At 40.3% G+C, this 121,896-nt stretch overlaps 1 protein-coding gene across 3 annotated transcripts; it reads right to left on the bottom strand.

Moving 5' to 3' along the window:
- Positions 1-281: 281 nt before the first annotated feature.
- Positions 282-116,403, bottom strand: SEMA6A (semaphorin 6A). 3 transcript variants are annotated; one of them, XM_062599142.1, is made up of 19 exons: positions 115,905-116,403; positions 64,893-65,030; positions 62,047-62,164; positions 56,189-56,249; positions 54,573-54,635; positions 53,628-53,729; positions 50,763-50,853; positions 47,684-47,803; positions 46,516-46,604; positions 45,407-45,624; positions 42,095-42,226; positions 39,088-39,243; positions 37,105-37,281; positions 36,218-36,358; positions 36,031-36,111; positions 34,376-34,434; positions 32,548-32,568; positions 24,932-25,096; positions 282-2,800 (listed from the first exon to the last, which is right to left on the bottom strand). In XM_062599142.1, the coding sequence occupies exons 2-19, from the start codon at positions 64,990-64,992 to the stop codon at positions 1,611-1,613; spliced, it is 3,084 nt and encodes a 1,027-aa protein (XP_062455126.1). In that variant the 5' UTR covers positions 64,993-65,030; positions 115,905-116,403; the 3' UTR covers positions 282-1,610. The 3 variants fall into 3 exon arrangements, with proteins under 3 accessions (XP_062455126.1, XP_062455127.1, XP_062455128.1); XM_062599143.1 differs by lacking the exon at positions 115,905-116,403 and adding an exon at positions 114,319-114,488; XM_062599144.1 differs by lacking the exon at positions 24,932-25,096.
- Between the last annotated feature and the right edge of the window lie 5,493 nt (positions 116,404-121,896).

The raw sequence follows: 121,896 nt of genomic DNA, 5'->3' as shown, positions 1-121,896 counted from the left end.
AGGGAGCTGCAGCAGGAGCCCGCCTGCCTGCTCCAGCTGCCCGAGCCCTGCGCCCGTGCCCAGCCAGGGGACCGGGGGCCAGGGGCGCTCGTCGCCCCGCAGCCGTGCCGTAAGTAGGGGGGCAGAGGGAGGCGGGGAGGCAGAACCAGCACCCAGAGCGCGGCGCCGCCACTTGTGGGTGGCTTGAGGGAAGAACTGGCACGACTAGAAAGTCAAACTGGGTACAGCGCTAAGCCTGATATCTGGAGGGACATGGCGTTATGACAATAACCACTACATCCTTCAAATTGAATGTTTTACTCCAATTCTTCAGGGGGCTCAGAGGGAGGATCAATAAATATTTGCGTTATTCAAAGGGGAAAAGAAAAAGGTTTTACATACTACAGCTCACAATTATACACAACTGAGGGTGTAAGGCACAAATTTACATGTGGAAGAAAACAGGCTATTCACAGATATATTCCCACGAAAAACCCGTGTGATAAGACCATAATTTATGCATGGTAACAGCCGGCATATTAACTAGTTCACACCGTTTGTGGATTTTGTTTGCCGTCTCACATGCAAGGTGAAATGAGATGGCACATCACAAGCTGGTGCCTTCACAGAAAGTATTAGCTACTGACAAAGCCATGTTGATAGCAATGGTGCACAAATGTGCAGCTTTTAAGAGTTTCTCTTGCAGTTGCGTTAGAAGTTATGAACTTGGGGGATTTGTTTGTTGCTGTCTTAGGTCAGAGGCCCAGCCAGCGAATTAACTGAGATTTAAATAAATATTCCCCTTTTTTCAGCTAATCAGACAGTCCAAACACAAAGTTCAGAATTCCAGCTCCATCTTATTTAACTCAGTGAATTTATTGGAAAAATAAAAGAGTTTTAATTACTCCAGTTAATGGATTTCACGTTAAATAGGAATAACTTTCAATGTACTTTTCTGAAGAGCTGCTCATAGGATGATATGCAGAAGTCATTTCCTTAGGAAAAACAAAAGTTGAACAATAAATAATAGGAGTTACTTGCGTTATTAACAGTCACACATTATTCATTAAAAGAGAAGAGTAGCAGAAATCTATGACATAGTTTGCCCAACATGGCATTTAACTGCTATAACCAAATGGCTGTAACACTGATGGGCATTTCACAGTACCTGCACATAGTAAACTTCTGCCATTGTTAAGTCAGAGTTAGCTTTATCAACGGATTCTTTTTTTGTGTTTTTTTTGTTTTTGCTTTTTGTTTTTAATTGTTTGTTTTGCTTTTCAGAGCACTCTTTCCCAGTTCAGGAATGCACTGTGCAGTTGAGGGGGTGAAATGTCACAGTCATCTTTCACCTGTGTGCTTTTGGCTCAATGTTTGTGATGGAGAGTGAGTCTTTTGAGCAACGAACTGGCGGGCTGTGGGGGCGAGTCCTGCAATTGCAAACCTTTAACCATGGATCATATGGCTCGGGTTTAAAAAAAATATTCCACTTTTCCCAGAGAGCAGAATCAACACTTCCTCAGCTTAGCAACAACCGTCTTCTCAGAGGAGTGAGTGATACAGTTGCAGAACTGGCTTTCAAGGGCAACCTCTGCTTAATTGCTGTTCTCCCCCCCCACACCCCACTGTGATTATGTACATGCGTCATTGGGCTTCATGGACGTGGAGAGCGGGGCAAAGGAAGGTTTGGGAGGTACGTCTGGCTTTAGCGAGGGCGTACGTTTCAAGCCCGACCTCGTCAGCGAGTTGTATGCGGTGAGACTAGGCTGTCTAGATACAGTCACAGCCTGTGCCTGAGCAGCGTGGACCTGTATAGAGTCCACTCGCTGCGGGGCAGGCGGGGGGTTGTCACCCCTGCCGAAGCTCTGATTTCGGGAGAGGTGGGACGAATTAGAGGAGTTAGTATTGTTTCTTTTGAGAGTCGATGTCTGGTGACTTCTCGTGAGCGAGTTCGTAGGGTAGTTTCTCTTGTAGTCCACACTGTAAGCAGAGGAATGCATTTCCAGCCTCTTGCTCAGCCCACTCTGAGATAGAGAGGTGCTTGGGGGTCCCAGGGAAGCTTCCCGCTGGGGTACTTTTGGTGGCATGCTGTCGAGATTTTCCACCAGGTTAACCCCGTGGTTGGGGCTTTTGCTACTGAGATGGTCCTTGATGGTTTTGTACTCAAGGGTGGCATTCTGGTCCTCCACCGCCATCTGAGCCACATCACTCATTTTCGGCTGATCAACATATTCGTGCTGGTAGCCTTGCTGGGAGATGGGCAGGACCACCACGCTGGGGATGTGGCTGGGAGAAGCCCTGAGGGGCAGGTCAGTCGGGATCACGGGCGAGGCCATTGGGGGGATCTCTTTTGTGCAGGCGTTGATGAGGTTCTGGTTTCTTTCCCATTCCCTGCTGCCACGGCTGGGCTTCCTCTTCTGTTGCAGGGTTGGAGTAGACTCCGGGGTTGGCAGGGCGGCCAAGTCCAGATGGTGCTGGTCGGCTTTGATTAGCATTTTGGCAGTGCTGCCTGGGGTAGTCAGTTTGCCATTGTGCATTAGAGGTGTGAGGATAGCTTCAGGCTTTGGCTCCTTGGACTGAGCATCTCCAAAGAGGCCACTGAGCTTGGTAACACTGCTCATGGAGCCGCGGCGGGAGTGGGTCAGCTCCTTCTCCTTCCTCTGCACAACAGCCACGTCTCTGCGGCGATGGTCACAGATGCAGTACACTACGATTCCCGAAAAGATGGCCCCCATGACAAAAGCAAGAATAACTGCAACGGCCAACAGGGTGACTGGCACCAGCTGATCATGACCCTTCAGATAACTCTCGCGAATCACTCCTGCAATAGACAGCACACAGTGGTTAAACAAGTCAAGGACAGGGCAATGCTATTTATCATTAGCTGCTCCATTCAAAGCACTGCCTGAGAGGTTTGCTTGTGGTTTGCAAGGTGAATTTTAAAAGCTTGCCCAAATTTAGAGACACACTGTACCCGCCAATCAGGTCTTACCTGAGCAGCACTGGGCTTTCACTTTGTCATTCAGATCTGGGGTTGAACAGTACAACATTGAGAAGGGAAGAGAGAATTCCCTCACAGGGGCTGCAGTCAGTTTGAAATCCCAAGCTTGGGCAAATTCCCCTTAACTTCAAGAGGGTCAGCGCTATTACTTCTTCTCCTCTGATATACTGCTCATCGTCTAATTTTTACTAATGTAAATTGTTCTCACTGAAAAAGCTTTAAATCAAAGAGACAGAAGCTCTACAAACATGAGAGAAGCGCATCCCACGTTGTTTTAGGCTTCTTTCTCTCCTCGTCAGTCTGTTATCATTGTCATGTGTTTTAGAAGTCAGTGTCACATGCCTGAGCTTCAGGAGGATGCTTAAATAACTATATCAAAGACAGAAGACAGTGCTGAAATGTACTGAGCCGTCCAGATTTCAGTTGTCTTTGCTAGGTTAATTTTAAATGTTCTCTCTTGTTCTGGACAGGTGAACAAGGTGACCTCTGTGCTGAAGCTTATGCTTTTTCAGCTGAAAGCTCTAGCCATGAGGTCAATGACAATGACCACTTTGTGGCCCTGAGCTCAGAGACTACCGTCAAGTCTTCCTCGGCCCTCCTGGCACTCACTGTCAGAGAAGGCATCTTTGGCAGAGTACATCTTTGCAATTTGATGTCTGTAACAGAGCATTAATCAACACCCTGAATTTCTAAAGAAAGTTGTTTTTCTGACATAGTTATGTACTAAGCCAGCAGTGTTAATGAAATATGAGTGCCAAGCATCTAGTTTGCTTTTTTCGTTTCTGTTTTTGTTCTTAATGCTGAACAGAGAGCAATCAGTGCCTGACGAGGAGCTGAAGGAGCATCTCCCCCACTCCCTTCTCCAGAGAGTGTGCAAATGCAAGGGCATTAAAAGCCCGATATGCTCAGAGGAAATGTAAACTATGTCCTTATTACAGGAGAGACACCAAGACAGCAAATGTACCTCAAAGGCCCTCCTGAGACTTTGGGAAGATGCAAATCTTTCATGTCATAGATCAGCTCTTTCTGGAAGAATGTCTTTTTATGTATTTGGCAGACAAGGTATTAGTGGCCCAGAATTAGAACCAAATGCAAAATACTTCTCAGCAAACTATGTTAAAAGAGCATTGAAAAGTTGCCACTGGTTCACTGAAACCTTGGGTAAGTATTCTGTCTGGATACAATATTGCTCCTATAGTATGTTTTTCTCTCTGTTTGATAACAGCATTTTGGTGGACAAGTGCTATTTGCACACAACACAGGAACTTTGTATTTAAAAGCAGCGTCGTAATCCCCTGCTTGTGACATCACAGCTGGTTGCCATGGAAATTCCTGCGCGGTGACAAATCGAGGATTATGGTTTCACAAGGAGAATAAATAGCAAGAGCAGACGACCCCTTAAGAAACTACGATCCTGCCTTCATATAAACGAGTAAAAGAGTAAGGGGAAGAAAATAAACCTCGGATTGGTTCTATGAGTAGAACCAGTCTTCAAATTAAAGGATTCTGTGAGCATCCTCCTTTAAAGCCCAGCAGTTTTTTAAGAGGCAGATTTTTCTGTTCTTTGCCTTGAGCACTTAACACAAAGCAGCAGAATCCAGCCCTGTAATTTAAATCCACAGACAATGTTGCTTTATATAGACAAGAAGCATGATTTAGTGGTTAAAGCACCATTAGTGGAACTGCATTTAACTGCATAGGCTTGGTCTCCTATGGCCCTACAGCAGCTATTTACAGGCCTGACTCTCTAGCATTTTGAGACCCAATTTATTCACGCTTGTAAAACTGTCTGCAGTCATTATCTGGAGAATCAGAAATTGAGAGTCTTGAATGGATGTCAAGGATGGTCAGGGAAGTGTTAAGCCTTGTCCAGAAATGCATTGCTGGGCATGAAATTAAGGAAAGCTTCAACCTGCAAAGCCCTCAACTTACAGTGCCCAACTAGGCACTTACAGTGCCTAATTTCACGGGCATAAAATTCTCAGAGAAATGCCACTTTCAGCACTGAAGTCCAATGTTTTTTGGATAACAAAGACTTTCAAAATCCCTGCTCAATGCCCATCTACTTGTGGAAGTGCTTACAGTCATTAAGAATCTCTGTGTCTGGAAGCATGTACACACTATCCATGTCCCAAGAAGAGGGAACAGGACTTCTAGCTTATGTATTTTAACGTTTTAGTACTCATTTGCGGTTGTGGCACAGAGGTGGAAAACAGCAGCTTTGTTTTCAAAAAGCCACTCTGCCTGGTTTTGCAGAGGAACCCATACGACCTAAGTTACAGGAATGTTGCTCTAATCCCCACATGGGACAAAAGCTAAGCGCCCAGTCACTGAGAGGGAGGTTTCTCTCTTTTTTCTATACCTCTTTCTAGCAAGAGATTACAGCAGAGAAGGCGGCATGCACTCAGGAAGCTCATCCAACCTACTTGGAGCTCAGTCTTAAACTAATAAGCACAGATGGATGCTCCAGTCCTTGTGCTTCCTACTGGCTAAGTGAGATTGTTCTCCCTGCTCAGCTTTCACCCTTAGGCCAAGTCCTAGTCTATGATAGCATGTATGAATGATAGCATGTAAAATGCAAACTATCATCACTGCATGCCACCTTGGAATCAGTTTCACATTACCAAGGGACTGATTTTTACAACTTGCAGATTGAGTGATCGTGTGTATTCAACACAAGGGTAGCTGAAATGATGTAGCTCATGTTGCAGGTGTTTCATGAACAGAAATTTATGAGGGCCTTCAAACAGCCTGATTCCAGCTAGTTCCTCTTGAGTCCAAACCTTCTGGAAGACTATGATGTTTTCTATAATAGACTTAAAGGATATATAACATTACTGGCTTTGCTTTAGGCAAGGGAATCCTCCCTGGACACAATGTCAAGCTAATGAGATAATTTATTTTTATTGTGGATCACATCCAAGTGTCTTTACTTACGTAAGCAACCCCATCAACTTTAACTTAAATCATATGACTTAAGATGGGCAAGATTTGATCCTCATTAATAATGTTTATGGAGCAGATAAAATTAAGTAATGAAAAAGTATGAGGAATATTCCGCATCCTACTATCATGACTACAGTGGGGGGAAAATCTAATGTGAAATAGGTTGACAATTGCAGTTGCTGCCAATCAACATCCAAAATTGTTAGCACCATTAGTGATTGCCTTCATACACTGGGATGAATAAGTGTGTGATCCCAATTATGCTCCAGAAATGTGCCAGTTTGGAAGCAAGCAGTGTTTGTGTCACTTTACATACTGCACCGTGTGTGCTTTTACAGATCCTGAAGTTCTCAACGGAAAATGCAGTTGCCTAGACTCAGTCCAGCATCATTCATTAGCATTCATTATTCAAAGAACTAAAATAAATGGAAAAACTCATGGGAAAAAATGAAGAGTGTACCTTTTTAAAAGTCAAATAAAGTACGAAATATTCAGACCCCCAGTTCTGAGGAACATCTGTTACTGAAAAATCTTATTGCTGTACGTTTTCCGACATCTTTCTTAGACATTATAAATTGGAAAACTGACTGGGCTGGCTGCATAAAATGGTATGCAACCAAACTGAAAAATCTGATTGATAGAGACACTGTTATTTTTATCATGAACAATAAAACAATTATTCTGAATAAAACAATTTTACCTTTTGAATATTCTGTTTTGCACTTTGCTCTTTGCAAATTGTTCTTTCCAAACGTGAAAATCCATGACCTGATTTTATGTGGTTTGAATTTTTCATACGTACCCTTCACTATTTTCTATAGTATATGGGGACATATCACCATAGATAACAACCTGCAGTTCTCTGGAAAGGATCTTGTTTACAGGTTTACCTGTATGAACACTGCACTTAGGAAATATCTGATAGTAACAGCTGTAGTAAAACTCAACAAGCTCCAAAGACAGTTGAGGTTAAAACTTTGCACCTGTGAGGATCAGAGCTTATATGTAGCTAATGCCACAAGCATGCTGACACTTACATGGCTCCTTGAAGTTTTCTAGTTAAATCCAGCTCTGTCCATTGCAAATTACAGCTGGGCTTACTACTCCATGGTCTTCTCACATGTGATGTACTACTACATCTGGTTACCAAAAGGGCCAGGCTAGTCACCTGATATCCTCTAATTTTCATGGCTATTCTACTTCCTATAAACAACCTGATCCTTCCTCCTGTTCCACTGACCTATGGTAATTCCACCCTGTGTCCTTTTTTCTGCATCTCTGAACATCCTCATTCATTTTTGCAGACTGTATGGCCTGTATTGAAACAGTCTGGAACACGTAAAATCCTCTCTTCTTACTCATCTAATGAGAGAGAAGACCTGACACAGCTCTATACAACTCATTCTTTCTTCTGGCGGAACTTGTCGTAAGGTACAGAAAAGTACCTTGGTTGAGAGGACATTAAGAAAAATGTTTCCAAACCTTCAAAGTGTTTCAGTTCTGACATGAGCTTGCACTTGGGTAAATCAAAAGACCAGACTATTGACCCAGCTTGTTCACTAAGATAGCTGGGGAAAAAGCAAGGAGATGTTCATTTTTATGTCAATAACACATACACTTTTTCTGAAGTTCTGCAAAAAAAAAGACTTGTTGAATGTCTCTGGGTGAAGATAAAAGAGAAAAGAACAGGGGTGATACAATGGTACAGATTTACTGTAGACTAGATAATCATAACAAGGAAGGAGATAAGGTTTCTTCTTCTGAGCAACTAACAAAAGTATTCAAAATAATTAGGACTCTACCTGTACGCCTGTTTAAAAGCAGTATAACAATATTTGCTCTATGCTGAAGGCATTATTGTATGAAAATGCTGATGAAGCTATTCTGGGCATCTTCTGCTACATCTAATTGCAATAGGAAAGAACTTTTGAGGACAGAAATGTAATTAGGATGAAATAATCACAAATGAAATAGTTTACTAAAGAATACATATCATGAGCATAACAGAATAAGGATAATGGATGTTGGAACAGCAAACTTTAATAAAGGATGACAAATAATGAGAGACAGGGACTGAAGCATTTACTGCCTTCCCTGCTTCACTTCATCAAAAATCTCCAGTCTTACCTGTGATCAGAAATGTAACAAAATTGGGCAAAGGAGTGCTGACCAGAATAAAGAAAAGGGGCATGAATATCTAGATCTTGTTGATGTTTAAAAGTGTCTAATGGAATTCATCCAGACTAGATGAGGAACTAGCCTAAGCAAACTCTAGACTCCGTGGAACACCTCGGAGAATGATGGAGGAAGTACCAGAATCAAGAGTTCTGGAAAAGGACAAACGTATCCGTCTGGAGCCAAAGGGAGGACCTGACAAATAACAGATCTGTCAGTCTAATTTTTAGAGTGAAAATGACATTAGAACAAATGATTATACTATCAATTTTATGAGCATCTGAAGGATAACAAAGTGATTATAAAAAAGCCAAAGTAAAATTGCCAGAATACTTTACACTAAGCCAGCCAAACTTCCTTCCTGAACAAGATAAATGGCTTACTTTTTAAGGGGAAACATTACTGATATACTTTTGATTTCTGAAAGACTTTCATTTTCTCAGAAGCAAATGATAGTGGCCCAAAACCTATGGAAAAGTTGCACTTGAAAAGTATTGATCAAAGTTCTACCTGGAAAAAGATTTGAAGTAAAGTGCCCTCCATAGATTCCCTGCATTAGACAAAAGAGAATCTGAGGAATCACTGCTAACCTGTGCTTAAGCATTTTGATTCTGCCGAAGTTGGCGCAAACTTCCACGAGGGTGTAAGCAGCACCAGATGGTGCAAGTATGACAAAACAAAGAACCCAAATCAACTCTGAACAATGACTGAGCAGCATTAAAAAATGGAAAGGTTCCATACAGATACTTATTTACTCTTGGATCACTAGCTTCCTTATTTCTATTTTGGATGAATGTGTTCATCTCAGGAGAACAACAATTAACATGCATCTGCAGAAAGGGACCTTGTGTCCAGAGATCCAGCAAAAGAGCCTATATTCTCTTTAGCACATGCAGTATAAAAAGAAATCTCCCATGCTGAAGCCTAAATTTGTCTCGTCTGTGATCAGGCATAGTGACGGCAAAACATCAAGGAAAGCCCCACAGTCACATTCTTCTAAATCTACGTTCTGGTGTATGCTTTACAGTGAACAAAAATTCAAAGTCCAGCTTATAACCCTCACAACTGCTTGATGAACAAAAAAAAAAAAAAAAAAAAAAAAAAAAAAAAAGGCTCCTTCCTGGTTTGAATAGTTTAATGTGAAACTGTTTTAGTAATACAATAGGCTGAATGTTGCTCTGTTTTACAACCAAGTTACAGTTGGTGAGAATAACAAGTGCAGGCCAGAGAACAATATCTGGTCCCATTATTACAAGTTCCTATGTGTACCTGTCACCAAAACAATGTATTTTTGTTTGAGTACTACAGTTAGCTATAGGGTGGGTACAAAGACACCTCTGTTATGGAAATGAATGATGGTCTCCAGAAGTGCACCCTGGATACTAAGATGACCACATCCCAGGTGCATTAAGACCGCCCTGTGATCATTTCCGCAATGAGCTGTCTTACTCATCTGCAACAGATGGTGCAGTAATAATACAAAATGGTGGCACAAACAAAATTTAGGCATAGTAGGTGGGAAATGAAGAATGATGCTTTGGTAGGGAAGTAGAGGGAGCCACTACCAGGGAAAAAGGTAGTATTTATGCCTAGGCCATACATAGTAGCAGGCAGGGAGTGAGAACCATTGCTCTCTTAAACTTCACCTCTCTAGCTAAATGGAAATCAGCCCGCTCCTATCTCCAATACCTACAGAATCACTTGAGACTTTCCACAAAACAAGTCAGAGTTGTGCAAGGCCTGATAGTGTCTTTGTTGCTGATGTTCAAGGGGAAAACTTTGCAGTTCATTTCTTTTCTCAGAGTAAGCTTTTCTGTCTGATTACATCTTTCTTTCCTTAGACTTCGGATAACTGAGAATGCTGGTATAAACTCACTATGATTGGAAGTTTTTATAGGCTTCAGAATATCTTTTTAAATACCACTGAATACGTTTTCAACATGTGTCTCCAGGTGTTAGAACAGTGTTTACAGGCAGTCTCATGCTGATAAGAGACTATTTCAACCTGGAAAATCCCTGCAGCTTTCTTCTTCTTTTTTTACCAACAGTTTGTAGTTAAAAAAAAAAAAAAAAAAATTGGACTGGACACACAGATTTTAAGATTTAAAGTGACAGTAAATTCAGGAATAAGTAGAGTGTCCCATGCATTTCTGAGACTTTATCTCATTACTTTTCTTCAATCAATAATTTCAACTTCTTCACACAAAACAACTGCATTAGAATCCCAGTGATTTATGTTTGACACTTCACTGGAATTTCTACTTTGCTGAAACAAGTTAGCAGCCTATCTCCTTCATCTTCCTCCTGGCTAGCAGGGCCTTGTTCTGTTGGCTCAATGCAATTCTACCTGGTAATCATTTTTCTAGACTCTCTTTTCAGTTAGAAAAAACACCATCTCAAAAATTCACTATTAAAACTGCTGGCAAATGCTTTCCCCTCACCCCCCCGTAACAGCTGGACTGTCAATTTATAAAGGTCTGTAAATGTAAATAAGTTTTGCTGACTGTGCTAAGAAGAGACTGATCATCTCCATAAGACTGTCAAAGGCAACTGCCCAAGCCAACAGTCTGAGATATCCAGCAACAGCAAAAGAGGGTATATGTGCTTGAAGAGAAGAATGAATTTAGTACAGAAAAAGCATTAAGTTACAAAAGGCCCATGGATCATTAGAGGTACGAGGAGAAAACATATTTCAAAAATATGAAAAGAAAAATCAGTACATAACATGTCTGAAGTAACATGCAACAAAGCCTGAAAAGGATGTAAGCAATCAGATCAGCCGTAATGGGCACTGTCAAGGTTTTCCGGCTCTTAATCAGACTGAGTCCAGAAGCAACCACTTAATGATGGGTTCATCTACTGATTTTTGAAGGTGTTATTATTTCTCCTCTGAACTGGTCCAAATTACATTACCTCTCCCCATTCTTGATGGATGACTGTAAACATGACTCTCCATTGACAAAGAAGGTTGCAACTTAATCAAGGACGAGATCAACCTACAGCTTTGCTCACAACAGGAAGAATTAATTCTTGTATTTTTTATAAGCCAGATAGGTTAAGCAAGATAGCTTAAAGAAATGACACCACCACGTCCACATGAGATGTAAACCTCCAAGTAACTTATTCAAAACGGATTTCAGAATCCCATTTTTAGTTCAACTATGGGCATCCAGTCTAATTTTTCTGCAAGTCACAGTGGCCATACAAAGCTGTATCATGGTCATACTTGTGAATTTTGAGAGACTAAAAAGAAGCAGTTCTCTTCTGAAAGGGAGTATTATAGACAAAAATTAAGAGCCCTGAACTAGCACTCCATACTCAGACAACGCCCACCTCACCTCAATATGAAGACGAGACAGACCTGAAAAAGACTGCAAGTAAGCTTGTAAACTTTAAAATAATGGTTGATACCAGTAAGCAGTATCTTTGTAAACAAACCAGTTTAGTAAATTTGTAGGTATGAGACGTTTGAGATACACAACTTCCTGGATTTATTATATAACAATGAAAAAGATTACAGTCCTGCAGCCAGCCTAATTTAATTTGTCCCAGTGGCTAGGCTCAAGGCCATCTCCTGCACTAGAAAGTGCTTGAAAACATTTCTCCTACTGGTAGGGGGTATTCAGTGGCTGTTCATTTTGAACTTTCCTGATTTCAGTACTTTCTTTCACCTCTCACCCTCTCCTAGTGAGCAATGATAATTTTAGATGTGTGTTATGGGCAATAGGCAGACACAGTAGATCCCTCATAAAAAGTAAAACACGTGGATTGCAGTAGTTATAACAAGATGTATAAATCCAAATGTCAAGGAAAATTAATTCTTTTGTAGCTTGTCTCAGTAGAGGCAAACTTTATGCTGCTTTGCATCTTAAAACACAAATTTCCTTTAGAGTCTGCTGCATTTCCTCCGGTGACGTAAAAGAATCTCAATGCATGTTTAAGGACCTTTCCACTATGCCTGGGATAAGCTTGAACATATCCAGCTGTTCTTTATTAGTTTATTTCAGAGGGTCTTTCACAGCTGGGTTAAACGAGATTTACATATGTTTTGTTGAATATGCATGATTTCAGGGCTCCAGAGAAGTTGCTGTAGCCTGCAACGTGAATCTCTCATCTCCACTGCTCCCATTTCACTGCACCAAGCTCCTCTGATGGCATAGAACAAACGGTGGTGTATTTTTTTTCTTTTCCTGGTGTGGGTATTATGTATTCTGGGCAGCCCAGTGCCTTTCTGGAAGTAGTTTTTATGTACAGTGTCAGGGAAAGTGAAGCTGTCACTGAGAAATTCTGTAGCTCTCCTTCTCCTTTCTTACAGCCTATTTTGAACTACGGACTCTCTGCACAAGAGAAAAAAAGTCAAGTTTGCTGAATGTCAACATAAGCAGCTCTGCTTAGCAGACTGCTAAGCAGCTCAAAGCAGGCATACGGAAGAAGTAGGGTTAATTTTCAAACATTATGTATATGGCCAGAAACCATAAATTGTTTAATCAGCTCCAATCTTCTTTAAAGATACAAAAATGGAAATGCTAGTTTTAAGCTACTTGTGTAACTGAACATGCCACAGCTGAACTAACAAAAGAGCCAACTATTAAACATCTAGGACGTTTAAATAATAAGACTGTGCTCTACACATCCTATTCCTAGAGGTCCTTGGAAAGAACTATTAAGCTGTCAAACAACTATGTGACCAAGCCAACAAGGTTCACTCGTATACATAGACCTTCTCTGAGATGGTCCTCCTGCCCACAGATGGGCTGCTGGTGCATGTTAGGAACATGGCTGGACCATACGTTAGCTCTGCTCGTATAAAGAGGGAGGAATAAAATCAGTTTGTTCATTCAAATCCCAGCACTGTATATGCTGTGTCAGAAAATGAACACTGTGGATTAATTCTTCATTTCTACAATACTCATGAACACTACAGGTTTAGTCAAAAGACCTGGATTTAAGAATTAAAGCATGTTCCCAGAGTTCAGTAGAAAACATGACTGCTTCTTGTAGAAATATTGGGAGCGGTGGGACTATAGTTAGAAAAAAGCTTTTATATCTATCTGATGCTTGGTTTATTATTTTTCTCCATCTTGTGGTCCTATAGCTTCACCTGCCTTTGAATACATTCAGTGACTGAGGAATTACTATGAGTCTGAAGTAGTGGCCATAAGAAGCAGCATGAACAGTTTTACTGCTAGTCCCTTTTCTGTAGCCAGTATTTCCCAATGGGACTTGACCTGGTGCTGCTATCATCTCCCTCTCTCTTACATAATTTTCTTTCTCCTCTGGTGACTTCTTTCATGCATTTTCTTTTTTGTCTGTCAAAATTTATAGTCCTCTGCACTTTTTTACCTACTTTCTCCCTCTTGTATGCAGTGCTTGCATATTTATACTTTGCTGATGTAATTTAGTTGATGCTTCCTGATTGCACGCATTTTTTAACATGTTGGAGCGTTACACTGGCCCACCTGTTTCCCTAGACGAAGCAAAATTGTAAATTTGTCTCAGGAGACATACCATGGTATGCAGGTACCTCACCTAGCTCCAAGAATGTTAGCCTGGAGCCAACAGCAATCTAGCTACAGTAGCATCTGCAAACCAAATTCATCTCTAACATATATTCAGAGCTCACTCAAGCACCTGCTGTCCAGCAGCAGGCCAGGCAGTGGTACCTGCAGCTTTGCTTTATAATGTACCTCACAGACTGCAGTGTTTCCAGAATAAAACTCCCCCAGTCTTCTGCTCGGTTCTGGTTCAAATCTCTCCTTTTTGGATTTACTGTGATGTTTGCTCATTTTCTGCTTATGCTCTTTACTAAGGCAGTATTTTCCCCTGCTGCAGGTGAACCAAGCAGTGTGCGTAACCAGTTAATCAACATGAAGGTAGGTGCTGTAACAAGGAATCTAACTGGCTCTTTTCATATCTGTAGCCTAGTTCTCAAGATACATTTACTGAACTACAGGTACAGAAATTTCTATGTGAGAGACTAAAGCCTCGCTTTCTTTCCTGGCATTGGAGCCTTAACAAATTATAACACAATCTCTTTTCTCTCAGTGATACATTCTTTTTCCTCCTTTCTAAACACAGTGCAGGTGGGGCCAAAACTTTTGAGGAAGCATATTTGGTGTTATTGAGTTGTTTTGCCAAGAATAAGTGGTGATAAACTATTGTCTTTGCAGGTCGTGATGCTGGATATCTGAAAGTACTTGGTGATTTGGCATTACTTAGTTCAGTGGGTGAGAACTTCACACTGAGGTATACAAATCCCCCTAGGGTCCACTGGGTATGGAAAATTAATTAGTCTTACTGGATGAGTGCCTAAAGGCATCGTCTCTAGCTTGGCCATATTTAGACAAAAAGCATATAAAGTGTGGTAGGACTATAAGTTCTCTACAAGGCACTGAATAGAGACTAGTGTTTTATAGAGATAAAGCAGGATGTTATCTACAAAAAAAAAGAGCAATGTTCTTTATTATGAGCTGTGATTGCCTAAACCTCTGGGCAGGCTCTGTGGTGAATGTAAGGGGTTTGACAGAGAGAGGACACAGAAGAGGGGACAGAGGGCACCCCTGCTCTGGGCCCTTCTTTGGGACCATCTGATTGGGAGCCATTCAGCAACGAATACACATGACTAATTGTTGAACTATTTGATGAAAGCTATAAACTGATGGCAGAAATTAAATTTCTCCAGTGCTCATAGAAACTACCAACTGCCTATTCTGCATCAAGTGACAAGACTACTTTTGTTAGTGTCTTTAACGTACTCAGGGGTGTTCACTCTTTAGCTAGCATTATGACTTCTGTTTCACTCACCCAGATCAGCTAGCCAGACTGATGAGTTTGAATTACTAAGCAGAGGTGGGGAGACAGATAGCTTACTCATTTTTTTTCCATAATTTCTTACAAAATACATTCATTATATTAACTGATGTGAATGACTGTGTTCTAGATTGGGATTTTTTTTCCCCAGGATTACAATTAGGCTCATTTCCAAACAGGAACTCAGTGAAGTTTTCTGATTTTAAGAATAAGGAAGCAGTAGTAATATGTGTTTCTCAAAAGACTTCTGGAATTATTTTATTGAGGGCTTGGGTGTGCTGCCATTTGAGAGGTATTTCTCTGCACTCCTAAATTCACTGTCTGAGCTTGTACTGTTTGCATTTAGTAACTGCAGAACTTCACGCTCTCCAAAAAATCCCTCTATTTCTTCATACAAGAACATGATGGTGAATAACAGTATCTTTGGAGGCCTTTAAAAATGTGCCTGTTCCCCCCCCCCCTTTTTTTTTAAACAGCTGTTCTTTTATTTTCTACCACAATTGTGAGTAAGATGGGACAGAGCATTATCAAGATGGCATATTATTGGCAGCACGCAGCTGGTGTTATTTTCCAATTAAAAAAAAAAAAAAACTTCTTGGGCATATGAAAAAGCTGTCTAGTTTATGCACAGTTGTGTCAATGTTATCAAGTTGCACCTTCACTGAAATTTTATTTCCTAGAAAATAATAATCCTTGGCTGGTGTGGGAAGCGTTATAACTTTATACCCACGGCTAACCCTTTGGGTAGACATGGGAGGCTGGAAATGGTCTGGAGGCTATCTGTTGGGACTGCTTCAGAGTATTATGGGTATTCTTGCTGAATTGTATAGCTTTGCCAGAAATGTGTCTTAATATTCCCTAAGTAACTTCTTTAATAAACTACCCTAGCTCTCCTAAAGTCAATGGAGCTGTTAAAACCTGTTTCAGCAGAGACTCTGACCTATCTGAACTGCTGGGGCACAGAGCTGTCAGACTATCAGTTAGATGGTTAATGCACTTAGTGGTCATAGCACCAATATGCAATGCACATAGAATTGTTCAGGTATTTACTTGCCAAACTGTGACAAGTCTCTTCTGGGTATGGGCAGATTGACGTTTTTCAAAAACTTACAGCTTGGCCAAATTCCACTTGTTTTCCCCTCACGAGGACGTCAAAATGCATGCTATTGATACAATGATAAATTTGCAGTTACCTACTCCAAAACCTCTCCATAAATGCACTGATGACTTCTTTTTGGCAACATGATAATAACATATTTATCCCCACTCTCTTTCTCAGACACTGACATAGAAAAACTCAAAACACGTGATTTAAATCTAGCAAAAGTCACAGCAATAGATCTGAGGTCCAGAGACTATAGTGTCTTACTAAATATCTATTGCAGAGCTCAAAGTAGCACATACCTAACCACCTTGGCTAAACTAAGGATATTCGTAAGAAGGACTAACTTTCCAAATGGAATGACATTTTTTATCTTTTATTTAATATTAAATAAAATTAAGATGGTGAAATCTAAATTATGCCCTCTCAATTTTTTAATTAACTGTGTGCTGTTAATCAGTAGGCTCTGGTCCATCCCGACAAGAAAGAAGTAAGTTTGTCTTTCTTACAGTCTTAAAGAGAACTAAGTACAAAAAGTAAGAGTCAGGATCCTAGGCAGAGAATGGGGTATTGATACTGTTCACTCAAGGCTTACCTACATAAAAAAAAATGTAAGTGGTATTCTGTACAGAGGCAAGCAACTAATAAACAGTCCATAGATCATACTAAAAGTACTCTGAACTAGGACAGTCAACATTTACATTGTCCTAAAATTACTACAGGACATCTTCCCCATTAATTAATATAGTTATTGAATTTAGGCATATCCTATATAAGAAAAATGAATTATTCAAATATCTTCAATTTAACAGTGTATCGACATTTTAATTATACACTGGTATTAAATTAATACCAAAGGGTGCTTTAGGACTCCTTTAACTCTACCATTTTCTGCTATTAAATCCCTTCAAATTTCATAGCTGTTTCAGAAATCTTTTATTTAAAGGGCTAACTTTTTCCTGCTAATTCAGCATCTTTGTATTGCACAAAGTCTCCCTATATTCAATATAAATGCCATAAAAATGGAACTTGGTGTTACTTAACATCCTGTCCACCAATTATTCTCCGTTATTTCCCGACAGAGGAGTGGCCCTGTGGGGCCAGCATACCCTACAGCGAATTCCCAGCTCTTGATAAATATGTCAGCACGACACAGGTCAGCCCAGAGCGCGGGGCGCTCTGTGCTCCTCCGCGGGGCTGTCCTCCCCGGGTGACTGAGGATGAATGCAGCTGGGAATTGCGTCCGGCAGACAATAGCGCTAATGCCCTGAACTCCAAGCAGCTGCCTTGACAAATTAGATGTGGCCTCTTTTATTGAAAAAAGTAGATCAAGGTCCTGGGGCAATGACAGTTTTTCCCTGTTTGACTAAGGCAGGCCTCTATTGCTCATTGCAGTCTGCAAATGGATAGCCTGACTTTAAATCTACACAGGTGGACAATTACAGGTCAAGGATACCTGCTGTTTCCTGCAGCCACATCTGACATTTGATGAGCGCTATTTTAAGACTTACCCTTCTTATACTTGTAGGATCAAGTAATTTGGAGAGGTACTCAGAAAGAAAAGCTCTGTCAATAATTTTCATAAGCAGAAGCTGCACACTGAGACAACATCTTCCATTATCAATGCTGTCCTTTTTTTTGGTACTATATAAATGGTAATAAGGTCTAATAAAGGTCTCTTGCCTCTTGCCTTGCTACTTATGGTTCCACTTCTGCTAGTTATACCTGAAATATGTTGCTTCCTACAGCTCACTGCCAGTGGAGTGCAGAAACATTTTCATTTCTGAAAATTTTAAGTTAGCTCCAGTGATGAAGTGTAGATATTTATGTGAGTGGGACACGCAAACTGGTGTGTTTTGGAATAAACCCCCTTCATTATCTTGTTTTCCTGAGCCTTGCCCATCTCTCACTGTGGAAAGTGCTCCTCTCCTTACAATTTCAAAGGATCTTATGGAAAATCTGTGAGTAAATGAGCTGGGACTTTTTATTCAAGGCTTGAAATGAAAATGAGCCATGGAGAAGACACTCTAAACCACTGCCCTGTATTCTGTTACAATCCCTTTTTGGATTAAAACTCGTTTAAGAATATGGCCCATGGATTTGGTTTCTGTTACCTTTTCTGTGTGCCTAGCATCAGCCTCTTCTTTGTCTCTTCATTCTTGTTCCCATACAAACGTACAAAAATATAGTGAAAACAGGTTTGAAGAAAGTCTGTTGTCAGAAACATGCTTCCAGCAGTCATCATCTTTCATCAGTTTCCTTTTCCATTTTATTAATTAGCACCTAGTTTTCTATTGCTGCTGCTTAAGCTTGGGTATGCAATCTGAGATGATTAGCTGTCTCTAGCTCTGGGAACAGACAGCTTGTACATGCAAGACAGAACAGACGAAGGATCAGTATACATTTCTCCAGACAAGTCTGTCATGTTCCCTTAGTCCTGACTGCACAGTCCCCTTTTATATGTCACAGGATACCTGCAATTCCAACACAGCGAGCTCACTGGCCTTCTGACACTTTTGCTAGTTATTAGCCTGGTCTTGTCATATAGCTAATCTGACTACTATAAACTCTACTGAAAAATTTGGTCCCATTTAACTGTTAACAATGGTTTTCTGGTGTTTATCTGACATGGAGCGAACAGGTATCCCACACCAGAGGAGCCTGGTATACCATAACTGGTTTCTGAGACATCCTATTCTTGGACAAGTTGCTCATTACAGTCATTCTAGATAAATATGGGGTTGTTTTTAACAGACAAAAATTTAGTATTCCACCTAAGGAGCTACTGTATGTGACAAACATAAGTAATGTCCCCTCTATAGCGCTGTTTACAATAATCTAATGCTAATTCACCTAAGAACATTTTAAGAAAAAAATCTATAGGGCTTTGTTTAGCACAGACTCATCCAACCAACCTTTGTTTAAATCCCAATTGGGAAAGTAATTAGGTTTAAATCTAAATGTGGATCTATAAAAGTTTAAATGAACTAAAATCATGCACCATTTTGTATCATGTACACGAATCCTTTTGTGGAACACTACTGCTCCAAGTAATCAAATCTCTCACTTTGAATCTCAGAGAAATGATACAGAATCACAGATAGTAAGGACTAATTCCACGTTCCCTTTCTCACACCACTCTTGACTAGACTATCGGCAAAATACTTAAAAGCACAGAAAGTGAAGGATCAGGTCTCATCTATCTTCATTGCTTCCTCAGCACCTTAGAGGGCTACTGAACTGCAAAGTTCAGCTTTGTGTGGACAATAGTTTGAGACATGGAAGAGGGCACCAACAATAGTATGTGAATTTGTGTAACTTCCTCCAGGCATATATGCTTTGATTTTACAGCTTTTCCCTGGCCCCATCAATGCAGAACTAACTACAGTGCAGCTCCTTCTTTGATTAGCCTAACACATTTTTTTTAGGATCAGTCAATTATTTCTGAGATTGCCAGAACTATGATAGGAATCAAATACAGAATATTTACCTCGCCTTGAAAATCCAACCCTCCCCCTCAGACCTGCAAATATTTACTGAAAAGATAGTCTTGACAAATTTTGTGCCACTTTAAATGCCCTTCTGAATTATTACAAAATGTCAGCAGGATAATGATGACTTTCCCCTGCTTCCTCTGATAAAACATGTTTGGAATCTTTCAGGTCTTTTTAGGTGTATGTTTAGCATATCATAACATTTTGTGTAAAAATATACTCTGCAAATGTATTTCCTGGTGCAGAACTCAGCCCTCCTGCGATGAACACCAGTTGTTTAATTTATGCAAAAAGTTTGCAGCTTTGCTTTACCACGGAATTTTTTCTTTCATTTCATCTCTATTTGTAAAGTATCTTGTTAAATCAGCACTTTACACTCTTTATCGTAACAGCACCTGAAATTTCACATAATTCTGTCTCACCGGAGCTGAATCTGCCCTAACATTTGCAAACTCTCCAGAGGCAAGCATTGTCAGCACTTGGCAAACCTTTCAAGTACTGATAATCACAGAAAAAATTAACAACACTGCCACTTGTGTACAATAAGAAACATTTTCTGGAGTCAGATTTTGAAACGAACAGCCTTTGGGCTCCCCAGTAGCAGTCCTCTCCATACATGTGAGCTGACTATTGTTAATAATGCCTATGAATTCTGTATCAGAGGAAGGGTTGCCGTTGTTAGCAGAAGTGTAAGCCATCAGATTTTACCAGACACAGTAGCTATGGTAGAGTTCCTTACATCCAAATACATCAGCAGCTCTAAACTCTATGAACTGTGTGCACCGTGTCCCGCTTTCAGTCAGCCTTCTACCTTCATTATATGGATATTGACAAAGGGTTTGTCTCTCAAAGGAGAGACCACATTGTAATCTTTACTTACAAGAGTGCTGAGACAAGCAAGACGACAAGTATTAAGCCTGCTGAGAATAACCCTGCATTTTCACTCTGAATACTGCAGAATAGAAATTGTAGCAGAACTGACAAACTATAAGCCACATTTGCAACCAATTTATCAACACCATGATTAAAGAGTAGGCTCCAGACATCTAGGGAGCGAGTGAGAAAACCAAACAGTTGGCTATGTTTGTGCTAATGAATCCAGGACTTGAAAAGCATCAGGCATTTCTAAAGAAAGGCAGGACGGATAGAAGACAGTAGAAAAGGGCCAGCAGGGTAACGGCAGGGGAGAGGAAGACCAGCTACACCTGAAGAAAATCACTCCATTTTCTTCGTACCGGCCTCTCCAACAGCTACGTGTGGGTACTTTCAGCTTCGTTAGTAGGACTAGGCTACGGAGGCAGAGCGCCAGGGTGCTGTTCAGAGTACAGGGTAAAGCCTTGGAACATTCCACACGGGGAGCCTCTGTATTACCGGGGAGGGACACCAAGTACAATGGCAGCAGAAGGGAAGGTTAGAGTTGGCAAGGTGAGGACAACCGTTTGGACAGAGGTGAGGAACACGCAATTAACACTAAAAACACAGCAAGAAAGAAAACAAAACATAAACATACTCTGGAACACGTGGGGTTTTTTGTTTGTTTGTTCTGCTTTTGTGGAGGAGATGGAGAGGAAAAGGAAAAGGAGGGTGCAGTTTGCCCAATCAGAGCTGATTTTTCATTCTGCAATATGAAGGTCGGATTCCTTAATGGCCAAAATGAAAATGCCAGCGGGATGGCAACACATAGTTCCCACTCTATGGGTTGCACTACACATTTTCATCTTGGCAAGAAATACGATGTAGCTCAGAAACAACAATCCCAGAGTATATTTAGCTACTAAAGCTGTGGCACACAAATGTCACATTCCCATGAGTCAACCATTTTAAAGAACCCCCTCTTCACACCCCCACAGATATTCCCTGAGATGCCTGCACTGAATTAAAAGTGAAGCATATGGATGGATGTGACATCACCAAAGCACCCATGTCACAGAAAAGCAAGCAGCAAGCGGATTCTGTACAATTAGTACGATCAGTTAGAAGTCGTTTGTGAGGTCAGGAAAAGAAAAACACAGTCCAAAGGATTAAACACAACCAATGAAGAACACCACAAAGCACTTTGCAAAACAAAACGTTAAAAAAAATATTTTTTTTCTTTGTGAATGTGTGAGGGAAAAGAAATCACAGCAAAAGTGAAAACAAAATCCTCATAAAAGGATAGTAAGTTTAACTTTTTTCTGATTTAATTTTGCATTAAGAACTCTTTCCTTTGCCCTTTTAAAGCAACAAATCAATAGTAATTTTGGAGCTGACCGGCTCTGACTGGGCAAGGTAAGGAGTAACAGCACACAAGTAGATGGTAATGGTAAACAACCATGCGGTCACCTCTGCCGCCATTGTTCTGTGTGTAGACTGCTTCCAGCTTTGTCAATATTCATAATTAGGCATCAAAGAATGCATGATATTTAAATGACCCTGTCAAGTGCTAATAAGGCTCTTTGGTAACCATCACTCCCTGGGGAGGGAACTATTCAATATAAGCCACCTAATCAGTCAGTGTACTGAAGTGAAAATGATTAGAATCCAACAGCTATACATTTATTAATATTTTCACTGCATGCTCCTCTGAAAGCTGCTACTGGCATACAAGATGCCTTTAAGAGGTAAGCTTCCATCTATTAAGCACTCCTGTAAAAGATCTGTGGGAACCACACACAACAAACAGCGCCATTAAAATGCATAAACATCTCTGCATTCCTCTAGGGTCAGATCTTCCACTACTGGCAATTTTTGACGCAGGTCTGTGACTGACATCAGCAGAAGACCTGGGCTCAAGGATCTCTTCACTCCTTCCTCATCAAATCTGCTTAATGACATCCCTTGCTTTCTGCTGGAGGAGAAAGACACCACTATCTTTTGGAAGAGGGAACACTGCATTTTCTAAGAAACGGCCTCTCGTCTCAAGCATTTTGAGTATCAGGTATTACAAAGAGATTGGACAGAAAAAAACGCTTATTTTTCTGCTGTCATCATTGTCACTGATGTATTCCTCAGAGTAAAAAGGAGTGATAGGTAAACTACATGCCATCTTTAGAAAGGCATACAAGTTTTTTTGCCTTCCCTTCTCTGCATACATGATACCTAGAAATTGCTTTTTCTCAATTGCCCATCTGAAGCTGAGGGGCAAGGGCTGAGGAATACGGTTCAAATTCAAAAATAAAGTTGGTATCTCAGATTAGCCTTAGGCAGGAAATAAGAATCTGAGCTTTTCGCTTTAACACCCTCAGTCCCTTGCCACCTAAGTTAGAGTTTTGAGCTTGGGTACTGCAACTGCCTAAAATTCTGTTTCTGCACAAGCTCAGCAGCCCAATAGTCTTCAGAATGCTGAGAAGCCTGTGCTTAACTCACATCTAAGCTTGATCGAGAAATTTACAGTCTTTGCCCCATAGTTTTTGCAGTTATCTCCAAGTAAGTCTAAAGGATCAGGCTCTGAAAAACACCTCAGAACATTAGCCACTTCTAAATCCCAGCTAAAGGAAGAGGAGAAAATGGCAGTTTCTCCCCCTACCTCCCCCCCTTTTTCTTTCCCCCCCCCACAGGAAGGGCTAATTGCTATAAGGTGGGAAACACAAGTTCACATCCACTGCCTGAGGGAATTCAAACCCTTGTACCCCATTTCCTGCCACCAAGCCTAAAAGCTAGGGCTTCTACATTAATTGTCACCATGACCTCTTAGGAAATATTACTGGATCTCTTGCCCAATTTGACCAGTCTCCTCTGCTGGAAAATGCTTCATGCTCCAGCCCTGCTGGGTCAGCCAGGTGATACACATCGCCTTCATGGCTGGGAACTGTGAAGGTTCTTTGCAGTCAATCCTGGAGAGTCCAGTGAGAAATCCAGGATATTCACAGGATCATGGGAGGCACTGTGCATCTGGAGCAGCTGTAAATTCCAGGCACTACAAATTCATAGTCTGGATCCAGACTGCTGTCAGCTGTTTGTGCAGCTCTGCTAAAAGCTGTTCTGCAATGTTAACGTGCTTATTACCCTCTGTTTAAAGTCTCCACAGTGCATGTAGAGAATTCAGAGATTCAGTGGGTCAGAGAGAGGGGAAGGAGCATGATTTAGAAACGTAGTAGCTTGGGCAGACAACTCAGAGCAGGAGGTCAGGCATACTAGTAGCTTCTCTAAGAACAGCTGATGCTTTTATCTAATGACTTTTTCATGTAAAATGCATGAACAGTAGAGACTGGAATCCACATTTCAATTAATATTTTAAGTGTTTTACATAAAGTATTCATAGCAGCAAGGACTGAAGCCCATGTGTGTCCTCACCCATGGTGCATGCCCTAACACTCAGCAAGTGAGATTTGCTTATAAACATCCTCCTTCTGGCCCACTGCGTACTTAATTAGTCCGTACAGGATGGAACATCTTCAACATAGAAGAGACTGAAAGAACAGACCTGAGAACACCCTAGAGAAGAAAGAAGAGGGAGTCAAATTTCACTAAGCAGAGGAGCTATATGGATCCAAGTCTCCAACTTACAAAGGAACTATTTTAATCTCTGAAATACTGATTAAAAGAACTGAGAGAACGATGAAGGCCATGATGGACTGAGGGAGCACCATCATCCCTATTTAGGAGGAGAACTTCTTTTCTAAGCAGCTCAAGTGGCAAGTTTAGGCAATTTTCTGCCTAATTCTCCTCATGCATAGCAAAGGAAGACTGGAGGCCAAGTGACAGGGCTGTCATTTGTATTACACAGAAGTATGCTTCAAAGTGGAACACAGCACTGAACACTTTGAAACAACACCTAAATTTTGAGGCTTTAAAAATGCTACACAGAATCTGTCTCCACCAGCAGTCACCTAAGCTTCTTTTGAAATAAGCTAATGATCTCCTTAGCTTTAATTCTCAAAAGTATTTGATGCTCAGATCTCGCTGAAGACATTGGGACCTAGGTCCAGTTACTAGGACCTGTGTTATTTCAACCTCACCAAGTTAAATTAGTACAGACCTTTGTGCTGCCGTACCTATATCTGTCAGTGAGAGTACTATTGCCAAATTCAGACAGAAATAATGCAAAATTAGCAGAGATCTGTTGTGCTGTCCTGGGAAGACAAACAAAAAAGGCAATGTAGAAGTGCACACTTAAGAACTATGGAAAGCCACAAATCTTCTGCAGTCAGACAACAGGGAAGATCAAATATAAACAGAGTCCCCACTGTGTTCCTCCTCTCCATTCACACGCACAACACACTGCAAAGGCATACACTCCTATTTGTTTTGTGTGGTTCCCTTAGGCAGTGAGTATCTAGGACTGAGTTTGAGATTGGCTATCTAGTTTCTGCTTTACGATAAGCTTTCAACTATAGCTAAGGAGTTCTGGAGGAGTTTTATTATGTTATTCTGAGCCAGCTGGAAGCAGTTACACCTTAGTCCTCCACCCCCCTCCACCACAGGAAGTCATTTCCAAGGCCTTACCCTTCTTGTCTTGATGATTATGGGATGAAACTGCCACATATGGATCTGTATTTTCAGATGAGTCAACCGGATCCTTCCAATCCAGCATGCGTCCCCTAGTATCATAACCCTGTCGAGCGCGAGAGTCAGAGGTGGTGGTGCTTGGAACTAGTGAACTGGAGTGTCCTGTTTACATTATAAATACAGTTAGGGAAGACAAGTCTCATTAGTCACTTACCACGCTATCTCAGGAGTGTAAGCATTGCTTTTCCTCAGTGACGGATGAATGTCTTAGACTGAGTAATGTTTTAAAAAGTCTTTCAAAGCACTGCCCAAAGGAAGTACAGAACTTGAACCTTTCAGATCAGCCAGACAAACCATTGTTAATAGGTATGCACACGCCTTTGGCGGCAGCTGAATTCAAAGCTGTGTGTTTTCACTCAACAGAGTTGAGCGAGAGCAGAACAGTGTGAGTGCACTTCATTTGAATCAAATATTCTTTCAGCTGAATTCAGTATACAGGCTTGACTGACACTGAAATGTAAATCCAAAATGTTTGGCAATTGTTTAGTTAACAAACAATAAAAAACAATTTAAGCATTAAAATGAAACAACTTCTAATAAGGCCAAAACTAAAGGGGAATGCCAGTTGAACTACAAAATGACGTCATCAACTGCTCTCTGCCTCCTGTCCCAGAGGGAATAAAAGGCTGCCCAGAACCTGGGTGTTCACGCTGGGGCATTACCCTTTGTATGGCACGCGTACAGGGCCTATCAGCAGCTCACACCCACGTGTACGCTCTCCGTGGGTCTTGTCCAAGCAGATGTTCTAAAATGGCTCTGGGATAAGCAGAGCCAGCAAGAAACCAAACAGTATTTCTGCTCGAATTAACAATGAAGGCAATACCTTACTACATGAATCTGTTCAAGAACTCATAATTCCAGCTCTATAGCCTTCAAATCACACTTGGCTATTAGCCCTCTTCAGGCAGAGATTTGGCATTTTTATTCTTTCTGGACCCCTTCAAACATTCACTTGCCTGTTATAAGGAGAAACGTTCAGAATCTAATCCACCTTGTATTTGTTACGTAGGCACTGGAATTCAGCGCAATCATCTTGACTAAGGAAGTTTAGGAGAAATTTATAGCCCTGTTTCACTAAATTTTATAGCTATCCTACACATCATTATTGCTGTTCTTAATAAGCATGCTGAAGAAATCCCTTCTGACTGAATACACCCTAACAAACACCATGTTTACAGAACATGTCCTGCAGGAAACACAAAGCAATATTAACAGTGGTTTGGCTTGGGCAGAGAGGTATTTGTAAATTAGTATGTCCTTTACAGCTATATCCCAAGAGGTATGTCAGCACCCAAAGTGTGACGTATTTGGAGTCTAGGTCTCTGAATCTGAAGTTTCAGACTGGAACTCCTAAACTCCACTAACACCACAACATTTTGACCTTAAAATTCTGGGTGTCTCTGAAAGTCCCCTTTTGGCATGTGATCAAAATGAGTCATTTTCAGCAGGACTCAGATAGCTCTAGGCCTAGTTGATTTGACCTGGCATAACTACATTTCCCTTTACCTACTTTCCTGAAAGAACCAGGCAAGACAGGCACTTTCAAAACACGCTCAGACTTAAACCAACAGAATCAGATTGCTCAGATAGAAATGGCTGATAATGCTTTATTCTAAGATCCTGCTAGATAGGCGCATAGCAGTCCTCTTTTGCTCCCTGCTTCTTTTGAACAGCCTAGCAACTTAATTTTCTTTCCTTAGATGGGAGTCTCCCATAGAGAGCAGTTCACTCACCAGGCTATAGGCTGCCCTAGCAGGGGGGCATTCTATTCCTTCCCTTATGTTGTACCACTGTTCAAGAAAAAAATTCACAACTTTGTAGGGTAAAAACACAGCAACAAAAGGAGCCCAAATTTGGAACCTCGTGGCAACAACACAAGGAACCCAAATTTGGAGCCTCATGGTGAAGACATAGAGGTGGGAAGGAAAAAGACTATGCTTCAGTATTTTATACTAAAATAGTCACTAGATAAAAATAAAGCTTTGAGAAACTGTACCTAGAAAAGGATGATTTTGGTGGCTTCTGGATCTTAGACATTTCAGACCCTACTCTGAGAAGCTTAATTCTCTGCTGTGCAGAGAGGGTTGATGTACCTAGGATGCCCAATTCCATTCTAGCAAAAAAAAAATCTAAATGTTGGTCACCAATGTTGCCAAGCTTTTCGATGCACCTATGCCTTAGTTTTATCTAGCCCTTTTAACAGCTTCACAAGATTGAACTACTAATGCATTCAAAAAAAAAAAAAAAAAAAAAAAAAGGAGAGAGAGAGAAATGTAGCTTCTATTAAGATGTTCCTATGATTTAAGGAAGTCCTGCTGAATTTTAATGACCTTGGAAAAGATGATGTGTGTGCTCCTCCATATACTTTCGAGGGGCCTTTCTGATTTACTGCACAGGATTATACTCTGAATTGTATTTTGGACAGCACTCTGGACTGAATTTTGCATTTTGTTACACTTTGCAGGGCAAGTTGTCAGATTCACAGTGTTTTCACCATGGATCCAGGCTTCAGATGCTACAGCTGATCATTAACATGATTAACATAGCATAGACCTCAAGCTGAAGGCTTAAACTGACAAGGGCACTGTATCATTCTCTGTCCCTCATGACGGAAAGTGTGATTTTCCACCAGCCGTCTTTCTTTAACACTGCAAATTAGAGGCTGTATTTTGTTTGAAGATGAAGTTTTTTTAATGTTGCTCAAACTGAAAAGCAAAGCCAAGCAGATTATCCACTTCTAAAAGGTTTCCATAAGCCACAGAGCATGGCTGGATATAGTGGTAACATTTTGACGAATCGATTCCGATCCAAATTTGCTGCCTGCTCTGCGGCAGTTCCACAGGGCTGCCTGTTTCCAACAGGACTGGTACAGATCCAGCTAGAGAAAGCATGTGCTCCCTTGAAGCAAGAATACGTGGAATGGTAAAGCTTTCACTTTTATACCATTTTATGCTTGTCAACTCCTGTACTCATCCCCAAGAAATAAGAGAAGCAACGAGACAAAAAACAGGCCAGAAAGTGGAAATTATGAGCTTTCCATGTCTTCTTTTCCCTAAAGACTAAACCGTACTGCCAACGTTCACGGGGTTCCAGTCTTTGGGTTAATATCTCATTCAACAACCACAATAATGTGTACAATATTTGGTCAGCCTACAAATAGTGCTGCACTCAACATAAGAAAGCAATTAGTCATAGCTTGATAAGGAAGTAGAGGAGAAGAAAGTCTTGCCAAGTAGCAGTCATATTTTATACATGTGTATGATATGCAGTTTATGCCCATATCTCTGTCCAGACACTTTCAATTTAGGTGCGTTCAAGAGGCAATTTTAAGGAAAAGCCGTAAGTATAGCTGAAGAAAAACATTTCTTAATACAGTAATCTAGAGGAAATATATGCCTTAGGGACACATTTTCTGCAAAAAGATTTCCTGAACCATATGCTACAAATACACAGAGAACTCCTTCGTAATGGAAAGCTAGGGCTTTGTGACGATATTAATGTGTACCAGATGGTAGTTAGGTAGAGAAGGGTTTTACACAAATGTGAGAAATCAGACTATACGCTCTATTACTAATGTGTTATTCTAGTACACATCAAGAAACAATTTTCCACATGTATTGAGACAAACTTTCTTCCATTTGATTTACTAGAAAGAGGAAGCAGGGCAGGAGAGTTTAATAACCTTTCTCAGTTGTGTGAAGACCATATTCTGCCAACAGTTACTACTGGGCAGTGGCTGATCCCATAAGCAATATTACTGTGTCTTTTAGTGTTTGCATAGTCAGTCCCACTGTGTGAAATTCACCTTTAAGCAGAGTGGCACCACAGATGTATGAGCTAGTTAAGTTACTCTCATAAACAAAGACTGAAGTTGCAGGCAACCTAGTCCTGGTCCTTTCACTCACAGCCATTATTAAACCTTCACAACGTGCTGTATAGCTTGCAAAATGTAATGGGCCTGTTTTTCATTACACCATTTTTACCACACTGACTACATAAACAGGCTTTGCTGTAATTCAAGGAGGTTTTAGCATATGTGAGATGCGGCCAATACTTCTATTTGGCATAGGCTAGGTTTTACTGCACCTAAAGAGCTAAAATAACAATTCTGCCTTTGTTTTAAAACAATCCATCTGAAAAAACTGCAGATACAGTGCTTTCTTCTCCATTTAAAGCAAATATGTAAAACAACATACACTTAAAAAAAACTGCTTTAGGTGCTTCAATTATTCACAAAACTTCTAATTTGGAATGCTGTAATCACAGTAATACACGGAGAGTAAAAATACTTCATGTCTATGAGCATGGATAATGATTCAAAAGGGCTGCACTACGGCTTTCTGAAGTGTACTTGTAAAATATAAGGAGATTTTTCTTCTGCTTTAAAACAAAGACAGGTATTCAATATATATTTGACAGTTGCTCTAATATGCACAAGTCATTAGGATACTAGAGGTTAAGATGTCCACACACTATCCTATTAACAGCAAGAGCAACCTAATTAGACAATTAGAGGGAAAAGCTAAATCAATACTACAGAGGGAGAAAGGAATGTGGCTAGGGGGTAAAATAAGGGCCCAATTCACTAAGAATTCATATTTCCAAACGTAATTGAAGCTGCTTTCAATTTTGCATAGGAATCTAGCCTAATCTTTTTATTTTAGTCTGTGGCTCTTGCATCATTTCCCTCCTTCAGCAGGCAGACCTTCAGTATGCTATCTTCTCCTTGGGTGTGAAAAGGGAATGTACTTGAAGAGTCATCTCTGGACTCTGCACTTTGTTGCTTGTTTACAACTGATCATGCGATGTTGCCCCAGAAAAGAGAGCCCATCTGCCAAATTCAGGAGGTGGCCGATGCCAAGAATACAAAGATTAAGGTCTTGATTCTCCTTTCATTTACACTGGTACAGATTGGCAGTAAGTCCACTGAAGTGAGCTGATTTATATCGGTATAAATCAAGTGAGAGGAGAATTAGGCCTTAAGACGTCTTTTGCATCTGGAGTTTCAGATGCCTTTGGATATATTTAAACCACCAGATCCAAAGGCACCCTGAGCATGCACTTGATTGACATTCTGGTATACCTCACTCTTCTGAGGTTTAATCCATTATGAAACACCATTTACTTAAGCATTTAATTGTACTCAATAACACAAAACCACCATTTATAAAAATTTAGCTTTCTCATGCAAAAAAATGACTCAGAGCAGCCATAACAGTTAGCAAACATGAGCATGTTTACTCAGACTAGTTCACTGAGTATTATTGGCTTTTTAAAAAAAAAAAAAACAAAAAAACAAAAAAACACCTCATGTGGAAGATGAATAGAGGTGACTAACACATTTTCCTTATGTATTTTGCCTGAGTGCACAGTAGGTGAAAAGACTGACTGCCAGCTATGCAGTAACATTAGAACTGGTATTTCAAACAAACTCATAGAAGAGCTGTCTTGCCTAGTGACCATGTATCATGATCTACCCAAGGAATGCCAGTAAAATCACCCGTGAAAGAAACAGCATGAATGGGAACCAAACTTAATGTTGGCTCAGCATTTCTCCATTGCATCTGGTAGCAGGATCCTATTTTAAGAACCTAATTCAGTAAATTGCATCTGTGTTTGGGCTTGACATGCACAGACAGTAGAACTGACTCCTTTTGTTACCTATGCCCTTTGGGACTGTAACTTTTTTCCCTTTGCCTCTCATTTGGCCATTTTCTTGATTCAATATTCAGATGAAAAGATTTGCTTTTGCTAGAGTCCCTACTACTATGGTAGCAGATGGGATCCAGAACTACAGCCCTACAGCTACAACTGGGAAGCCTGTGGGTGAACTTAGAATTGGAATCCTAAGGCATTCCTTGTACATCATTACTATGCCCAAGGCCATTCACTTTTTCTTCAGATTCAGCAGTATGGATTTTATTATTATTATTATTATTTAATTACTGCTTTGTGTATTGGAAATACAACAATTTTCAACTGCAAGAAAGTACGAGCTATATATTCAGATTAAACCATCAGCATTCCATACATTACAAAGTCTCAACCTGTCTTTGATTTTGTGTATACTGCCTTCACTGGTTTTCATTATCATACTTGCAAACAAGTTTCACCTGCACATTTTCCATTTCCTGATAATAAAAAAGGGGACTTTTATTTTATTTCTTTTTATCACTGAGCAGTATTACTGTGTCTGCAGCTATTTATATTCTGCTTTACTGAGCTGTTGTTGGTTCTGTTTTGTACTTACATATTTCGTAGGCACAAGATGAAGGGATCAATCTAATGTGTACCATCACCACTGCACACTAACCTATATTTAGTTATGTTCAGCCAAACATATGGTAATTGCCCCAGCTTTGATGGACTGTTAAGTCTTGTACTGCCTTAAAGAAACCTCTGAAGTAAGCTCCCATCCCACACAGAAATTTGCCACTGACTTCACTGGGAGCACTACTACACATCCTCTCAGTTTGTGAGTGCTTGTCTTTGTTCAGGCTGTCTAAAAAGAGAAGCTATTGCAACATAATTCTAGGTTTGAATTTAAAGCAATTATTTATTCTGCAGTAATTCCCCATTTATGTACTTATTCTGCACTCCAAGTGCCTACTTACACTTTAGTGCAATCCACTTCCAAATAGACAGAGCAAAGTGGCGCAAATCTGCACTGTGAGTGCAGATTAACAGTTGCCTGGAGGGAGACTACTTCTCTAGGCTACCAGGAATGCTCCTCTTCAGCTCTGGTCATTTAATCTGCTGTGTGAATCGCCTTGTTCTCACAGACCAGAGCACCACCAAAGCATTAAGATATTGCAAGTGCAGATGACATAAATGACTCAGTCTAGTAGTGAGAGAAACCTTTAGGATTCAAGGCATAATCCAGCCACAGCTGACATGGGCAACAGCTCAATTTTCCTCATGAGATCTATTTCTTTAACCCAGGGACAGTTCTGCTCCTTTCCCTGAGATAGCTGTGACTGGCTGCTGTCGCAGTAAAGACACCAGCCTGGAGTAATTGTGAGTGCGATCCAAAGTGCTATCTTCTTTTTTTCCAGTGAAGAGGTAAAACGTATCACTATACCTAAGTGTTGTTCTCCTGAGTGTTCACATGAAGCATGTTCTTTATCATGTTTGCTGGACTGCTGTTAAAATTGGCCACACATGACTAATTCAACTGAGTTTTGAGGGAGGACTAAGAAAAGAGGGATTGAAAAATCAAGAAGTATATCTTAATCTTATTTGCAATTAGTGAATCAGGCCCTCAAAAAACTAGAAAAAACAAACAAAAAAGGGTAATGACTATTTAAGGACAGGAAATACTAGCTAACACAAAGATCTGGGGAGAATTTTTTAAAACATCCATAAACTGACCATACACTGTGTTGTAAGACATTTCATGATCAGGTGAAGCAGTTGAAATGTCTATGAAAAAAATAAATCAGGAAGAAACATTAAATAAAACAGAAGTGTGGAAATACTTCAAAGTTTAGTAAAAATGATTCCTCCAGAATTGATTTGCTGACAATAAATAATGAAACTAAGAACTTCCTTACCATTCAGGGCTACGAAGGAATCTGAAAGAAAAATAACAAGGGGAAAAATCATTATTTCTCTCTTTTTTTTTTCTTGTTAACTGTTTGCTGCTAGTAACCTTTTATGCTTCAGCTGATATTTATATGTATGTGATCAGTACCCTGAGGACACAGGCAAAACCAACATTCAGACATACCTGAAAACAGTGTCTGACCTTAAAGTATTCATGACTTGCCCTGTGCAAGGGATACCAAGTTGGAAGACCATTTTTTCCCTGACATGGCTTTCTTTGCAAGATCAAGTCCTAATTTAACACGAGGCACATTAAGTGATGCAGCCAACAACGTGAGTCAATGAGGACAAAACTCACATGATACAAGATCACATGAAGTAATAAGATCAGCCAGGTTAGCATGGAGTGAAATCTACCCCTGCGCAATGCCAAGGTTCAATGCATCATTCAGGTCTTAAGAGGGATTTAGGCAGGGTATTGGCTTTGTTGTTCCCTGCGCAGGAGTGGATCTCTCTCCATGAGCACAACTTGCTCTTTCTGAATCATTTCCTACTCTCCTTTCATATATAACTGATATTACGTACACTCTACTCCTGTCTTGGCCAAGAAGAACAGAACTAAGTTGATATCTGAAAAGGACAAAATTGTGCCAGCTGGGTACTGACCTGATTTTTGTGCTATCCCATTTTACAACAGGCACAGGAGGGACTATGTGTACACTCCATTCAAAAACCAGAGACTACCCAAGTAATCTTATCTTAGGGTAAAAAAACAGAGGGAAGTATAGCTAAGATGGAGAAATGTAGAGGCTGAAATCCTTGAACTCCCTTAAACACAGTGATCACAATAATAAATAACCCTTGAATAAGAATGTGTAAGGCATGGGAAGGCCCCAGCACTCCCCAAAGAAGCTGGCCTGCACTGTATCCTGGGGCATTCTCTAGCCCTCTGTTATTTTGCTCTCCATTCCCAAAGTAATGACCCACAGTACATTATCTCTTCAGCTTCAGCCCTTTTATTGCATCTACAGGCACCAGTGCAAATTACACCAAAAAGAATGTGATTCTTGGTGTCATGAAGTTTATAAATAATATTTGGGGCTCAGAATTAAACTGAACCTGGCAAGAACATTTGGAACCAGAGCCGTCTTAACACAGCTGTTGGTATTCTTGAAGGCTCAGAATTCAGCACGCAAAGTTTTTTTGCATACAGGGCAAGTGAGGTAAATACCTCAGTGCAAAACGTGACTATTTAAAGGATGCTTCCCACTCACTTTGTTAGTGTCTAGGTTTTATCATTAAGGTTCCTTTGGTAGGATCAGTAGTGTCTCACTCTGAACCTCAGCTTATGTGTAAAATCCAGTAAAAGCCCACAAATTAAGTATTTCCCACTTCTTGATTCTGGATCCTGAACCAAAAAGGTATTCTCACTGTCTCCCTGTCTTGCACGGAAGTGCAGTCCAAGTCACCATCTACAACAAGAAACCAAGCCCTTTCTGCACATCTGCATAAACACACTAGCTCATCCACTGTGGCTGATAAAGAAAATGAATGTTCAGTCCATTGTATCATTGCTGTAATTAATATCCTCTAAAGCTAGGGTTTTCTCACCACGTAACCATTATAAAGTCCGGTGTTTGTATAAATCACACCAACTGGGATATTTTCTTTAAACATGTTTAAACAAATGTTCCTCTTGAACCTGCTTCTTTAGCCACAGTTCATGTCCCTATTGTGCCTTAGACTGCTACGGCACCACCTGACAGGTAATGGTGATTTGAGGCACACAGAAGGATTCTGTAACACATAGTAAATGGAGAGTAAAAACTTGCTTACTTTGGCAGTCACCCAGGCCATCTGTATTGCCATGTTCTATGTCCTGTTCAAATGCCAGTCTAAATAATAGAAAGAAACATAATGGTATGAATAACAACAGTCACAGACACTACCAGAAATAAATTATCAGATCTACAACTGAAATGAAGACACAGTGAAACTGGCCACTTCCAAACACAGCTTGAAAAATTGCAACGTAGGCATTTATTTGTCATCTCCTAATTATTCTTTTGCTTCTTATGATGCAACCTGCATTTTCAAGGATATTTAGGTACTGCACTGAACTTAAGTTCAGTGCAAGGCCCTAGGCCCAGACTGCAAAAGCACTGAACTTAAACTGTATCTATAAATACTTACAGGCTTTTCTAGCTGACACCCCTGAGAGGCCTGATTACTCTCATAGGCACTCAGTTCTGGACTCTAAGTTCTTAAAATTCCTGTTCAACTGCCACCTACTCCAGAAGGGCACCTAAAGTCTGTTCCTGTTGGATAATTTAGAAGCTCACCAGCCAGCTTAACAGTTGTTCTGGATTTCCTTCATAAAATCTATGCACTGGATTGAGAGCTACCTGCTTAGCTCACCTGTGGACTGCACCACAGCAAGCTGTGCTGTCACTGTCTTCATGGATGTATTGGTAAATACGGGAGCCACTTTGGTGAGTAAGGTACAGAAATCATGAAAATCTTGCTATGGCAAGTGGGAAAAAACCTCAAATACTTTTCAGAATGCTGGTAAGTTTTTTGAGAAAAACTGGTATACGCGCAGATGGACTTTAACATTATTTTACCAAATGTTCTGTCAGGAACAAGCCACACTTGTAATAATGCATATATAGATATAGCTATAATATCCACACTGGATCATTAACAAAACAATCTTAATTTGCTCTTTTAATTTAGAATCTCACACAAGCATATGAATGATAACTCATCCATCCTGTTTACTGAAGACCAAAACAGAAGCATGGTTAATCTGGGCTGCTGTAGGGCTATTGAGACTATCTGCTGTTTACACCACACTTATACTACTGTCTTGAGGAAATATAACCATACCTCAAAGCAGGTGAGTGTGAGGCATGTCAGATGCAGCCAAGAAAAGAGAGCTCTGAAGTAGATCTGTTCCCTACAAGGAGGCTTTAGTAACTGTATTTAAGCAAGCTCTCAGAGCCTTTTGTTATTATAAAAAAATAAATTCTACTGTTAAGCAAAGGGAGATCCAGCGCTTCTCTGACTCTGCTTTCAGCTCTTACCGTGCTTTGTGATTCCTCTTAGTAATGCACAGTAAATTAGAAGGACTGGTTTTGTTTTCAGTGGACAAACTGCTTCAGTAACCTAATTTAGATTCTATTGCCTCTTTAATCAGCTGTGATGGCTCCAGCATGGGCTGGTCCAGACATACTTATCCAGTTCCCTCCTTTCAACAACACGTGGCCCTTAGCATGGTTCTTTCATTTTCTTCTTCCTCCTCTTTCAACAGTTACCAACCGAGAGCATGAAAAAACACCAAGAAATTTCAGAGAATGCAAATAAGGCAGAAACAAATACTTCACACATTTTTCTTCCCTGAGAGCCCCACGTTTCAAAGAACTCTGTCCAAATCTGCCTGGCGCCACTGTTAGAGTCTCACAGTCCATCCAGTGAAAGCCATTACTTACTTAGCACCAAGCACCAGCTGTGTGCATGCCCCGTTCTCCTTCACCCAGCCACAGTACGGGTCTCTGGACGCTATGCAGGCCCTTAGGAAAGAAGGAAACAAGGAGGCATTCTTGAGTTCTCTAGCGCTCTGTACACCTGGCATCACGGCTTCTGACAACAGGGCAAGTGCTACCACAAAACACATACTTTTTACATTTGCCATGACGCTCACAACGTCCCAGGGGAACCTTTACGACACATGTAGAGAAGGCAACATAAAGGGCACTGCTTTGTCTGTCAAGCTGCATACCCATAATCCGCTTGTCTTCCACTCCGTCGTAACTGCACCTGGTTTGACAAAGCGAGATAATGTTATAAAGGAGTTCTGCTGGGAAACTCGATGACAACGTCATGATTCCTTAAGCTGGAGAGAAACAAACAAACAAACAACAACAACAACAAAAACTGAGAAAAAGAGAACTGATCAAGGTAAGAATAAAGAATACACAACAGGCATTAGAAATACCGATAAAAAGATATTTAAGCAAGTGTTAAAAAGGCATGGGGCAGGGGAACGAGAAGTAGTAGAAAGGGACTGCACAAGCTCTCTGAGGACCCTTGAGTTTTTGTGTTTTTTCTTCTCCAGCTCTCAAAAGTAGCTGAAGTGTCTGCATGTTTATGGCACACTTCAAAACCTCCCTTGGCATATTTGAGGAAGGCTGAAATCCAGGAAATTTCCCTTGGAGAGTGGCTTGCTGGTTGGTGAGTTGGTTGGAGAAGAATCAGCTTTTTTTTTTTTTTTTTTTTTTTTTTTAATAGGATTAGGAAATTAATCTTTTCTTTGATGAGTTTCACTTTTAAATATCCATCAACTGCTGCGTAGGATGGTCTATTTTCTACACATATTGAATAAAAAATATTTTATTTCCATGTAGAGACTCACAACCAGACATCCCCCCCGCCAATGAACATTTGAAACGACTCAAAACACTCTGTTTCTGTAGTCATTTCCCTTTTCATGGGACAACCTGCTCTCTGGGAAATCGGAAGTATCAAAGTCACCGATACACGAGTACAAAGAATCAGATACACACTTTTCAGGATTGTAAATGTTCATCTCCTCCAGGAAAAGGCTATCATTCAGGAAACCGCTGTTTCCTGTCCGGGCCAAGAACTTCAGGATGATTCCCTTCTCTGATCCCAAGAAAACCACAGTGTGGTTCTGATATGGCCCAGCAGCAGCGTCTACTGCAATTTTGGTCAGGCGGTACCTAGAATAACAACACAGCATTCATCACTAGGATTAGGTTGTTATTCATTATATCACCTTTTTCTACTTCAAATAACTTTGTGATAGCTTTCTAGCAACCACATAACATATTTAAGTACTTTTTCTGGTTGAATAACCGTAAGTCAACAGACTGTACCAGCTGGGCTCCCCAAATGGTGGGGAATTTTCATGTGTGTGCATGTCCATACGTGAAATAGCTTGCAGAAGTGTTTGCAGCAGCACTCCTCAAGCAGAATGCAGAAGGGGTGCTAAGAGTCTGAAACCACTTAGCAATTATCCTTCCAACCAAAAGCAAAGCACAAGCCTGATGACTTCTACAGGCAGGAAAAGAAAATCGGTGCAGTGAAACTTTTTAATTTCAAGCTCTGTCACATTAAAAGCAGCAACAGTGATAACAGATCCATAGTCAACTATTTGGCAAGAAAAGCTGTACTAATGCAATACTGAGGAGCTGAATGTTATTTTATCTGACAAAAAATCCTCACACAGCAGCCACTGAGTGTGTTCAGTGCTGAGATGATACTGAATCTTGGGATCACACAACTGCTTGAAAACAAGTACTGGTGATCTGGTACTGATGATTAAAGGAAAGCTCTCTGCAAAGCTTGGTGCCATCTCATTTGGCTAGAGATACATACCTAGAATACAGCAAGACAATATTCCTGAGCTTGAAACTACTACTGGCTCTTTGGAAATTCCACTTACGATACTCTGGTAGCACATCATCTCAGCTGCATGGTTTACTGTGCCCTTGCAACACCTCACCTTTCCTCTTTGTACCAGCAGTCCATAAAGTACAGAATGAAGTTTTCAGTCTATGCTTCAATCTTAAGATGTCCCAGTCCAGGCCCATCTGCTCCCAAATAATGTCTCTGACACAAGGTAACTGGAAGCTAAAGATCACCCAAGTGGGAAGCAGCTTGTCCAGGGCTAGCTTAAAATCCCAGAATCAATTTCCATAAGAGCAAAACATCACCACTTTTTGCTCAGAGCCCAAAGAAAGTTTCCTCGACCTGACTTACCTAACATAAACACCTAACAGAATGTATATTATTAAAACTAAACCATGATTATTATTACAGCTGAACATGACCAAGCACAAAGTTCTATCCTCGTACAGAGGGAGAGAGGAAAATGCAGCAAAAATTAGTCACATTATTTCATTCACAACTGGAAGGTAAACAAGCAGTATAGTGACCACAGCATTATAAAGGAGTGGGAATATATTTTCAGAGGAAGGAGATGGCATGTCTGAGGGTTGTTGATTTATGAGTCTTTGTTTAAATCTCTTCATTATTATTTTTCTCTCGTTGCCATAGAACGGATAGGGATTATGTGATTATTTCTGCTTGCACACTTGTGTAAACAGTGAAACATACCAGTACATATCCCGACAGACATCTTCATATCCTGTGAACATATCCTGGCAGACATCTTTGTATCCTGTGTACCCTGAGATATCTGTTGATCTTTGCCCAAAGTTTTCTACAAAGCTGTCTCAAACACTAACCCATAGGCCAACAGGCAGGGCAACCTTCCCTGCTCTCTATTTCCTCCAAGATCCGGTTTCAGAACAGCGTGGTTGGAAAGGACTGAGGTTTTCTCCAATCTTGAAAGCTGCTCTGGGATTTCTATGGCATCTACTCAGCACTGTCATCTTTCCTAGTTGGATTTAGGCCCGGCACACCAGGGACGTTTACAGAACTTAACAGTATTCTAAGTATGGTTATTAGCACAACTTGACAGCATGTCATGATGAGGAGAAGAGTCATTTGGAGGTATTTACCTGACCATCGTTCTGAGGAACCAAGGTCGATTGACAATAGAAGGTACAGCCTCATCCATCAGTGGATGTGTTTTGATGAAGTTCAGAGTATCATCCGGGAACTCATTAGAGGTTACATATTTTTCTAGTGATGTAGAGCCAGCACAGCAACCTGGCCTAAATAAAACAAGAGTAGGAAGACAGAACACTTATTTGACACCTAAATGCAAGTCTCCCTTCTGTAACACCTATAACCAAGCCCTGTTATGAAATCTGAAGTGATTAGAAGGGCTTAAATGAAGGATTGAGGCATCTCTTGGGACTTTCTCAGCCCCTCAGAGAAGCCTAAAATACTGCTCTATCCTCCACTTAGAAGTACTTCCATGTGTTGCCAACTAAAAGCACGCGGACATTTCTTTAGCAGAAGTTGGACCCAGAGTTTGTAGTTCATCTACTCTTCTGGAACCTAATTATTGTATATACATATTTGGCCTTACAGTTCACCAGCACAGATACCTTCTGATTTTTAACCTGTCTATCTTACTGCTGTTTCCTGGAATAAAAGCAGTCTCCCTAATATTCAGGGGATTTTTTTAAAAAAATGATTGACATAGCAGTGCTTTCAGTACTGTCTAGTAGAAAAAAGGACCATCAGAGAAGACAATCCAACAAACACACACGTAAACATTGTTTTCACCCTTCTTCCATTTGGATGGGAGAACCTCAGTGCTGTAGCACGAACAGGATGTAGCACTGAGATGTTATTTAATTGTTCTTGGACAATTTCAGTACAGATTTACACACTATATTTTTAAAAACTGCCTTGCTATTCTTAGACAGCTTAACTTCCTGCATGGACAGGTGATCTCTAAACAAGGAGTAACAGAGCTCTTCTTCTGTCATTATAATTTTCTGGATTACTTTCTCCAACAAAAGGTTAATTTACTCCCTTTCTCAGATCAGTGTACTTCTTCAGGTTTTGAGCCACAAGGAGATGGGAGGATGAAAGACTGACCATCCACTCATAAATATGCCATAGTGTCCAATCTTCACATGCTCTAAAGTGAGTAGAACCACTGACATCTACAGAGCAATGCTACCTTGAACAGAATGTAATGCTAGTCCTGTCACATCCACTCCTCAGATTTAGATAAATATTCCAACGTTAGGTTACATAATGTTACGTAGGACGGTAACACAGGATAACACAGGGCTGGAGAGGACTAACCGGGTCACTAAATTTGGTTCTGCACAACTCTGCAGTGGACATTACATACAGAGACTGTGCGCTCTGCCTCTCCATATACAAAATACTTCGGTTTTCTTTAACTGCATATACAATTAGCTATAAGGGAAGAGAAGGAGAAATTAAAGGTATCACCAGTCTCCTAGGTCCTTCCAAGGGCACTGATTCATTAGGTGAAATTCCCAGAGAATTCTAGGGAGCAGACTATGTCTTCTGTTCCTGTGGTTCCTGAGATTTCTGTAAATCTGATCCTATTTCTTTCTAAATCCTAATCACATTATTGGATTAACCCTGTTTTAATCTCACCATTGGTTTAATCGAGTAAACACTAAACTGAGTAAACCTTGTCATCTATCTCAGGAAAAAAAAATAAATAAATAAAGAGAGAGAAGCTAGGCCCCTGAAAGATTCTGGTATGATTCTGAGAAACACTAGCATTGATAGAAGCATTAACATTTCTGCCTTAAATTGAGATATCCAAATAAAAACTACCCTATTTCAAAGGGTTCTTTTCCTCCCATCTCTTGTGAACTTCAACATAAGCTACAAGTAGCAATTACTTCTATTACACAGACTGATGGCCAAATGTTGTATGAAACATTACTCATCAATTTAGCTCATGTTATCTGCTAATGACTTACAAGAAGCAGATTATCCCATCTTCCAAAGTAACTGTTAGCCTGCTATTGGCTCAGACCACAAACTTGCACTGCAACTTTCTCTTCTCCCTTCCCACTGAAAAAAACCAATTCTTTTTCCCCTTCCCTGTAAGATCCCCTATATGAAGATGAGTTCCAAATGAATGGTCTTGGAGCTTGTGCGCAGCCTTGTATTGCGAAGGCAGCCCATCATGTCAGTGAGTTGTTCGAACACTACAAAAAGTAGAAGAAAATCCAGGAACAATGCTAGCAGGCGCCTTACTACGGCTCAGGCTGAGAAGAGACATAGAATTTAACAGATTTTCCAGTTACTTCAAGGTTCTTCTCATGATTGATAATCTCAGAATAAAGACAGCAGGTAAATATCAGACTCAGAAACTCTCTGAAACATGATGGGCCAAAACTGCACTTAGGTAGAAGTCCAGCTGCCACCTCAGAGCTTTAGACTTGTTGAATAGCTCCTTAAGATATCAGAGACAATGTAAACGATGTATTAAAGTGGAGAGCTTGACTGAGACATTTATATCATATTCTCAGAAAAAAATCTGGCTGTTGGGTATAAACTGGTTAATATATGACTGTCAGCAATAACTTATATAAAAAGGTTGCTTATAGTGAACACAAAGAGAATGCAATAAAGGGGTCAGAAACAAACAGGAGGAAAGTAGAAGCAAGAGAAAAACCTGTAGCAGGAATTAGGCAAAGCAAATCTCCCTTTTGATAGAAGGCTGCTCCCCCCCACCCCGTTGCATCATCTGTAGCACATAAATTGCAAGTTAACCCCAAAACAACAAACTGGTGCAGTAGGCTTTGCTACCAAATACATCTATTACTGAACCAATTTGCAACAGGTGTGCAATTCATACAACTCTTAAATTATCAATTATTTTGACCAAGTGGATCTGATCCTGCCCTAATTTACATTACAGAGAGCTGACTTAAGTGAAAAAAATCTTACTTGCACCAATATACCTTAAATCCAAATCCAATTCAATTTCTATTTCACTGATACAATACATATTTTCAGTTCTGTCAGTACTTCACAAAGTTTTCAAATTGTCAAAAGCTGTGTGCCCTGTGCAGGAACAGAGCAATCTATTGCAACAAAGTGTATGCAACATACCTGGGCTTGGGCACTCGTTCATCAGGAACTGGTGTCCATGTGGAATCTGGAGACTTTTGTTCTTTGAATCTCCCAGTAAATACATTGGCAATGTCTAGCATGTCGTAGGCACAGACTGCAGAGCCAGGGATGCTGCAAAGTGACATTTCCCAGAAAATGTTACTCATTCTGCAGTTATGCATAAAATCTTGAGTGAAAAACATGCTGTATAGAAGTCTTCCTGTCACATGCTACTCAATCCTGAACTTTGTAACCTCTGAGTATTGACAGGAAAAGCCAGCCCCATAGCAAAGACTGAAAAGTACCAATCAGCAGACAGTTCCTGCCAGCACAAATTGTTTCAAAGTCTCTATAGAAAGAAGTAATCACAATAATCTAGAAGGGTAAGAATCTGGGAAACTCTGCATACCACTGGTAATGCAGGAAGAGTAATAGCCGATCTCATTTAGAGCATGTTATTTGGAATTTTAAGTTCCTGTAAGTCACATTTTCCCAATATTAATTCTCACAGCCCCTTCCATGTCTCAAAAATATATTCTGCAGACAGTTCAGAGGTTGGAGCTAATCAAACTGGGAGTATGCTGCAATGTGCCATTAGCCTGGGCTTTGCACATTATTACCCCTTCCTCCCACAGCCCGATCTCCATCAGCTTTTCACAATGGAAAGGAGTTAACTATGCTCAGGAATTTGCTTAACTCAACGAGGTGTAAAGAGCTCACAAAAGCAAATTCAATTTTGTTTTTAGATAGCAAAAGTATGAATTTCAACTTTCTGATTATTTGCATGCAACTACATGGCAGCATTGTCTAAACATAATTATACCATTACCTACATACTTACTGAAAGGCTTAAGGGTTTCTCATGGTCAGTCACTTGGAAGCATGAATTATTTATTTCTCTCTCTCTCTTTTTTTAAATACATGAATTACTGTATTTATGTCTGACTTTCATCACTTGATTTTATCAGATAAACAGTATGAACCCATCTGGCTAAGACTTTGAATCATGCTTTTAGCTAGTAGGTTATTATACACCAAAGGAAAAAAATGTAGGAACAATAATATCATTATAGAGTATAAACTCAAAGGGGATATAAATTGATTTGAAAATAATTGTATAAATATGAAAAGATTTCAAAATGCTGATTATTGAGGGAAACAAGAAGTAGGCAGACAGTAACAGTCCTGCTTGAATCTCCACAGTCTGTCTTTTTCATATGGTCAGAGGCTTAGTTCAGACCTCTACATTAACATGATAGGGCAAAGCAAGAGTTTTAAATGGAGGCAGCCAAAAGTATCTTGACATATAAGTTGGTTAGGAGTATATTTGGCCATTAACAGCTAACTGAGGGACATCTTGGACACACAGGACCTAATCCTGAAAGATACCGCAAGTTCTGCTTCAGCTAGAAGTTATTGCACTGTGCTGAATTAAGCCTTAAAGTAAGAAGAACCCTAGAAGTTTGAAGCTTACTGTACAAGACTAAAAGAACTGAGGGATGGACTCAACATCCATCTCCACAGTGATGTAGGGAGTATGAGAAGAGCGCAAAAGCTCTGACTATTGAGCACATCAATTTGTGGATCCACAGTGTCATAAACTTATACAGGTGGAGAACTGAGGGTCACCTCCAAGAAAATCCATCAGCCACTGGACTACAACCCGTGACCAGCTCCCACTCTGGGTGATCTCAGGTTGCACTGAGGATTCTATTCCAGCTCATTCAAATGGAAACTTCCTGTTCCAAAGATCAGAGATATTTTTCTAAGCTCTTCCTCAGTGGAAGGAGAAATGGAGATCTGTCCATGCCAGAACTAGCTCTGTTAATGAGGAGTCTCCAAGTCTATGTGCCTTCCTCTCATCTCCCCTACCTTGCAAAAAAAACAGAGCCTATAAAAAAAGTACCTTAATTTTAAAATACTTAGATTTTAAAAGGTAGGATATAAGAAAAAGGATTACTCATGGCACACCACAGGAAATACTAGCAGAGCAGGATGACAATCTCAATTCAGAGATAATCTCAATGATACAGCCTGCTTTCTGATGTTGATTCTCTGTTTGCTTGTTGTTATTAAATTAATTTGCATAAAAAGAGATCATCCTAATTTAAAACTGTGTTCCCTATTGGTGACACAATTGTTCCAATACAGCTTCTCTTGCTTTATTGTTGAAAGTGGTGATTAAATAGCACAGGTCTGGGTTTACTCTCATTTGAAGTCAGTTCTGTGCATGACCTCACTGAGGTCAAGCTTTGATGACTGGTGGCAAGTGAACAGCAAAACCAGATGAATTACAGAAAAAAAAAAACAAAGAGCCTGTTTCAGCTCAAATGTTACTCTGTGAAACAATATAATTTTTAATTAGAATTTTTTTTAACTTCTCTGGGAGATTCACTAACTAGATACAGTTACTTTTTTCTAATAACTTCTGGGGAAACATGTTATAATGCGCAACGGTAGCAATAGATCAACTGATGTTTTTGGAAACCATATGAGCTGAACAATGAAATACAGGTGTTTGAAGAATGGGTCCTCTTATTAGTATCTGTAGTTGTATTCAAGTAAAATTGGGACTCTTGAATACAGGCTCTTTAACAGGGAGATATGTTGATGTGTCCAGGAAAAGGAAGAAACTTCCTACTTAATATGGCTTCTGCTTTCCTCCTTGCTCACTGAACCATTTTGTGAGATGTAAAAGTGTAGCAGGGTGGCTGACTAGGTATAAAGAATTCAATACTCTCCTCTATGACAATAAATGAGCAAAGTGGGGCCTCTTAAACTCTATTCAATTCTTCTGCTTCCCTCTACATGCTCTGGAGCCCTGTTCTCTGCAGCCAGCAGGGCACCTTAGTATCTAGGCTCTTCCAGGAGAAAATACGAGAGTCAGCAGGGATGTATGAGACAGAGGGAAGAGTACTAAAACAGTTTTTGAGGGTGCAGACAAAAACAGGATAAACTCAATCCTTTCTTTTGAGAATGGAAAATCTTATTTTCTCTTCGGAATAACATTCTGCAAGTCACACACTGCAAAGCTTCTTGATGTGCTATTTAAACTATTCCCGTGTAAAGAAAAAAACGGCCAAGGAACATGTCCACATAGTAAATGGTTGAAAGCTGTTCTAAATTATCAGATATAAAATGCACTAAGCAATATCAGGGTATTTTAAAATGAAACATCAAGTATTGGTAAGTGCATGATACATAATTACACTGTATGAACAATCACTGCTTGGAGCTTAATAAAGTAAAAAGAAACTGCAATGGAAGGTAAAATATAAAGGAAACAAAGTAAAAGGTTACTGTGCCTATTACCTATTGTAAGGAGTGGAGAAGGTTGCTAAAACAACATCCCGGCCATTAAAATGTATAACATCTGTAACGGCCTGCAGTATGTTGAAGTAAAAGTGTGAATCGCCAGGAACTGAACAATTCAAACGAGCCTTGAGAAAGGAAGTCCACTGTTTTTCCAGCACTCTCTGAGATCCTCCCATGTCATTTTTGCAAACCTGAGCCACCCTTGGGAAAACTACCTGGAAGGAACAGAGCAAAAGAAAAAAAAAAAAAAAAAAAAAAACCATAGAGAAAATGAATTCTGTCCTGAAATCATTTGAAATGACACAGCAAGTGCTTAATTTAATCCCGTGTTTCATAATCTGTGACAAATAACAAACAGAGAAAAATTCAGCTTTTGGAAGAGTGTGCTATAAAAGATAAGGCTGTGGCATTTAATACACAACCATAAATCCTTCAGGAGATCGGTTCTCAACCCATATAAACTCATTTCCATACAGACTGCTTAGCTTTCTATTTCTCCAAACAAAAGCACATTTTATACTCACAATCCCTGCAACCCGCACTGCCTGCTCCAAGTCTTATATTTTCAACAGTTAAAACTATGCAAATCTTGCTGGGCTTTTATTCCTGCCCTTCACCTTTGTGACCCTGGTCAGCTTTTCTGACTGCTAAGTCAGAAAGCTATTGTGAAATTATCAAAAATGCAGTAAGTGTTTAATTACTCTTTGCAAAATGGCAGAGAAAAAAATTCTGCCTCTGTTTACTCAGCACTCCAATTAAGATTTCTTAATGAAAAATATATCTTTGCTACAGAATCCGGGTTTAAAAATAACATGATGCACTGACTTAAGTATGTTTGTCTTGCACTTTTTTTGGTTGACAAAAGAGATTTCAATATATACCATCACCATAAAAACCATCTTGCTTCCTTTTAAGACAGTGCAATGTTTCACTCCAACCAACCTTTTGGCTTCAGTGATAGGAATCTTCTCAAAATGATGACCTTGTCAGCATGATTTATGGTTCTTATTTCAAGGTCATTCCTAACAGCATTGGTTCAGGAGTGGTATGTTTTTTTCTCCCCCTGAATGTCACAGAGGCATTCAAGGCTATGTTTTCCCTCTTACCTTTCCCATGCTGTTGTATTCCACTGCTATTTCCCGGAAGAAGAAGTAAATATAGTTGCCATAGTCCACTGCTTGGACAAAGAATGGTTCTGGAAAAAAGATGACATTCTGTCTAGCCACTAGGTATAGCATATAGCATGCAAATACATTATGGGTGCAGAGAGAAGCCAAATAGATCCACACTAAACATCTAAAGATTCATGCCCACATTAAGCAGATTTGCTCAGTTTTCAGAACAGGCAGCATAACCATCACAGAAGAACCAATGTCTGGAATGCACAGGATACCTGGGGGCAAATCTGCGGAGAATCCATGCAAAGTAATTAAGTACTTGCCACTAACATGTCTGCCCTTCACAGCAGATATAAGAAAAGGCGAAGAGGCAGTATATAATGGTATGCCTGAGGGGGTCCAAACAGGGCTCTTTATGGCCCGGTGGCTGTAGGTGGAGAGAATAACAAACTATGTAACTGTTTCTGTGCATACATGTCTGTAGCAACAAGCAAAGTGGGACAGTTAAAGTCCACACCAAGCAAAACATTTCTGCCTGCAGAAAAAGCCTTCAAACTACGGTTTTGCTCACTGTTTAGAATCACTCCAAATGCTAACTATTCATAACGCCTGCGTGAAAGTAAACAGTACTGTTCTTAACAATGAAGGTATTTAGAGCACACAAATTGCCTAATTCAGTGGCAGCTGTACAGTACCTAAGAACTATAAAATGAAGGTCCTGTGCAAAATTCCCATAATTTTATTTTTATTGATGAATCTTAATGCTGCAGAACAAATTCTCTACACTTCACAAAGCCTCAACTGTTACCTGACACAATCCTAGGGAAGGATTGTTTCAAGCACAGGCGGAGTGCACCAAGCCCTGCAAATTCCAACTCTTTCATCCAGCAGCTGTAAATTGACAGAATTCAGCTTGGAAAGCTGGCTGGAATATATTTTGCTCTATTATGCTCTCAGTTTCTGTCAAGTGCAGTAACTTGGAGTCAGGAGCAGAGAAAAAGAGATATATAAATCTGTGTAAGTAAAAGATGTAATTTAATTCTTTCTCTCTGCCAGAAAGTGTTGCTGAAATGAAATGACAAGAGAGGTCTGTCAGGAATACAAGATTCTCATCAGAGATGCTGCTTTTTTTGCTTTGTTTTGTTTGTTTGCCTACCTTTCAACCATTTTGAGTCATGTTTAACTGTCCGCAAGGTTGGGCTATCTCCAAGGCTTCGGTATATGACTGCATCTATTGCGAGGAAGTCAGTCACTGTGGCAGAATACAGCTTTCCCTCTGAGGAAGAAGGAAAGAAGAAACAAAAGGGGAGGGGTGACAGAAACAATGCAATTACTTTCTTTCATCAGTCAAATGAAGGGGGACAAATGAAATGATCAAGAAATTTCCTTAGAGACACCGAAGTAAAAAAAAAAAAAAAAAAAAAAAAAAAAAAAGGCCAGCTAGGCAAATGGGACTGAACACTGAACAAAAGTCATCAATCCTTAAAATGGTAATTTCAGAAGAAATTCGGGAGAAGAAATCCTAAGAAATAATACTTTATCAGTTTATATGAGTCAAACCAAGCTATCCCTTACTTGCATCCAGTTTCTCTGTAAACGCCTCCAGTTCGATGTTCACAAACTCTCTCACCTGCCCAGAAGTCAGTTACCTACAGATCTGAGTAAAATAAATACGGGGCTGCCCCAAAAGAGATGTTAGTTTTAACAGGGAGAGCAAACCAGACAAGTCTTAGGGACTGCTAGCTAATTGATGCTTATTAAGATTTCTCCATTTGTGAGCTTTAATGTGCAACTCCTTCTCTCTCAAAAATCACTAACAAAAAAACAGTGTGCAGGGACTCCAGATAAAACAGGGATGCAAAAAAAAAAAAAATGAGGATTTCTCACTATTTTTCTTTCTTGAAATGCATTTTAGATATCTGCCACATGAATTATGCATCCTTCTCTCTTAAAAATCATTGGAAGAAAAATGATCAGAAAGAGTCTACAAAATGGCACCCCAAGGACAACAACATGTTGCAAAATAATCTCAAGGTAAAAGCATGAGCTGAGACAACAGTTTAAGATGCTATTTGTTGACAAATATGTTTGTGGGACGTGGTAACACAGGGCTATTCTAGCTTGTGAGATACTTCAAACCACGATGTCTGGTCAGAGCACAAACATTGCAATGCAAAACTAGTAACTTGTGTCTCAGTTGCATCTACAAAAATTCAGGATCACTCACATCTAGTTTCACAGAGATTACGCTGCTTATTAGGCCTTGAAGGCCCTCTCGTGAGAGGCTTCTACTGGTCAAGAGCTCCTCATTGCAACTATAGGCAACGCTTAATTTCCACTCAAGGCTTTAAAATCAGATTTTTTTATTATTATTAGCAGGACTCTATTCTTTGTTCTAAATCCCACAATTGTTATTATTATTTGGCTATTTAAAAATAGGCTCGCTTTCTTAACAAAAACAGAAAAAAATTATAAATAAAGCAGATACTAAAGCCAATTTAAAATAGAATAAAAGGCTGAGTTGTTTTGATAGCAATGTCTGAGCTCGTTAACATAATCACATATTCATTTTCTTTCCTGACAAGTTCCTGAAGACCATGTGACCGATTACAATTTGCACATATCAATCATAACAGCCACAGGCTGCAAGAACCATATTCATGTAAGTGCACCCAAAAGACTAAGTCAAACTGGATTAGTGTCCTAAACTTTTATGAAAGTGCTTTTATACTGTGAAAAGTTATCATGGGGAATCAATAAGTATAGTATATCAAATAGTAATTTTCTTAAGCTAGTAGATATACTGGGTATATTCTGTAAGAATATATCTGATCAGAATCAATCTATATTCAGAATTATCCTAAGAGAGATTGTGATCATTTCTATAAATATTTTCCTTTTAGAAAATGAGAGGACTTCTTCAGTGACAGAGTGGGATTCAGCTCACCTAACTTTAGCTGCATGTTAGGTAAATGTTTAGACTAAGTTGGTCAAAAATTCCTTCTCTGGCCAGTGTGAAGAGAAAGGCACTTCCAAAGGGTGATTCAGACTGCCCTAAGATAGAAATCTAAGGCATATGGGATGAATCATTCTCCGAAGATGTCTCTCTACTTCTGTGGTCTATGAATTACCTACACAGAATTTCTACTTTATGTTCTTTTGACTTTAATTAAGAAATTACATATCATCATCACCATCATCATCATTTTTGAAACAAATGAATTTACACTATTGAGAGTAAAACAATTTTTGCAACCTGCTATAAAATTTCTCTGTTGTAAGGCTGGTCATGTTAGCTCTAACACTGGAGTGGTTAATACAAACACATTTTTCAGTTAAAAGCTAGAATATGTACAAATGCTTAAGCTTTCAGAGGAAAGCCTAAAATATTTCCACATAAGTTACAGGCCATGCTTCCTAGCGACACATACGCTAAAAAGGAGTGACATTATCATAGGTGGCTTTTGTTTTATCTTTACATCTATTTTACAGCCAAGTTTAAGAAAAGATCAGCAAGCTTCGCACTAAGAGAAGTTCAATAAAGAAACAATTTAATCAGGAATCTATGAAGAGGAGAGGTACCAAAATACCATTTCAAAATCAATAGCCCAAATTAACCCTATTAATAAGCACTCACTTTTTTAACTACTGTAGAAGAAATGAGAGTTAACTGTATTTTGCTGCATGCAGCATAGATCATTATTAACCAATAGATTTCTCATTTGTCTATCACAGTGGTGACAGGATGTCAAGAAGTTTTCTGCTTTAAAATAAACTCACCTTCCCTTTCCTTCTGGATCTAGAAAAGGGGACATCACAACATATTCCCTAACTTCCTTTTGTTAACTTAGTTTGGAGATGTTAAAGGAGCATATCCTGCCCTCCTGCCCCTTAAAGTTCACACAAGCCTTGTCCTTGACTTTCGTTGAAGCAGGATGCCAGAAATTAGGCCTCACAGTGATCTCGCATTATATTATCGTGAATTCAGGAAATACTGAAATATCGAATCAGGAAACAGAGGCTTTAGGCATGTTGTTTATGGTAGTGAAGTTAATCCCAGAAAAGGCAAGGTTTCCTGTGCTAATGATTTCCTTACGGCCCCTAATTTTAGTCATTATCCACTCCATTTACTACCTTTCAGATTTTGGTATTCTGTATTCAAGAGATACAGTGCTATAGCAAGCCTGGGCTGTAGGATACAAAGCCAAAAGACTATCACAGTCATTCTTCTTTACCTGCGAACAATGCAACATTGGCATGCTTTGCATCATAGGGACACCTGGCCATTCCACTGAATTCATCTCCCAGGAACTCCAGCGTATCCATCTGAAAAAGGAAAGGGAGCTTTTCAGGCAACGAAACAGAACTTACTAGCCAAGACGTGACTTATGATAGTCTTTGTTCATTTCTGGGCAGGGAAGAAGATTGTTTCTGTAACCGTGTTCCTGACTGTGAATTAAAAATCCAATGAAAATCACAGCATTAAATAAAACCAGCCTGGAAAAGCATTCCTATAAGTCAGGTATCCCTTTAGAGGTAAACCCAATACATTTTTACAGAAGTCTGATATTTTATCTGTACGCTAGCTTCCTGCTGAACTGTAGCAGGCTATGTGGTCTGGCAAGGACTCAAAATTTACTCTCAACAGTGATTCAACAGAAGCGCTCTTATACACAGCAAAAGACTGCAAGCCATAGCAGCTAGAGGAAACGACACTAGGACAATTATCTGTGTGTGCATTTTTCTCCCTCAAGCCCGGAGATCCTTCTGCTCTAGCCACAACAGTGGTGTTCTCTTCCTTGATTTGCATACTTAGAAGGATGCTCTCCAAGTCTAACTGTATCAGTTGAGTCTGTGTCATGGAGAAATCCTCTTACCATCAGGCAAGAATTAATCTGTGCAGAAATTGCAAAATCTCAGGCTTAAACGTAACTCCTGGGAAATGAATTCACCCTAGGTACTAATAATTACAAAAACATACAGATCAACTTTACGCATAGTTCAAGAGGGTTTACTGAGCTACAGGGGAAAAAGTACAGCTCCTATCTGCTTAAAATTCTTGTACATATTTGGGGGGGGTAAAAATATTTCTAGCATGTTCAAGTAACTTGAACAGTTTACACTGCATAAATCACATACAGTACAGAATTACAGAGCATGAAAAATAACCTATCTATCACCATCAGCTACTCCAATCAACTACTAGCACCTCTGTTATGGGACCTAAGTTACTCAGAGGATAATTGGTCATCATTTGTTTTCTGTCATGTCTGTCTAGATCCATGGAAGGGAATTAGTTGTGTTTACTCTAGAGTGGAAAAGCATTTCAAATGGTGGTGAAAGGAAATGAGTTACAGTCCCAAGCAACTTTCCAGTACTGAGCCTGACATTCCAAGCTCATCTGCTCTTTCACTTTACAGTGCTGAGGGACAGCCGTATCTTCTGTTTGACACATCTTTAGTGCCTTGTCTCTTCTGCTAGAAATATATAGAGAAAAAGGGCAGGTGTCTGAGTGACCTTCTGCAGACTCCTGGAGGTATTACTATCCAAGCTCTGGCAGCTCAGCAACAGGTGAGGCAGTCTGCACAGGCCATATATCATGGGGAATGAAACATCTGCAGTAAGGGAAAGGAGGACCATTTATATCCCTCATGGATATAGAATGCCATGGAAAACTGTATTTGCTTTCTAGCAAGAGGATTGGTTGAAACTGTTAGCAGCATTAGTTATACTGAGCACTAAGCAATGACAAGCAGTGGTGGAATACTAAATACAGTACTGAAAACAGAAAAGCTAGCTGCATGCCAGAAGCAGGATGTCAGGAAAGGAAAAAGAAATGGCTATTAACAGAACACCTATTATCTTCTTGCTGTGTTACACCAGGTATATGCACCAACGGATTACCATGATGTAAACTTGTACTTGAGTAAGATTCTTCCTTCTCAGACCAAAAGAAAATACTCTGCTGAACTTCTCTAACTTGTTTCCTAGGCTACAGCCCTTACAGTGGGTAAATGAGGTAAACCAGCACGGCTGAAAAAGGAAGAGCAGCAGTCACAAGCAATACTACTAAGGAAGTTGTTTTCCTGGATGTTAGTATCTCTGTGCTGTTTCTTTTGACAACTCTAACACCTCTGATTCAATAAGAACATTCTATGACCTCATTAGAAGCAGCATGAATTTTCTTCTATCTGAAGAAGGGTAAGAAATGACCTTTGGGACATAGCAGAATCTGGAAAAGCAGAGTCTGGATATCAACAACCTAACTCAATTCATTTCAAAGCTACCTGGAAAACATCCATTGATGGAGGTTATGACAGATTATATGGGTGCAAGCCTGAGGAAATAGAAAATAGTTCAATAAATGGGCTCTCTTAATATGCAGATGCAGCAGACACACTAGGTCTGAGGAAGAAACCACAGTCAGTGAATTAATGGCCAGTATCCATGGACCAGCATAGTTTTCCACAATGCTCTAGATAATGTTTTGGCTTTGTAGAGTCCCAGCTGGTGAGGAATATATCCATTTCTCCTTCCTGCTGTGCCTTTCTCTCTGGAGATCTGTTGTCAAACACTTTTACAGTACGCAATACCATAAGATTTTAATAGGTTCCGTCTCTGCTGAGTCCCAAACACTAATCGTTCTGAGTTTTACTGTGCAAAGTCCTCAAGTGTCTTGTTTAGAACTGGCTTTGCAATTGAGCAATATGATGGAGACATTTAAAATGCATTATCCCAGTAATAATGCTCAGCATCAGCCTATGTCTTAATGTGTCAATGACAAATTTAGGGACATTCTGAGGAGCATATAGGTCCTCAGGTACATAAAGGATCTGAGGATCTCTGCAACTATGGAGGGCAACTGAAAGTGACAATAAACTTCAATATGGAGGAGCTGCAAAGAAGTAGGTCATCAATCCGGCAGCCCTCAGAAATCCAATCAACACTGAGTTTCGTACCATTGAAAGAAACCACAATAAATGCTACAGAATTGAATGATGCACTGTTGAGTGACACACCTCATGCTGTTGCCAGCATAATCACAATAAATACAACAGAAAGAATGGTTATAAACAAAATCCCACAGACAGATCACATACCTTGTAGTTCCTGCAGGAAGGGTTGAAGGCATTTGTTCCACAGATAAACAATGTATCCTCATTTCTTTTTAGGAGAACCTTAATAAAATTATGACACTCATCCTGAAGAAAAATAATAAAACGTATTACAGCTACTGCATTCTGGGTATCTGCCTTTATTTTTACGCTATTATCTTCCATCGTCAGGTCTAAAAAGAAATTGGCTGGAAGCCACCATGATATTCTGGGCTTTATTTCAACTGTGTTTTAAATGACAGTAAAGAAGATACAATTATTTTCCATTCTATTGTTTAAAAAAAAAATGGTTGCAAAGGACTGAGGATTTGATGTTCATATTACAGCTCAGATTTTGCAATTGTTCACATAGATGGATTTTGTTTTAAAGCTGTTGCTTTCCTCAAGAGTAATGATGTGATTTTCTTCCCATCTATGTTGCTGTAAGAATAGTATCACCAATTAAGTTAAAGCAATTCATTGACATAACTCGAAGGGGGAGCAGGTACAAGGAGCCTGCACCTAATTTTGATCCCTCTTGTGTTAGTCATAATTTACACCAGGAACAATCAGCGTGTGAGCAAACTCAGTCTTTCTATACTGGCAAACACTCATGCTTTCTGATGCTTTATACAAACTTCTCTATAAATTCCTAGGGGAGGACGGACTGCAGCACTCAGCTGTTGAGGCTATGTTAAGCAAAATCAGTACACCTAGCACTATGTCCAAAATCCCCAGAGCTCTCAGTATTTCAGGATGTTGCTGCAGCTCCTGTCATAATGTTTTATCACATTAAAAGCAAACTATTTTTGCAAATTAAAGCCTTCAGTAAGTTGGTGGAAAAAGCAATTACTAATAAAGAAGTGAACAGCATGATCCATTCCACATCACAGACAGTGGCCTGAGATAATAGTCAAGCAACTAAACTAAAGTGAAATGAAAATTGCCAACCTTATGTTTTCCCTTCATTCTGCATGTGTCTACATCAGCTTGTCTAGATTTCCATGTCAATTTCTGCAAGGATCAAGAAAGAAATCAATTAGAGCCCAGAGGTTGTTGCATTTGATTTCAAAAGTAAAAGTCCCCAGGGGAGACTAGCTGCTGAACATATATTTATTGAAAGCTTTCTGCACCCTTTCTCCATGATTAATTCACCACAACAATGAAAAATCAGTGATGCAAAAAACATTCACTTAATTTTGTGTTGCTATCTATTCATTAAACTTGAAACGATCCTGTTTTTTGAAGCCTGTGAACAACTGAATTTAGCAATAGGCCCATTTTAAAAAACATATGCACGTTTCTGAAAAGTACTACATTCTCTCTTAATTTGTTTTGCAAATCAGAATAAACATTTACGGACTACAAACCCAGTCATTATGCTACTGGAATACGTTTTCTGGCAGAGGACATTTTAGATGAGCAGAGAAATCAAGTTCAGGTAACTCTTATCACTTCAAGTCAGCTAACAGGCTCAGAGAGCTCTCTACCTATCAAAATACTCCTGGTTTTATCTGCTAACATTGTTCCTCTGGAACACTTACAGGTAAATCCCAGCCTTGATTTTTGTTCGAGTCTCCACTGTATTCTGGATACAGCCCTTTTATGAAGTCATGAAATCTGTGGCAAGTTTCAGAAGTGGTCAAATGTCATAGGCTGATTAATTGTAAGAAAACTTAATCAAAAAAACTGTAGTCTAAGATAATTAACACCTCTGACATTATAACCCTGATTTTGGTCCTGACAACACAGACAGTAAACTGAGGCAATACACATTAACTAAGGGCTTTTAGCTTAAACATTTATCATGACTGCAACAACACTGTTCTTTCCATTACAAGCCTTTGACTTCACTTTTCTGAAAAGTAGCAAGGCATAAGCTCATCTTCAGCATCACTGATAGCTACAAAAAAACCACTCTTCCCTCCTGCGGTGCAATCCATCTGGTGGCCAAATTCATATGATCTTCCAGTGGACCAAGGCTGTGTTTGCCACATATTACACAATGTGCATGCAATGCAAAGGAGCTGAAGGGAGACTATTTCTAGTATGTGTATGTTAATGTACAATATGGCCATGCAGGCAAAGGTCGTCTTAGTTTGGATGTTAACTTCCCATGGAGATAATGTGAATACATCTACAAATCGATGCTAAAATAAGATTTAGTGAGTACTTGCATCAGTGAATACAATTTGTGTGCATGAAAATATGTAAATGGCATTTGCTTTTTATGATGAAAGTTTCAGTCTACTTAATTGGGATAGTATAGCAGTTATAGAAAGCTGTAGAATATAAATGAATAGATGTTTGATGGATGTTCCAGCAGGGATCTCGCTGCATTTCAGTATGGATTGCTTATCAACTCAGCTAAATCACTTATCAGAAATTCACAGAGGACATGACTGCTACTCTAGCTTTCCCCAAATATGATTAGCAATGCCATCTTACTTGATTATTATAGTTTTTACAGCAGCGCTGGCAAGTTGTTTGAAACAATGTCATCTTCCTATTTATTTGAAGCTTGTTCTAGTGTCCTTGGTTTCTGGATGATAATAAAAGCTACTTACTTTGCTAAAATAAATTTCTTCTGTATGTGATGTGTCCATATCAACAGTATAAATATGGTCCCTGTAAACAAAGGCAAATGAAGTCAAATGGAGTAGTCAATTCATTTTCTATGAAGAGAGGTATCTATTGCAAGATAATCCACAATCCATTCAAAAAAGACCACAGGTTTTACCAGTGAACAACACTGACAGCATTGCCTGCTTTTCCCAGTAAAGCACTTCCATATATAAACCACCTTCCTTCTCATTAAGGAAAAAAAAAAAGAGAGAGAGAGAGAGAGAGAGAGAGAGAGAGAGAGAGAGAGAGAGAGAGAAATTCTACAAAACTGCCAAACAAGATTCTTTCCCTGAAGTGCTTATTTGAACAAATGAGATTTTGGAACGGAGATGAGCCCCGTATCATGTTTGCTCTATAGGTCTTATAATAGATGCTATGGTCTAGTGTGTAGATGTTTTTGCATGTCCTGAAATCCTCCTAAGACAAACTTTGCCAGCTTCCTAGGATAGTAGTCACTGTGCCACATTTAGCCTTTCAGGGTTAAAAAGAGGTTAATGCTTTTCTCTCTCTCTCTCTTTTTTTTAATTATGCCTCTAACCTCAGCTGTGATAATTTGATTGACAATATGGAAGAGAAAAGGTTGACAACTGCAGAACTGTTCCCAGAAATGATTCTTCTTTTCACACAATAATGGTCAAATTAAACTGCAAAACATTCCTCTGAAAAAAAGTTTATGCTTCTTGCTTGCATTCACCTTCCTGCTTTTCTGAGAACCTGGCTCCCTTTATAGTTAGCTGCCAATCTCTCCTTGGAAAGAGGAAATAGACTCAGCTGCTCAGGTGAAGAGATATTTTTAAATGTTCTCCTCTGTGTAAGCTCAGAACAAGGACATTTTTGTCTGTAGCCTGAAATTCAAAAAAAAAAAAAAAAAAAAAAAAACACAAAACAAAAAAAAAAAACAAAAAAAACCCCAAAAAACCCCACCAACCCACAGAGTTATAGTAACAGCCACACAAAACTAGGAAGAAGGAAAGGAAAAACACTGAGCATCTCATTTTTCCTTGAAATAACATTGACTTTTTTCAAAATGCAGGAAGCCATGCAGCTGGAGAATGATCTACAGCATTGAAGGGCTCTTCATAGGAGCCTGCTGAAAGTAGGATACAGACTATTTCCATTTTAGAAATTTCTGCTGTCAAGATTAGCTTCATTTTATCAGGTTTGGAGGAAACAGTGCTAGTCTCTAACTAAAGCAGACACAAAACACTCTGCTATAAGAAGAATAAGCAACACTTTCCTCACGTGGAGAAAAGGGGCAGCATTGTCACTGGGAACTGGCTTTTAAAAGTCTACCGTCTGCTATGGCACTTGAGGCAGTTAGCTTTGTTAAGATGCCAAACTGAGGAACTGTGGGTTTTTTTCTCCTCTGGTCTCTGTACAAACTGCCATTTACTGTCAAGACAGGTTTAATGCTTCAGTTTATTATTTGTCTGATTTTACTGGCAGAGCAGTGGTCAGGGTCAGTGCTGGAACAAAATTACTTATTAGCATAGCAGCTTCATAGATCACTGCACAATTTCCTTTTTACGTGCATCATTCTTTGTTTCTGTTAGGCCTACTACACAATAAACTAGGTGCTGCAAGACCTCTAAACCCCCCTTCCAGTACAGCTCTTAACTTTAATTACCAATCTTGGTCCACTGTGGTTAGGATTTTTGTTTTTAGCGGACTTACTTTCTGGTTCAACAAACAATCCAAAGAAATTTCAGATGCTACATTATGGGGACATAAAGAGGGTTAGTATCAGGCAAACTACATACCATTTTCTCATGCCATATTTAAAACATAGTTGCTGACAATCTCAGCAGAAAGCGAAAGAGCTGTCAAATTCGGGGAAGGTTCCCTGACTACAGACAATAAGGGATTGTCCTCGCCCTCCTTTTCCCACTACTGCTTAACTCCTACTAGCTACTAGCCACCGTGTGCATACAGCTCCCTGCTAATTAAGTTATTCTAACACAAATTGACTTAATCCTAGGGCTTCCGTTTTTCCCACCTCCAGTCAGCAGAACTGAATTTTGTTGCCATAGCATGATTGTGTGGAGGAAGGGAATTTAAATAATGCCACCGGCTGTGCATGACCCTTGGCCACTCAGTGCAACGTCTGGAAACGTGTAACTGCAGAGCTGAGGGAACCATTCTGATGCTTCACGGCCTCAGCAAACCATTTTGCACATACATATGAGAGGTGACAGATAATGTGAACAAAAGCAGCCACCACACAATACAACGGGAGGGGGAGACACAGCGAACTTGCAAAAGGGTGTTTGCATGAGACAGAGAGAGACAGACAGAGCCCCTTCCAAGGAGAAAAAAGAAAACAGCTGTTTCTTTACGCACTAGAAGTTAGATACTCTAATTGCAGAGCAATATGGCTTCACAGGCTTCAGTTGAGTTAGTTCACACAGGTTGAAAATCTCTATCATGTAACATGAACTGAAGCCTTTCCAAAGTGATACCAAATTTTATTTGATAATAGCCAGTCTGATACCCCGTGTACCAAAAGAGGCACCTGACAAAAAATTTTGTTCAAGGTCAGTCACTCAGTAAATTATTAGAGGTTCTGAGTTTGCCCTGTTTTCCCCACAGAAACTGTCTGCAAAGCAACCACTGGGTAAGTGGGTTTTCCAAAAAAGCAAGCAAACAAGCAAACAAGAAAAAAGAAGAAAAATCCAGTAATCCCAAACAAAAAGCTCTCAGTGTTTAATCATCTGTTTTGATTGCTTTTCAAATAATTGGGTACATGTGTAAACTTAGTATCACTGTATTTAGACACCTAAAAAACCAGCATGGAAGCAACATAAGATATGATAGCTAAGGGATTTATGCTAACTACAGTTTTCAATTAATCTTGTTACTAAGCTCTTTGAGAGCTTTGTTTCTCTTTGAGAAATACCTTTGGTTGCGTTCAGATTTGCTTCAGTATCTAGGTTTATTATCACCACTAAAGGAGATGCAGTGTTACAGCTATAAACTATCATTCAGATAATTCACTTTCTAGAGTTTATCACTCGAAGATAAAAATGACCTTGAAATTTTTACTTATATCACAGTCTTCTCAGCCGAACCTGGATTCCAGTAACATGTGGAGGGGAAAAAGAATACGCTTAAGAGTTTTTGAGTTACTGAAGAAAGAAAGTGTAATAAGATTTCCTGTGCTTGAATAAGAACAGAACAGATTAGGTCTTTGTCTTTTTTTGCAGGCCAAAAGCTTGGAGGGGTATCTAAGCCCGCTCTTATTATAAGATATCATTTTATATATGTGCATAGTTATATATTATGCTAGAATAAATACACACATACAAATATACATATTCTCCCCCAAATATCGACATTCTTTATATAACTTGTAAACACAGCAGTTGCAGATCCCAAATTGTTTAGCTAGCTTTTCCTGTTGTAGAGTCAATTGCTTGGGCACCGCAACACTGTAATTGCGTCAATCTTTTAGTCTGGGAACAAGCTCTAAGTACAACAGTGCAAAATCTGCAAAGCGGATTTACTACCTTGTCACTGCAAATAATTTGCTAATTTAAAGAAAATAAATAAGGAAAGCAAAGGGAACTCAGCCATGAAAAGAAGGAAATCCTGCCGCCACCTTTCAACCACTTCACTCCCACCCCCTGCTCATTATCACACTAAAAGCAGCAAAAATAACTAAGTTGAGGTAAAGCCTAGAGAGGCCTCCCTGTGGGACTGCCCATTCTTTGTACCCTGAAACCAAGTTCACAGCAGTTCCCTCCAGAAAGAAGAAGATGCAGAGGGCCTGGATGTCTGGCAGCGGCCTGAACAACAAAAATATTCACAACATGAATACAAATGCCCCACAGAAGAAAAGAAACCACTGCCCTGTGTTGCATAACTACATATTATTCAGTCTATACACTCTTTGCCAAGATCTGACACAAAGGGAAAACCAGGGGCTGGCCCAGGTGGCTAGTCATTTTAGTCATTTCCTGAGAGGATGCTTTGCACTGCAGAATACCACATCTGATGTGAGCTTTTGGTGGCTTCTGTGCTTGGAAGCTGTGCAGGTCACAGAAGTATGATTGTGCTACCTGGGAGAAGGGAGTGCACATACAAGGAGCAGTATGACAACTTAGGAAAAAGCAGTATTGAAAAAACAGAAAAATAAATCAGTGGTGTTTAGAAAATACATTCTTTGTTCAGAAACCTCAATCCCCACACCTTCTTGGTTTCAAGACCTGTACTACTCTTACTGTTGCTTTCGAAAGTAATTGCTGTGGAAGGGCAACGTGGTAAGAGAATCAGCCAGTCTTGACGTGAGTGGGAACCCAAAACTCAATGACACAGAGGAAGTACAAACTAGTGTATGTGAAAAGCTTTAAGCATCTGAGCTTAGCAGATAAATCTGTAACACCTGGGCACATGCACAGTTAGCACTGCAGTTTTATAGTAGTCAGAAAAGTGACTACGTAAAAATTGTACTCAATGATTTTAGTGGTAAAAGCAGCTAATTACTTCGCCAAGTGAAGGTCAACAGGCAAGATCCCCACTGCGGGATACATCCAACCATCCAGAACACAGGGAGTAACTGTTTGAGAAGAAAGCCAGGCAGCTCCTGGCGGCTGCTGAGGACTTTGAGGCCAGGGCCGGTGGCTGCTGCTGGGCAAGTGGCTGCCTGTTGGGCAGCTGCTCCCTCTCACCTCCTGGCCATCCCACCTGCCACTCCTCTCATCTGCAGCAACAGCCTGGCTCTCTGTGGTATGTGCACAAGGGGGTATTTCTCAGCAGCAGAAGCAGTAGAAATCAGGCAGGAAATAGGCTGCTACTGGAGGGGCAGCTTGTAGGGAGGTCCCAAACAGAATCTGGGCACAAAAGCTTCTGAGCTGGACTACTCACCCTCACTAATCTGGGCCCTTATTGCATTTATCCTGTGCCCATCAGGTAATTTCCACCCTGAGACTGTCAAGCTCCTCTGGTAAGGGAGAGAAAGTGTTAATGTCTGATCTGCATCAGGCTGGCAGCTACATAAATCAGCATAGCTCCACTGAAGCTGATAGTGCTTTGATGAGCTACACAAACTAAATGGTTGGCTCTATATGCAATTTTTACATAAATGCATGTGTTTGTATCTGCACAGTATAGCTCTGCAAAAAAATTCAGACACCAAATTCAATTAACCTTGCTAAGTACATCAAAAGAACAGCAGCAAACATGTTTTTTCCCTTTTCTGTTTTATGATATTAAAAATGTGCCTAAAACAGTAACACTGAAGTTTAACAATTCTTATTCAAACATGCATTTGTGTGCACCAGCAGAATTATTCCCTAAAATATGTAATTAATTGTGTGCACAAACAAAGTTACAGGCTCCTTTAGGGAGATAATGAGGATAAACTTTCTCCACAATGGTGCTGAACAACTCCTTTGGCAATCTCCTCTCCCTGGATTCTAAGGGAGGCAGAGGAACCCAGCTCTTAAAGGAATGGCTCAGCACCTTGCAAGATTGAGCCTTAGCTTACTAACAAGTTTTCTAATATGTCTTATTAACAGGCTACAAAGGTAAGAAAATCCAAAATCATAGAATCATAGAATCAGTAAGGTTGGAAGGGACCTCTGGAGATCATCTAGGCCAACCTCCCCACTCAGCAGGGTCACCTAGAGCATGTTAGACAGGGCTGCATCCAGGCGGGCCTTGAATATCTCCAGAGAAGAAGACTCCACAACCTCTCTGGAAGTAAAATGTCTGGCCAAGAGGGGCTCAAAATATCCCGTTTTTTTCTCCTTCTCAGTCTAAAAAGAGTAAGGAGAGAGTGAGGAAGCAGAGGGTAACTGACCTAGCAGCAACGTAGAGTGTTCTGTTCATGATCATTATCAGCTGAATGTCCAGCCTGTGCCTCTGTGTGGCGTTCCGTCCCGGCTTGTGACCCACAAACACTGGATACTGTTTTGTATCTGTGGGAAGGAAAAAAAAGGTTCACAAAGAAGCAAGAGATAAAACAGAATCACAAGGTAAAACCATGTTAACATGGAGCATCCCAATGCCAACCTACTGCCCAAAACTGCAGCAATATAGGTTGGTGCATGAAGGTACAACCACACAGGGCTGAACAGTTCCTTTAGGGCTATAGCCTGTGTTTGCAGTTGTAAAGGAGAAAGTCATTACCTTTGCAGAAAATGAAAATTGTGACTTCTTAAAACTTAAAGCTGCTCTAGAGCTCTTGGCATACAGGTACTCAGCACTTTCTCAGTTTTTCTTTCACTGCTTGTCGAGTTTAAATGTTGGCTTCTGGCTGCCAAAGCGTATCTGGCAGAACAGAGCTGTTTTACAGTGGCCCTCAATAACCACAAAGACTAGATTGGTAGTGGTTAGAGCAAAAGTCCTGGCTCTGCTCTGTATAAACTGCCTGCTCCATGGGTCTCCTACAGCATCAGGCTGCCATTGTAGAGTGACTGTGGGGATTTCTGAGAAACTGTGGATAACCATTACTTGAACTTTATAAAATGAAAGTCACTGCATAGTATTTTGGCAATCAGTCTGATACTTCAGCTCTTTTGGCAACCGGACAACAATTCTGACTGGAAGCCCTGTATTGAGTTCATACTATCAACAAGTGAGCTTTTTCCTCTCACTCTATCAGTCAGCAGGAACATTTATTCACTTTCTCACGTGGTTTATTTGGTGAGACCTCAGCATACTCAAGGCGCGCTGGTGCTCCCCAGATGATCTGTGTGTACTGTCTATAACAGAGTGAACATTTTTGTCTAGGAGCCATCTTGCTGTTAAACACGTATATATGATTGTGACACCTAGATGCACAACCCAGGGAACAAGCTAGGTAAAAAAAAGCCAACTCAAAGACAAGAGGAGCATAAACCTCTCACAAGCAGTAAGCGTGCAAAATCATTGCATGTGTGTATTATACAGATTTGACTAGTGTGTAGCTATGCCTGTGCCTTTTCCCACCAATATGTACCCAGAAAGATGGAGCTACCTTGAAGGAGCCTGTTTCTTCAGAACCTCAGATACTGCTTTCATGTTATTAGCTACTGTCCTCTAAAAGCATTCTTCCGTTAAGCTTAGTTAAACTACTGACTCATAGCATGGCTTGGGCAAAGCATTTGAGACTGCCACGTATCAGAAAGCCTGATGATAATACTGGGTAGAAACAAGAACCTCCCTGTAAACCACACGCTGAGTATTTCTGGAGAAATAAATTAGCAAAGTTCAGCCAGGATTTATGTTCAGAAGCTTAATCCTTCTGACCAAGATTTACATGCAAAGTGCCAAGTTTTAACTTTCAGCTTTCCTCTATTCAATACTGTTTCCTTCACAACTCACTGATCTTACATGAGTAGGGGCCTGTACATTCGTGCAGACTTCAGCACTCTGTGACTGGAAGAAGTTATCCTATGCTTCCATTTCTCCAAAAGGATCAAGAATGGGCATGTAGGGCCCATCTACATTAGCAAGGGTGATTAGCATCACCTGATTGCAGGGTGAAAAAGTTGGTGCTGCACAACCAGCAGTTACAGTAGATATGTTTCAGTGAGGTTTACTTCAGAGCAGCTCTAGCCTTGTCCTATGGACTGAATGCCTATCAGCACTCAGAGCACATTAAGTGTGCTGCTGGAGTCTATCTTTCAGCTTAGTGTTATACAAAAAGGTCTATTTTACATGCCCTAAGACCACCCCAAGGCACAGTAAGCAAAGACCATCAGGAGATTCACTTCAAAAATCAAACTCCTAATCCAAAGTAAGATGTTAGCATAAACCTACTCATCCTCTGCTGACTCAGCAGATATTAGCACACTTTTACAGACCCAAGTGCTTCCTTTTAAATATCTGAACCCTTGGAACTTCAGAAGACTTTTTTTTTTTTTTTTTTTTTTTGAGTAATCACAATTGCGCTGTGGTAAATGAGGAATAATCACTAATGCTAAGCCTGTTTTGCATGGTCATATGCTAAGAAAGCTCTCCACCTGTTTAGCTACTAAATCTCAATACTGACTTGCAGCTGTCTGTTACCCTAGATTCAGAGAGTATGCCAGTTAACTCTAAGTAGTAAGAAAGAAGAGAGATTCTGTTACAAAAGAGAATTCTTTTTCTTGTTTTTTTTTTCTTTTTTAGTCTAATTTTCCAGCAAGCTTTCTAGTCAAAAATGCCTAATGCTGAAGTTGAATCCATCAGGGCTTGAAGAAACTTTTTTTTTTTTTTGTGTGTGTGTGTGTGTGTGTGTGTGTGTGTGTGTTGCATCATTGAAATATGTTTTCACAGCTTAGTTTCATTAGTGTGCCATGTTTGATACTCTGAGGTGCTTGGCTGGTTATCCAGAATGTTGTTTTTACAAATCAGGTGAGAAACTCTTTGATCATGAAAAAAAAATTTCCCTCATTTGCTGCTAGATAAAACAAGAAATTGGGTTTGATTATGTGATTGAAGTGTCTGTCTGAGGAGGAGAAACACTCCTGCTTTTGAGGAACATGCAGCTCACCACCCAGTCATCATAAGTGAACGTGAGAAAGTCTTGCTCTTCTACTAATATTGGAGAACATAAATTGACTGACCTGGGAGAGACTGCGAAAAACAATTTCATTCATTGCAACTGTAATACAATATTGTTAATAGGAAGTTTGCTGATCACTACCACAGAAATTAAGACTTCTGGGGTCTTATACTTACAGTTGCCATGCGAAATACTGATTGGCTCAGAATCTTCTGGGAAACCAGCCCCAGCAAAGTGTAGCAGTGTGAAATATAGCAGCAAGGCTTCTGACCTCATAGTAGTTCAGCTGGGAGACTTTAATTCTGCACTTCACCCTGTGAAAGAAGAACAAGAGCATAAGCACTTTGTATCGATTCAGCTTCAACCAGTGCATACAGAAAACTAAAAGAAGCACAGAATAACAAAGGAATCTTTCCTTCTCCTTAAGCCTCTCACTGTAATCGAAGAGGTATGTTGTACTTCTAAGCAGGAACTGCCCCAACAGGCCATTTCATCTTTAGCCCATGCTGCAGCAGTGTCATGTCTTGGTTGAGGACAGACTTTAATACTTGTGTGTTACTGAGAATTTTCTGTCTCAGCTGCCTGTGCACAATAAAGAAACTTTGTCTCCCGCACTGACTGGTAGCTGACAGGAGTTTTTCACCAAATATTTAGTCTGCCATTTCTTTAGCTAGGTTGACATAATTAGATGATGACACATACCATAAATAAAAAATACACTACATTATTCATGTTAAAAAGAGATTAGGGGTTATACTACAGGACTGATTCATACCCTGCACAGTTGTGAATCAAGTGAAGAAACACTGGGAGAACTTGACAGAGCATGCAGAATATGTCACTGGGCTTTACTATAAAAATATGTACCCATAAATTTAGGTGCCATAAAACTAATGCTTCAACTTGTGATAAAATAAAGGTGAACACAACTGTCTAAAACAATGTTTTTTCCCTCAGTTCTATTGATGCATTCACTCATTCACATTTCATGTACCAAAAAAATCCCTAAATCCTGAAGATAAAAGGAACCACAGGGGCCTTTGGATGCAGTGTGAGGAAACAGCACGTAATACAATAAATAGCTCATAATTTCCAGGCAAATTTCATACAGGCACTGATCTGCAGGGAAAATCAGTGTAAAAGTGAGGTTTGTTTTCATCCCTTCCAGAGTTTCAAACTTTTGATACCACTTGCCAGAGATTCTTTTTGAATGAAGCTTTTTTTTACAGTAGTCTGTCAATCACTCACGATTTATGGGCAGAAAGTCAAACTTCATAACCTACATAGTCTTTGAAACTTAATTTGGCAAACAAAGTGCTAACTTGCCCTTCTGCAACACCATTTAATATTAGACGCCTGTCTCCTTCCTCTATACCAGAAAAACCATGAATAAATCTTGAGTGTTGCATTTTGACTTGCAATTTCACAGACACAGTTTATTCCTCAGCATTTATCCTATTAAAGATGTCACAATAATTAATTTGCCTTATTGGATATTTGCTTTTAAGTAAAATTTCAGCTCTTATAACTGGATTAGAATAGAGACTTCATTGTAGGGCAATACATTCCATAAGGACTAATGATTTATTACAGTCTATGCTTGCTTATTATTATTCAAACACATAAATTGGAAACTTGGCTAATTCTCTGTTTTCATTAATCAAAGCCCGAGTCCAGAACAAATAAAATTTAATATAAGGCACTGAATGACCCTTTAACCAAGCAATGTTAGAAGGATGGTAAAGATAAAATAGCAAGAATAATGCAGAATAATATGGAAACTGTCTATTATATCTTATGTGAGACTGTATACTGGAGAATAGCACATACAAGCCCCCGGAGAAGTGTTCCATCTAGCACTGGTTAGGCTGGTAGCAATGTATGACCACTGACACAGCAGTGCTTGCCTGCAGACACTGTCTTTACCTGTTTCCTCCATTTGTCTCTTTAATCACCTCTTACATGTTGTCTTCGCTATGAGCTCTCTAGGGCAGGTACTGTTTCGTTCTATTTGTTTCTGTGCCCAGCAGAACCTCACTTAGGGCCCTTAGGAAGGCCCAAAGTAGAAACAAACAGTAGACATAAGTGTAATACTTGGAAACAAAATTTCCCTCAAAGGGTTTGAATTAAAGATAAAATCTATCTCTATATTATATACAGATACAAAGGGGTTAATTTCATTCTCTTCACACAAGTTTTTGAAGCCTAATTTTGCTACTTTCAAAATTTTGCCCCTCTAAGCACGCTATAAAGTAACAAACTATTTTATCTTAACATAGAAACAGATCTCAATTCTTTCCCTCTTGGAATTACTACCATCCAAAGCAAAATTCTTCGCTGAAATACAGGTGAGGAGCAACAGTTTAGCAGAAGAAACTTATCAAACAATCTAATTCTTCCAGGTAAACCTTATTCACCCACTACTGGTCTGCAGGCTGACAATTCACACCAAACTTGGCTCACAGTGAGACTCTGCAGCAGAAGAATAGCTACCTTCTGTTACTGCCTATCAGCATATCACCCGCTATCTAATAATGTGTGTACACTATGAGGAAAGCATTAAGGTACTGCAGATAAATTTTAGTCACTGCACCAGAAAGTTTTAGAAACTTTTCTAATGGGCAATTCTGCATCATCACTCTCTTCTCATCCAGACATGTGTATCACTCTATGCAAATACATTCACAGGAGACTGCCTCCGGGAAAATTAAAAGCATCCAACATGCTTATTTTATCTTTTTATGGAGTGGATTTTTTTTTTTAACCTGAAAAGAATTAGCCAACAAATGTACTCTCCTATTGCCTCCTAACAAATTAATAGGACAAAGGTTTTTAGATATATGGAATTCTGTCATTCTTAATGGTATTTTCTGGGAAAGGAAGGGAGGGAAGAGAGAAAAAAGCCTAATTCTTTGTTGCTGCAGTACTAACACAATTGTTGGAATTCATACAAAATAAATGCAAAACATGCCGATTTTGACCTGTCAGTGTTTCAAGCTGACTCTACATCTGTATCAATGCTTGTGTCAATAAAGTAACAGAGAGTAGGACACAAGCTGCATCCAAAGGTAGCTTTTCACCAGGAGGTAATTATTAAACATAGTATGAGTTTTGCTGTCCTTAACAACAGTGGAAAGATCTTTTTTGTTTCAGTGAAACTTCAGAAAGATGCTGATTTGAGCAGGTCTCACTTATTTTTAGTACAAACTTCCTTTTCAGCACATCCTCAACTCTGGTTGGGCTCCTGGGAGTGATGCAAGTGTCCTCACTTGCAATTGTGCTGAAACTACTTCCTAATCAAAAGTGCTTCTAAATGGAGCATTTGATGAAGCACAAGCACAAGTGGGTAGATTCTCCTTCTCTGGAGATCTTCAAGGCCCGCCTGGATGCAGCCCTGTCTAACACCTGTCTAGGTGACCCTGCTGAGCGGGGGGGTTGGCCTAGATGATCTCCAGAGGTCCCTTCCAACCTTACTGATTCTATGATAGTGATGCTGAGCAAGTTCAGGTACCATCTCCGAATAATAGTCTTATAAACATTATGGGAGAGAGCTGCAGTCATCATTAAACTGCTGAAGTCCAGTCTGGCTTGTACTGAGCTATTCAGGTTGAGAGAGAACTGGCTCTAAGAATGCCAATTCTTCCTGTTCCAGATGCACTCTCTATTTCTGTAAAGGACATGAGTGATGACACGAGGCATGTTTTTGGTGGAGTTCTTTTACTCATAGACACTTGGAGTACAGCACTGCAAATGTGTTAGAGCAGGTTTTATAACCTGCATCTAATGCAAAACAGACTTTATGGAGTAGTAAGACTTCTTCCAAGTCTCAAAAACCCAACAGATCTGCTTTTTGCATTCCAGTGATTAATGCAAATGTAACTTGATGCAGGGTACCTTGGCGCTCTGACTTTTCTTTCCGAATTGGATTGCTTCAAATACCTATGAAAGATGACTTGTCATAATTACTTGTATTTTCCAACCTTTTTAATCATTAAATATAAATAAAATCATATGATCCCTTGACTTATATGAAAATCAGAATTTTGCCTTCTTAGATGGGAACCTCTTTGGGTGGGGAGTAAGCTTTCCTATTTGTACAGTCCAGCATAAAAAGCAATCAAGAACTGAGCAGGTATTTCATTACTAGCACAATGTAGTTGCTATTAGTATTACTTAAAGCCTCCATACACACACACACGCCACAGTGGTATTTGATTTAGTAAAAATTATGTTGTCGGCATGGAGGAGTTTTTGAAGCTAAGATAGTGATGACCATCCCAATATGATTTCCAAGTCAAACAGAAAGGTCTGATTTTTCTGAGCCGAGTGCTTTCTAAGGTTTCTAGGGTCCATGGTTACCTAAGACAACAAGAAGCCACCAAGATGAGCTCTGCTTTTTGCTGTCTGGTCTTTTTAGTATTTAATGAGCAGCAGTCTGGGTGGAAACGCATATCCAGAATAGCTTCTTGGCTAAGGAAATGCTCACATGGCTACTGCCACAGTTTTCTAGTAACTAGGCTATTGTGTCTGGAGCTTGTAAACTCTGGCAAGGTTATATATATTACGTGGAAAATCCTAAAGGGAAGTGCTAACTTCCTGGTAAATGCTGTAAAAGTGTAAGACCAGATTTAATCTTGAGAACGCATTCAACAGCAATGGCTGCCTAGGCATATCTATAAATAGCTATTGGGAAAGACGTTCTTCCATGTTAGAAAACCTCCCATCTAGCTGCTTTAGCCTCACTGAACAGCAATCTAAACTCACTGTAATTCCCAGAAAAATCAAAGTACATAACCATGTCAGAATTTTCCCATGGCACAGTAAGCCAGATCAGTAACGGACAGAGCTTGTTTTATTCATAATTATTACAAACTTTCTTTAAATCATGATGGCACATGTCCATACACAACAGCTGCACTTTGACCCACAAATTATTAAGCTTAATGTGAGAATTATTAGACAAAATTCAATGGTCTGTGTTACACATGAAGCAAGATGAGAAAACTTAATAGCCGTAAAAACGGATGACTGTATTAATGAAAAAAAAATCGTTTGTTTCTACAAAAACGCAGAAATAATCTACCTTTCTTCAGAAAGCCTGCCCGTCTATTAAGAAGGAACAGTATTTAACCAGAGAGTGAGGAAACTAAAAATTTCAGTCTGATGAATCAGAACTACTGCATAAGGAAAATTGCATGATAAGAAAAAGTAGTAGTCCGCAAACTGACCCAAAATATTCAGAAAACAGCCCTTCTCATCACATTCAGTAGTTCTTTTTTACACTGGCAAAACTAAAACAACCATGGGGGGGGGGGGGGGGATGAGTTGTGTAACAGAAGTAACAAAAAGATTTGAGACTCTCTTGTAAGCATTTTAAGAGCATTCAAGAAACCCAAGTCCCATGTTAATGTCTCACTGAAAGAGACCTGAAAGAGTGAGCTCTACCCATCCACACGCAAACACGTAGCAGTCTACCAGCACATGCTCTGTCCTGGTGAAGGCAGAGTGCGGAAACCAGTCGGCCAACCTGAATTCTGTTCCCTGCCACGGTGCAGATTTGCCATGCAATACTGGCAAGCATCTTTCACCTCCTTTGGCTAAACCTGTGGAAACCTCTGAGTGGAAGATGCTATTGTTACTGCTATTTACCCCTCTAAATTCACAGTTCCTAGAAGTGAAAGACATAGTTCTATGACAGTCAGAGAAAGGAATTAGGAATAATACAACAAAAAAGAGGAATACAACCTGCAGGCTTCCAGAAAAACAGGAGAGCGAGGCGGGCACAGAGGAGCTGTTCAAGAGAGCATCCTTTGTCCGTGCCTGCTTGGGTGGCGGGCTAACTGCTGCACAACCACCCTGCCGGCTGCACCTGGCAGCAAAAGGGATCATGCGAAATGCCAAGGCCCAACGGTGCCGAGGGGATCGCGCAGATGTGAGTGAACAGAAGCTCAGTGGGCGCTTGGGGAGCTCACAAGGCAGGAGACGCAAGTGGCTATCAGCAAGACACAGCATGGAGCGCCAGACATTACAACCAAATTGGCACATGGCAAGACCATGTCTGGGATTGGGATGGCCAGCTCCTTCTTTTCTCTCTCTTTTTTTCTTTTTTCTTCCTCTAACAGTTGCTGCTCAGTCACCTGAATGGTGGTGCAGGTGGCCACAGAGACTTATGCCAGCTCTGTTCCCACCAACACGATCAGCCTCCAACATCTTTTTGTGACCCATAGTGCAGTCATTATTCATCTTTCCCTCTCCTGTCCTGCCCCTGTTGTCTCTACAGCTGGTCATTCATTTCATGTAGCCAAAAAAGCACTTGAGCACTCCAGGTATCTGGCCCCTACACCAGAGAGACCGGTGTGTGAATACATCAGAGCAAACACTTGCACTTCTTCAATTTACCCAGTGACTAGGGGTCTCTCCTGACTGTTGGCGAGGGAGGTGGAGAAGGGACAACAGAAGGTGGGAGCAGTGACCAAGGGATGCCCTCACTTCTCCCACAGCCCTGTTGACTCTATTTCTGTACTGATTATAAGCTCGCTGGTGCTGGATTTGTCCTTTTGCTTCGTCTCCAGGCAGCATTTCTATCAATTGGATCCTCGGTCTCTGATTTGGATTTCTAAGTGCCACCACAATCATAAATCATGTGTATAAAGCACATCCTTTCTCAGCTTTTGCGCGTATCAAGAAGTACTCCCTGACCGTAAGAGGAATACATGGGTGCCCTCTGCTATACACGCTTTACTACCATTTTAATTGGATTTAACACTGCTTACTCATTGCCCAGCTGCTGTGGGCTGCATGCCAACAATTAGGCCTAAGAGAAAGCACCAACGAGCATGATTTTGCCTTACACAGTAAGCCACAGCACCTATCTTCACTAAAGAGAGCAACGCAAACTCTACTACTAGTTGTATGAACCACAGATACACAGACCATGTGGAACCTCCCACTTAATTTTGCACAAACATATAGCTAAAATAAAATTTCAGATAAAATGAAAGGTACTTCTCAAGCGAGTTTCCAGGGTACTTGCTTATTCTGTTCAGGTTTTTATATATGTGAGTTGTTATCAGCTTCTTCCCCCATCACTAGCAACTATACAAGGCCATACATCAGGCACCTATGCTATGCAACACTACTACCTCCTAGTTCAAAAAGAGATAGGCTGAAAAAATTTGGACAACCCCCAGGCAGAACTGATAAGCCTCGGCCTGTAGAACGGCAGTAGCAGGTGTCAAGTCAGTAGGTAAACTCAGCATGCTCAATGCAGGCAACCTGTCTTGTCAAGATCAACATTACTGCTTGTCCCAATGCAGTACTAAAAGAAAAAGAAAAAACGAAGGCCTAAATAGGAGAAACCTTCTGTTGACCCGAGTGAGACATCCCCGACGACTGCAGCACTAATAGGATGCTGTCGTTCAGAGAGGGAACAGTCAGATGGAAGATGAACGTCTCCCAGATGGAATTAGAAGCATCTCAGGCCTATCGATTTTGGTTGTAACCTTTACTGTAAACAGTCTAGGGGGGCCTCATCAGCCACCTGTTCAGTGATATTTGCATTGAAATATAGAGCCAACGCAAATGAGAAAATGGCCACAGTTTCTTGCTAAAGCATCTGCTCTGTTCTATCCCTCTGTTTATACATTAACAGGAATAGCGAAGGTACACATTTCAGAGGAAGGGCTAACACAGTGCCACTAACCCTCTCACACAGCAACAGAAACAATGAACACTCCATTTGTCACGATGTTGGTGGTGGCAGTAGTGGTATTATATCATGCAATATTTCACTTTCTAATAATTGCTCAATTTTATACTGAAATCAGGCTTGCCAAAACTGGGAGGAAAACCATCTGTGCCTGGAGGATGACTGCCAGAAACATTTGCAATTTTATTTTGGGGTGATAAACCTGCAGAATGGAAAAAGGGCAATGCCCAAATAACCCCTCGCCCTCATCATTCCCACCACCTAGAGCAACAGACCAGCTGGGTTGGTCATTACAAAGATGTCTTTATTATTTTTAAAAGCCACAGCCATTTAAGAGATAAAAATAGCTCTATTGATTATTTGTGGGACTTCAGCAAACCTCTGTCAAGATTCTGAATTAAGAGCCAAACATAGCAATCACTGCCTTCTGACAGGAGAGAACACCATCTCTAATACATACTTTGCTGCTTCATCTCAGCATGCTTAATAGAAAACAGATACACTACCAGCAACATCATTACTCTTCCTGACTCTCACTTTGCCTGGGAAATATCAGTGCGAGTCAGCCGACCTTCCATTCTCTCATCTGGTAGATGGAACAAAAATTATGCGGCTCCAGGTGACTCAAACCTCTAACAGGAATGAAACGTGGCCTTCCTTTGTTTTCCTTTTCTTCTAGATAACAAAGGTGAAACACGCAGCCTCATGCATCTTCACAACAATCTTGCCAATTGTCACTGATTAAAAGTTTGACATAGCCCTGCAGACACTGTCTCAGCTGCCACGCGTCTGCTGTAAACATAACGTTAGGATCAGGCAGGAATCCTGAAACAATCTCTCCAGCTCAGGCAACTCTTCAGGTCAGATTCCCTCCGATCCTCAGCATACGCTTCCTTTCACTGTGGGTACACATTTAGATGGATTCCAGCCCTTCTTCGCTCTCTAAGTAGCTAATTGTAATTTCCTGTGTACTTACGTCTGAGTAATGGATCAGACTGATATGTAAGGGAATAGATTAATTATGAAGAAAAATTACGATTCCATAGAACTTATTGCTGTGTTTAGAGCAGCTAATTGCTGCTTAACATAATCATAAGCAACTTTTTTTTTTTTTTTTTTTTTTTTTAATGCAAGAAATGGGATGTTGTCTCTTCAAGCATGGCCTGGGGCTGCTTTCTTCAGGAAACTCGTCCATTTATTTGAAGTGGAAGTGTCCATTTTTTAATATGATAAAACAGCAAGAGAAATGCAAATTTTTACATTTAAGTCAGCTGTTAAGTAATCAAAGCACACTGCTTAGCTTCATTGCAGTCTGGCCAGTGCTGGCCCTAAAGCCATTTATGCAGAAAATCGACTCATTAACATAGCTTCATTTACCTTCAGTGAAATAGCTTTTGTCAGAGTATTTTTCAAAAGACACCAATCAACTTTGGCATGAAGTGGTTTGATACAATATCAAACTCTCTGCCCCCCAAACGTGGATGAAATCTGCTGTAAACACTGCACAATGCTAACAAAAAACACAAACATTTACATATTAATTATTCCAGCTGCGGATTCCATAGCATCTGAAAGCCTTACCCTCACAGCAACCTCCAGAGAAACCACTGTGATAGTCTGATCATAGTAATAGTAATATTTAGGCCAAATCTCAATATTACACTCTATGGAAGGTTGCTCAGCACAAGGAAATGTAGAGATATTGCAGTCAGGCAAGCTGACTTCTATTAATGTGTACCAGAACTCCTACAAGAGAAAGGAAAGGCAAGGTTTTCCCCTCTGGAAATGAGAAAAAAATTCATCATGATAATTTATGTCTATGCCTGACAGATAAAAACTGCAGGTAAGCAAAGAGTATTCAAAGATACGTATTTCTAATTTTAATCCCCACGTTGTTTACGAAATCAATTTTCTTAGCTTTTTCTGCACCTTGCAGAAGAGCATGGAGGAGATTACTGCAAAAAATAATGAGTAACGTCCACAAAACAGATGTAATCCCTAAGGAAGGTTTCAAAAGCACCTGTAGATAAGCCTAAGTGGGTGGCAAAAACAAAACAAAACAAACTCCACTAAGTGCTAAGAATACAATCAAATTAACTAGGAATATTCACTTTTCAAAACTGCCTGACATCTCTCTGCTTTAGACACACATCCATTGAAAGGTGCCTACATACTCACAGATATTCAACCAAACTTAAAAGGCTAAAATAAGAAAAGTTTTTTTTTTATTAGAAGTTAAGACAAACTTCATAGAGCTCCATCTTTCAAGAGAAATTTCACAGATCTCTTATCTTTCATGATTACTTTTCATTGACAATAAAGCCTATTTTTTTTCTGGTATTTTTGGAAACCTTGAAAGAGTAAAATCTGACTGAGTAGTTTGCTTTTCCTCTGAGTATAATGTTTGCAATAATCCAGTTCCTGCAGTTTGCTAGTAATTGCTAGCTGCAAGTGGCAGTCTCTGAGCTCTGCTCTGCCTGGATTCATGCCCAACAAGTTCCTAAATTTTAAATCATATATTACTTTAACAGCTTTATGAACAGGTTAATACAAGAAAGAACTCTATTTGCAAGAATGCCTTTTGGGGAAAAATGATCACCTCAGTATGACAACATGACACATTTTGCACTCATCTCTTCATTTTCCCACTTTAGGGTTATGAAAAAAAAAATAGGAGGCAAAGTGAGAAGACAACAGATGTATCAAAAAAAAGCCACTTCCAGAATACTACTGAAATGAACGGTATTGTCTGCTAACCTGGACATAAGGTTAATTACTTTAATTCAATTTATTTTAAAGGAAAATGTTACATGCAGATATCATCAATTAACCACTGAATATAAAAATCACAATTCTTGTAATTAGTAGAACAGTGCGAGATCACTCTAATTACTGGGAAACTGCTATCAAGAGGAAACACAAAATTATCTGACGTGATTTCAGGGGCAAACTTAAAATTGAGGTGCTGGGGATCAAAAAAAATTTTTTTTAATACAGTTCAGAGAGAGATCAGCTACTGCACCAAATAAATACACTACTCTCTTCTGCTGACACACATTCACCCATGTACTGTAGAATACAAGCATCCTTACGCATTCATTCACACCTGCATCTTAGCACAGCATGATTGAATTAGAGCAGCATAGAAAGGAAGCCAAAGCAGCATTGACAGATGCCTGGAGTACAAGTTACAAAAGTAAGTAATAGCTCTGTTATTATGTGCTTTATTTCTCTGGAAAAGCTGTGAAGAAAAAGGTTCAGTGTAGCAAAAGAACGGGTCCACAGAGTACGACTGCCTGAATGGGGTATGATGGATGAGCTTCCTTGTGGATAGCAAAAGCCTCTAATCCTTTCTTGGGCTTGTTGGTCAAACAAGGCGAAATCATTCTCCTCTTCTGCAGAAGATCTCTGCCTTTTCGGTAGCATGTGCAGGGTTTTAGCAAAGGCCAATGTAGACTGTCACCCAGATAAGTCAGTAGTCTAGATGAGCCCAGGTCCTGGGCTAGGGCAGACTCAGCTATGGAGCCCACAACACAGCAGTAATGCAAAGATTTCTATATTGCTTGTGGTTTCTACAGTTATTTTAGAAATGACCAGCTACACTCAGGTTCCAACAGCAAATAATAAGATAACAGGAAGAAAAGCCATTTTCACGGCACCAGCACATAACTAACGACTGATGCCGACAACATTGTTAGTAATATTCTAGCTAATTTTGTAGACTTAAAAATTGTGTGCAGCAAACAGAACTCAGGCATCATACCAATGATGAAATTACATCCACCAATGCCAGAATGCGGAGTTTCTCACTTTGGCATTCATCGAAACATGCACACATAATCTCTGCATGCTAGGTTTGGGTCTGAAACACTAGTGTCTTTTCAGATAACTCAAGATCTTTTCCCAAAGCTCCTGCACTTTTCCCTCTCTCCACTACAACTCACAAATCCTTAAAAGCAGGGGAGCACAGGAAAAGCAATGGTTCATTACTCGAGTGCATCTATGAGAATTCCACAACAGCACTTCATGACCAGGCATACACAATTATGGCATTTCTCTAAGTCTGCCAGGAGGTTTTGAATCCAAATGAATTCTTCATAGCTTGTCTGACAGAACAGAAATTCCTGCATAGGAACAAGGAAGAAGATATTGTAGCTGGCAAACTGCTGCTATTATTTATTACTTTGCAGTTCTGCTACTTATGTGATTTATATCAAATGCTGCAGAGAGTGTTTCCTCTAACTTTCAGCTGGCCTCAATAATGTGGACATTCAGCTGATCAGCTGCCAGGAGCTGATCTACAGCCAAGACTCAAATTCCTGCCAGCAGATAGAGGAGAAAAAGCACAAAAGAAATTAGATCAGCAAATCCAATCTCTTTTTAGCGAGACTGAAGGCTGTATGCACAGACTGTGCTGAAGTAACTGGAAAAGCCTGAAGAACTCCAGGCTAGCATCAAGGTGTGATGCTCTCAATGCAGCTACAGCCCAGGAGCCCCATGTCAAGCCATATCTGCACGTACGAATGAGATCTCAGAAACTTATGTCTTCTCTTATCAGAGTAGTGATTGTCCAGGTGGTGACAGAATCATGCAGTGGCAGTTCCAATTAAAAGGCACTGGCTTGTTGCTGACGACATCAGTGGAAATGCTGCTGCCGCTATTTGCTGGTGGTGCAGTCGTGATTCCCACTGCACTTCGGAACTCAGGCACTCCCGCTGCACCTGCTGCACGGTTCCTACTATGTGCATCAGCTAACACACGATGTTGCCTTACCTAATGACAAGCCTTCAGCTTACAAAGAACTGTATACATTTAATACCTAAATCCTTACAAAAGTATATCTTCTTATAGGTATAGAAATGTGTCACATTCTGCTAACTTCATACAGATTTTGGCCAAAGTCTCTCAGCTGAAGTGAGAAAAGTGGCTACACCCTATTCAAAGTTCCTGTGAAATTTCAGGTTACTCTTACTTTTTTGAAGAAAATCTTACTTTGGTTTGAGTTCTTTCTCTCTTAGAGTAACTGAATGAGGTGCTTTTCATCATATTCCATGTCATATTTTTTCCTCACTAAAATCTGCCTGTGAGCAATTCAAAACAATCTCATGGGGTTATTGTTCTGCGGTAAATATCACCACATTCGTTTTAAGTAAAACACTATTCATTCTTTTGCACACATATGCACCAATATTCAACCCATGTTTATAAAAAGCTCAGTTCTGCAGTATCTATGACTATATACATTGACAATTTCTGGTATCCTGAACAACAGGATAAACATCAGTTACAAAGTGGTCTGTGATAGTTCAGTGAAAAAGCTTTCAGATCTAAATACAGCATGGTCAATACATCTATTCAAAATAGTTTCTCTTTAAGACTCACACTTAACAAACATATATACATACGTGGATGTGTGCTATGTAGAAAAGATGACAACACACCCATTCATCTTACAGAGCAGTTTTTTGGAACTGAAGGGACTTTCGGAACTTCTCAAAGACTTGCAGTAACAAAGTGGTGTGAAGGACCTCACCCAAGCACTTCCCCTTTTCTAATAGAAAAAAAATCAACTTTGAAAGAAAGCATTTAGCTTTGAAAATCTTTTCTGGAATCTTTGAGCAACTCTGTTACCTGACATTTACTTTACCTCTGAGTTCTCAGTAGTAACTTTTTCTGGATACCAGTCATACAAGTACCCTAGTAGAAGAAATAGCCTGGGACTTTCTGACACTCTTGGGCTCATCAGTTTGATGAAACTCATCAACAGTGATGACTTTACAGATGGCTTTGTTGACTTGGCACCTGTTCTACGCAGTGTCTGGGCTCACCCGCAGAATGCAGACCTTACAGGTAGTTTACTTACCAGTTAGAGCTATGCTTAGTCAGTATGGATTTAGTCATAAGCTACAGAACAAATGGCCCTCTCAGAACATGCTGACTGACAATTTTAAATAAGAAAACTGTTTCAGATGTAGAATATATTTTCATATATTTCAAAATCAGGAAAGAAAGAAGGTTGAAATTCATTGATAACGTATGATTACTTTGTTGTATACTGGGACACAGCACAACTTCCTTCCTTAATTCAGTGCTAGAAACATGTGTTTTCCTCAGCAAACCACTTGGCATTTTTTCCTCATGTCCTGAGAGGATTACTTACTCTCCCAGCACAGTGTGAAACAACCTGTGCAAAGTCCACCTGAAGGACTATGCAGTGAGTCAGGGACATCTTTGAAGAAAGCAGCATAGGAACCTACAACTAGCAAGACTAAGCTGCTCTATAAAAAACTTTAAGATCAGGTTTGTTTTACAAAAATGAAAACTCTGGTGCATCTCTAGTACAGACGAAAAGAAAAGCTTGTATATTTCTCATCTTAATCCCAAGGAGCTCCCCACAATCTCTTCCCATCACCACAGTCACGTACAGTGACTCTCATAAAAGGACTTGGCTTCCCTCACATAAGAACAGATGTGGCTTCTCTTACACTAGAACAGATTACTCCCTTTACTCATACACACCCTTACATTCTCCAAAAGCTGAGAATGTATTTTTGCTGCAAGCCTGTGGGGACAGATGGTATCTTCCCTCCTTTTTGGACAGTTTTAAAAAGATAACTAGTGCTTCACATAAATAAAAAACAACTCTTGATGATCAAAGGAACACAAAACATTGAATATGCCCTTTAATGTACATCAAAATAAAACTGACTTGTGACATTACTTCTCTTAGATGGATGCTAGTAGACTCTAAAGACATGTTATAAGGAGAAACTGGGATAGAGATATGTAATAACCCTGAAGGGTAGGACAATGAAGAGTAAGGAGAGAAAGTTGTATCCTCCTGGAGCCCAGCAACTGTGTTCTTTCTTTTTTCTTCACGGAGATAAATCAACTGCCTTTCTCTTCCCCATACTCTGTAGAATGAGGCATCCTGCTTTCTCTGGACCCATCAAACAAAGATCACTGTTTGCCAGATCTGAGTGTGTAGCCTCTGCTCTACCTTCTCCAGGGGCAGGACACAGTAAGCCAGAAAAGTTTTGTCTGACTGAAGATGCAAATAGAGACAGAAATCTTTCCCAAACAGCTACGCTTCTATCTCACCTGTTGCCATGCAAACTTACAAATGCATGACGTCAAACATGGTAGGAAAAAAATGCCAGGTCAACATACGCTCCATAGCGTGATTTAAGAATGCTACTTTTTGCTAGCATTCTCCTCTTTCCTAGATTTTCTTGAACACAATTAATTGTACTGCATGAACCAATTCACACAACCTTTTTATATATATATATATGTATATATATATGTATATATACATATGTATACAAACTTTTCATTTCTGATATGCTGCATTCAAGGTATTTCTAATGTAAACACAGACAAAAGGTATGCTTTCCTTTATGACAGGCCTGAAATAAGGCAGCTTAGATAAAACAGATATGACTTCAGAGGTAAGACAACTCTGAATGCCAGAATAAGAAAACCCTCCCCTGAGCTTATTCAGCAGCAATCTCCCACCTTTCCTTCTTCACAAACCCCTTTTCTCCTTGACTCTGCAAATCTACACAATAAGTATTTGATTACTGATTACTGCTTTGTTACAAACCAACTGCACATCATCTATAGTCAACCGATGTCCTGCATTAGCTGAACAAAGCGCTGCAGTACGTTGCCCTGTCTATGCTATCACTTGTAATTTTTTGCTGGAACCAACCATAAAGTAGAAGATTGTAACCTAGTTTCTGTCTCTGGCACAACTACAAGATTTGGGCTACAACCTCAATGTTGAAATACTGCTGACAACTACAGTATAGAACTGGATCAACAAGGCTAACAAAAGAAAGAGAAAAGACACTACCCTACTGAAACTCCCTTTGGTTGTTCCTTTTATAAACTTGGATTTTATCCCAACAATGGTCAACGTTGTGCATCTTTCAAGAAAAAGATGCATATCCTGAAAAGTTTGCAATGCACAAACAACATACACTTACATATGTTGAGAAAGAAGGGTTTAATTTTTACAGATACAAGAAAAATGGTTCCCAACTGCAGTTCTAAAGATTCAAATGCAGAAGTCTTCTTTAGCCCTGTTCTTTCTTTAAGCAAACATTTAAACTATCAGACGGTAAAAACATTGATGCAGCTTCTATAGCATAAGCCTCCGTAATAACTGACTTCTCAGATCAACAATGTTTTAGGCTCCAACAGAGTCAGCTACTGACCTTCCAAGCCCAGCACCAAGTCCTTCAGAATTCAACTTTGCACGCACACACACACATGGATGCATCCCCCAAAATAGACGAGTTATTGCTTAGGGTTTGTGTTTTGGCAGGGACGTGGTTTCAGAGCACAGTTTTCCAGTTCAAGCAGCACAAACATGATGATTCATCTCACTGGCAATATTCATCTCATAATCAGGTATCTGTTTAGTGTTTCATCATTACTAACTCATCAGTCAGAACTACATTTTTTTAAGATATACTTAAAAGAGCTACCTACATAACAAAAGGATTGTTATCAAATCTTCATCCTAAACACCAGACTTCAGAAACACCGATGTCTGAAAATTCTGAACAGGGTCCAAAAATGGACTTCAGAATTCACCCTCAGTCTGGGTTCAATAACAATGGAAATGATGTCTCTTATTTTTTTCAGTTGTCCTATAGAAGTTATCTTTTTCTCTGGCAAATCAGTCAAGTTAAATCAGGTTATTAGACTTCAATAGCTTAATTTAGCGCAAATACTTCAATCATCACTACAAATTTGCCCATAAAAGCAAACTTCAGTCATGCTGTCTTGGAAAAACTTAAGGTTTAATATGTAAACAGCTACCAGATGACTCAACTAAAGGAATATGGCTTCAAGAGTCAGGATTCATTCATTTTTTTAAGTTTCAATTCTAGCAGTCATGAAAAGGAAGATACTAAATATTATCTTTCTTTCTCTTTTGAAGAAAGAAAGAGAGACAAAAAATCAGTTTTGAAGGAGGACAGTGTCCTGAGCACGACAGATAACAAGAAAAGAAACCATCTCAGCACATTAAAGCTTTCTGTTAAAGTCACAGCCAACTCTTCACGATATAAACAGCAGTAGCAACTCCCTTGGGATTGCAGTGTTGTGTGAGGCTACAAACAAAACACTTCATTGATGTCTCAGGGACCAAGGGAGGTTGAAGGTCTATTTTAGCTATCTATTCTAACCCTCCATTCCCCTCCTCTGAAGACCACACTTGCCTTCCTCTTAAACCCTACGAGCAGCAAGAAGTCTAGGTACACACTGCTCTGAAGAATTTGCACGTAACAAAGCTCTGCAAGTTTGACTGCTAAGTAGGAGTGACTGAAAATATACTTTATAAAGCTTACTGGTCTGTACCTCAGGTATCCAAAAGCGATGAAGGCTTCTGAAAGACTTTGCAGGTATCTCTGAGTAAAGGAATAAACATCATCACATCTCAGTTCTGCACTGCTTACCATTTACGTCTTCCCTTCCCCTCATTCTCCTGACAGCACGATGGACAATACATGAAAATTTGATTCTTAGGTAAGCTGAGTCATGTAAATTAGCTTAATGAAATAGATGACTTTGTGTATGTCCCTTTGATACTGATTAAGCTCAAGTATCCACTCAGCTAATGACTAAAGCAATACCATAACAGCTCTAGTGGAAATGTCATAGCTATACTTTTTTTTTTAAACAATCCTTTACTCAGCACTTATTTCTCTCTTATATCCCCAGGCCATGAAAACAGGCCAGCTTCCAAATAGCAGACAGAAACAGTTAACAATCTAAGACATGAATGACATGACATAAAGATCTGCAGCTACTTTACATAGCTTGGACCTCAACTTATAAAGGAGATAAGCCTTTGTGTCCCCAATTTTCAAAGCAGATTACCAGCGCACTGCAAGAGACTGCTTTGACTCTGCAATTATAGTCATCTTAATAATGATCTGTTCGCTGACTGCCTACTGCTGGTGCCCAGACAGTTTAATCACTATGCATTTTACTGTAGAGAACTAGCTACCCTTCCTGTCATTTGAAACATGGGACTTGTTGTGTGAAGGCAGCACAAATGAGTTTCTTCCGAACTAGCTGGCTAATATACTTTCATTATTTAAAGCCTAAATTATAAAATATACCAGTAAAATTGATAACATGTTACCTCTTATTACAAAGGGATGTTTCATCTCAGCTGTACTAGATGAACAGTCACTCCTTATTATGTCTATACATGTATTATTTATTGAGCACCAGCTGTGTGCTCGGCCCTGTATGGACATAGGGAGATGCCATTCCTGCTACTGGGAAGCTTTATATAATCGGAAGTGATGAAGTTTGGCAGTCATTCTGCATGTAGAAATCCCACTGGCTTCACTATGGGGAGCAGTTGCAGAAGCAGGCATTAAGGCATACACAGAAGTCAGTACAGCCTCAAGTGGTAGATGCAGTGAGAGGAAATTAATGCCATGCTCTTATTAGACTTTGTGGAAACAACTGCAAATAGTGACAAAGAAAAGCTATCAATGTACCTGATCACATGTGAAGATGCAGAAAGATGACGTAGTATTACAAGTTCCGGTAACTATTTGTGCTGATGCCAGCTATTTCTTTCCTTCATATCCCGCTGTTGTACAGTTGCTGGCTTACTCTGTTCTCATGCTATCATGCTTTCAAGGCAATATTGTTCCAGCAATGTCCATCAGTAGAAAAACCAATGCCCAAAGTCCTACAATGCCAGGGATTTGTTAAGATTCCTGCGTAAACACTAGGAGTGAACCTAATGCAAGACAGAGACATGAACTACCACAACCTCCAAAACAAACTTTATACTTGAGATGAAATCCTATTGTCAGATTCATGCAATTACTTCCCACAACAAATGTGGAGACATCTGAAGGTAAAGGTAAATTCAAAAATGATAGACAGAAGAATCTGGAAATAAAGCAGAAAAAAAGTAAGACTGGAGTGAAAAAAAAAAGCAAGCAGATCTGGGTAAAGGGACTTGGAAAGGGAAGCAAAGAACAAAGAATGCTCAAATGGGGAAGCTGAAGGTTTGGAGAGGTGAAGCAGGCTAGAGAGGGAAAGCCTGGGTGACATATGGGCATGGAGGAGCATAAATGACTGGCCACATGAGGGGAAGATGGATGGAACAATATAAAGCACAGGTAGAACATTTCAAAATGAAAAAAGCTGGAAAAAGAAAAGCGGGGCAGAAGGGTAGAGCAGATATGTGTAAAGGAGTCTTTACAAATGAAAAAAAGGGAATTATGGGCAAGGGGAAGAGAAAGGGAAAAGATTCATATGAGATTCAACAAGAAAAGGGAAATAAGAGAAGGACTTCAGCTGGATGCAAGAAATTGAAGAAGTGAGAAAATGTATTATTAAAACTACTGTTACATATTTTAAGCATTTTCTTATGGAGTGCGTGGTTGAAAATTGGCTCTCACGGATGGGTGTTAGTTTGCTCCTTTATTAACTCACTGACCTTTTGACCTTACAGAAGTAAATAAAGGAGAGGGAGCAAGACAGGGAAGGAAGTCATCTGAAGTCACCTGTGTACTGACTGACACTGTGTATCAATGAGGCAATGATGCTGCCCTCTCAGCAGCTGGCTCCTACCAAGACTACAGGTCGCAGTACTATGGCCGTATATTAACACAGTTTGTGTCCTGTAGGTCATGACTGGACCAAAAGACACTTCCCTCTTGCTTCCGTTGGTATCTCTCTGGTCACATGCCATTGGCATACCCTTTTCTATCAGCTGCTATATCAAATAAAGAACAGCTGAAATATATTAAATACCTACTTGAATGGACTTTTCATGCAACTGTATTTGCCTCAGGGATGCATTTTGATCATATGCGAAAGGAGAAGCAGCCTTTAGATCAGGACTAGGAAGGCAGGTGGTCCACAAACAACCACTTCATTCCTATGAGATTGAAACTAAAAAAAGTTGGAGACTTACTGAGCCAAGGGAATTCTGCCTGAGCATGAGAACTGGCCTTATGTTTTTAAAGATGAAGGAACTGGAGTCTGGGCCCAGCTCCCTGTGTGTACTCATGTGTGGCTGTGATTTATACAGTAATTGTGTCTGTTGCCTGCAGCACATGGACTTGTTATAAACGCACAGAAAATGTCTTCCCACAGAGCAGTATCGTACACCTCAGAGAGCAGCTGCACAGGAGAGGACTGACAAATGGCCCATAAGGAGAGGAAGACATCCAGGTCTCAAGGTGGAATGGAAGAAGAGCAAGATGAGGAAGACAGAAATATGAGTTTGTGGAGAAGCACATAGTGGGAAGGGAACTGGAAGAAATATGAGGAAGAAGAATATACAGAAAGCCCAACATACCATGTATCTGACTTGTATCATTGGAATCAGTGAAGTCTAAATAAAATGGACTACCATTTTCATACAGCTGCAAAGATAAAACATTCTTCCCATAAAACCATTATAAATCTGTAATCTTCAGGGCTGATTCAAAAATTTTAACTCAGCTGTTCTGATTTGTGTCGGTTTGGAATTTGGCAGTCTCAGATATCAAATCAATTCCAAATGAGAAGAGGAACTATAATACCTGATTTTATAGCTTGAAATTATATTTTCAAGGGTTTCAGATGCTTCCTACATTGCTCCAAAGAATGAATAGGTTAATTTTAAAACTAGGGTTCAGTTCAGCTGTCATTACAGTCAATGGAAAGAGTCCCACCAAATTTAAAAGGAGCTGAATTTGGATTCTAGTTAGAAACATAAATAGCATGCCTTCAGCTTTCTTCCTCTCAAAAACCCAACCAATCAATCAAAAAAGCAACAAACACAACACAACGTTTAAGGTTAGAACATTTAAGTTCTGAGCATGTACAATAAATATTTGACACTGATACACTCCATACCAGGCTGCCATGCTGTTATGCAACATGCTGCTGTTTCTTCCATTCAGTCATTCACTAACGTCCATGCATTTTCCCATGCATTTTTTTCCTAATATTGTCTTGTTTTATTCGGGTTACATCTCCTGCACAAGCTTAGTATTCCATATGGCAAAGATCAGGAGTTCTGCACTGCTATACATTCAAACTGTTCAAAATATGCAAACTGTGGATATGGATTCTGAGAAACGTAGGCAGACAAAACTGCCATTTAATTTAATAAAGTCAATGGGAGTTTAGCCAGCAAGTCAGACCTTATGAAATTAATATTCTGCATTAGCTAGCCTTCTAGTTTATGTTATAGGATGTGCTGGGCACTGTGAAATGCAACATACCAAATTCACCCTCATGCAACCCTAGAGCAGGAATGTTTTATTTATTTATATGGAAATGTTACTACTAAACAAGCAGTTCCAGGAGCGAAGGAACCAGTGAAGTCTGGATTGTTAGGAATTTGTGTCTTGATGCTGATGTCTTTAAAAGGATCGAGTCCCCTACATCCTTTGCCTTGCTACAGGCCTCACTGTATTACAATACAGTATATTACAATACACTAACCTGTCTGCCTAGTTTCATGAAATTTGCAGGAACCTGGGGAAACACTATTTTGCTTGCAGTGTGGATCTAGAGTCAGCTCAAAAATTCAAAAGTTACCAGGGAAAAGCTGACAGCTACTTGCACACAGACAGTACGATCACACAAGCCTTGTTTCTTTCAGAAACCAGGCTAAAAATATAGCCACATGCATTAATTGCTAAGAAGAATTTCAGCTCTGACCTATAGAGGGAATTGTACCCCCAATAGCTCAGAGCCAGATTTAGCCCTGGAGATCGAATAAGGCTGAGTTCTCTCCAAATTCCCCCTGTTCCTCAGAGCCAGATTTAGCCCTGGAGATCGAATAAGGCTGAGTTCTCTCCAAATTCCCCCTGTTCTGTGGGTTTAAGACAGTTCCTTCATGCTGTCCTCACACAGTTGTTTGCATTTAATTAGAAACAGCTGAATTTTCTGTTAACTTGTAAGCAAACAAAGCACCCTCTGCATGAACACTGGGATTCCTGCTCGGCTGACTTTAAATAGATGAGACTGACCAGATACTGACCGTGGGTTTGTAGAAAGAAAGGGCCCTTGTGCGAGAAAGCCACCCTCCTGGGAACCCGCTCAGCACAGCGTGGCCCTGAAGACTCCACGCGGGCTGAGGCCAAGCACAGTCTCACTGTCAGCTTTAGCGAGGTGGGTTTGAAAGACAAAAAGCACTCACTGTCAGTACATTGAGAAGACCTCATCGCACAAAAATCCGTGAACAGATGCTGGCCAGCAAACAAAAAAATGTTACTTATTTACACAGATTTTAGAATGGGAACAGGGGCAGGAGGGAGAAAATACCTTGAGTTTCCACACAGTAATCTGGCAAAATCCCAAACCCAGCTCCTCCTGAAAAGCTCATTGTGCCAGTGTTTCCTTCAGGTACTACACTGTCGACAGCAAGATGTTCTCAGCAGTAAAATACCAGCTGCACAATACAAGCAGCAACTGAATGGTTGAACAGCTTTTTATACAGGCATGGTGTGATAAAAACCTGGTGTTCTTTTGTGCTTCACAAAGCCTGTACTTTGCTGACTCCAAGTTCAAATCTCACGGGCTATTAGGAGAAGGAAGGAGGACAATGCATTAACATGCATGACAGAAAAGAATATGCTTTATTCTGGAAGCCAGACCTGTACTAGGAGCTGTGTTACATCCTAAATACCAAGCCAGAAGCAGCTTTCATGTCAATTAGAAGGTAAGTATTTTGGCATGCAGTGATCAAGCATTTAGTCACAGCGCAATTCAAGCCTGCTGTACATGCTGAGGTAAAAGTGGACCATTTTCCCCCTCCATAGTTGTGCTCTTCAGTAGTGGCAAACATAGGAGATATAAAGCCATTGCCAAATGGCAGCCTTGTAGCAGATATTTTTAAAGACTGGGAAATGTATTATTTTTCCCAATTCCCAGCCACCTCTCCCCAAAGAATAAATCACTGTCAAATAAATCAAAAGATGGGAAATTCCTGTTAAGACTACAGAGTAAAACCTTGTGCTAGCAGAGGTGGTTAAGCCATGACGTGAATTCACCATTCTCCTAAATAATCCAAACTGCACTGAACAATAGAAGAAACAACATAAAGCTTTAGAAGGAGAGGAAAGGGTTACAGTGGCTGTTCACAGTGGAAAGCTAGTGGCCATCTCAAATACTTGAGCTCCAAACTTTGTCTTTTAAGAATCTTTACTTTCCTCCTCTTCATGTTCAAGGGTAATTATTTTTTCAAGATATGCATGGCAACAACTTTTAAGAATTAAGACTGAACATAGCAAGGGTGGCTTGTTGATAGTAACCAGTCCATAGTATGCTAGCTTGTCTTTGCTCCCCTTTCCAAATCTTTTCCTGAGGGTATTTACAGCATTGCTGCAAATCCTGATTTTATGAGATCTCTGTTTATCCATGTGCAAATCAGTATCCTAACATAGTACCTGCCTCACAAGGAAGTTAGGAGGCCACATTAATTTATTATAATGCATTTCAAGATAATCAAATAACGGATGCTAGGCAATGTTATTGTTCCCTGGAAATTCCCCCTTTTCCTAGTTGGCACATTTCTCCCTCCTCCCTGCTTGCTTTTAATCTCTCCTAGCCCTTGGGCTACACTTTATTGCTCTGCCTGTATATTGGGGCCAAAAACTCTTTGCAAATGTAATTTCCACTAGCAAAGTTGAGTCAGTACCAGAGTTTTTGGTGTGAACTATGGTAATTAAAACAAGCCACACTGACAGTAACATAAAATTTGGTTCCCTTACCCTTGCTGCAATAGCTCTTTACGAAGCTCTCTAAAAGAGGACAAAGTGCTTGAAGGTCATCAACTGGATTTGTGCCATACGTACTTGAGAACGAATATCCCTATGGGAGGGCGGATGCGGAGCGCAGTGAGAGAAAGTGCAACAGCTGAGGAAACTTTGAATTACACAGTTGCCTTGCTCAAGTAAATTACTAATTAACGAGAATTAACTTAGTCTAAAAATTCTAAGCTTGTTGGAAGCAAAAACAGACACCACAGTCCTTGCATCCATGCTCTGAATGAATACTATAGGATGGCATACTGAAAATATAATAGAAATAACTACTAGAAATAAGATTACTGTGGATAGAGCAAAGGGTTAATTATTACATCTTGATTATGATTATTACCCACATAACTCTTGTCTCTCAGTATTTAACACATACTGTTGTCATAACAGGTTGTTCAAACACAGACTAGTAGTTCTAGTATACTTGCTGGCATCTTACCCATGGCTGGGTATCTAGGACAGGCAAAAAGAAAGGTCTGTAAACCTTCAAGAAGTTTGATTTATACACACGGGAATTCTCATGCACAGCTATACTATGCCCTAGTTTGCATGTTTATTGCTTTGTGCAAGCTCCATTGCTAAATTAGTACTCTCTTATTTCAATGAGTTATGCCGCTCTGCCAGATTTCGTAAAATGCTGTTTGATCAAAAAAGACACAGCATTCAAAAAAGTACAAGAGCTTCTACACTGGAGAATTGCAGAAAGTGCTTCTGAACACTTGTGCTCAGTGGCTCTGAGGATGATCTTAGCCTTGCAGACATTTTTTCAATGAAACTGCACTCTTTGTAGAGAAACGAACCAAAGTACTTTAAGCTTCATTTTACTGAAAAATATGCATTCTGCTGGTCCCACTGAAGAATACCATTCTAGCAAGAATAAGAATTATGTATGAACTCTAGCTGTTTAAGTTATGCTTTGCAGGAAAACTCCACATTACTTTCCAACTGAAATAAAAGATTTGTATCTAACTTCCACCAGGTTTATTCATATTCAGCAATAGTATTGGCTTCAGTGGTATAATTCCAGATTTCCTCTGCTGCGAGAGTGAAATGAAGTACAACGCTCTTTTCACTATAATTCAAGGAACTACTAACTTCCATAGTTCTAATTAGAAAGCATATATTTTCAGCCTTTGAAGTCCTTAGTAACATCATGTTTTGCTAAGTCAGCTTTGGGGGCCTTTTCCCCTGAAATAATAAATATAGTTTATATTGTCTTTCTCCCTCAAATTCCAACTTATTTTTTATTTTTCCTCTTTGTCTAATGAACTGGAAAGCCCAATTTATAAATGGCTAAGAAGAATGCACAAGCTCAAATATAAAGATTTTTTTTCAGAATCACATAAAAGTCAAGGCATTTCCCATGTCAAGGTATTTTCAGAATAAATTAATTCTACCCCTACAAATTGCAAACTTATTTCTTTGCTTTTTAAAAACATTCAGTTAACCAGTTACAAGACTGCCTTCTCAACACTTTCTGCTCCCACATTTGTTGACTCTTCTTGTAACGAATAATCAACACATTAAAACAAGCTAATAAATCTGAGTTTCCATAAATGAAAAGTCTGAGTGTGACTGCAGACCAATTTGAGCCTAGATGGCCTTTCTCTTTGGTCCAAGATTCTGAAAGGTTGTGCAGATGAAGCAAGGGGAAAGGCATACACCTTCATCTTTTAGCAAAATGTTATTTCAAAGGCAGTGAAGGTGATGAAAGGTTTGATTAAGTGCCAGCTGCAACTGGCACACCTTTAAAGAGTACAAGAAAACGTGCTAGTTATTTTTTTGGTCAGACCTGAGCAACCGTATCTTGGTTACGCTCCTTGTTAATGTACTGAAACAACCCTCATCACTAGGGATTCTAACTGGACTACTCATATGATCGCTTGCAAACTGAACCTGCTACAAGGAAGGTGATCTGACCCTTCCCATTTTTCTCGTTCTCCATTTCTATTTCTACCTTTCCAGAGCTTATTTTCAATAAAAGGATGACTTCCATCTCTACTTCCACCGTTGTTCATCATTAAATCAATAGAACAAATTGCCAGCTATTTACGCACCAGAGTTAATATAACAATGTTTTATACTGTCACACAGACTTCCAGTTTGAGAAGCAGTATATACTGCTCTTAGAGACACACACGCCATGTCTGCACTCGTATTTTCTCAGAAGTCTAGCTTTCATGCCAGGAGACAAAGCAGCCTTGATCCAGATAAGAAGGGAAGAGCGAGCTGCACCAGAGAGCTGCTGGTGTGCTACCAATTCACAGAGCAGACAGTATGCACTGCTTAAGCAGGAAGCAATGAAGGGGTCTCAACCTATTTCATACCCTGATAAATCCACACGTGTTCAGAATAGCCCGGCAAGAACTTGGAACAAAATCCGAGTCAGTGAGTTTTGCCATTGACCTACAAGAGCTAGTACTTCTCTCTTGAAGTAAGGCTCAAACTCAATCTCACTGATGCCAACAGAAAAAAGAACCTGGTCTTTTAGGATGAAGATGCCTCTGATGCGTATCTCCACCTACTGTGTACACAAGCCATTAGTTAATGCCTGTGACTAAACAAAAGGTTTAAAAAGTACAATTTTTGAAGCTATCCATGCACAAAGACTGCAGATGTCTAGTTCCTTAGGATGCTCATTCCCAAGCACAAACTGTATCTAACAGTTCCTATAGCTGCAAGAACAGCAATTATTAAAAATGATTTAACTATCAAAATGGCTCTCCTAGAGATGTTCAGATTGTCTTAGTAGGTTATTTATGTTGATCAAAGTATTTTCAGTGATACAGAAAAATGAACTCAAGTCTCTTCCTTCAAGACAACATTAAATTTGGGGTTGAGCTGGGGTGGTTGTTTTTGTTTGGGGAAAAATTAAGAACCAGCTGGAACTGGAATTCCAGTTCGAATCCTAAACCTAATCTGCATTTTCTTCACATCTGCATAAGTAATGCTTCATTTCTACACCAGGCGCACTGTTTATGAGAACAGTATCTTTATTACTATAATACAGGGATCACAAATATAAAGGTCTCTGCTTTCTGTGGAACTCCTAAATCTTACACAATTCAGGCTTCCCTCAGGAACTGCTTGTACAATGCATCAAAGAACCTGAAGATCAGACCTCCTGAGATGTTGCCACATTTTGGAAGATAAAGATAATGAGAGGTAAAGAGTCAGAAACTAAGAAAAAGAAAGTAGAATATGGGGGAGCAGGCACTCTTACAATCAAGACACAGAATGAAAAGCAGCTGAAACTATAGCAAAGAAGGGAGAAAGGCTTCAAATCTGAATCTTAGAAAGAAGGAAAGGATTTGGTTGAACTGTAGTGAAGAATAGGAGCTTGTCAATACTGAGACTCTGAGGAAAGCTAGGACAACTGAAAAAAAAGATATAAATTTGAAGTTTATTCTTAACACATTCTAAGCCGCTAAAGCAAGCAGAGTTAAGCTGATGTAAGGCCACTTCAGAGTAAGATCATTCACACAGGGATCAATGCATTTTAATTAAAGAATGGTGGTAGCAAATGAGTCTTAGCTATGCAGGTCCTGTAGGAACAAGGACAAGGAGATAAAGAGAAGGGAAGATACAAGAAGATAAAGGATACAATGAAGAGAAGAAACCTGGAAAAGATTGTTTGGCAAAAGAAAAAAAGAAAACTTCATCCTAGTTATCCACATCTTTGACCATCCTCAGCTGTACTCAGTTTCTTCAAGATACTTGTATGTAGAAGCAATATTTGACATTGCTGATAAGCTCTAGAAGATTCTACTGCTGGTTCAGCAAGACATCCTATAAAGTTCTTGTGAACACTGTGAAGATCACAGAGTCTGCTAGAGCTAATCAGCTGGATATCCGGTGCATTACTACAGGAAATAATGAAAACAGCAAAAGCATTTCAAATAAGAGCACAGGATGTTTCACCTCCCTTGTTCCTGTTATTTAATAATTTAGCTGAGGCAGTAAGACTGCTGGACTTTAACACACAGTGGCCTGTTCCTTCACACGTGAACTTGTTTCCCACTTTGATCCTGCCAGCAGTGATTTGCAAGTTCCACCAATTCCTTGCCAGCTACCCATATGACATCTACATGCACAAGGTGTTTGTTTCCCTTGGTCCTTTCAGACAAAAGCTTTTTGAGATGTTTTTCAACTGCACCTACAAGAGCTCATAGAACAAATAAAGTACCTTTTCCCAAGTGACTGTAGTTGAGCACACTGATAAGGATAGAGCTAATCCAAACAGCCTGATCTGGGGTAGTTCTTCCTACCATTTCCAGTCAGCAAAGTCTGGAGTCTCTGTTTACCCTGATAGAATATGGCTCCAGTCATATCAGTTAAGAACTCAATACTGTAGAGTGCAGGTGCTGTATTCCATAAGACAAGCAAAAATGCTGAGGCCTACTATAATTAGTTTTCTCATAATGTCTGGCAATTTTATATGTTTTAAGGTTGATGAGTAATGAAAATAAAAAACATTCTAAAATTAATGAGAGTTGAAAAAACTATGAAAAGAAATATTTTCTTATCTATTCTTGTTTTAAGATCAAGAATTATTTCTTCTTTTGAGCTAAAGCACAAGCAGTGCTTTTTCAGCCAGCTCATAGGACATGGCTTTTGGTTGAAATTCTTCAGTGTTCTTGTTCTGACTCCAAGCATAACCAGACCCGAACCTATACAGCTGAGCTGCAGGAAGTTTCTTTCTGAAAGGATTTATCTTCTGATGTTGGCACAGAGCTGCCATGTTGTGTCCTGAACTATTGCTACCCAAGACACCACTGCAAAGGAAATAATGAAGGGAAAGAAGCTGTGAACAATGTGCCTTTATGTCCTACTGTTTTCCAGGAATAGCATGGCCAGTCCTGCCTGTGACACAGCTTTCATACACCTTGCCCTAGCGTATCCCTGAATCCAGCTTATGTAACTGATCGCTACTCTCAAGGCTCAACATGTCATATGCAAGACTGCTGTATAGCTCTGCCAGTCTCAGGTCTTGCAAGCTATTAAAGGCAATTGTAACTTTCTTGTATAGAGTCTGTAGTCCAATTCTATAGTTCCCCCCCCTTCCCTTTCAAACCATGAAAATTACAGTATTCTTATTTCTCTAAAGCAAAGAGTTCCAAAGAGCCGCAAATTAGCTATGTGAGAACAGGATGAATAATACGTTCTAACCACTGTGAATTCCAGTTAGGCATTAATTCCCACTAACTGACTTCTTTGAAAAATGTTCATACAGTGGCAGGCTGCAATAAAATCTCTTAGAAATGATCCACTGATATGAAATCCACAAAATTTGCCAGAACCTAAAATTTCAATTTTTATGCATTTTTAGTAGATCTAAGTTCTATATGAATGAAAAAATGAGATATTTTTAAAATCAAAAGCAATTATCAAATATTTGGTCTTTCTGCAAAGAAACTTATCATCAATTTAATATATCTACTGTGTATGGAGGCTATACCCTTTTTTTGGAAGTAGGTGCAAAATTCTTCATCCCTAAAATCCTTAGCTTATTCACTTGTGATCATCACTGGGGGAAAATACCAGAAAATATTCTGTTCATCGCTTTTTTTTTTTTAGTCTTCCTTTTCACTTTCTATCCAGAAATAATCCAGCAAATGAGTTTATTCCCTGGGACATTCTATAGAAACAGTAAGCAAACTGACTGTTCCCACCACTGAGATCTGTGCAAGCTTCGAGTATATTGGTCAGGTAAAACAACAATGTGTCTACATCAAACAAGGGAGTTTATTACAAGACCCCCCAAAGCAGGGTTTATTAACCCTGGCAGAAGGCGGTGCTAACACAGCTGTAACACTTTCACACAAAACATGAGAGCTAATTCGAGCAGCTCTGCGCACTGAGCCATGCTTACACTCCTGTTTCTACACTCCAGTGCACTACATGCAGGAAGGTAAAGAATACTGTTCCTTGTCATTTTGCTCTAAAAAAGCATCTAGCTGGTGCAGCCACAGAGCTGCTGCAAATCCAGATGTCCTGCCGGTAGATGTCCTTGCAGTAAATTTACTGGACCAATTCCCAGCTCTTTAGAAGATTTTTTTTTTTTTTTTTGATAGGGTCATTGCTAGATGTGCTGGTGACTGAGGGACTACCCTCACTCTACTTAGACTGACCACTCCTTGTATTTTTGTCTGGGTCAATAGCTTTGATTTCTACTTTCAAATAAAACAGGGTTGACAATCAGATACAAGGTCTGAAGGCCTTAATGGTTTTTTTTTCTTTTTTTAAAAAAAGTTTATTGCCAGATAATACTACTTTTCTCCAGTGGAAATCTGACTGCTGATGACAGCCTAAATTTGTTGTACGAAGTTCAAGAACTGAACTTCAATGTTACTGCTCCTCATACTCTACACAAGCTCTAGAAAACCTACTTGGCACAGTAATCATGCCTTCAACTCCCCTAGTCTATTAATAAACCTGTTTAAAGTATATTTTAGATCCAACAACTAATTTGCAAGAAATCCATCACTAAAACCAGGGCTTTCCTGAAGTCTCAAAGCACACCATTAGCTTCACATTGTGTTTGCTCATAGGAATGTCTCCTTGTTTGTTTTGAGATAACTGACAATGGGTGAACAATAACACAAAAATTTATAAAGTACTTGTTTCTTTATCCATCAAGTCACCTCTTGTGTAAAGTGATAGCTGAAAAAAAACATTTTTTTGAAGATAACTTAAGAATCACCAGATTATTTGCCAGTGCTAATGCAACATGTATTTATATCTTTAAAGCAAAGTTTTGGTATTTACCAGTGTTGCTAATTCTTGCAATTTTTATCATAAGGCTGGTAACACTGGGTATTTTCTTTGATGCTCCAGCTTTTGGAATCACCTTACTAAATGAATTTCCAGGAGTAGGAAGATTCTTCCCCTCTCTAGTGTGCCTTTTAAGCTTGCCTATCTCATCATTTTGAAAGCCTGACCTATGGTTCCTGAATAGTGGAGTATAGCACACTATATCTCTTTGTAATTCTAGAGATCTCAAAAAAAGAGAATTTTATGTTGAGATGTCAGGAATGAGTCAGTGACATATTTTACTGCCACCTGTCAGATCTAGATTTAGAAATCCATTCCACTGATAAAAATCAGCTTTTTGAGTACCATTTCTTGCAGACAAAAGCAAGTTTGTTCTGCTCGTGCTCCGAGATGGTTTTGAACTGGGAACAGGGTAACTGTGCTCAAAACAGCACCCACAGCTAACAAACCCAGGCAAGAGCTTAGATTAGTCCAAAAAGGGACTCATCTATTAAAGTCTTTCTGAAAGGAACAGTAGAAGGGGGTAATGGACTCCAATATCCCCCCTCTTTTTTTAATATTTCTCTTTTATCAATTTATCCAATGAAGGGCCTGAATCCATAGTCTTCATCCCTGAATCATTCAAAGGTCCAAGAGAACTACGCATAAGCAAGAGCAGCAGGATCTGGTTAAAGAAAATATTTGTGTTACCTATTCTGCAGCCTGGCTTTCAAAAGGTATTGTGCACCTTCAATTGTTACCAACTTCACCAGGAAGTCTTGAATAATCAGCAGCTCTGAAAGCATGATACCCCCTTAAAGCCTCCATAATTGATAATTGCAAGCATGCTGAATTGTAAGAGCAAATCCCTATAGAAACTACAATATAAAAATCTCTTTACTTGTAATACTGGGAAAAATATCAAGTATATCTCTAATAAAACATTTCCTTAATAATTGAAATAAATGGTTAATAATAATTAATCATTATTATTAAGCAAAAAAAAAGATATCTCTGTAGCCTTTCCACTAAATATATACGTCAAGCAATTAATGATTACATCTCTTCATGTCCCTATTTAAAAAGATTTTTTTTCAATTCTGAAAAACTGGAAATAAGACACAATATATTTAGTGACTAGACGAAAGTCATGTAATTCTGCATCTGAGGAGATTAGAAAGAAAATAACTCTATATACAGCACTTTAACTGACAGTACAGCTCTCCTATGCATAGCATGTAAATAAGTCTCTGACAATTAACTCACATTCCTCTTCTACATAAATCCTACAAAGAAAAAAGATCCAGTCATATTTCCATTTCACTTTACAATGCCTAGACCAGTTCTGATGCATACTGAATATTAATAAGCTAACAAGAAACAATCAGGGATCATTCTGTATAACGTACATCTATCCTTCAACAGCTTTCCCAAATACACATTTCATTGTCTACAGACTTTCATAATCTCCCTAATACAATTTGCTCCTAATGGCAATTTCTAAACCTATAATTTCCTCATAGAAAAGACAGAAACATAAGCAGCACTTGTTTTCATTTGATGAGTACAACTTAAATGAACTTCTAGCCTGATGGTCTGCCACAAATTCAACAACACTTACAAGGATTGCCAAAAGGTTACAGAAAGGCCTATACTCTCATGTATTACTTGATACCAGCAGATCTTCAGTATTTTAATTCTTGGGCTTGAAATTAGCATTATGAAGTAACTGAACAAAGTCACTGAACGGTGACATTATTTTGCTATTTGAAAAATCTACGAAAAACTCTATGCTACTTCAGTGACACAGTGTTATCTCATCTTTTCCTTTATTATGCTGCTGACCTGAGAGGGGCTCCAAAGAGTCAAGTAGTAACACTGCTTTTTTTTCCATTGAGTCAGCCTACAAAACCTCCTTCAACAACTGTTTCGCCTAACAGCAGGCCCACATCTGAAACTGCCCACACCAGCAGAACCCAAGAACGGCCACACTGGAGATTAAGACCAAAAGGTCACTTACCTGGGAATATCCTGTCTTTAGCAGCAGCCATAAATAAACCCCCAGAGAAGAGCCATGGACAAGAGAAGCATTACTGAAAGCTTGCAGGGCTGCACACATTTAATTTACCGTTTCATACCATTTTTGCATACTTTCATGAACAGCATGTTTTAGCTACCTAAGAGGAAGGAAAATACAGTAACTAATTCAAAATTATAAGCCTCAGAATGATCCATTAAAAAAAAATATATTTACAAGTGGTGCATTTCTCCTTGTAGGTATGAAAACATCCTGCTCTGAATACTGCAGAGTACTGACACTTGATAGGGCGCAATCAGTGAGCAGATACAAATCACCTGAGTTTTGCTATCTGCCTCTAACCTCACCAGATCAGAGGATCTCAGTTTTAAGACTATTTCCTACCTCAGCAAAAAATGTCCTTTATTTTAGCAAAATATACTTCCAGACAGGAAATTCTTCATCTAGTGGGTAAAAAGGCAACCTTTCAATACTGGGCTGCTTTTTCTTTTAAGCAAATGGCAGCTGCCTGAAGCTGCTCAAGGAAGCTAGAACACTCAAGGAACCTTGAGGGAGAAGCATTTGCAGGCGAAGTGCAAGGGAGCTGGTCAAAAGTGCATAACAAATGCTATTTAACCCGTGACTGTCATTCATCACGGATGTCATAGAATATATGTGGTACCTACAAAAATGTTAATCAATTCCAAAAAAGGACTGTCCCACACGATTCCATTTCCTTCTAAATAGTAAGTTCAGTCTGGCTTCTGTTTGACTTATTTAATTATGTTGTGTTATCTGGCTTAGAAGAAACAAAACAATATTTTACAAACTTTATTTCAATGTTGATAAAGCATAATATACACTCAGCAATTGCTTACCAAATCTCTTCCCTCAAGACCACCCTGAAACTCTAAACAAGTCAAAAAGGCCACACTGAGAATAAATATCAAAGACATTGCCAACTTCGTCTTTTTGTCTAATTAGTAGACAAGCTCATTAGTGTACAAGTCTATAGGAGATTATGCCTGCAGCCTTTGCTCACATCAAGAATTGCAGAAAAGTAGGTTGTAGTCACACATGCAGAAGGCTGCACAGTGCTGGCAGCAATAGCAACGTATGGGAAAACCGGAGACTGAGAAGCCTGTTGCCCTAATGAAGTGAAAATTCTACAACACACTGTGCTATAAAATGAGATTTGGCATCTTAGGGAAAGAACCAAACAATAGATTCAATAGCTCAGAGCACTACTGACGGAGCATGTCCCAGCTTCTTTCATCAGGGCTGTTTTCTATGTGAAGGAGGAACGGGTGGGAAAGTAATCAAGGTCCTTAGCATTCGAACGCTACCATGTTCCATGGAGCATTGCACCATGAATGAACCAATTTAGCCATGGGTCATAAACAAACACTATCATTAGAAAATATATATGACAGATGTGTGTGTGGGGGAAGGGAGGGCGAGTGTTTGAGTGTCTGTATATGCATGTGGCGGGGGTGTGTGTTAATTTATAATGTAACTATGATAGCCTGCCTCTGGGTTCAAACAGTTTGGCACCAACCAGCATCGTTTAATAAAGCCAGATTTTAGTACTTGTTCAACACACACAGGCAACCAACACTAAAAACACTGATGAAATGCACTAAGAACTGAAAAGATAGTTTGTGTTTGAACCGAAGACCACTGCAATCTCTCCAAGTAGGAGTAAGTCCATCTAATTATTAATGGTACATTGTAAGATAAATTTTAGCCAAAAAATAAAATCAAAAAATTCTTTTAAATAATTTGAGGATTTTTTCAACTCTTATTAAAAAAAAATTGGGGAGATGGGAGAGTCACAGCTGTTACAAATCAAATTTATTTAAAAGGATAATGTGAAACAGCATGTTTGGGAAAGTTCATGATCATAGCAGAATTAAATCATTTTTACAAAGCATTTATTTGAAAAGTTCAGTACACAAACTTTGAATACAGCAGAGAATGTTTCCCTTGTAGTTTAGGTTTAATTTCATTCCTGGAAACTGCTATAAAACTTTTGTTTGCTACAGAGAGATTCTTTATTTATGCTCATTTTTAGTTTTAAGACCTATGACAATTACCAGATTGCTCATTCTCATCACAAAACAGATAGAGCAGCCACATATATTACCCTGCCTGCCTCCTGGAATTACTCAGCCAGCATGCTGCACTCTTAGTTCTTTTTTGAGCAGCTAGTTCAACAGTTCTTTTCACTGCTGACATCTAGCCCTTGAATTTGAAAAACAGTATTTTGAACTTTACATGTGTGTTGGCACATCACCATCTACAGCAACAGCATGACACAGATCATTACACCTTAAAAAGGTGATTCTCATTCTGGTATCATTTTCTGCCTGCTACAAGACAAACTCTATATTCATTGGCTTTACAAAGACAAATCTGCTTATTTCAGCAAGAATTTTGGGTATACCAGAAATGCCAGACTGGTGCCTGGGTGCCTACTGTCTCTAAAGCCACTAGCCTCCCCCTCCTTCTTCCCCTTCCAAAAAACCTCTTTCTTCAAAAACAGGGGCTACCACTACTTAAAAGGAATGAAATATCAAACTCTAACTTCTAATAAGTTTAACTTCTGTATCTAGATAGGCCTTTGCTTCCTTGCTGAGGCTACTGATAATTATCTTAAGCAGTGCCAGATGGAGTGTTTTTTTTTTTAAAGGAAGTTTTATTAGTACAGTGGAAACTGGACAAAAGCCATTAACTTATTTCATACAGTTGACCAGTCAGCTGTCCAATAGTAAGGCCTTCCACTTGCAGTCGTAACAACGTGAACTCAGCACTGGCCTAGAAGTAAAAAGATTCTGTATTCTATTACTAATTTCCTTTAAAATTCATAAATTGTAAATCCTCTTTCCACCTATTTACTCAGGTTTTAAGATTATAACACAATTGCTTACTGTACTTCTTCCATTGGTTCATGATGAGATACTACATTCAAATTTTAAAAGCGACCAGCTTTTAAAACTAAACGTCTCGCTGCAAACCGCTGACTCCGACAAGCCTCACAGCACACACAGAATGCTTGCTGGAGAACAATGCCTCTTCTTGCTGCGGTATTATGTATCAATCTCTTTTCCCCACAGAAAAACGTCTTTCTAAACCAATCACTGGTGATGCTTGGCAATGAGGGGGGAAAGCTTTCTTTTTCTATCAACAGCTTGTTAGAAAAGTTAAAGGAATCTCAGGAGATTTCCCAGTGGCAAGAAATAGGGTATGGGGACAGAAGAGATTGCCCTTTCAGGCTTTCTATCCCACCTACAGAATTTTATATGAAGGGTAAAGGAATCAGACAGAGACAAGGCTACTCTTATCTTTTCCCTGTGCCATCTATTTTTTCATTTCAAGCTTCCTAAACACCTTTGACGGGGACACCTCATCAGAAAGCAATCACCTTACAGCACACTGCAGGTTTGTAAGGCAGAGAAAGTAGTGAAGTAAAAGCACATTCCTCCTGTACCTCTGTCCTTCCTCCATTCATGTATGCTCCAGTACAGATACAGGCCTATATCTATTCCCTTAAACCCTCTGTTTCTAGAAGCCTTCTGTCCCTCAGCCTTGAGCTTACAGCTACTTTGCTCCCTATAAACTCTTTTCCTTATATTTTTCTCTATATTTCTGTATTTGTCCCTCCACTTGTTGGTGGAGTTGGGATGAATCAAGAACACTATGCTACCACAGCCGCACCTGCCCATAATTTCAAGGTTTATGGGCTTCTTGTTGACTTAGTCATGATTTTATCTTTTCAAATAATGTTTTTTTAGAGATTACACATGCTAAAAGCACTGATATGCCTCCATAAACTTAACTTCAGCTTAATTGACTGGGGAGCAACTATTAAAAATACCTTTCTTTTCACTGAAATACTTTGTGTGACGCTTCATTCAAAAAATGTGGTCAAGCGATAGTCTTAACTGTTTTGCTATTAAAAAAAAACAATTTTCTGGAAATTATAGCTTTCTTAGAATCTCTCTAGCAAGCTACAGAGGAGAGACTGAGTTGACATATAAACTTTTCTACATACTCTAACCACTTCAAAGACATTGCCAATATTGATGTGGATAAATTCTGTATTACTTGCCTCCAATATATCCTTCAACAGATAACAGTTTCCCATCTTTTAGCCTGCTCATAGTTAATGCTGAAAATATGCATCAGGTATGAAGTACTCAGTTCAAGAAAAGGGTCTCATTTACACTGAAAAAAATGGGATTTTTCTGCAGTTAACAGAACCATTTTGTCCTTAATTTTTCACTTAGTCCTGCAGGTTCCAGAACGATGTTTTATCTTCTTTTATCATATACTCTAATATAAAGGTACAATGGAGTTTAAGGCACAGAATGACAGAACTGCCTTGAAGATGTCCTAGTTTTTCTAAGTTAAAGCCATGGCCAAAGACAGTGTCCTTGTTTCGCATCTGTTGACATCAACGGAAATACTGCATGTGCTTCCAAGAAATCACAGGCTTCATCACAACAGTGTAACACAGTATTTTACGGAGTATCCCACCCATTTCTTAAAAGATGATCTGCCTAGATAACGAGTCTCCTTTTTACTCAGTGGCTCCTCTGTTTCTTCCTAACTGCACTGCACAGTAACAGAAACCACCTTTTCTTGCTATCAGAGCCTGTGACACCTAAACAGCGGGGCTGGAGCCAACACCATGGCTGCAGTGCTGAGGCTGCTCTGGTAGCGCTCCACAGGAAGCCTGATGCTGTAACATGTTTGTCCTCTTCTCACCTTCTGTTGGTCACACTGAAAATCCAATGACCTTCTCAACATACAACCTCCTTATTTTCCAGACTCTTCAGCGGGCACCAAAAAGGGTTTGGGACAGATACCTAGAGAGTCTGTGGTTTGTACTGAGGAAAAGAAAATGAGGCTGTTTCAGTCTTAACTTCTCCAAACCCACAGCTAGCACAAAGTATAAATCTAAACAAACAAACGCCTGGACTGAAAAGTCTGATTTACCAGCAGGTAACAGGTATGAGTGAAGCAATCAGGCAACACCCATATTTGCAGATGGATTTCCCTGCCCTAATGCATCACCTTCATGGTGTACCCAGAGGGAGAAACTTGGAGGTTTTCCTAATTCCCTTGGCACATTTGATTTACTTAGGTACACATTTGCGCTGTTTCTGTTCCAAGTCTCTCAACATTTTAGCTACAGCATGTTTTAAACATAGACAATACATTTTGTTTTTTAAAGTGTGACCTAAGCAATGAGATTAAAGAATTGAGCGACTGCTTTGTAAATGTATCCCCTTCCTACCACACAGAAGGCCAGTTGCTTGCCAGCAGCCTTCTCCCCATGATTTTGTCTAAAACCACCTGTGAGCTTACAGATGTGTGATTGAGGCATGGACTGAGTGGAATGCCAAGGTGTGAACCAGGCCCATGAGAAAATCTCCTAAACGATCTGTCCCTAGAGCAAACATAGGATATGAACACGGACATATCACACTCTAAAAGGTCTTCTCCAGCTGGGAATCCACTTCTGTGGGACAGTCTGCAGCAGTGGCCACAACACTGTACCTGGCAAAATGGATTCAATGAAGACACCGTGCTAAAGTCAAAGGGCAAATAAAGAGGCGCAGAATCAGCACATGAACATAGACATCGTGAGTCTGTGCCCTTCTGCAGATTCTTAAGAGCCTGTGTAGATCTCAAGAGATCAGCAGGAGTTGGAGCAAAGTACACCAAAATATAAACCTCTCTGTGGGGATCTTGCTTTGGAAAGGAAAAAGAAGGGAAAAAAAAAAAAAAAAAAAAAAAAAAAGGCAGCTAACCCCTCCAAGTCCTTTTGACTTGAGTATGTTTGGGCTTGAGTCCTGAATGCTCAAAGCCACTACAGTCTGGCTAAAAGAACCACTACCTTAACCTTCATTTTCCTGTTCCAGTTCCAACATATATCTATATTTAAGAAAACGACCTGCACATAGGCTGAAAGATGTTGCATCTCAGTGAGACACAAATGAAATGTTTAAAAATAACTGAGTTCATATAGGATTGACTTGAGGCAAAACCCAAATGCTGTTTCTCATGTAGTTAAAACCTGGATTGGAAAAATGAAAATTAAAACAGCCCTGGATATATGGGTCAAACCAATCTCTAGTTGAATTCTAAATTACATTTAAAACGAAGAATTACAAGAACTACCATTTCTTTATTCTGCTAAACACTTGTACTATATACAGCTGCTGTAGTCTGTGCTTCTGCATCTTATAAAAACTTATATATAGCAAGCTTCCAGAATTTTGAAAATATGTAAGACAGTAGATAAATACTCTTCTAAGCTAGGGAAAACTTAAGGGGAAGTGTTAGAGACTACTGTCAGAAACCAGTTAATAGCTTGGAGAAATTTTAAAACTCCTGAGCAAGAAAAAAAAAAAAGTTTAAAGTACTTGGAATCTCTCTATTTCCTTCTTTCTCAAAAAAAGTCTAATTTGTCTCAATCTATGCTTTTAGACTCCCTTTACTACTATTTTAATAATTATAAAAAAAGAACCAGAGCTCAGGACAGACTGAATGTTAACCTGAAAAATTGTTTTTGCTAATATGCACAAACATGGTTTCCGCACAGTGCAAATTGTATTAATTTTGTGTTCAACTGGTTGCACTTGCACAGCTTGTCTTATCTATCCTGTAGGGCCGAGCAAAACTGTGCAATGACTGAAAGTAAACATGAATTTGTTTTCTGTAAAAGCAGGACTGAGACGTGAAAACTGAATAAGAATCTTATTAGCAATTCCTCATGTAGGTAGCATGTCTCACTTTAATCATATGCTTTATGGCCTTTACTTATTGCTGTGAATTGGCTGCTAGAGCTTTTCTGCACATCCATTTTGCTAACCCACTTTCAAATGTCTTTATAGAAGAAAACTGTAAACTATATTGCTTCTTATACTGTAAACGGCAAGACAAGGCATTTCGGAACCTTCAAAGAGTATGGCTTGTGTCTCTCATTTCCTGTTTGTTCCCCACTATTTTCACTACCCAAGTAATCATGTAGCTGCCTGAAGTGTCTGCACTGAGATTTAGAAACACTAGAGGGCAGGCTACATATAAAAGAAAAAGCATTTTCCTGTTAGCTTTCACAACGTAAATAGCCCAGCAGAGAAAACTGTATACAAAATTAGATACTCACTTTTTCACTTTCAGTATAAAAATGTGGCCAAGCCCTGCTTCTGTTTGTTTACACAGTATGAGTTGCAGCTTTATCACTGAATATAAGAACTGTATCATAACATGATAGTTTATTTTTTCTTGAAATCTGTAGCAATTTCTACGGCCATTATAGAAGGGTAAGAAAAGCTACTTGCCCTCTTCCAGATTCTGCAATACAACTAATGAAAAAATGTAATGAATTCTAGGTAAATTCTGCTGGTAGAAACCTTTAAGAACCTCCCCCTACACACACCCACACACTAAATGCATTTATGTAAATATATTTGGTTCATTCCTATGGAACCCTTTTTTAAATCCAATTGTCTTACAACAGGTTATTACAAGATGTTTGTCCAGAAAAGGAAAACAAAATTGTGGAGCAGCATTCCAGTCTTGCTACTATGTTTTCTTATGTTTTACTTTTGAAAAAATTCCAACCCTAAACACAGGCTAAAATACCAGTTCATCAACATACCCTTGTATTCTGTAGAACAACGCCTTCTTGATGATTTTGATATTAATTTGTTCATGAGCTGAGTTCTTCCGAATATTTTAGATTTCAGGAATTATCATCAACTACTGAAGTCAGAAAGTTCTGTCATTGATATGAATGAGTTGCACTGGGCCTTTTTAGACAAATCCTATGCCTGGTGAAATTAATATGGATATGTAATCTGAAGCAAAACTGTGTCCTCATTTTGTCTGTTTGATGTTAAGAGATCAAATGTTAAATCCTGCTAACCCATATTTTCATGCCCCAACCCAGCAGCTCTGCACTTACTTACTTACATGAGTAATGTAATTGGCTCTGATGACAATACCCCTGTAACTTAAGGCAATTTGTTTGAATAGAGTTTTATAGCACTGAACCTCAATATTCAGATCTTAGGAGTGTGGCACAAAGGAGGAGGTCAGAATTAGTCCTGAAAAAACAGGTGTGAGTACCCATATAGGTATTTCAGATTTTGAAAAGCTCTTTAGGTTCTTTGACTGTGACAACAATGAATTCTTTAAACTGTTTTATACTAAAACTGATTAGAGATCACTTACAGGAAAAAAAAAGTCTAAGGAACTGATTTACTATTCAAGGTAAATCAGTGCAAGTATTCTTACAAGTCCCTTCTCTGATATTAGCAGTCATTATACAACCTACATTTTCCACCCCTCTTCAGCACATCAGCAGCATTTAGTTGCAACACCATGTTACCAGAAAAGGTCAAGCTAACTGCCTTTCTCACATAAACAACACTTGAGTTGGGTGCTGTATGTGTTTTTTGCAGATGATGTCACCTCCAGGATTTCAGCTACACAAGACAGCTTACCACCTAAAAAAGATGAACACCCCCCCCCCCAAAAAAAAAATGCAGACAGAAATGTAAAGGGTGTGCTGAAATGGAATCAGAATTTGTGTCAGAGAACTCACTGCATTACAGATACTTTGCTTTATATTTTTAAAATGTTCTGACAAATCAAAGTAGAATTATTCTCACAGTCAGCCAGTCAGTCAGCAGCCTTCATCTAACACCTTCAGGCTATTAGCTCCAGGTCAGCTAAATATGCCTTTGGACTACACATGCTATGGGGCAAGAACAGGGCCCTCCCTCCCCCCCCTTTTTTTTTCTTGCACATCTTGGGAAAGGAAGTGTTCTGGCAGTATCTCTAGGTCTTATGCTCAGAACAGGATAAAGCAAAAAAAAGAAGACACCACCCTACAACATATGCCTCTCGTGACGGAATTAATCAGTGTATCTGAACATGCTGAACTTCCCTGCAACAGAAATAAAAGGAAACACCTTGCAGATAATAATGAAAAAGCATAGTAGCTCATGCAAAACTTTTCCTTTTCCCACAACAGCTCTTTAAGGATTTGATTCTTAATTTCTTTGAAAAAGAAAAACAAAATTCCTATTCAAGAATCATTTCACCAGGAAGGAAAAGCATTTGGACCCCAAAGAATCACTACAAAAAGTTTGTCTTCTCATTTCTTCACAAAATCTGAAATGATTCGCCTCTAATTCTTTTCCAGGTGGGAAAAAAAAAAGGAAAAAAGAAAAACAGTCTTCTGCACAACCTATTTTTATTAAAAAAGAAAAAAAATCTTACTGAATGGACATAGTTCTGAAAAATAATGTTATATAATCACCTTCCTATAGCAGATATTAAAAATAAATTTAACTTAGGTAACTTTTCATTAAGATAGTTAAAATCAGCAAGCAATAATTGCAAAAGCTGAACACTCATTTAAAAAATACAATTTGTTTGGCAGCTGATCGGTTGAATGCTATTCGAAGTTTATAGACATAGAATCAAGTTTTTGTTCATACAGAAAACTAAATTCAAAAGTTGATTTTAATGTTCTATGCCCTGCTTTTCATTAGCAAAGATTAGAATTACCATGAGTAGTCAGTAGTATAAAGAATGACCTGAGCTTCAAGATTGCAGTTAAATAGCTTGTGATCCTCTCTATATAATTAAAAAAGGCATTTTGAATCCAGTATCAGACCAGATTCAGCCAGGCTCGTGGTCTGCAATACTACTCAAGAAAGATAACCCTGTTAGGTTTGCCATAGCACACGAATCCAATGACAGATTCGCAGCTATACTCTGCGTGTAGGGCAAATGGAAGAACTGCACCTCTGCAAGGCACAAAGGCATTCTACCTTTTTTCTTGCTTTGGCATTTAAGGATAGGATGTAGTTCCTGGTTTGGCCTGTGCCAATTACAACTGCACTATTTCCCAAGCAGAACCAGTTGCACTGGCCAAAGCACTGGCAAAGCAGAGCCAAGGCAAAGGCTTCAGCTTCCCTTCCCATCAATCCTCCCCATCCATTGGCCTCAAAGCAACTTAAACAAATGTGGAGAGCTCAAGCATTAATACTCCGTGCACCAAAGCGACGGGATACGTCTACAGGGGCGCTCTGTGGCTGAACGAAAGAGGGCCTTCTCCCTTCTTAGATCTATTCATAAGCATGAAATCCAAGTCAATTTTCAGCCTTCCAGGAATATTCAGGCAGTAAGATGCTATTCAACATGTGTAAGCTTTGCAAAACAGAAAGATAAAAATGTAATAGTCTCCCAAAAATAATTCTTGTCTTTTCTTTATGAGCTCAGGAGACCTGTTGGTAAAATTCAGCTGCCTCAGAATATAGATGAACTCTTAAAACCAACTATAAATTGAATGAGCTATATTGAACTGTAAACGGAATAAGGGTTGCTGATGAGGTGTCGGCAGAAACTCTACTTTTCTCTCCAAGAGGAAAAAGAATAGGCCTCTATACTGACTATGCAATCACTTACCACTACACACCTCAGTATCTTGGATGTAAAAAATAAATAGTAAGTAATAAAAACATTAATGTTAACTGAAAGAACAAAGGTACCTCAGAGAGCTGCTTAAATTCATTTCTGAACAGAACGATTCTACATCTAACCTGAAACTAATTAGAGTACTACAAATGCTGAGAAAAAAAATGTAACTGAGTCTGCACCTCTACATCTTTTGACCTAAGATATTTTTCCTTAGTAACAATTTGCTTTTGCAACCAACAGTTCCCTTCTAAAGGGAACTGCAAATTGACCGGGGCATATTATTTGCCCTTTCAGATTGTTAAACTAGCACATTGGTAGACACATGCATTGTGAGTTTAGTAGGAAGGTGTTTCGGCTTAACTTCATATAAAATATGCATATACAATAGAATATAAAAAAGACAGACCATAAAAAAGAAGCTTTGTACTATGTAAGAGTGCAAAATTTCAAGTAGGGATGTTCTGTGTGTTTACCAGTGGGCAAAGCTTTGTTATCTTCAAAGTTCACATGAAATTCCTGGACTTTGAAATTGTTCCTTTGGTAGGACTCCTGAATGTCAATTAGAAATAACAAGCACACATTCCCAAACCACTTATTGATCCAGTTGGAAAAATGACAAGATTGGGTAGTAAAATCCCAAACTGAAGCTTTCAAGCTCATCTTTGAAAGAGAGCTAACCATATGAAAGAAAGAAAGAAAAAAAAAAAGCTAATTTTCCAAACTAGTTCCAATTATATTGAATTCTTTAAACTGCACAGCTTTTAACACGATTCTTTGCTTATGTAAATATTAAGGGACTTTTTTGTGACCAGAAAATACCTATCAAGCTCATCTATACGAGAACTAAATTGCTTTATTAAAACTGCAGGGAATCACTTGATTCTTGAGACACTGAAAATTAAAGTGCAGAAGAAATGGGATTTAAGTATCTGCATACTCCAGGTCACACACAAGTGACAAAATTTTTTTTTCTCAGTGGGGAAAGCAGAAGGACCATGATATGCTTAGTGAAGGATGTCTGTGTGTTATTTTATATTGTGCATAGTTAACAAAAAGCTATTAACATTCAACACTACATGAAAAAAGTCAGTCTTCCAGCTACTTTCTTATTAGACCCATTTACTACTTTACCACTTCTTTCATTTGTCAAATGAGCTACTCCTGCCTACTTACAGCTCTGCATTTCAAAAACTATGCATGTTTTAATGCTAAATTTGTGAACAGATATTGAAACATTATTAAAAAATACTACCAATTCCAACACAGTGCTGAAAGAGTGCTAATTCTGTTTGACAAAAGTTTACATCCCCTTTTCTTCTTTGTAATTCAAACAGCTCTGCAGCAAAAAAAGGGTACTTACTGTCTTTGGACACTGAAAAAAAAGGCTAAATTTAAGGTAACAATGGAAACAATAAACATTAACTCAGTCTCAAACATGATGTCATGTTGTATGTAGCTAGGTTAAAAGAGAATGTAAAACAAATTACCTGGACTGTTTAGGAAACCCTAAATGCCCTAATTTACCCAACCATTTATCAGCAGTACTAATGAAAAGCCTTTCTTGCAGTAGATAAAGGTAGCCATTAGTCTCTGAACTGTACGGTTTTTACCAGCAAGACAAAACAAGAAGCAGATCTTGGGAGTAAATATCAGCTGGATGTTCACATAACAAGGTCCAGAGAGACATAACCAGAAGTTGTCTCTTTTAATCCAACTTTGAATAATGTTGGATGCTGTTTTCTGTTCTTTCAGAGCGCTACTACTGCCAAAATAACTGCAAGGCTTGCAAGTCCGAGTATATCTCGAGCCTTTCCCAAGGCACCCCAACACTATCTGAGGCACTGAAACTATGGCAACCGAATAAGAAAGCAGCTTCCATGATTAATAGATGAAGATCCCAGCGACAGTGCCTAGCTAGGCCATAATTCAAGAACGCAGGAGGAATTAGCATGGAATCAGTCTCAATCTACAAAAAAGTAGATTTCAAAAAGCCTCAACAAAACAGCAAATTTTTTCTTCTGAAAGAAATATTCTACAGAACCATAAACTGTCCAAATTCCTGTTAACATTACAATGATCAGCTGCTTCCAACACAAGTAATGGATAAATACTCATTAACAATGAAGGAATCGATACTGCAAATTTCCCACCTGACTGTATCAAAGCCATACATAAGAATGGCTTTGTAGGAATGGCTGTGTAAGAATACGCAGAACCTAGAGCATCTGAGTGAATCTGAGGAGCCAGAGATAAAGTCAAAACAATGTTTTTTGCAGTCAGAATGTATCTGGACACAAGTTTTCTCAGAGTGTTGGGGATTCATATCAGTGAGTACTTCTTCACTTGCTGAACTAGGACACTCATTTTCACTACTAAAAGGCCCTGTGAGTCTGTCAGAGCCATTGCAAAATTGATGAGAGGTTAGGAACACTTTTTTTTAAAAAAAAGTGCATAATACAATTTCCATTATCATCTCCAGTAATAATACTAGTATTATGGTGTTCATCCACTAGGTGGTTTCAGACTAAGGTGAAAAGACGTAATAAAAATATTCTGTGTTTTCTTCCACTTCTATAAACATGAGATTTTCACTGAAGGCAACTAGCTCTAGACACAATAAAGACATAGGAACTTAGGAACTTAAAAAAAAAAAAAAAAAAAAAAAAAAAAAAGTAGGGGTATTACCTACAGAAAGGGCATGCTGAAGCACGGATTTACCTGGAGAGGATGAGGGAGAAGGAGCCAAGGGCTTCCTTTACTAAGGATTGCGCACATGCTGCTGTGTCACATGATATGCTATGCATCTGTCCCTGGAACCTGTCTTTAACTTCAGCATGGCATGAATGTTGTAAAACTACTACATGTATTTTTGTTGGGAGTTCCTCAGCAGCAGTTTGGTCAGTAGCTTAAAAAATGGCATGGGATACTCCATTACATGTGCATTTCAAATATCTGGTGTAAATACTCCATATAGAAATGGCTATTATTAACGATCGTTTTAAAGGAAAGGTCATCACTGAATGCACTGAATTACCATATGTCTTCACTCTAGAGATACAGCAAATGGCAGTTCTGTTAATAGCTGGTTTATCTACTTCATTTTACATCTCTATTTCAGCCACTACAGAAACACTTTGGGGATTGGGAAACATTCCTTTCATACAAAAATGTCTCTGTATTCACACACAGTACAGTATTCCCCTCCTTTTGGCTGATAAATAACTGCAATTCCATACCGTGGAAGACAACTATCCAGAGGTTTTGCTGCAAATTATGAAATTATGGGATAATGCATGCAAGGTTTTTCTCATTTTCGTCTTCTTGTTTTAAAAGTGGTATCTTCCATTTTATAAAAACTATAGCTGGAGCCAAACTTTAGATTTTGGAGGTCATAAGTCTGGCAGCCTCATTTATATTCATCTGGTGCACAAAAGCTGAGAATACGATTATTTTATGGGAAAAGGCACAGATATTTCATTCCCTTTCCTATTTCCTGTGGCCCGATAATTAACCATTAGTAGTTTTTATGAGTCTGAAGTGACAATACACAAATACCTCTATGCATATCTTTTAAATGAACCACTTCCAAGATTTTCTGAATATTCCAGTGTGCTGTATGTCCACCTCTTTTTTTCTAAAGTTTTCTTCTCAGTTCCTATTCAGTTCTCACTTTAAATTTTAAATCCTTTCACATCTTCCCTTTGCTAAAATGGGATAGGCAAGTGAGCAGCTTGGGAACTCAAGACAACATGCAATATGTGTAATTACGACACAGTAGGTGGCACTCTTCCCTTTAAATCCTTAAGCAATGCCTTGGTGCTGTGCTGCCATAATTGCCATGTTGCAGGCAAGACCTAAAACCAAGGTCTTGTTTGCAGTGGACAATTAAAGATCCTTTAACACTGTATAAATGCTAACATTCAGTTACTTCCACCATCGTGAATATTGGTTCAGCAGAAGAAAGAACATAAGGAGAAAAACAAAACAAAACATGCAAACCCTGATCTCCCAAGGTTACACCTGAAGTAGGAAGTTTGCTTCTGCTTCCCCAGATCCTACACACATATTAGCTGTTCAGTGAAGCTCCTAATAAAAATATTCCTAAAGAAAGTTTTCAAGCTCAGGCCCAGAGTTTCCCCCAGCTGCTTGATTTTGTCTCCAATCACTGTTCATTTTTGCTGAATATTGTTGGTCAGCAACAATTGGACTTCCTATTAATATTGGCTGTATTTTACTGCCAAGATTATCTCCATACATGCTTCAACCACCTCAGAGTAATGCTGATAAATAGAAATGATGATATAATACTGAAAGGATCACCATTAGAAAGCATTGCCTTTTCTTCCATTTTTCTGTTGTCCTGCCATGCAAAAGATGGTAGGAATTTTGCCACAATTTGTTGTAGGCCTGAGTCAGATACCACTTATTCCAGAACACACAGATCTAGGTCTGATTAATTAACATTAAAGGTCTGATCCACAGCAAAAGTACTTGCACCACAGTTTCAGGTCCTCCGTAAGGATTCTCACCAGAGAAAAGTATTTTCAGGCTAGGACATAAGCATGAAGAACCTTCCTTATCTGAAAAATACTTGAGCAACAGCCTCTCACAAAACTACACGGGGAGTGGGGGGGACATACACCATTTACTTTGGTAAGATTTAAATTTGAGTAAGACTTGGCAAGTAAGAAATATGAATGTATCTCCTTAATGAGGAATAGTAGCAGCTAAAATATTGCGGGATCTGTATCAAATGAGGATAGTGAGAACAGCTGTTTCTGTACGGTTCAACTTCCTTCTTGCATACACTGGGTCTGAAATAGTAGAATGCTGTTTTCCAGGATTTACTCTGTTGTTTGTTTTCAGCACTCTACTATAGTGGATGGGAATCAGGTACTATATAAAAAAACATTTGTTTGCATAGCGTTACAATGTGTTCCTGCAAACAAGTTAGATGCGAGGCATGTATTAGCTCAGGTCAATTTAATCCTAAAACATTTTGTGTCTTCCCTGCTGTAAACCATGTGAACTCCTTTCATGTGTATTTATGTATGGCTCTTCAAAACAAGATGACAAATTTCCCCTTCCCTTCACAAAGCATGCACAAACAAGTTCACAATCACCTACTTCCTTTTTAATGCAAACAGTTCTATTCTGGATTTATCACAGGTCATTAATTTGATCTTTCTCCTTTTCTCCCTCTCCCTCCACCCCGATTTAATGAAGGCAAGTCCTTATTTATCCTTAGCCTGATCCACCTCCTTCCTCAGCCTCAAATGGCAGTAACAACACTCCTCAATTCACAAATATTAAGAGGGAACTATTGCTAATCTCTACTTTGACCTTCAAGTAGCTAGAGGTGTTAACTACGTATGTTTCTTGTAGACGTTACTGCCCAATTGTTTTGCTTCAACTAGTACTGTTTAGCTGGTAAGATTGATTTTGCCATCAGAAGTAAACATATACAGTTTTAATGTAGACTAATTGAGAATATACAGAACACCTGTGACCATGTAATTCGTTTTCCTCAGAATATTCACCCATGCTTCAGGCATTCAATACTACATGAAAAGCAAATGTCGCAAGTGTACTTAATACTACTAATTGTTATTGTTAAATCCATTTTGCTTTCAGACAGAAACCTCAACTGAGCAGTTTGCTCCTGAACTAAACTTCCATTAAGTCAGAAGATTTTCTTCAGTAATGAGGGGTAGAAAACTGAGATCAACATTTTTTATGCATAGGAAATTGTCTGAGTTTAAAAAGTTAGGATATTTTCTCTTCTTATTATATTTTATGGGAAGTTATATATTAAAAATGAGTTCCTTTTGGATAAAACTATAGCACAGACAGTGAAATGCCTTGGCAACTATAATTTTTTTTAAGGGTGACAAACCTTGATGTTACAGAAGCTAGTATTTCCATTCAAACATGTATGAGACTATTTTGTGAAGAAAGGGGTTTCCTGGAACAGACCCAATTTTCCTTACAATACACTAGATCTGTTTTTTTTTTTTTTTTTTTTTAATGAGACTAAAGTTAACCAGAGCAAGATCCTTTTGCTTTTCAAGTCTGAAAACAAACAGCAAAGGAAACCTTGAACATGGTAACAGTTGCATAGATCTTATTCACAGAAAGATGCCACACTCTCTTCAAAATCTCCATGAGTTATGTGATTAAAGGAGCCTGACTCTGCTGGACTTTCTCACGTCGATGCCAAAGGATTTACTCAACAAGACTACGCACACAAGAAAGGGTCACTGAATGACACTTAGATTAAATGAATACAAACCAAATACAGTCACTGGAATTACTTTTGCAAAGACAGAGTAGCTAGATATGTGATTTTTCCCACCATATTTGAGGTGCGATTAATTAATTAATATTAGTGCTGGATGATACTAAACTCAAGTTAGCAGAACGTACGTCAAGTAATAAGCTACTGCAAGCAGCTCTGTGACAGAAAACGGTTGGGGAGATTTAGCTCTTCATTATACCTACACCTGCAGCCTGTGTGCAAGTATTCACCTTGCAGAGGCAGGAATTAGCTCTTTTTACAATTAAAGCACGACTAAAGCCTGTATTTTTTGCAGTTCTATTAGCAAAATAATTTTGTGTCTAGAGCAACAAAAGATGCGTACTACACAGCCGCCGCCAGCATCAGCGCGCAGGTTTACAAACTTCAAAAGCAGCAATTAGCTCAGGAGAGGAAAAAAAGCGAGAAGATTTCGCTCTAAACAAGTGGGCGAGAGCAGGGAAAGAAAATCCCAGCCTAAGGAAAACCCAGCAATTACTGCATTACGACTCACCCTCAGCACAGCCATACACGAAAAACGCTGCGGTCACGATTAAAAGGAGCCCTTTCCCCTACAGCAGCCCAGGCTGAGCCGTGCTTTCTCGCTCCCTTTAAACCCTCCGTCTGGGTGCCGGCCAGAGCCGCGGGAAACAGCCGCCGCGAGCGGGGCGGCGATGTGACAGCCAGTCCCGGCAAGCAGCGGTACTTCCTCACACGCCGAGACCCAAACTTTCCGCCGCCCGGGCCGGGCCGGGCCGGGCCGGGCCGGGCCGGGCCGGCGGTGACCGTTGGCCGGCCGTAACGGCTGCGCGCGCCGGCGGCCCCGCCACCCCCAGCGCACCAGCGGGCGTTGCAGGCTCCCGCTTCGGCTCATGCGACCTCGCAGCCAGAGCACTTAACGCGCGTTACTCCCAAGTGAGAGCTTTCCACGCTCGTGCACACGGGGGAGAAAGGGGCGGAAGAAAGGAAAAAAAAGAAAAAAACCCAGGTCCCTCCCCTGAGCGGGCTCCCGGCGAGGAGGCGCCCGCCGCGGAGCGCGGTGCCGCTCGCCCCGCGGCGCCTTCAGGAGGGCTGGCCGCGCAGGAACTCCTGGTGCTCCTGTCAGCCCCTTTCAGGAAAACTTTCTTTTCTCCACCGCTTCGGCCGGTTCCCGCGGGGCCGGAGCTCAGCGGGAGGGGCTGCCCCGGGGAGCGGCGGGGCAGGGGCTGGGGCGGCGAGGGGCGCGGAGCTCGGCTGCCCCGCGGCGCTGCCGCTCGGCGCTGCGCAGGCAGCTGGGGGCGGCCGGCCCAGCCCGGCCCGCGGGGCGCCCTCTCCCGCCGCCGCCGAGCGGGGCCAGCGGGGCTGCGGCGCTCGCCCGCGGGCAGAGCGGCGGCTGCCAGCGCTGGGGAGAAAGGGGCGGGAGCAGCCCTGCCCCAGAGCCGCCCTTCTCCGCGAGCCGCGCGCAGGGAGCGCGGCCGCTTCCCGCACAGCGCTCGCCTCCGCGGGCAGCGCGCCGCGGCCCCGGCCGCAGCCCCGCGCCGGCGAACAAAGCCCGCGGCGGCGCAGCGCGGCCCCCAGCCCCCGGACGCGCCGCCAGCCTTGAACAAGCGGCGCGGCGCGGCCCAGCCCCGCTCCCCTCCGCGCGAAACGGCAGGGCCGGGGTTGCCGGTGTGGGGTGCGCCCTCGTTGTCCCCCTAACAAAGACTTTCTCCGCCCGCCCCGACCCAGCCCACACGACGGGCCCGGCCCGGCCCGGCCCTCCGCGGGTGCGGGAGCGCCGCGCCGCGCATGCAGCCCGCTCCCCTCGGAACCTGCGCGCACGGCCCGCGAGAAACGCCAGTACATGCAGCGCCCAGGGGGAGGAAAAAGAAGGAAAAAGAAAAGAAAGGCGAAGCCACGAGATGCCTGGGAAGTGCTAACAGCAAGCGCAGCCTATGCACTTGCAGGCGGCTCTTCTCCTCCTCCCCTAGGCGCTACAAACGCTGTCGAGACAGAAAGCAGCAGCCAACCTTAAACCACACACCATCCTCTCTCCTCCCGAGCCTGCCAAGGCGACCCAGAGCCTTCCTTCCAAGCAACCCCGAAACATCAGATACAGATACGGACAAGGGAGTACTGTACCTTTTCGGTGCATGTATCTAGGCAGCTAGAGGACAGAACTAGCTGCTGTAGTGTCCCATTTAGTAATCCATTTAAGGGGATCTCTCTGAGAAACTGGAGCCACTCTCTCCTTTGCAATCCTTTGTCATTACTACATGTGTGCTTCCTGGGGGATGGAACATTTAGTATTTCTACTTTCTGAATTGCAAATGCAATTTGTTCATTTCCAATGATGGGAGAAAAGGGAGGAAGGGGGGGAAGCGTTCGCAACTCCTCTGCAAACCCAAATTCCACTACGGTTCCACTCCAGTAAGTCCCCTTCAGTCGTGTCTTAGGAGGTAAGTCATTTCAGGGTCTTGTGCTGCTCCCTTTCTACCAAAAGTGCTCCTGATGCGAAGGCTGCTGCAGGAAAACTCCTAGGCTGGAGGCACGCCGGCGCCGGGCAGAAGAGCGGAGTCGCTGCTAGCCCGGGCTCGCGGTCATGAGCGGCGGACGAGAGCGGGCTGCGCCGTGCCGTGCCCTGCCTCCCTCCACTGCCGGGCTCCCCGCGCCCTGTCACTGGGACGCGCTCCGCCGCCGGGGGCGGAGCCAAATCCCGGACTGGATCGCGCCGGACGGGCGCGCCCCGCCCCGCCCCGCCCGCCGCGCAGCGCCGGGGGCTGCGGGGGGCGGCAGGGGGGCGCCGCCGGCCCCGCGCAGCGGGCCGGGAGGGGGGCGCCACGCGGGGCAGCCGCGGCGCTCCGGGAGGCTGGGAACCAGCAAGGATTTGCTCATCGATTTTCTTAAATGGAGAAGTTTTAAGGAACGAGGGTAAGTGAATTCCTCAGACTTTGTGACCGCCGCTGCCCCAGCGGCGGCTGGGGCAGCACCGCACCCGGGGCACAAACGGCCTGGAAAGTATGCGGGGTAAAAATAGCCTCGGCACGAAATACTCCCCTGCAAGTATGTAAATATAACGTATAGATGATCTGCAAAGGACAGGCTATGCCAGTGACATTACCAACGTATCTGCTGTGATAGTCTGAACATTATGTTTGAAATTTTGTATTTACACGCAAGGGCTTTTTATTTTTTTTTAATATTGGCAACGAATATGCTGCCAATAAAACCACCCCAGCAAGCTACCGGCACGAGACTATTTTTAAATGTTACCAGGTTTATTTTGAGCAGGTGCAAACGAGTAGGAGGGGAGGCGCCCTTCCGCTCCAAGCCTTCCAACTGTGGAAACTTGCCAAAGGCCAATAAATTTTTGCACCTCTCCATCCAAGAGACATAACCTTATTCCTGCTCCATCTGTAGATCCGTATGTCTCCATCAGATTTAATGCTGAGGCAGCCATAAATACCGAGCGCCGACAATGGCATTTTAAACCATCGCGATGGTTCCGCGTCCACTTAAAAAAGGGGGGAGTTTTATCTTAGAAGTAGCAGCGTTCCGTTTAAGACAGGGAGACGGCAAACGAGAGAGAGAGCTGCAAAGAGCAGTGGCGTCGGTCTGGGCATCGCGGATCGGCGGCAGCGCAGCGCAGGAGGCACCGAGGGAGGCGTGTCGGGCACCGCTGCGCACCGCACGGCTCTCCCGGGCGGACCGCAGGCGCCTCCCGCCGCTGCCCGCCCGCACCGGGGGCTCCCCGGCCCCGCGCTGCGCCCGCCGGCGCCTCCCCGCACGTAGCTCCCGGCTTGCGTTTTACACGGGGGAAGAAGAAGAAGAAAACCTGCATTGTGTAACCTGCTAATCGCATCTCGGCGCTCGCGGAGCGCACTAATCCGAGGCACCGGGACAGCAATCCCTCGTTCCCTTGGGGAAATGGGAACAGGGCTGCACCGGCGCGCAGCCGTCTGCTTTTCTCTTTTTTCCTCCCCTAAAAGGTCCTCCCCCCCTTCCTCCGCCCAAATCCCCCTTCGCTCGTTGCTCGCTGGGTTAATCCGTCCCTGTCTCGGAGCCAATCAGTCCGGCGAGGAGCTGGGGCCGTGCTAATAAATTAATCCCCTTCCTCCCCGGCCCCGCGCCGAGACACCCCGCCGCCGCTAATCCCCGGCTGCGGCTGGGCCCGGGCGGCGGTGGCGGGCTCTGCCTCCCCTCGGCCGGGGCGGCGGCCGCTCGGCCCCGCGCCTCGTTTACGTCTTAATTGTGCCTGGGAAAACTTCTCTAATTGCCGGAATCGGGCAGAGCAACCGGATTGCTTCACGGGCTCAGCCGAATTACGGCCGGGTTCAGCGTCCTCCCTCAGCGGCGCGCTCAAACGAGCTGTCGCGCTGGCCTCACCGCCGTGGCGGCGGCTGCAGGGAGGCAGAGCGCCCCACCGGGCCCCGCTCCCCACGCTGCCGCCCGCTCTGCGGCCGCTGGGCGTGAGGCGACCGCGGCGGAGCCCCGCCCGCGTGGGAGGTGCGGGCCCGCCCAGCGCTCCCGCGGCGGGGCGGGGCAGGGCGGCGCGGCGCGGCGCGGCGCGCGGGCCGTTAACGGCAGGGCTCGGCCGTTAACGGCCCGCGCGCCGCCCCGCGAGACCGCCCCGAGAAAACGCGGTGACACCGGCTGGCATCGGCGAGCTGAAAATCGTTGCCAAGCGTGTAAGGTCTGTGCTCTGGGTCTTGTTTGAGCCGCGCTGAGAGGCGAGGCTGCAGTTACTCCCCCATGAACATACCTGTTTTCCTGAGGATTCATTTACAAGTGCGATTGTCTTAAGTTGCTTTATAGACATACATACATACATACACACATATATATATAAACAGATTAAGTGGAAGAACATACTACCACGAAGGGATGTACTATCAGGCCAAGAAGTGTGGCATGAAAATTAAAATAATTACTTATGACGGCTCTTTTTCTGCCCTTTATTTTCAGATAATGAAAGGACTCTCAGAAGCTGGTTTTGGTCCGGTATTTGATTTAGGATCTAAAATTACACACACATTCATTCAATTTCTAGTTGTTAGATTACAAGGGAAAACATTCTTCGGGATCAAGTTTTTTCTTTCCCTTCAGACAGTTTAAACTGACTATATACTTAGGGTAATTTTCCAACCAAAGGAACTGAGACTTAATATATATTATCTTTTTTTTTTTCTTTTTTTTTTTCTCCTGGAAATCTAAAACAGAAGAGAGTTCTGCACTAAACAGAGTAATTGCTGAGGACAGATAAAATTTAGCTAAACAAACTTACTCTAGATCTGAAAGCAATTAGAGAAACTCAACAAGTACAAATAATTTCTGGGTACCAAACCATGTGGCAGGGGGGGTAAACCAGATGAATGGACCTTGATTTGCCAAGACCCCTAGCCCCATTTCCCCAAAGAGGCACCAGATAATCTCATGCTACTTCTTTCTCCTTGACAGGAAACAAGAGTGGAGACAAAATACAGTCTGAATTTGCGGGCAACATCCATTCAACAATACCAAATGCTGTCATTCAATCATTACATTGTGGTTAATCACTATGTACATTTTGAGGTGTTCAAAACTTCCACCGACTTTGTTGTGGGCTTGAGTTGTAAGCAAATCTAGATTGGGCCCTCACTGTGTGCTTCACATCACAAATATTTCTGAAATGCTGAATAGTTTATTTTACACTTGCATTTCTTCATTAATCAAAAAAGGCTCTTTGACAGAAATTTTTCCCCCTATATTTAGGGCTTTGAAACACACAGACCGGACTTTTGTATTATAAAAGTTTTGCAAGAAGCAGAAAGCACTAAAACCTCCTCTTTTCCGTATGTTGGTATTAGACGTGGCATCAATTGCAAGAACTTACTATTCAGGTTCTTTTACAAAAGCGTTTTCCATTCACCCACTTTCCATTCTTTCCATGTTTAATTTCCAAACCTACATTGACTAATTTCTTCCTTTAAATCTCACATTAGAACTTTTTTGTTTTTTTTTCTTCATTTAGCTTTCTTTTAGGAGGAAACTTGGCTCTCCTGTCCTTTATTCCCTTACTGGCTCAATCTGCAAAATTGCATATGTCTTCATAGCTTGAAAAATCCCCTTTTACCTGATTCCATGTTCCCTTTCTCTACTTCCTTCCTCCTCCCCCCAGTCCAGTAACTATTTTCGTCTTCTTTTCTTTGCCACCAAATGATTTTAGGATATTTTCATGGAAATTTAGAATCAACCTCAATTTGTAGTGCAGTCAGATCATCTGAAAACAGAGACACAACCTTGCTCATTCGCCCAGACCTGTTAACAACTGGCTGAAGCTGCTCACCCTGGCGTGGGGAAGGAAACTGTTACTCATACCAGCTAGCACTCCCTCGCTGTCTTTTGGGAGCTGCCAAGGTAGAGTGCAGGGGGTTTTCAAGTCTCAGTCCAGCAAGATCTCCGTGGAGCTGCTGGAATTTTGCATTTTAAGCACCTTATCTGGAAAATCCACACAAGCCTCAGAAACATTCTCCAGTTCACTCTGGCCTTGCTTCAGGTTCTGTCTCTACCAAAGATTCCACTTGGGTTTGTAGGAAAATATTACCTCTGCTCCTGCCTCCTAATTACATACAAAATATGTTGACCTAAGGTTAGTGGGACACGTGGCCTGAGTGGGGGAAGGGTGCTCGAGCCTCTGCAGAGCTGTCACTGGGAGCAGCTGGCTCTTTTAGATGGGATATTCAAAGCTGGATGCCAACTGACATGCTGAGCTGCACGCTAAATACATATGTATTTTCTGCTCTACCACCTTCCTGGAGCCATGTGACGGTGAGTGGGGCATTCCGTTAAATACAGCTCTAAAGAGCTGGGAGACTGGGCCGATGCAGTGGTACCGCAACGCTGGCCACTTTCTGTACCTGCTGTTAATACTGGATTCAGTTTGGTTTATTCTTGCCTCTATTTCAAAGATTGGAAGTGCAGCAAAGTTTCACATTGACAGGTAACAACACATGAGAGTGGTGGAGCTCAGGCTTTTGACAGCTCTCTGAGAAACACTAGGGGCTTTTGCCCCCAAGGAAAGTATGAAATGGTTTTGATATCCATGAGACACAGGGAGCCTGTAATCCTAGAAAGGGTTTTATCTCTTTTTTCCCTGTCCCACTCTGGCAACAGAGGAGATGCCTTTACCTGTGGGGATATGTCTTGGCGCAAATGAAAATAAAATGCTGAGTGCAGAGACATCTTAATATAAAGAAGTGTTGACATCTTTAATCTTACAGCAACAAGGAACGCTCATCAAACTGTAAATATGATTTTTGTCAAGACAACATTATTGAAAGCCTGGCAAAGTAATTACTCCTACACAGAGAAAAATAAGAGCCTTCTGTTAATCAGTTCAGAGGAATTCACCAAACTCAGCTGTACTCTCAAAATGTGGTTGAAAGCTAGCACTTTTTTGTCAGCATGTAACTGCTCTTGGGCACACAACAGTTAAACAAAAGACCACTCTTAAAAAACAACAGGGACCCAATTCTTGGCCTCTTAGTGTAAGACAGCAATAAGTCTTTTGCGCAAGTAACTCCTGCAGTCAGGCACATAGTTTAGAATTTATGAGCACTAAACATTTTACTGACCAATGTAAACACATAAAATGAGATCAGATTAAGAACAGGTAGGCCATGGGTTTCTGCTACGGCTGTGATTTTTAATGGTTTATGAATCCCTGCAAAATCTCTTCTGTAACTAAGGACCCCACTAGTAACGCCACATTATTACATTGCTGGCTAGCATGTATGAATTTCCTTTTCTTAATTGCTTTCTTCAGATATCTTCCAAATAAAATATGGAGCCCCAGATGACCGTAGGCCCATCTAGCATGTGCTCATCAGGGGAACCCAAAGTATTAAGGAAAGTAGTTCAAGATATTTACTAGAAGGACTCCACAGACAGCTTTGCCTCTGCCTGGGAACCCCAAAGGATTCTCTTTGCCAATTCTATGCAGATTGGTCTTTAAAACTACGGAGAATTTTGGAAGCCAAAAAGGCAGGGGAGCAGATGTTTTATGCAAGAGGCTGCCCTGGTCAGCCCCTGCTGTATTGTGCCAGAAAAATCAGCAGATACTCATGTTGCACTGTGAGCAACATTTACATGTCAC

Source organism: Rhea pennata, chromosome Z (genome assembly GCF_028389875.1).
Source record: "Rhea pennata isolate bPtePen1 chromosome Z, bPtePen1.pri, whole genome shotgun sequence".
Lineage (NCBI taxonomy): Eukaryota > Metazoa > Chordata > Aves > Rheiformes > Rheidae > Rhea > Rhea pennata.
Note: the sequence above shows the minus strand (reverse complement) of the source record. Positions and strands in the feature narration are given on the sequence as shown.

Excerpts from the sequence above, each read along its gene's own strand:
- SEMA6A (XM_062599142.1), bottom strand. The coding sequence starts at position 64,992 with ATGAGGTCAGAAGCCTTGCTGCTATATTTCACACTGCTACACTTTGCT. Across the intron at positions 54,636-56,188 it reads AAGAAATTTATTTTAGCAAA|AAATTGACATGGAAATCTAG; the intron begins GTAAGTAGCTTT and ends TGATCCTTGCAG. Across the intron at positions 36,359-37,104 it reads AACATTTACAATCCTGAAAA|GTGCAGTTACGACGGAGTGG; the intron begins GTGTGTATCTGA and ends TTGTCAAACCAG.